This window comes from Schistocerca cancellata, chromosome 7 (assembly GCF_023864275.1).
Source record: "Schistocerca cancellata isolate TAMUIC-IGC-003103 chromosome 7, iqSchCanc2.1, whole genome shotgun sequence".
In the NCBI taxonomy this organism is placed as follows: Eukaryota; Metazoa; Arthropoda; class Insecta; order Orthoptera; family Acrididae; genus Schistocerca; species Schistocerca cancellata.
The window spans coordinates 152,732,043-152,876,221 of NC_064632.1; the positions used below are offsets into that span (position 1 = coordinate 152,732,043).

At 44.5% G+C, this 144,179-nt stretch overlaps 1 protein-coding gene and 1 non-coding gene across 2 annotated transcripts; both read right to left on the reverse strand.

Moving 5' to 3' along the window:
- Nucleotides 1-40,065: 40,065 nt before the first annotated feature.
- Trnas-cga (transfer RNA serine (anticodon CGA)) lies at nucleotides 40,066-40,140 on the reverse strand. The gene has a single exon. It is a non-coding gene; the product is annotated as a tRNA-Ser (tRNA).
- Nucleotides 40,141-50,696: 10,556 nt separating this feature from the next.
- Nucleotides 50,697-114,859, reverse strand: LOC126092676 (uncharacterized). The gene is made up of 4 exons (XM_049908397.1): nucleotides 114,569-114,859; nucleotides 79,271-79,419; nucleotides 72,359-72,696; nucleotides 50,697-51,109 (listed from the first exon to the last, which is right to left on the reverse strand). Exons 1-4 carry the CDS (start codon nucleotides 114,857-114,859, stop codon nucleotides 50,697-50,699), a joined length of 1,191 nt encoding a protein of 396 aa, XP_049764354.1.
- Nucleotides 114,860-144,179: the final 29,320 nt, after the last annotated feature.

Genomic DNA, 144,179 nt, shown 5'->3' on the forward strand with positions numbered 1-144,179 from the left:
GAACTGACAAGTGAACACATTTACACGCAATTTGGGTGCATAGATCCTGAGAAATCAGTACCCGGAACAACCACGTCTGGCCGTAATAATGGCCTTGATTCGCCTGGGCATTGAGTCCAACAGAGCTTGGATGGCGTGTACAGGTACAGCTGCCCAAGCAGCTTCAACACGATACCACAGTTCATCAAGAGTAGTGACTCCAGACGTTTTCAATTGGTGAAAGATCTGGAGAATGTGCTGGCCAGGGCAGCAGTCCAACATTTTCTGTATCCAGAAAGGCCCGTACAGGACCTGCAACATGCGGTCGTGCATTATCCTGCTGAAATGTAGGGTTTCCGAGAGACGGATTGAAGGATAGAGCCAAGGGTCGTAACACGTCTGAAATGTAACGTCCACTGTTCAAAGTACCGTCAATGCGAACAAGAGGTGACCGAGACGTGTAACCAATGGCACCCCATAACATCACGCCAGGTGATACGCCAGTATAGCGATGACGAATACACGCTTCGAATGTGCGTACACCGCGATGTCGTCAAACACGGATGCGACCACCATGATGCTGGAAATTGAACCTAGATTTATCCGAAAAAATGACGTTTTACCATCGTGCACCCAGGTTCGTCGTTGAGTATACCACCGCAACCGCTCCTGTCTGTGATGGAGCGTCAAGGGTAACCGCAGCCATGGTCTCCGAGCTGACTGTCTATGCTGCTGCAAACGTCGTCGAACTGTTCTTGCAGATGGTTGTAGTCTTGCAAACGGCCCCATCTGTTGACTCAGAGATCGAGATCTGGCTGCACGATCCCTTACAGCGATGCGGATAAGATGCCTGTCATCTCGACTGCTAGTGATACTAGGACGTTGGGATCCAGCACGGCGTTCCGTATTACCCTCCTGAACCCAACGATTCAATATTCTGCTAACAGTCATTGGATCTCGACCAACGCGAGCACCAATGTCGCGATACGATAAACCGCTATCGCGATAGGCTACAATCCGACCTTTAACAAAATCGGAAACGTGATGGTACGCATTTCTCCTCCTTACACGAGGCATCACAACAACGTTTCACCAGGCAACGCCAGTCAACTGCTGTTTGTGTATAAGAAATCGGTTGGAAACTTTCGTCGTGTCAGCACGTTGTAGGTGTCGCCACCGGCGCCAACCTTGTGTGAATGCTCTGAAAAGCTAATCATTTGCGTATCACAGCATCTTCTTCCTGTCGGTTAAATTTCGCGTCTGTAGCACGTCATCTTCGTGGTGTAGCAATTTTAATGGCCAGCTGTGTATGTGTCGGTTTGTTTCCAGTTTCAAACAAAATTATTTTGAAAACGAAATTTTACGTGCCCATTCGATAGAGAGCTACCTCAATAGTCTAATGCGATATTTCTTTTACCGATATATATTAACAGGAACAGTAAAACGTGAGGAATAACCAGTACTGCAACAGCGACGGAGCAGTACGCTTCTACATGGCGGTAACAGTCAGCGGGGGCCCATACGGTGCTGTCGCTGCTATAGTACTTGTTATTCTTCGTGTTTTATTGTTGCTGTTCATACATATCGGTAAAACGAATATAGCATTAGACCAATCTTGAAGTTGTCTGTCGAATGGGCAAATAAAATTCCGATTTTAAAGTAATTTTGTTTGACGCTGGAAACAAACCCACTTTGGGCGTCGCATGAAAGACGTCGTGAGCAGCATTCGTTTGGGCCTCCAGCTACAAGTCTCAAAATTAAAACTGCAAATATTTGCCGAAACACCATAGAAATTGCGCCTGACTACTCTTCGGAGAGACACACCTTTGCTTGCATATTCGTTGGTATATGTCGATACTGTCTGCCAAATAAGTAACGAATAGAGTTCGTAGTAAAGAGGTAATACATTAAAATATTATGCTAATACATTAAAATGTTATGCTAGATGCTGGTGTTTCACTGCATGAACAGCGAGAATTCAGTAAACGATAAACTTTTTTCCTCTTATCATTTGCGGAAGCGAGAAAATTTTTTGTAAAGGCTTGAACTTATCTGTAAAGGTAACTGGAAGTTCCTAAGGGGTACCATTCTCAAATATTGGATGAATATAATCTGGGTAATTTGCGCGCTATGATTCACGGTGCCTCAAGACATTCATACAGTTTCTTACTTGAATTCTTTTCTAATCGTGATAAACACTTAACGTAAGATTAAAAAAACTGACTCTAAGCACTATGGGACTTAACATCTGAGATCATCAGCCCCCTACACTAAGAACTACTTAAACCTAACCTAAGGACATCACAAAAATCCATGCCCGAGGCAGGATTTGAACCTGCGACCGTAGCAGCAGCGCAGTTCCGGACTGAAGCGCCTAGAACCGCTCGGCCACAGCGGCCGGCTTTAATGTAATTATACCTGTTAATGAGCAGATTATCACAGCATTTTTAGTTTTTATATTCGACCGATAACTATACGAAATAATGAAAATGAAATGTTTACTATTCCTAAGAGCCAGACACTTAAGAGTGAATTGCATATAGTCATGTACAAGTAGATATGCACAGGCAACCTGTAACTGAGTCGTATGCACGGTTTAAACATGTAGTAATATGAAACTATTGCCTCACTACGTATCGAATTGCAATTATGAAATTTCATTTTTGACTCAATAGAAACTCTGTTAGTAATGATTACGACTATTTACAAAGAGACAGTATATCTGGATGAGGTTCTCTGTTTATACGTCCCCTCTCCTCTTATCTTCATTGAACCCACCAAAAATACAGCGCTGTAACTGAAATCTCCATAAATAATTAGGCTAGTAGTAACTGTCAGAGACAGAGATTTAACTAACCAGATTCTTATATTGGACAAAGTGAGTGTTAATGGAGCAGAAGCGGATCATCTCCATTTTGTGGATTGTATTCTACTGCAGACAAACTTCAGCTACGAATGAACCAGCTTTCCGGGGCAAGTTTGATAATAGGCCTGAAAATCAGTTATATCAAGAAGAAAAAAAGCACAATCGAGCTAATAAAAAGAAAACAGTACAACCAGTTGTTCAGATTTTCTTTCATGTAGGCAGCTGAAGGCAAGGACTGGACAGGCAGCAAAAAGAAACGAACGGAAGAACAGAAATAACTTGGAGCGATTTTGGACAGCTAAATAAGGTTTTCAAAACTAGGCTTCCAATGCGTCTGTAAAGGAAAATTTACCAGTTTTGCCGTACTGCATTAGGACATGAACTTTAAATACTAAATCCACTAAATACTGTAGGATGTCCAGGGAACACTGGAAAGATTCATGGTGGAAATGACAGGCAAACGAACAATGGGATCAGGGAATTGAATATCGTTGTGGACTCGAAACCAAGCGAAGTCCCACACGAGGCCGCAGCCTGAATCCACACCCTCTTGGCGATGTTCTTCGGGCGAGACAAATAATGAGACGTTTTTCTCCACGGGTTTACTGGGGAACATTTATTGGTGGACCAGAATAAATTCCACTATCTCATGTAAGACCTGTGTCCACCGAGCACGTGGACACGCACAAAACTGCGATAGTCGCCTAGTTGACCGCAAAACGACTGTGTCCGCATACGGCAATGCAATTACGAAGTCGTTTAAGTTTCCCATCTTGGAAAAGTAACCTAAGACGACCAATTATGCCACAGAGGGACGCCAGCCGACTTCTAGATTTCACTACTCCACACTACTCAATGGAATTTTAGGGCTTTCAACCAATCAGCCTCTGGCATTTCCATTGCCCACGTGCTGATCCAACTAATAGCAACTGTCTGCATAAACTGTTTCTTTTCAAAATTGGGCTTTTCAAAATTGATTTGCAACAGATGGTGAACAACAGCTGCTGTCACTGAAAACTCACTAACCCTTATTTCACTCAGTAAGTCATGGCTACATTCCATTCACAAGGAACTGGACCATCACTCTGGATAAAGGCCCTGAATGCTAAAAACTGGCCCTGCCATCCAGAATAGCGAATCTGATGAGATGGTGATACTTACAACTCGTTATGTAATTGCAGCGCTCCATATTGGCCAGGTGGGATAAGGTATGGTTCATGTACTGGTGCATTCTACAGCTGGTAACTGAATTATGTTTCTTTCTGATGCCAACAGTGGTTGTGTGGGATCTGGTGGACCCAATGGCAGGCGCCCACTGAGCCACAGCATCACTGGCTCCATACAACAAGTGCCCTCTGCTGTTGCGAAATAGGACAGCTGCTAACAGCTGATCACCCAGTCGTACTTGGAGCCTTTTCCTTGTGATGTCGACAGCTGGACTCTATTTCCTGTTGCATAATTTGTAATGAGTCTTCATATGCTTGGAGAAATACAAGTTACATAAATCTTCCGTTTGTTGTGTTAACTTGTTTGTTTGTTGTTTCAGCTCTTGTCCAGCTTATCTGCTTAGTTGCCACACAACTCTTTAGCCTACTTCTCCTTGCTATTGTGTACGAACTCATGCACAACATAAGGCAAGGTTTAGTAAGAGCAAGTACATAGACTTCAATATCAAAAAAAATGGTTCAAATGGCTCTGAGCACTATGGGACTTAACATCTATGGTCATCAGTCCCCTAGAATTTAGAACTACTTAAACCTAACTAACCTAAGGACAGCACACAACACCCAGCCATCACGAGGCAGAGAAAATCCCTGACCCCGCCGGGAATCGAACCCGGGAACCCGGGCGTGGGAAGCGAGAACGCTACGGCACGACCATGAGATGCCGGCTCAATATCCAAAACATGACACGTTTAGAACGACTGTGGCGATCGCTCTACTCCAATGTACTGTTTATATCTATGTGCCTAACTGTACACATCTCCCATATCTCCACTTATTGGGACCTCGTGTGAAGGGATTGTACAAGGGAAGGCGAAAAAAAAGGGCTGGGAGGCAGCGGTAGTGTAGCGGCCCGCAGAGGCGTGCGGCGCGGCTCCGGCCGGCATCGGCCGATCGATCGGCAAGCGCGGCTTCCGGCGGCCGAGCGAGCGGCGCATTGGCGAAATATTCCGCGAGCGGGCTTAGTGGCCTGCGAGGCGGAGCGAGGCGAGGCGCGGCGAGGCCGGGCGGCGGGCGACCGCGCTGCGCATCGTGGCTTGCCGGAGCTGACGGGCGGAGGGCGGCGGTCGGGGGCGGCGGGGGGCGGGGTGGGGCGGGATGCAGCCGGGGATTGTGCGGCGGGCCGCGCCGCGCCAGAGGCCGCAGCAGCCGCCAGCCGGCCTTATGAATAAGCAAGCGGCCGCAGCGCCGACAATGGCGCGTGACTCCAGCGCGGCGCGCAGGTGCGACCCGCGCAGATTCGGCCGCCAGCCACCGCGCTGTAGACGCGCACGAGCTGACTTTTTCAGCTGCTCGTTTACGAGGCTACCGATAACTTCCGTCGGGCTAGGAATAACATGCTGGAATAGTTAAAACGAATCTGTTAAAAAATCTTAAAACTTTGTATTACTTCTCTACATCTCTCTTAATGAGTTGAAAAATTCCAGCTTACTTATTAGCACAGTCTCTGGTTATATTCTTTTTTGACTCCTCCTCTACCTATTGTCTTTTTGTAGTAGGGATGACACCTTCAGTTATCTTCATTTGCAGCTGAGTTTGGTGTTCACGACACCATCCAAAGGCCCCTTTATTGTACTGGGTAATCATTTCACAGAGATGATGTGGATACCAAATAATCGTCTCATAGACATGTATAGTGATGATTACCCAGTATCTGCACGATCACCTGGTGTCGCCTTGGTGAAATGCAATGCAATGAATTGCTCTACAGATTAAATCAGAAATGTTCATTGGTAGATGTAGATTAATTCTCAGCACTGCTACACATGGAAAATGAGTTTAAAATAGAGATCGCCAGCCTTGCTTTGACCTACGAGAAAAATAGTGAATGTCAATAAAATTCACTAACAGCCTTATACTTTAAGATATTGTTTTATTTTATTATGAAAGCAACCAGTTTCAGCATTTCACTATGTCATCTTCAGGCCACATACGCTTCTATCCAAATAAACGAACTTGTATAGAGCCATAAATTACTGGATATCGTGAATTCCAATCATTATGCAATTGCTTCATACGAAGACGTGAGGTGGGATAAGTTTGCTGTCTAAACATCATCCCACAGTGCTGGACAACAAGGTCTTCTTCACTCCCAGGTCACCAGACCATATTCTTTGCGATGTTTTTTTCTATGCCTACCAGAGAGAGTCTTTTTCTCACCTGTGGCACGTAGTCTTCAAGAGCTGAGAAATCAAATTGTTGAAGCTGGCGATTGAATAAACATGTACCTGTCATTCGTGTAAGGAATGAAATGAAATACCGTTTAGATGAACTCGCATTCGGGAGGACGATGGTTCAAATCCATCTCCGGCAATCCCGATTTCGGTTTTCTGTGATTTCCCTAAATCGTTTCAGGTAGATGCCAGGACGGTTCCTTTGAAAGGGCACGGCCAGTTTCCTTCCCCATCCTTCCCTAATCCGAGCTTGTGCTCCGTCTCTAATGATCTCGTTGTCGACGGGACGTAAAACACTAATCTTCTCCTCCGAGCAACGTCTGGTGCTCATGTCGAGTGTATGGTACAGTGTCTGTGCGAAAAAGCTTTGAACCTTCCTCCACTGAGTGACACGCGCAGCATGTTTCTATCTTTCATATTGCGTATGCAATAAACAATTGAAAATCTGTTCGTTCTTTTCAAATTACACTGTACATTTCAATGTCAACAGGTCAAAAGACACACAATCAGCATTTCCAGGGCATGAATGCTATTTATTTGCTTCAATTAATCATTGGTCTGCCCAGCTAGTTCGCTAAACACCATCGTCTAGCTAACTTGACTCGAAAGCCTAAATTGAGGTTCCTGCCTAGATGAACACTCGCCGCCGGCTGTTGTGGCCGAGCGGTTCTAGGTGCTTCAGTCTGGAACCGCTCGACCGCTAGGGTCACAGGTTCGAATCCTGTCTCGGGCATGGGTGTGTGTGATGTCCTTAGGTTAGTAAGGTTTAAGTAGTTCTAAGTTCTAGGGGACTGATAACCTCAGAAGTAAGTCCCATAGTGCTCAGAGCCATTTGATCAATTTGAACACTAGCCAAGAAACCCAGGATGAGTTAGCCAAAATTGGAAGGGTGTTTATGAGAAAGTATGTTCTTAAAAGGAGGATATAAGATGAACATCAACAAAAGCAAAACGAGGATAATGGAATGTAGTCTAATTAAATCAGGTGATGCTGAGGGAATTAGATTAGGAAATGAGACACTTAAAGTAGTGAAGGAGTTTTGCTATTTGGGGAGCAAAATAACTGATGACGGTCGAAGTAGAGAGGATATAAAATGAAGACTGGCAATTGCAAGGAAAGCGTTTCTGAAGAAGAGAAATTTGTTTACATCGAGTATTGATTTAAGTGTCAGGAAGTCGTTTCCGAAAGTATTTTAATGGAGTGTAGCTATGTATGGAAGTGAGACATGGACGATAAATAGTTTGGACAAGAAGAGAATAGAAGCTTTCGAAATGTGGTGCTACAGAAGGATGCTGAAAATCAGATGGGTAGATCACATAACTAATGAGGTGGTATTGAATAGAATTGGGGAGAAGAGGAGTTTGTGGCACAACTTGACTAGAAGAAGGGATCGGTTGGTAGGACATGTTCTGAGGCATCAGGGGATCACAAATTTAGCATTAGAGGGCAGTGTGGAAGGTAAAAATCGTAGAGGGAGACCAAGAGATGAATACACTAAGCAGATACAGAAGGATGTAGGTTGCAGTAGGTACTGGGAGATGAAGAAGCTTGCACAGGATAGAGTAGAATGGAGAGGTGCATCAAACCAGTCTCAGGACTGAAGACCACAACAACAACAACATGTTCTGATTCTCACAATTTTCCGTTCTGCAGGAAACAACTCTATTGATTGGTACCTCTGAAATGCACTATGAAAATACTACTCATAAACCAAAGGGCAAAAGGCACCCAACGAGGGCTACCAGCTGACTCGCCTATTTCGCGAGCTCCAGAACACCAGAAAATCATTTAACAACTAATCAGTATCTTGGCAGGACACGTAATAACTGGGACTTGGCAAAGAAACAAGTGCCAATTATTCATAATCACTGTTACAAACACTACAAATCCGCTGTAAGCAACACCACAATAACTATCTAGTTTTAGAGCATTCTCTTTGTTACCCTCTACAGTCGTTCTGGATCAGGATCTTTCTTGTTTAGCCGGCCGGAGTGGCCGAGCGGTTCGAGGCACTACAGTCTGGAACCGCGCGACACCTACGGTCGCAGGTTCGAGACCTGCCTCGGGCATGGATGTGTGTGATGTTCTTAGGTTAGTTAGGTTTAAGTAGTTCTAAGCTCTAGGGGACTGATGACCTCAGAAGTTAAGTCACCTAGTGCTCAGAGCCATTTGAACCATTTTTCTCCCTGTTTAAATTATAGTTTGTTTGTCAATGTCAATGATTACCTGAACAAATGAACGTGATAGCTGTCCTCCACAACGAGAACCTGCGTGTCGGCGGACTTCATCTCGTTGTCGATCTCACACAGTGTTTGCTCTGCCACGGCCGATTTCTCCACCTGTTCCAAACTGAAATACCCTTTATGTTCTATGATCCTGGTAGTTATTGATTCACGGTAGGCAGTACACAACAGACATTGCGAGTGGGTCCCTTGTGTCCTTTACTGATGCGAGACAAGTCTCCCAACTTCTTGGTCAGTTTATAAATAGTATTCACGCACTTTAAGCGTTTATACGGCCTAGTCTCCGTCAGCCTGGGTATGTAGGGCAGACAGGCTGTACTGGACATTTCTTCTTTCGACGTGGCGCTACACTTAAGTTTCATGAAACTTCTTACGGTACTGCTGGAGTACCCATTGTTCCCTAGAATTTATTCTAAGTGTTTTAACTTGTGTCCGAGGTGCTGCGGCTCACATATTCGTCTTGTGAACGTTAGAGAATCACACTTCTTTTCTGGGTCACTTGCCCTCAGTTATTGATGGGTACTGACCTATCATTGGGCTTACTAAGAGACGGGACTAAGAAGCAGCTACTTAGAACAAGACTGCGTAGCGATATTTAAAGACGGAGGTCTGTTCTTTGTAAGCTATTTAACAGACCAAGATTATAATGTTAGTCGAAAGAAAATCATCGAGCTGTTCCACATTGTGACTGATGATTTGAAAGTTTGTGCAGTTACTGATCCATGTGTTACCCAGGTTACCACCATTTCCCGTAACTACCTAGGAAATTTGTTGATCTTTTCCTACCTCCGCGGTAAATGTAATACTAGCATGGAGATTACTAAAGTAGCCGGCCGTTGTGGCCGAGCGATTCTAGGCGCTTCAGTCTGGAACCGCGCTGCTGCTACGCTCGCAGGTTCGAATCCTGCCTCTCGCATGGGTGTGTGTGATGTCCTTAGGTTAGTTAGGTTTACGTAGTTCTAAGTTCTATGGGACTGATGACCTCAGATGTTATGTCCCATAGTGCTCAGAGCCATTACTAATGTGGCTCAGGAAGACGCTGCGAATAGTGTAAGAGTAGGACTGCTACGTAAATTAGCGACAGGAAGAGATTCATAGTATGATATGTGGAGCTGGTTTGCCTCCCAGCCATCCGATGCAGTTTCCTTAACTGAGGTGCTCCTGGTGATAAGTAGCTTGGTTAGAGCACCAGTAGTTAACAGTTAACAAAACTGTGATAAGAAGCAGTGGATTTGCTTGATAGTAAACCCTGGTACCGACCCATTGTTGGGCTTACTAACAGAGTACAAGTTACTTAGAACAAGGATCTATAGTGATGTTTAAAAACAGAGGTCTGTACTTTGTAATCTACTTATCACACCAAGACAATAATGTCAGTCAAAAAACAAATCATCGAACTGTCCACGTACCTATAGTACATCTTTCGTTTACATGATGCGAAGTGATGCCCCTGTCTTTCGAAAAGCTCGATGGAGAAATTGGCAATCATGGGCTGAGTGGACTACCTACGGCCATTATTTATGCCAAGAAGCTTTTCAGGCTTCACCATTCTGCAATTGGCCTAATGCAATTATATCTACATCAGTATCACTTTCTTGTGCTGCATTTTATCACATCAGTGAACAGAGAACATATACAAAATTATTACATTTGTTGCAGAATGTACCACGTGCTGTGTGGTCGCAGGCAGACATGTGAGGGCACCTGGCGTTATTGTCCGTACAGTAGCTTACTTACTCGCCGCCACTCATCATAACAAAACTACTACTAAGGCAGGTAACATCTAGTCATGAAAAAACCGATATGCCACCTGCTTAAGTCCGAGAACGACATCGAATACACGTGGCATTCAGAGCCTGCCTCCCAGTATTGGATCCCACACAACATGTTGTATACATGGAAGAACCCTGGAGGTACTAGAAGGTTTCAGATAGATTGTATAATGGTAAGACAGAGATGTAGGAACCAGATTTTAAATTGTAAACCATTCCAGGGGCAGATGTGGACTCTGACCACAATCTATTGGTTATGAATTGTAGATTAAAACTGTAAAACTGCAAAAAAGTGGGAATTTAAGGAGATGGGACCTGGATAAACTGAAAGAACCAGAGGTTGTACAGAGTTTCAGGGAGAGCATAAGGGAACGATTGACAGGAATGGGGGCAAGAAATACAGTAAAAGAAGAATGGGTAGCTTTGAGGAATGAAATAGTGAAGGCAGCAGAGAATCAAGTAGGTAAAAAGACGAGGGCTAGTAGAAATCATTGGGTAACAGAAGAGATACTGAATTTAATTGATAAAAGGAGAAAATACAAAAATGCAGTAAGTGAAGCAGGCGAAAAGGAATACAAACGTCTCAAAAATGAGATGGACAGGAAGTGCAAAATGGCTAAGCAGGGATGGCTAGAGGACAAATTTAAGGATGTAGAGTCTTATCTTACGAGGGGTGAGATAGATACTGCCTACAGGATAATTAAAGAGACTTTTGGAGAAAAGAGAACCACTTGTATGAATATCAAGATCTCAGATGGAAACCCAGTTCTAAGCAAAGAAGGGAAAGCAGAAAGGTGGAAGGTGTATATAGAGGGTCTATACATGGGGGATGTTCTTGAGGACAATATTATGGAAATGGAAGAAGATGTAGATGAAGATTAAATGGGAGATACGATACTGCGTGAAGAGTTTGACATAGCTCTGAAAGAACTAAGTCGAAACAAAGCTCCAGGAGCAGACAACATTCCATTAGAACTACTGAGAGCCTTGGGAGAGCCAGTCCTGACAAAACTCTACCATCTGGTGAGCAAGATGTAGGAGACAGGCGAAATTCCCTCAGACTTCAAGAAGAATATAATAATTCCAATTCCAAAGAAAGCAGGTGTTGACAGATGTGAAAATTACCGAGCTATCAGTTCAATAAGTCACAGCTGCAAAATACTAACGCGAATTCTTTACAGACGAATGGAAAAACTGATAGAAGCCGACCTCGGAGAAGATCAGTTTGGATTCCGTAGAAATGTTGGAACACGTTAGGCAATACTGACCCTACGACTTATCTTAGAAGAAAGATTAAGGAAAGGCAAACCTACGTTTCTAGCATTTCTAGACTTAGAGAAAGCTTTTGGCAAAGTTGACTGAAATGCTCTCTTTCAAATTCTGAAGGTGGCAGGAGTAAAATACAGGGAGCGAAATGCTATTTACAATTTGTACAGAAACCAGATGGCAGTTATAAGAGTCGACGGACATGAAAGGGAAGCAGTGGTTGGGAAGGGAGTGAGAAAGGGTTGTAGCCTCTCCCCGATGTTATTCAATCTGTATATTGAGCAAGCAGCAAAGGAAACAAAAGAAAATTCGGAGTAGGAATTAAAATGCATGGAGAAGAAATAAAAACTTTGAGGTTCGTCGATGACATTGTAATTCTGTCAGAAACAGCAACCGACTTGGAAGAGCAGTTGAACGGAATGGACAGTGTCTTGAAAGGAGGATATAAGATGAACATCAACAAAAGCAAAACGAGGATAATGGAATGTAGTCGAATTAAGTCGGGTGATGCTGAGGGAATTAGATTAGGAAATGAGACACTTAAAGTAGTAAAGGAGTTTTGCTATTTGGGGAGCAAAATAACTGATGATGGTCGAAGTAGAGAGGATATAAAATGTAGACTGGCAATGGCAAGGAAACCGTTTCTGAAGAAGAGAAATTTGTTAACATCGAGTATAGATTTAAGTGTCAGTAAGTCGTTTTTGAAAGTATTTGTATGGAGTGTAGCAATGTATGCAAGTGAAAAGTGGACGATAAATATTTTAGACAAGAAGAGAATAGAAGCTTTCGAAATGTGGTGTTACAGAAGAATGATGAAGATTAGATGGGTAGATCGCATAACTAATGAGCAGGTATTGAACAGAATTAGGGAGAAGAGGAGTTTGTGGCACAATTTGACCAGAAGAAGGGATCGGTTGGTAGGACATGGTCTGAGGCATCAAGCGATCACCAATTCAGTACTGGAGGGCAGCGCGGAGGGTAAAAATCGTAGAGGGAGACCAAGAGATGAATACACTACGCAGATTCAGAAGGATGTAGGCTGTAGTAGGTACTGGGAGATGATGAAGCTTGCACAGGATAGAGTAGCATGGAGAGCTGCATCAAACCAGTCTCAGGACTGAAGACCACAACAACAACAACAACAACCCAGGGTACGCTGCTTGCGCCTCAGGCGAAACACTCTTTACTGAGTGGGTGTTAGCTGTGTAGTGAAGACGGTCTGAGGGATCTACGGCCGCACGGCAACTCGCTTCCTGAGTGGGGCTGTGCAGCTCGCTGTGAGAACGAGAGCGGACGCCGGCAGCGCGGCGCGCAGACACGGCCCGGCTACCGGAAGGCGGCCGGCTGCAGGGGCGGTGCGCGGCGTGTCGGCAGATAACGGGTGATTCATCGCCGCTGCGCCGCGTTCGCCGGCTGCCGGGCCAGGCCGGTCTGTGCTGGGGGCCAGGGGCCCGGCTCGCTTTGTCCCGCCGCGCCGCCCTCTGCGTGCGGCGCGCTCGCCCACAACACGTCTGCTAGCCCCGGCTCGTTTCTTTGTGCTAGCAGCCACTTCGTCATGTTGATACTGTCCGTGCTCCTTGACTTCCAGAATTCGTTGTTACAGTTAGGCAGTCCTCCCTAATTAAATATAAAATTACGATCGTAAGGAATATCAGACCGCCTTTGTGACTGCATTGAATAGTTCCTTGCCAATACACTGAAGAGCAAAAGTAACTGGCACACCTGCGTAATATCGTGTAGGACCCCTGCCAGCACTCGGAAGTGCCGCAACATGACGTGGATTGGACTCGACTAATGTCTGAAGTAGAGTTGGAGGGAAGTGATATCACGAATCCTGCAGGGCTGTCCGTAAATCGGTAAGTGGGTTGGGGATCTCTCCTCAACAGCACGTTGCAAGGCATCCCAGATATCGTGAATAATGTTAATGTCTGGGGAGTTTAGTGGCCAGCGGTGGTGCTTAAACTCAGATGAGTGTTCCTAGAGCCACTCTGTAGCAACTCTGGACGTATGGGGTGTCGCATTGTCCTGCTGGAATTGACCAAGTCCGTCGGAATGCACAATGGACATGAACGGATGCAGGTGATCAGACAGGATGCTTACGTACGTGTCACCTGTCAGACTCGTATCTAGACGTATCAGGAGTCCCATGTCACTCCAACTGCACACGCCTCACACCATTACAGAGCCTCCACCAGCTTGAAAATTACTCTGCTGACATGAAGGATCCATGGATTCATGAGGTTGTCTATATAACCGTACACGCCAATGCGCTCGATACAATTTGAAACGAGACTCGTCCGACCAGGCAACGCGTTTCCAGTCGTCAACAGTCGAATTACGGTGTTTACGGGCCCAGGAGAGGCGTAAAGTTATGTGTCGTTTACTCATCAACGGTACACGAGTGGGCCTTCGGCTCCGAAAGCCCATATCGATGATGTTTCGTTGAATAGATAGCACGCTGACACAGCATTGAAATCTGTAGCAGTTTCCGGTAGCGTTGCACTTCTGTCACGTTGAAAGATTCTCTTCCGTCGTCGTTGATCCCGTTCTTGCAGGATCATTATCCGGACGCTGCGGTGTCGGAGATTTTATGTTTTACCGGATTCCTGATATTCACGGTACACTCGTGAAATGGTCGTACGGGAAAATCTCCATTTCACCGCTACCTCGGAGATGCGGTGTCTCATCGCTCGTGAGTCGACTATAACACCACGTTCAGACTCACTTAAATCTTGATAACCTGCCATTGTAGCAGCAGTAACCGACCTAACAACGGCGCCAGATACTTGTCTTATACAGGCACTGCCAACCACAGTGCCGTATTCTGCCTGTATACATAACTCTGTTTTTGAATACACATCCCTATACCGATTACTTTGGCGCTTCAGTGTATAATACTGCATGTCATTCTTAACAGAGAGAGAACCATTCGGATGCTGTTGCGTAGCTGCTGCGTATAAACAACGTACCGCGGGTTCGTAAGCACGAACCTGAAGGCAAGGGATTAGTGTGGCACCTGTATCTTTACGACGCGCGTGCAGTAAATGCGGAAGCGTGAACTATGGTAACTTTATTGCCAAATGCGTCCACTGTCGTTAGGATTTGTGGAAAGTGGTTAAAGGACGGTGAAAGTGTTCGTTGTGTTTAGAGGAGTTTACGGGAGCTCAACGCCTCATCACACAACGTGGAGGTTGGAGACTTGCTCGTCCTGTAATGTAGGACAGCAGGCTATCTGACAGAGTAAATGCTGGTGCAGGCGCAAGTGTTTTGAAGTTCATCGTTCAGTGCACATTTTAAACATGGGACTTCTCAGCAGAGGACCCCTACGTATTTCCATGCTAATACAGTTACGATTACAGTGGGCACGGGATCTTTGAGACAGGAGCGTGGATCAACGGAAACTTGCCGCCTGGTCGGGTGACTCACAATTTTGTTATAGCGAGTCTATTGTCGAGACCAGAACGCCGCGCCGTGGAAGCAGGCTGATGGGGAAGTATTATGCTACGGGCGAAATCCACCTGGCATTCTATGGGTCTTGTGGTAGTAATGGAAGACACAATGCCAGCTGAGGACTACACGGACATTACTGTGGACCATCTACATTCCTTTGTGCTTATCATCTTCCCTGACAGCGATAGCATCTTCCAACAAGATAATTGCTGATGTCACAAGGTCAGAATCGTGCTACAATGGTTTCAGTACCATGGTACAGAACACACATTGATGTCTTGGCCATATTTGCCTCATCTGAACCCGATGGGACATATGCAGGACACTATCCAGTACCAGCTCGACGCCCTGAAACCACCTTCCTGTAATTTCCTGAAATTGCGTGACCTGTGCGCAGCCATCTCGTGTCAGATTCCTCGGGAAACCTACGAAGGATTTGTCGAATCCATGCCACGAAGATTCGCTGCTGTATTGCGTTTCTAATATTGACCCACACGCTACTAAGCATTGTCTTTTGGCTCATCGGTGTATACAGGGTGTATCATAATTAATGGCGTAAACTCATACAGTTGAAAGTACACGATACTAGAAGCAAAAAAGTCTCAGTAAACATAGGGTCGAAAATGCATTCCTTAAGAGCTACGAGAAATTTTTCATCTTCGATACTGTGAAGCAAATCTACTGCAAGCTCTTTGCTTTCCACATTTTGGGAGGTAGAAGTATGGACCAAAACAAGAAAAAATGTGCAGTAAACGCTTGCTCTAAAATGCATACCTTAAAAGTTATGAGCAATTGTTCATTAGAAGACTTGGGTTTCGAAGTAGCGAAGATGAGCACCTGCTCATAGCTCTTAAGGTATGCATTTTGGAGCACATGTTTACTTGACATTTTTTTCTTGTTTTGGTCCACATTACCATTTACTTCTTCTCTCCTTGCTGGCGTAATCCAAGAGATACATTTTTCTTTGTACGTCTAAGAATACATCGTTCTCCTTCCATGTCCAGCACCTACGATGCAGCCGTTTGTCGGCCTTTGCCACTGAGGCGCGAACGATAGGAGGGATCGACTGGTGCGAACGGGGGAGCGGCTGACTGACCGCCGGAAGGATTACCTGACGGCACCTCCCATCCGGTGGTTGGGAATGGCGCGCCGCTTGCGAAGACACACACACTGCGTCGCCCCATGCCAGCCATCTTCCCCTTCTGGCCATTCCACTTCATGAATGAATCTCAACCGCGTTGGGTAGCCTTGCGGTCTAGGGCGCCTTGTCACGATTCGCGCGGCTCCCCCCGTCGGAGTTTCGAATCCTCCCTCGGGCATGTGTGTGTGTGTGTGTGTGTGTGTGTGTGTGTGTGTGTGTGTGTGTGTGTGTGTATGTTGTCCTCAGCGTAAGTTAGTTTAAGTTAGATTAAGTAGTGTGTAAGCTTATGGACCGATGACTTCAGCAGTTTCGTCCCATACGACTTACCACAAATTTCCAATGAATCTCATGTTCGGTACCGAAACAGCAGTCAGGTGTGAATATTTTGTATAACAAGTGACTTCCTTTATAACATGTCACATAGTTTTATTACCTCAAAGGCTGACTGATATTCAGGCTAAATTAAACTTGCTGAAAGAAGAAGCAGAAACTGCTGGCCTCAAGATAAATACAGGCATAATAAAGGAAATGAGAATAAATTCAGGAAATATGGAGGTGGCACTGTTAATAGGTGAGCAGCGGGTGGAGACTGTCAACTCATTCCTGTATCTGGGTAGTATAGTGACGAAAGATGGTGGAGCTGGCGATGACGTGAAGAACAGCATTAAAAAGGCAAATGCTGCCTTCATACAATTGTATCCAATATGAAAAAATAGAAATAACACGCACAAAACAAAAATCCGTATTGTTAATACAAATGTGAAGGCTATTCTTTTGTACGCCAGTGAAAGCTGGAAAATGGATAAAAGATAACATCCCAGTTACAAAGCTTCATAAATAGATGTCTTCGACGCATCATGAATATCTGGTGGCCAGAAAAAAAAATGTCATGAGGAACTCTGGCGAATAACAAACCAGATACCTATAGAAGACCAGATACGAGATAGAAAGTGGGATTGGTTGGGGCACACCTTGAGAAAAGCAGATGGAGCCATCGAGAAAAAAAAAAACATTGGAATGGACTCCCCAAGGAACAAGGAAGAGAGGAAGACCAACGGACACATGAAGAGGACAATGGAAGGGGAAGCAAAAAGAGTTGGAAAGACCTGGGCAGAATTGAGGCAAATGGCCAAAGACAGAGACGGATGGCGAGTTCTCCTGGATGCCCTATGCCCCCGTAGGGGCAAAAAGGAATTAAGTCAAGTAAGTCACTGAAGTCTCAGCACCGCTACACATACAGGGCGTTTCAGAAGTGATGGCCAATGATCCACACATAGAAACAACAGGCTAAAAGTAGCTAAAAAATCTCCAGTAAACATGAGTGCACAAATCAACCGTTGTTGAGATACAACACATTTTCTGTTGCAGTTCCGGAACACATGGCATCTCAGAACGTTAAATTAAGTTCGAAATGTTGTCCATGCGTCTAAACGCAACATTCTACTCGTCACTGAAAAGAGTTGCGAATCCTCTCAGGGAGTCCTGGGGAATTCTGTAAGTACTTGAAGGCTGCTTCAATCTGCAAGCGTAATTCCCCAAGCGAGTTGACCTCGGTAGCGTAGCCAGGCTTCTGACATAACCCCACACATAGAAATCTATAGGATTTAAATCCGGAGACCTTGGAGGCCATGGCACAGGTCCTCCTCTACCTATCTAATTTTGACAACACGTCCGAGTTAGAAGCAAATGGCTCTGAGCACTATGGGACTTAACATCTGAGGTCATCAGTCCCTTGAACTTAGAACTACTTCAACCTAACTAACCTAAGGACATTACACACATCCATGCCCAAAGCAGGATTCGAACCTGCGACCGTAGCGGTCGCGCGGTTCCAGACTGTAGCGCCTAGAACCGCTCGGCCACTCCGGCCGGTTGAGTTAGAAGCAGGTGACTTCGTAAATGAAAACGTGCTAGAGCACCGTCATGCATGAACCATAAGTTCAGGCGTTGATTCAGTGGGTCATCGTCATGTGCATCTGGAAGTACATTCCGCAGAAACCGCATGTAGTGCTGTCCGGCTAGTCTCCGTGGTATGAAGTGTGGTCCAATTATTCGGGCTCCGATCAGTCCTACCCAGACGTTCAACGAATAACGCTGCTGATGTCGCGATGCCGGCCGGAGTGGCCGTGCGGTTCTAGGCGCTACAGTCTGGAGCCGAGCGACCGCTACGGTCGCAGGTTCGAATCCTGCCTCGGGCATGGATGTGTGTGATGTCCTTAGGTTAGTTCGGTTTAATTAGTTCTAAGTTCTAAGCGACTGATGACCTCATAAGTTAAGTCGCATAGTACTCAGAGCCATTTGAACCATTTGATGTCGCGATACACGTGTTTCATTAGGATTGGCATTGGTCCAAATGTGACAGTTATGGTAGTTAAAAATACCGTCACAGGTAAATCCAGTGTCATCCATGATCAGCATACTGCTACAAACAGGGGATTCAGGGTACACTGTATTGAAGACCCGCACTCGCTGGACGTGATATGGATAGAGTGCCTGACGATGTAAAATCCGCCACACACTGCTATGACTCCTCCTTGTTGAATTACTAGGGCATTCGTGTAACACCCTCTCATCAACGTCGGGTGTTACGGATCTGGGTCGACCTTCTCGTACATGGTGTGCGAAACTCCCGGTTCCTCTACGGTGCTGATGTAACCGCCTAAATGTACGTCCGTCGTCTTGCGGAGAAGAAAAGCTTCTTCATGCAGACGTGCAGCGTCAAGGGTACTGCCATTCTCTTTCCATACATGAAGTGCATATCAGCCTACTGTTCATTGGTAGAAACTCTGTCCATGTGCCTTCACATTCGTAACTGATTGTCAGGCCGGTACGGAGAGTTCACGGAGGGGGAAAGGGAAGTAGTTGCGCATGCGTTAACAAACAGACAGTCAATCGCAAACCTTGAGATACCTACGTGAATACCGCGGTATCTGTTGTGGACTGGCAAGACAGCCAATCCACTATGACAGGAAGCCGAAAGGCACGCGTTTAAGCTCACGCAGGCTGGCGTGAGGTCTGGAACAGGACAAGTAAATGAGACTAGCAAAAATAGTACGTATCTGTTGGAATACTTAACTTTAATCCATAATTGGTGAACATCGCTCTTGACGGTACATGTTTTACAGCATCAATAGTAACTGGTAATGGCGCCTTGCTAGGTCATAGCAAATGACGTAGCTGAAGGCTATGCTAACTATCGTCTCGGCAAATGAGAGCGTAATTTGTCAGTGAACCATCGCTAGCAAAGTCGGCTGTACAACTGGGGCGAGTGCTAGGAAGTGTCTCTAGACCTGCCGTGTGGCGGCGCTCGGTCTGCAATCAATGATAGTGGCGACACGCGGGTCCGGCGTATACTAACGGACCGCGGCCGATTTAAAGGCTACCACCTAGCAAGTGTGGTGTCTGGCGGTGACACCACAGTATCCAGGGGCGTTTACATTTGGTTCCCAACTCGAATTAATGCGATATCTCGGCAACGGTTGATTTGCGGAGATTTTTAGCTGCTTTTGGCCTGTACGTCCCTTGTGTGAATTATTGATATCACTTCTGAAACACCCTGTATGCACCGAATAGGCAACAACTTGTAAACATACACACACGAACCGGAATTAAGAAGATCCTAAAAGTAAAACGACGAAAGGGGACAACCGAAATACCCGAATTTCAAATTTTTCTACTGTAAACTACGGGTGCCAACATCAGTTTAACATCTGCCTTCGTAGCTGAGCAGTCAAAGTGACTGGTACCATACGGACAACTAACGTTCAATTCCTATTAATGCCAGAGATTATTCCTTACTGGAAGCATTGGAACGGGCTCTGCGCATCGTGATGCCAGCTGAGCAGTTAATAGAATGAGAAGCATTGCCTCCAAGGTCTTCAAAGGCTACAACTCTCAGGAGATCGTACTGATGATACCCACATCATCCGTACCGCGTCCGAATGACGCCATTCAGCGGAGGCTGACATAGCAACGGTCAGGACTGGAGCATCAGAATTAATATATGAGTGGTCTGGCTTTTGCATATCAATAAAACTAATGCTGCGTAGCTAAGATGCCAGCTGGCAACGATTTACGTTTTTCGTGACGACTGAAAACCGACAACGGCTATATAGGCCGGCCGTTGTGGCCGAGCGGTTCTAGGCGCTTCAGTCCGGAACCGCGCTGCTGCTACGGTCGCAGGTTCGAATCCTGCCTCGGGCATGGATGTGTGTGATGTCCTTAGGTTAGTTATGTTTAAGTCAGGGGCGGGCAGGAATCCTGCACATGTGCGGTGCACTTGCACGCGTGCAGTTAACAGGTGTTCTGCGTGCACACAGGGGCAAGCTGGCCACCCGCTTACCTCCCCTCCCCACCATACCTTCTGTCCACTCCTTCCTCTGTAATGCGTTTTGTTTTTCTAGCTTGCTTTATTGAATGATGGAATAAGGTTAGCAGGAGTGCTTGAAATAAATCATGGTTTGAAAGTACCTATTAACTACGATACGTTTTATTTAATTATCACAGGTGGAGTTTACAATACGTTTAATATCTGGAACAAAATTTGTGCATACAGACAAGCGCAAACAGTTACCTAAATTTTCATCACTTACGTTTGCTCTTAACCGACGCTTATTAATTCAGTAAATGGTTTTCCAGCTCTCACTATATTAAGCGCAATTTTATAGCTTGCACGTACCGCTGGGCTATTATTGTTGTCGTCCTGAAAAATTGAAAACAGTGCTCCATAAAATGTGAAATCAGATGAGAGACATGACGAGAGAAAGTCGCAGATCTCTCATGACAATGGCAACTAGGACAGATGCATCTAATATCCTCAGGTCGCTCTTCTTAAGCTCAGTCAATTTCCCCATCCGCTCAGAATCCGACAATAAATTGTACTCGTCCTTGTGAAATTTATTATAATGGCCTTCAATTCTAAACTTCCGCTGACCAGCGAGAATACTGTCACATATTAAACATTTCGAATTTTCACGTCTTTGCACAAAGAAAAAATGATTCTCCCATTACTTTTTAAAAGATAGCAAATCTCCACGTCTCCGTTTCCTCGATTCACTCTGCATTTTCCGGTTCTTGAAATACAACGTTCACTACGTAGTGGTCGCTTCGCATCAACGTCCGCGGCTTAGCCTTGTACTACACTGCCGCAACCTGCCGGCTGTCGCCACTGCCGCGTTCGGCGATTGCACGCGAGCAGCACACGTGCAGCGCTGTGCGCTCACGAGCCGCGTGCAACGTTTGCCCGCCCCTGGTTTAAGTAGTTCTAAGTCTAGGGTACTGATGACCTCAGATGTTGAGTCCCGTAGTGCTTAGAGCCATTTGAATCATTTATAAGAAATTCTAAAAATAAATCCTATGCAGCAATGTCGGTTCCAGTCATGTTGAAGGTCCTGAGATTCGTTGGAGCTGTGGATCGACATGTGTATAAAAGGAGGACGGACGTTAGTGTAACGTTACACGGCTGCAGCCAGCCACGTGGTAGGGAGCAATGTCGGGCAGCAGGAGAGCGGGGCCGGTGCGAGGCAGCAGGGAGGACGCAGCAGGCGGCACGCATCCGGCGGGACATCGACCCGGGCGAGAGCGGGGCGGCCAGCTGGCGCGCCGAGGCGGCCGGATGCTGGCGGCGAACCGCCCGCCTGGCCCCAGCCACCTCTGCGCGCGCCGCCGCTGCGGACCGACCTCGCAACAGCGTCGCTCTAGGCTGCGTGCACAGTGGCTCCGATATCGGCTGATTCCGCCGACGAGCGAAACCGGCCGGAGACGGCCGATCTTTTCAAAACAGTACGCCACTACGTGCGCTGTCACACTATAGCCGATCTTACCTCCGGAACTTTACAAGACTCTGGACACAATCGGTAGAATTCAAATCAGTTTGTTTTCTTCGATCAGGTGAAAAAAAATGTTCAAGTATCTAGGGCTTAACTGCTAAGGTCAACAGTCCCTAAGCTCACATACTACTTAACCTAAATTATCCGAAGGACAACACTCACACAGCCCGCATCTCGTGGTCGTGCGGTAGCGTTCTCGCTTCCCACGCCCGGGTTCCCGGGTTCGATTCCCGGCGGGGTCAGGGATTTTCTCTGCCTCGTGATGGCTGGGTGTTGTGTGCTGTCCTTAGGTTAGTTAGGTTCTAAGTTCTAGGGGACTTATGACCACAGCAGTTGAGTCCCATAGTGCTCAGAGCCATTTGAACCATTTGAACACTCCACACATACCCGAGGAAGGACTCGAACCTCCGTCGGGACCAGCCGCACAGTCCGTGACTGCAGCGCCCGAGATGGCTCGGCTAATCCCGCGCGGCTCGATCAGATCGACCGACGATTTCACACACGAAATATGGAGAGTGGAAACTGGTAAGTTGAATCCAAGAAAGCGGAGTTTGTGACAACCTGAGGATGAATGGATAATAATCGCGATATACACTACTGGCCCTTAAAATTACTACACCACGAAGATGACGTGCTACAGCAGCGAAATTTAACCGACAGGAAGAAGACGCTGTGATATGCAAATAATTAGCTTTCCAGAGCATTCACACTAGATTGGCGCCGGTGGCGACACCTACAACGTACTGACATGAGGAAAGTTTCCAACCGATTTCTCATACACAAACAGCAGTTGACCGGCGTTGCCTGGTGAAACGTTGTTGTGATGCCTCGTGTAAGGAGGAGAAATGCGTACCATCACGTTTCCGACTTTGATAAAGGTCGGATTGTAGCCTATTGCGATTGCGGTTTATCGTATCGCGACATTGCTGCTCGCGTTGGTCGAGATCCAATGACTGTTAGCAGAATATAGAATCGGTGGGCTCAGCAGGGTAATACGGAACTCCGTGCTGGTCCCAACGGCCTCGTATCACTAGCAGTCGAGATGAAAACAGTCGAGATGACAGGCATCTTATTCGCATGGCTGTAAAGGATCGTGCAGCCACGTCTCGATCCCCGAGTCAACAGATGTGGACGTTTGCAAGACAACAACCATCTACACGAACCGTTCGACGACGTTTGGTTCAAATGGTTCAAATGGCTCTGAGCACTACAGCTATGGTCATCAGTCCCCTAGAACTTAGAACTAGTTAAACCTAACTAACCTAAGGACAGGACACAACACCCAGTCATCACGAGGCAGAGAAAATCCCTGACCCCGCCGGGAATCGAACCCGGGAACCCGGGCGTGGGAACCGAGACGACGTTTGCAGCAGCATGGACTATCAGCTCGGAGACCATGGCTGCGGTTACACTTGACGCTGCATCACAGGAGCGCCTGCGATGGTGTACTCAACGACGAACCTGGGTGCACGAATGACAAAATGTCCCTTTTCGGATGGATCCAGGTTCTGTTTACAGCATCATGATGGTCGCATCCGTGTTTGGCGACATCGCGGTGGACGCACATTGGAAGCGTGTATTCGCCATCGCCATACTGGCGTATCACCTGGCGTGATGGTATGGAGTGCCATTGGTTACACGTCTCGGTCACCTCTTGTTCTCATTGACGGCACCTTGAACAGTGGACGTTACATTTCAGACGTGTTACGACCCTTGGCTCTATCCTTCAATCGGTCTCTTGGAAACCCTACATTTCAGCAGGATAATGCACGACCGCATGTTGCAGGTCCTGTACGGGCCTTTCTGGATACAGAACATGTTCGACTGCTGCCCTGGCCAGCACATTCTCCAGTTCTCTGACCAACTGGAAACGTCTCGTCAATGGTGGCCGAGCAACTGGCTCGTCACAATACGCCAGTCACTGCTCTTGATGAACTGTGGTATCGTGTTGAAGCTGCAAGGGCAGCTGTACTTGTACACACCATCCAAGCTCTGTTTGACTCAATGCCCAGGCGTATCAAGGCCGTTATTACGTCCAGAGGTGGTTGTTCTGGGTATTGATTTCTCAGGACCTATGCACCCAAATTGCGTGTAAATGTAATCACATGTCAGTTCTAGTATAATATATTTGTCCAATGTATACCCGTTTATCATCTGCATTTCTTCTTGGTAGAGCAATTTTAATGGTTAGTAGTGTAGTTCGGTATCTATGGACTGAAATCGCTGGTTTATTCGAAACCTCAAATAGGCAAGCAAAACCTTTATTGGAAATTTAAGGTACAGATTATATCCTCAACAAATAATTTATTTAAGTGAAAAAGATGGCGTACCTTACATGCTTATAGCTACTGTACTCGATCTTTTTTGTGGTAGGTAGTCATAAGTTGTCTACAAATTATTACTACGGCGTACTGGCGTTTTATGCCAGTAGGATGATGCTTCTGTTAATATGAAGTCGTTTGCAAATGTGGTGTACGGTACGTTTTTCCACTTTTAAGCGTTCTAGGTCATGAGAGTATCCTATGCTACACTATAAGCTTGTCTTTCACTCGTCTGCTTAAATGACAGTCACTGAAGCTTAACTGACGGTTCGTCTGCACAACTTTAAATAAATTCAGCGAAACAGCATGCTTATAACTTGGTTTTGAAGGTCACCACGAATTATCTCCAGTATGTATCAGAACATTTCTCCCGTTATCTTGTATGTTCGTATAACTTGTCTGGTTATTCCTATAACCGAGCACGGCGTATAGCACTTGCCACGTTCTTTATGAGACGTAAAGCTCATTCACATGCATTCACCGTCTCTTAACTGGCAGAAGCCGCCATGCAGCACTCGTGTCCAAGCACAGAGGCGTCGTGGTATTCACCCAACCCTAAGAGGTTAAAATCTAACCTGCTCCGTACACAGAATAGATTCTAACCTAACCTAACCTCACCTCCTTGACCCTGCCAAAACTGACGAAGGAGATGGGACGCACTATGACCACGCTCTTACCTATGTTATCGGACGACCTCTGGAGACGGTGTCTGACGACAGTTGTCGGTGACACTGTGAACGCAGCCCTACAGCAAACGCGCAAAGAGGCCCTCAAACACTCAACGTTTAATGAACAATAATATTCTGTCAATATACAAATTGTCCATAATTAAAGAAGTTCCAGATTCAAAACGGTATAGAAAGAGAACCACTGGTTAGAACTACGTCAAATTTGAGCAGCATGTTATTGACACAGGGGGAAGCGTTGTGCAATAAATACTGAGCAGTTTTTATTTGGAGGCCCACGGGTGTAGCGGCTCACTCCTTCACCAGCAAACATTAGGATTCGAACACCCGTAGACGACGGCGTCGTTAGAGGAGGACAAGTTTGCGCTGGGGAAGACTGGGGAAGAACACTGACCGAGCAGTTGCCTTAAAGCGATCTAGAACCACGCAAACACCACTCCACAAGAAATGTAGCGGCAGTGATGCACGAAACTACCGTCCACAATTCTTGACATCCACCTGCTGCAGAATCTTGGGACATACAAGTAAACCCCTAGATTCCCTAAGGAATCGAAGGTTCATGTATAAAACAGCTTCGGCATCTGAAAACTTTACAAATTACTTAATGTGGCAAATGTTGGATGTTATCGAGTAAGCGAGAAAAAGTTTCGAAAAGGTTTGAAATTATGTTTAAAATTTGTTGGAAGTCGCTAAGTGCTCTCATTGTGTAACCCTGAGTGAATATAGTCTGGGTAACTTGCGCTCCATTTTTAGCAAAAGCAAGTTTTTCACGCATCCAAATGTTCATGACGTAATATCGCCTTAACCATGTGTCGTACAATGATACAATTTCACCGGCACATTCAGTGATATATGTAGGTACTGCCTCCAAAATGAGTTGCGAATAGAGTTAGTAGTAAAAAAAAATAATTAATCAAAACTTCATATCTGATGTTGGAGTTTTACTGCGCGACATTTTAAATAGATACTAGTCTTTTACGCATCTGAAAGTCTTTAAGGTCATATCTCCTGAATTATGTCTTGTACAATAATATATCATTGCAGCTACATTCAGTGGTATATGTGGATACTGACTGCAAACAGTGCTGTGAACAGAGTCGGTAACGAACAAGTAATAAATTGAAACGTCATGACTAATGATGAAGTTTTACTGCATCGACAAGGTAAATTTAATAAGCGATAAACTTTTCTACTTTCATCACTTTGTGGTGGGTGTAAGCGAGAAGTTTCGTAAAGGTTTCAAATTATGTGTATGGTCTGTTGAAAGTCGCTAAGCGCCTTTGTTCTCAGATACTGGATGAATAAAGTCCCTGAATTAGGAAACGTCAACTACTCTGCCTCAAGATAAACACACAGTTTCTTACTGCAGTACTTGTCTTATGGTGTTAAGCAAAAAATAAAAAGTTAAAAATAACATCCAGTCAGTATAAATGAAATTTATTGAACTTTCAAAGGTTGCTCAAGGATGGCCCACATAAAATATCATGCCATCCGGTCAGAATTGGGAATTTCTAATTTAAATGGGAAGATTGAAGTATACAGAGGAGAATGGAGACAACACCTCAAGCAGATCAACGAAGAGATAATTCCGTCGTAAACAAATACAAGCTTTCGGGAAGAAAAGATGTAAGACAGTCGAGAAAGAGGTACGGTTAATTATGTGAAGCCAGAACGGGCACAATGAAACGCAATAGCAGAAGAAGAAGAAGAAGATGATGATGATGATTGTCTTAAACTTTCAACGTAACATTATACCTCTTAAGCTGGTCGGAGTGGCCGGGCGGTTCTAAGCGCTACAGTCTGGAACCGCGCAACCGCTACGGTCGCAGGTTCGAATCCTGCCTCGGGCATGGATGTGTTTGATGTCCTTAGGTTAGTTAGGTTTCAGTAGTTCTAAGTTCTAGGGGACTGATGACCTCAGAAGTTAAGTCCCATAGTGATCAGAGCCATGTGAACCATACCTCTTAATGAGTAGATTATAACTCCATGACAATTTTTTTTAAAAATTCGTTCAATAATTACGCAATTATTAGAGATCAAATCCTTGTTGCCTCTGTAAGTTGTAACATAGACAACTTGCAAATGGTATCGGGTTCTGGAACAGTCGCCAAGTAATATGTATACTGAACTCAAACTTAATGAGATGTCTCTAACGAAATGATCTCCTCCATGCCAACCAGCATGGATTCCGAAAACATCGATTGCGTGAAACATAGCTCGCATTTTTTTCACATGACATCCTGAAAGTCACGGATCATAGCAGTAAGGTAAATGGGCAGTATTTCGTAATTTCCAAACAGCAGTACCACGTCTATGCTTATTATCAGAATTACGATCGTATGCGGTACCAGGCGAAATTTCCTGGTAGCGAGGACGCACTACGTTATATTGGATGGAGAATCATTGACAGATGTAGAAGAAACTTCAGGTATGCCACAGCGAAGCGTTTTCCGAAGCTTACTGTTCATGTTATTGACCATGCGGATAATCTTTCCGGAGAGGATTCAGGTACCAGTAATGAAGAACAGTCCGAAAAATATTCGTAAATATTTAGTTGAATTTTGATAAAGTTTCAAAGTGCTGGAACGATTGGCAATTTGGTTTAAATATACAGAGACGTAAAACTGTGCACTTCACGAAAGGTAGAGTATCCATGTAGATGTTGATGCAGATGTAGATCAAACAGTAGATGAAATACCTGCCGAAGCTAAGATACGTGTCATTATCGACATTCCCGAAGCAGGAAACTCTTTGAGCACCAGCATCACGTGCGTCTTTGTTAGGTTAGTCACAGAATGCAACGATTGTTCCTGGCTATGGAGAAATACAGGCATTTCTTTTCTGTGAATAGACATTTTTCCGTGCGATTGCAGAATAGGGAGAACCTCTTCTCGATGAGCTGCGCTGCAAGTTGTGGGTAACGAATTCTCCGTTTTTCTTATAAGCGTTTCGCGAAAGGCTTCTAATCATTTCGATTACTTGTGTTATCTATCAATACTGAAGACATGTTCTCGATAGCTGGAGGAACGCCATCCAAGGGCAACTCCTGCCACTCATGTGAGACATGGACGCCATTAGCAATACCTGGAACTGAACATTATTTCGAGCGAGTTGGTGGCGCTATTCTATTAACTTATACGCCCGGGAAGCGTGTGCTCGGATTTGATGGATGGCGGCCCTGGAACTTGATCTGTTATTTTTGGCTACAGAATGCACCGGCAAAATGGAATTATTGAATCACAGTCACTGGCGACCGTTGGATTGGCTTATTGAGGACATCAGTGTGTACACTCGGAGCTATCGGCTCTTTTGTAGGGATTATTATATCATGTGTTTTAGGTCTAACCTAATTTTGTTATTTACCGGTGGCTAATCTACGTTGCTAATGTCTTCTGTCTGTTCATGATACAGTCATTCTTGTTTAGTGGGTTTTAAATTATCGATATTTGCATTACCTGTGTGTCATTTTATTTAATACTCAGGACTAATGTAACTGCTTGTTGTTTTAGTGAAAACACTGCGGGCGGCGTTGTTTGAATTTTATTTATACATTGTTTTATGCAATCACCCTGAGCCATTTATATTTTATCTAAAGAATTCATGTCTTATTCTTCCGATTTATCTGACGCCTATACCTTATGTTTAGCCATCAGTTATTTGATTTCCTGGGCTTACAGACCTCAGTTGTCATGACTGCTGATATACTTTTCTTTGGAACATGCGTTAACTAAAAAATTTCCTTGTGTTGTAGCAGTGGGTGAATTTTGAGACTGTCTTTCATTTAAATTATTTTGGCAGAAGATCGACGCAACGCCACGCATTCAAACCTTAACTGAAAGTTGTTTAAATATCAAATATTAATTATTAATTGGTAATTTTTTTCCATTTACTTGGATTTGTCCAATTCCATCTCTCAAAAAGTAATTCGTAAGAACTTTGTAATAATTTGTTAATAAATTATCTTTTTTGTAGATGAAGAGTTATGTTTTTTGTGGCCTGGCATCTTACCACTCCCAGCTCCTCATTAGCTCAGTAAATCAGTTATAGCCGCCGAATTCAGGTACGTTGGCTTTCGCAAATATTAGTGTATTGTGGCTCACATGGATGCTCTTCTTCCGCTATTCGTTCTTTATATTCAATTACATCCATTCTCACTATGTTTTTCAATGCCTTTTTGTAATTATAATCATTGTAAGAGTAAGTGAGACTTGCATTTTCTGTAACGCGAGCTCACGCACTGCGTACCTTTAGTTTTCTGCGTTGTGTACACAGGCAGGCCCTATTTACATTGTGATTGGAACTCCACTGGGTTTGCAGTTTTCATGCATGTGCATTCTGTTACGGACATGTACAACGCGCACCGTATAAAAACAACGTAGCTCATAGTACGAGGTGCATTCAAGTTCTAAGGCCTCCGAGTTTTTTTTCTAATTAACTACTCACCCGAAAACTGACACTGGCGTTACTTCTCGACGTTTTTCTCAGAAGTGGGTCAAATAGTTGCCTAAATTAACATGGGTTAGATAGGCAGGGTGTGGTCCCCTTAAGAGTGCTCCGTCCCGCTGCCCGCAGAACGCAGCATGACAATCGTCTCCTTGCTTGCACACCTCGCTGGTGTCCCTTCGAGTACATTAGGCAAGGAGGAAACGAACATCGATGGGCGAGAGGCAGCGCTGCGCCAGAAGCAGGCTGTTGCTTGGGAAGCGGGCCGTCTTCGCACGCGCGGTGCCTACTCGGGAAGGCCACGGCAGGAGCATTGTTTGGGAGCTACGCAGCTCTCCGCGCGACACACTGCTGTCGCTTGTGGGAACGTTTGTCCAGAGCCCTGGTGGCTATGATTAACGCGAGGATGGCATGTCTGGCGTCTGAACATACGACACGACGCGCTGCGCTACCTGGTTCATACCCGTCTCTTGTCGGCCAGGGCGAAATGAGTCTCGTCCATTGTTCACTCCTTTCATCTGGCACATCCTTACAGTACACGTTTTTTGAAGATGGGTATCCTCCTCGTTGAGCTCTGTGGCAATGTCGTTAGTCGCTCTCTGGTACACTGACTACTTAGAAGTAGAAGTTACTTTTCACTGGAGCTCTTCTCACGGATTTGTTGTCACTCAGCAGCGATATTTGGCAAAATGGTTCAAATGGCTCTGAGCACTATGGGACTCAACTGCTGAGGTCATTAGTCCCCTAGAACTTAGAACTAGTTAAACCTAACTAACCTAAGGACATCACAAACACCCATGCCCGAGGCAGGATTCGAACCTGCGACCGTAGCGGTCTTGCGGTTTCAGACTGCAGCGCCTTTAACCGCACGGCCACTGCGGCCGGCGCAGCGATATTTCATCATGCTCTTTCACCATTCTACTTTTTATTCAATTATGAGAATTTTGAAGACACTGGCGTTGTCGATATGAGTAGTTTTTTCTCCCGTACTGTGGCACCCTTTGTTATGAAAGACTGAGGAGAGACACTTGATTCAACTGATCTTAAACCACAAGTCTTCTAGCGATATCTAAACGATAGTTCTGTAGTGTGACCCCATGGTGGAGAACAGCTGTCACTATTTTTACATCTACTAGGGTCATTAAAAAAAAACTTCAAATGTGTGTGAAATCTTATGGGACTGAACTGCTAAGATAATCAGTCCCTAAGCTTACACACTACTTAACCTAAATTATCCTAAGGACAAACACACACACCCATGCCCGAGGGAGGACTCGAACCTCCGCCGGGACCACCCGCACAGTCCATGACTGCAGCGCCTGAGACCGCTCGGCTAATCCCGCACGGCCTAGGGTCATTTCAAAAGTTCTGTAGACTGTATGATAAAACTACAGAAAATAATTTATTTTTCACAATACATTTACAGGTCTTCAATATAGTCTCCATTATTGCTTATGACAGCTTTAACGTTTTGACAAGTTCTGTATGCCGGATAGGTTAATTTCATTGTTGAGTGGTCTGATTACGCAGGTCACGTCACTGGAACCTTTATCACTTGTATCAAAACGTCTTCCACGGAGTTTTCAGTTTGCGAAACAAATCAGAGTCTCCTATCAGGACTGTACGGAGGGCGGCGAATTATTTCCCAACCATATTTGTCGAGCGTTTCTTTCACTGCTGGTGCAAAATAAGGACACCACCTGCAAGCATGTCAGGGTCTTTTTGGCGAATTTTCGGGCACAAAACATTTTGCAGGAACAATTTCTAGTGCTCGCCTATTACAGACGTTCCCTGTGACCTTCTGTAACTATGACTGCATTGATGTCGTACGTAAAGATCATTAGTTTCAGCTTTGACTGTTGGCGGCAGAATTTTTGTCGGGCGCGGAGAGTCGGAACTTTTCCGCTGTGACCACTGAGACTTCTATTCTAGCTCAAAGCCTCGTATCCAGGTTTCAAGTGCAAGAATCCTTTTCAGAAACTGGTCTTCTTCAGTTCGATAACGCCGAACCAGTTCTTCGCGATTCTTTTGCGATCTGCTTTCTGCGGAACTCATCTGACAGCAACTTCTATCATCTTCAACTTTTCAGTAACGATTCTGTAATCTGAAGTGACGGACGTTCTGGCCTAATATGCAATCTCCTCACATATTTCTCGTCGATACTCTCTCAAAATGTCATTAACAATAACCTGAGATGTGTAGTTCGTTGCATTTGATGGCCTTCCACTTCTTGGGCTGACCTCAGTGCTTATCCCACTTTTACAGAAATGAGGACACCACCGTGATTCTATGTACGATTAACTACACTATTCCCCCTCCCCCCCACCTCTGTTAAGACGTAATAAATTTCGTTTGGGTTCTTTCCACGTAGGGATTCGATTTCGATGTAGGAACGCTGGTCGTTACGTGTAATACGTGTAACCCGAGTGACACGGTTTGAGATTCCATTTTAAAATGGAATTGATCACGACACAGCCACGCGAACCAGCATACACATATACGACCGCCACACCTAAAGTCTCGGTCACAACTGACGAAAATTTCAACTTGTTCACGCCACCGTACCGGTCGCGCTAACTCCTACAATCTGTGTTCAAAGATTCTCCTCATCAAATTAGTACAGCTTCAAAGAAAAGGAACGTGACCACTGAAAAGATCAAGTCCAGGGTGTTCCTAACACTTATGGGTAATAAGGCAGAATTCTAAGAAAACACTGTGTTAGTCTTTTGGCCATCTACAAAGACCCGTGCCCTTGTCGGCTTGATAAAGGATGATGTGGGTTCGCGGAAGTTTACAGTATACCAGATCAGTGTGGTAAAGCCTACATCGGACATACCACATTACAGAACATGGGAAGTGCATGGAACACGATCGCATATCAATAAGTCAGCCGTAGGCAAACATTGTATCTTCAAAGAGCATTTTATACATTGTTACTGCAGCGGAAGTCCGGAGATTCAGGATTACAGAAATTTGTCATTTAGCAAAGAAATGAGCTGGAATGGCACGGAAATCAAGGGCAAGTGTCTGCAGAAAAAATACGAAATCGAAAAAGAAATGGTCATCGGGTGGACTGATTCATCGCATATAAAACTCAAAACAGGTTTAGAGAAATTAAAAGCAAGTGTCTCAAAATTAAGTGTGAATGAAAGAGGACTTTCACAAGTAGAGAGAGGACGCTGAAGGCCTCTACGAGGGGGAGGGGGGGGGGGAGGGGCGCATGACTGATGATGTGATGGAGGAAGAGATAAGAGATGGGACACGATATGGAAGACAAAAGGAATCAAGTGTTTGAGTTTTGAAAGGCTTGCAATCAATTAAGGCACAAGGGGTGATTACGTGCTTTCGAAATTTTTAAATCGACGGAGAAGCATTTCTGACTGTGCACTTGATAATAGAAGGAAGACTGAAGAAAATCAAAACCCGTTCACAAGATTTGTCGTCCCGGTAAAAGCATTCGACAATGTCAGATGTTCGGAATTCCGAGAGAAAAAGATAAGTATGTTATTAGGAAACATGGGTAGCATACAATATGTGCAAGAACCAAGAGCAAACAATAACAGTTAAAAAGATTAAAAGGGGTATAAGACAGGCTTGTAATCTTCCGCCGCTACTGTTCACTCTATACAGCGCAGAGGCAATGACTGAGATAAAACAAAGATTCGAGAGTTGGATTAAAATTCAGGATGAAAGGATATCAATCATCAGATTCGCTGATTACATTCCTATCATCAGTGAAAGTGAAGAAGAATTACAGGAGGTGTTGAATGGAACGCAGTAAAATTATGTACTGTTACAGAACGCAAATACGTACTCGTTTTCTATCTCGTCTTCGCAGTCATGCGAGTGTCGGGTACATTGTCCAATAGTGCGTCATTTTCGTTCGGCCTAATGAGTACAGAATATGGATGGAGAGTAAACCCATGGAAGATGAAAGTAATGAGGAATAACAGAGATGAGGTTAACGATAAACTTAATATCGAAAGTGGGGACCTAGACGTAGACGAAGTAAAGGAATTATGCTGCATTGGAATCAAAGTAAAACATGGCGGACGAAGCGAGCAAGACACAAGAAGCAGATTAGCACAGGCAAAGACGGCATTACGAAAACTGACAACTATCGGGAGAGCGGTGTGCTGACCACATGCCCCTTCATATCCGCATTCACTGACGGCTATTGCCTAAGGATGAAGCGGCGGTCGGTCGGTACCCTTGGGCCTTCCGAGGGCTGTTCGGGCAGAGTTTGAGTTTGTTTGTATGGATGGCATCAATGGCCAAGAGAAGTCCGGTAGTATCAAACACAGGCCTTAATTTGAGGAAGAAACTTAAGGGAATGTACGTTTGGGGCTCAGCATTGTAGGATAGTGAATATTGGACTGTGGAAAAACTGGAAAAGAAAAGATTCGAAACATTCGAGATGTGACGCTGCAGAAGAATGCTGAATATAAAAAGAGGAATGAGGAGGTTTTCCGCAAATAGGCGAAATAAGTAGCATTGAAAACACTGACGTGAAGAACTGACTGACAGGACGCTTGCTAAGACATAACGGTATAACTTCTATAGTACTAGAGGGAGCGGCAGACGAAGAGAGAGATTGGAATTCATCCAACATAAGTGAGGACTAACATGCAAGTGCTACCTTCGCCGCTGCGGATGAGATGTCCCGTCCCTCTGGGGCAGTGATATCATTTTCAGATGATTTTTATTTCGGAATTCTGTAGTTAGCGATCCTTTATGACCAACCAGGTTACGTAATGCTTGCAACTATGCGATCATGCGTCTCATTTGTGGGTGTGGAAATCTGTGTAGGCACCTTCCGTATTTCACAGGTTTCGTATGTGTGCACCGGAGTAGCTGGAACGGGTCTATTACCAAATAGTGGAACGTTTAGCTTGTTGGAGGTGATGTTAAAGGCACGAAGCGCATGAGGAGTGTTTTAATTAAATAGAACAAAAGATAGCTGAGCCTCGTGCTTTTGCCTGTGACAATTTCCCCGTTGACTATAGTCACTCTGTTTTGTTTCTATGGAGAAGATCGGTGGAAGTTATTACACTCCAGATGGAGGCGGAGTGTGAACTATTAACGGCGTTCATCTTCCAGCCCAGTGGTCAAATCTCGGATCTTGCTGAGAGTACTTACATAGCTCAAGCCTTTACTTGTTGACTTTAGACTAGTGAGAAGTTTAACTCACTCTCGCGGGTGGAAGCACGCTGGCGACGCTTACTTAGACTGATTTAATAATTTAGCAGTGAGGACGATTAATCCTGGTCTTCCGATAAACGTTTTCGAGTAAATCTGCGGAGCGGTGCGTGAAGTAATTTGTTTCGCTCGCCGCTTTAAGAGTGCGTGCTTCTGGCCTCAGTGGTGGTAACTCTGACAACGGAAGAAAGGAAGTTTTCAGCAGTTTATAAAGATGGTCAGACACTTCACTGCTCCGTCTCATGATAAGGTCTTCGTTTGTAAAAGACACGACACAATATCTGAAAAAGGGTGCGCTTAATTTTGTCGTGCAATCTAACGCTAATCCCGAATCAGTGTGCGTCACTGGTTGCCTAAATCAACCAACACTGGAGTGCGACGTTACTTTCCTCAGTTGTAACTTCAGTTGTGGCCTAACAAAGTGGATTTCAGGCGACTTAGACAGTACCCTACTGTGTCGAGTAAAACACAGGAAGTAGTTCGAGCACTCAGTGAAAACGGAGCGGCAGCCACATTCCTTTTTACACTTTGTGGTTCTTCTTTTGCGACGAAAACTTGTAAATGTGCGAGTATAATAAACGAATACGTCTTTGGAAGGCAGCGAAGAAAATATTTTTTTGATCTATATTCTTCTTCTTGCTTGGGAGGTTGTCTGTTTCTTGCATTATATTGTGTACCACAGGGTAATAGCCAATGGTTTCGTTCTAACAGTTCATATTCGTCAACAAGTAGCTGCCACCCAAGGAACACACTTTGCTTGGTAGGCTATAAAATGACGCACTATTGGACAATGTACCCGACACTCGCATGACTGCGGAGACGAGATAGAAAACGAGTACGTATTTGCGTTCTGTAACTGTACATAATTTTACTGCGTTATTTTCATTCTGTTTTAGAAGAGCAAGACAGGACCTTTTGCTGCTGCCATAGCTCTCCTGGTTTTAGTGCCCAATGGCAACCTTCGGTAAATCTGAGGAAGACACGGTATTATCTAGTCTTAAGGTGGCTAGGAAGGTAAAAGCACAGAAGTTACCAAGGACGATATTCATTTTCACCCTCTCAAAGAACAGTTCAGTCTGCTCTGGAGTCATTGTAGTAGTTACATGACTTCGAATTCACAAATTGTTGCGTCTATCATATTACTTAACTTACTTTTTCTGTTGTGTGATGTACACAGAGTTTCTCATTCATTATTTTTTCTGGCACGTAGCACCACTGACCTGCTAGGAGGAGAAATGATTGTGTCATCGCACAAATGTAAAAAAAAAAGTATGAAGTGACATATACTGGAAACGAAGCTCCTATGCAGAATATTTATTTTTGGTGAATATATATGCTTTTCTCTAGTGTCAGCGTTGTGAACTTCGTTTTTCGTAGAGTAACACACAAATAAAAGCACAACTAAATAATGAGTGAATTCAGTTCAAATAACGTCGCTCTTGCTTTGCACTTCTCGTCCACGGAAATAGATCATATTTTGCTTTTGATTCATAATGACCGTGTGAAGTGATGTAGTTATTAAGGCATATCTACATCCATAGAACGCCTTGTCGCTTTTCATTCTTTCTTGTACGAAAAAAAGAGAAAAATCCTTGCATACGATCCAAATCTCTCTTATTCTCACTGGACGAGGTATATTACGGAGCAAATAGAACTGTTGCATAGTCTATTTAGGCCAACTATTTTCTAAATTTTCTTCCTACAAATCTCCTATATGTTTGCTTAGTGTCTCTGCTATATCGACTTGTTACGATCCCACCATCGAGTCAGTTCCTTCGATCTATTCCTTTGTCACGAACTGGCGAAATACTCTTACAGTTCGTGACATTATAGGATTGTATAATTTTTTTTATAGAATGTAATGCGCTTTCACAGTATCCTTTCAACAAATCCGTCTTCCATTTGCCTTCCGCACAGCTGCTTCCTAGGAATATTATTGGTATTGAAACCTAAAGAGAAGTTCCGAAAGTTTACGAGTAACGGACACTATCTGGAGCATTCTCTTCGCTATGGTCTTACCTTTCATTTATCTACACAGCGAGAGACCTGTCATGCAGTGTACGAAGTAGACATAATTAAATGGTGCTGCACACAAGCATCCAGTAACTTCATATGTGCCCAAGGGAAATGTATTGGGATCCTTGTTGTTCATGTTATACCTATAAGCGAAGAGTTAATATTAAGAGTAACCTCAGAATTTTTGCAAATGATGCATTTATCTATAATAAAGTATTATCAGAAAGAAAGCTGCAAAAATATCCATTCGATTCTCGATAAAATCTGAAAATGGTTAAAAGACTGGCAACTTGCTTTAAATGTACACAAATGTAAAGTTGTCGACTTCACAGAACGACGAAGCAGTATCGCATGACTGAAACAGCAATGAGCAACAACTGGAATCGGTCAACTCATGCAAATACCTTAATACAACAGTTTGTAGGTATACGAAATGGAACGATTACGTAGGGTCATTCGGAGGCAAAGTAGTTAGCAGACTTCGGTTCATTTGACGGATACTGGGAAAACGTAAGCAACCTGAAAGGGAGGTTCCTTACAAAACACTCGAGCGATCTATACTAGAATATTCCTCAAGTGTATGTGACCCAACACCAAACAGGAGTAACAGGGTATACTGAACGTATTCAGTGAAGGCGGTAAGAACTGTGAGAAGTATATTAGTATATTCGACTCACGGTAGAGTTTCAGAGGAACGCAGAAAAATATGAATTGGGAGACGCTTAAAGGTTCAGCCAACTATTCCATTTTATTTATTTATTTATACGTGTCCAGAACATAAAATATAATACATATATTGTTGAATACCATATAGGGTAGTCCATTGATCGTGACCGGGCCAAATATCTCACGAAATAAGCGTCAAACGAAAAAACTACAAAGAACGAAACTTGTCTAACTTGAAGGGGGAAACCAGATGGCGCTATGTTTGGCCCGCTAGAAGGCGCTGCCATAGGTCAAACGGATATCAGCTGCGGTTTTTTTAAATAGGAACCCCCATCTTTTATTAAATATTCGTGTAGTACGTAAAGAAATATGTATGTTTTAGGTGGACCACGTTTTTCGCTTTGTGATAGATAGCGCTGTAATAGTCACAAACATATGGCTCACAATTTTAGTGGAAAAGCTGGTAACAGGTAGGTTTTTTAAATTAAAATACAGAACGTGGGTCTGTTTGAACATTTTATTTCGGTTGTTCCAATGTGATACATGTACCTTTGTGAACTTATCATTTCTGAGAACGCATGCTGTTACAGCGTGATTACCTGTAAATACCACATTAATGCAATAAAAGCTCAAAATGATATCCGTCAACCTCAATGCATTTGGCAATACCTGTAACGACATTCCTCTCAACAGCGAGTAGTTCGCCTTCCGTAATGTTCGCACATGCATTGACAATGCGCTGGCGCATGTTGTCAGGCGTTGTCGGTGGATCACGATAGCACATATTCTTCAACTTTACCCACAGAAAGAAATCCGGGGAAGGCAGATCCGGTGAATGTGCTGGCCATGGTATGGTGCTTCGACGACCAATCCACCTGTCATGAAATATGCTATTCAATACCACTTCAACCGCACGCGAGCTATGTGCCGGACATCCATCATGTTGGTAGTACATCGCCATTCTGTCATGAAGTGGAACATCTTGTAGTAACATCGGTAGAACATTACGTAGGACATGAGCATACATTGCACCATTTAGACTGCCATCAATAAAATGGGGGCTAAGTATCCTCCCTCCCATAGCGCCGCACCATACATTAACCCGCCAAGGTCGCTGATGTTCCACTTGTCGCAGCCATCGTGGATTTTCCGTTGCCCAATAGTGCATATTATGCCGATTTACGTGACCGCTGTTGGTGAATGACGCTTCGTCGCTAAATAGAACGCATCCAAAAATCTGTCATCGTCCCGTAATTTCTCTTGTGCCCAGTGACAGATCTCTACACGACGCTCAAAGTCGTTGCCATGTAATTCCTGGTGCATAGAAATATGGTATGGGTGCAATCGATGTTGATAGAGCATTCTCAACACCGACGTTTTTGAGATTCCCGATTCTCGCGTAATTTGTCTGCTACTGATGTGCGGATTAGCCGCGACAGCAGCTAAAACACCTACTTGGGCATCATCATTTGTTGCAGGTCGTGGTTGACGTTTCACATGTGGCTGAACACTTCCTGTTTCCTTATATAACGTAACTATCCGGCGAACGGTCCGGACGCTTGGATGATGTCGTCCAGGATACCGCGCAGCATACATAGCGCACGCCCGTTGGGCATTTTGGTCACAATAGCCATACATCAACACGATATCAACCTTTTCCGCAATTGGTAAACGGTCCATTTTTACACGGGTAATGTATCACTAAGCAAATGCCGTCCGCACTGGCGGAATATTAACTGATACCACGTACTTATATGTTTGTGACTATTACAGCGCCATCTATCACAAAGAGTAAAAAGTGGTCCAACTAAAACGTTCATGTTCCTTTACGTACTACACGAATATGTAATAAAAATGGGGGTTCCTATTTAAAAAAGCGCAGTTGATATCCGTTTGACCTATGGCAGCGCCATCTAGCGGGGCAACCATAGCTCCATCTGGTTTCCCCCTTCAAGCTAGACAAGTTTAGTTCTTTGTAGTTTTTTCGTTTGATGCTTATTTCGTGAGATATTTGACCCGGTCACTATCAATGGAGCACCCTGTATATGCAAGGATAAGAAAATACATACCCATGATTACAGTACACGTAGTGCCCAGAATTCCACTGTACGAACTGCCTTATCATTGGGGACAACCTGATCGTCTATAGTGATAGGTTCTACCAGTTCCCTGCAGTTTAGCTGGTGCTGGTGGTCTTGAGGTTCACCAAATTCACATAGTTCTTCCTCCGAGATGTATCCCCGCTTCTTCATGTTTACTTTCCACCGAGATACTCCAGTTCTCAGTCTATTGAGGACCTTCCATGTCTGATCAAGTTCTTTGGGGTCATCGCAGTATTCTTCTAATGATGAACTACGCCAGAGTTGTATTCTACGCATTGCAGGTGGTGTCGGTATTGGTTGTGTTGTCTGCAGAAACATTTTCTCGATTTCAGTCTTGACGACTTATGTTCATGTCCAAATTGGGGATATCTTGATCTGCCATCTGCTTTTTTTTTCAGCTGCAGTTCGGATATTTGGAGGTACTACGCCCAAGACATAGCAGATTATGTTAACCAGGGTTGCCCGCAGGCAGTCTTCCAAAATGCATGCTGTCTCATTTAGGGCAATATTTACCTGTTTGGCATGGCTGGAGTTCTGCCACACAGTTTCAAGAAGCATTATTAACAATCTATGTATATTCTTCAAATTAAATTAATTATAGATCAAAGAAAGGTTTTTAAGTCAGAATGAGATTTTCACTCTGCAGCGGAAAGTACGCTGATATTCAACTTCCTGGCAGATTAAAACTGTGTGCCAGGCCGAGACTCGAACTCGGGACCTTTGCCTTTCGCGGGCAAGTGCTCTACCAACTGAGCTACCCAAGCACAACTCACGCCGCGTCCTCACGGATTTACTTCCGCCAGTACCTCGTCTCCTACCTTCCAAATTTTACAGAAGCTCTCCTGCGAACCTTGCAGAACTAGCACTCCTGAAAGAAAGGATATTGCGGAGACATGGCTTAGCCACAGCCTGGGGGATGTTTCTAGGAGGGCTTCTGTAAAGTTTGGAAGGTAGGAGACGTGGTACTGGCAGACGTAAAGCTGTGAGGAGGTGGCGCAAGTCGTGCTTGGGTAGCTCAGTTGGTAGAGCACTTGCCCGCGAAAGGCAAAGGTCCCGAATTCGAGTCTCGGCCCGGCACACAGTTTTAATCTCCCAGGAAGTTTCAGGTTTTTAAGTATTCATTTTCCTCGCCCTCCATACCGGGGAAGTGAGGCGATATATTTGGAACGGGGAGTAATCAAAACATTTGATTCAAACTTAAGGACCCTTTGCCATGTAAGTCAGTGGTTTGCAGATTATTCATGTAGATATAGAACAGTATCGGAAAATGAAAAAGTAAATATAGCTTGCAGTGGAAATCAGGGGACAAAGTTCTCAATGCAAGCATACTCTGTTCTGAGCAACGACCTGTGTGCGTCTTCACACAACCGTGTTCGAGCGAAGTGGCGGCGGGCAGATTGCTGGCCTCCGACGCAGCGGCGCGCCGGCTCTCGGAATTCTGGCCGCGCTCGCACACCGTCGGCGCATGCGCACAGCAAGCCGTGGGCCCTGCTTGGGTTGGGCGCGCGTCGCTGGTTGCCGCGTTCCATACCTCACCGAACTCGTGCCACCGAATATTTTGTTTGCTTGGCCAAACTAGAACACAGCTGCGCCTGGCCTAAAAGCGACAGATTTTCGAAGTGCTGAGGCACGGAAGTTACTGTGCAGGGATACAAGTATAGCCTTCCCTGTGTCGCTCTCTATTTATACGGCGCTCGGTATTCCGTACTTCTTTCTTTGTTTGCGTCGTGTGGCAGCCTTGGCGGTTTTTACTCTTTGATGCGTTGTGATAGTATAAGGTGTTCAATAATTTTACTTATTTCACTTTCAGAAGGAACGTGGGCTCTCCAATGAGTCGGCGAAGCGTTTGGTTACTAGGGGAAGTGTTCCCTGTCTTCCGCACATACTGCAACTGTATGACGCGTTATCATTACTTGGCTCTGAGCACTATGGAACTTAACTGCTGAGGTCATCAGACCCCTAGAACTTAGAACTACTTAAACCTAACTAACCTAGGGACAGCACACACATCCATGCCCGAGGTAGGATTCGAACCTGCGACCGTAGCTATCATTACTTTTTGTCGTCAGTAATCTGTTATTAAGTTGCTATAGATGACGAAAAATAACGCTTGACTGAATTTCAAGAAGGTGAAGTAAGGCTTTTGGAAGTTATTACATGTTTTTCGATTTTATTTTATTTTTGCGTTGCAGGAAATACATTGAAGTTTCAAAGTTGGTAAAACATCTTATGTGAGAAAACACTTTCAGCAGGTTTATTCTTCCGTGTATACAACTTGAAATGAGTAAATTCGATAAGAAATTGTGATACACAAAAGGTAGTAAAATCTGCTTAGGTTAAGGACCTTTTCATTTCAACGCGGTCTAAGGCGCTGCATTCATGGAGTGTGCGGCTGGTCCCGACGGAGGTTCGAGTCCTCCCTCGGGCATGGGTGTGTGTGTTTGTCCTTAAGATAATTTAGGTTAAGTAGTGTGTAAGCTTAGGGACTGATGACCTTTGCAGTTAAGTCCCATAAGATTTCACACACATATTTTTTTTCATTTGAACGGACAATTTTGAAATTTCAGCATGTCGCTGTATCAAGAAGCGTTTGACCTTTATAACTTAAATATTTTAGCTAAAATCTCCATCTGAATGGATCTTTCAGATCACGCAGTTTCTTTTTATCTTGCTAGGAAGAGTGATACTTTTCACGAAAGAGTTTCTTTTCAATAAGAAATAACCTGATCACTGAAAAGTCCAAATGGGAATGCAAGTATCACTTATAATGATCAGAATGGGTATGGCTGATAGAGATAGCTGCGATTGCAACGACCTCGGAGCAGGTGCGCCGCCACACGAAATCTGCACCTGTGGACCTACAGATGAGCTGTACACGTGCTTCGTAGCGCTGTCTTCACGTCACTCCGTGTTTTCCCTCGGCAGTATTACCTTTTGATAAATTTTCATATTGCTTTGTATGGAACTTCGAAATCAGAGTGGTGAAGGAGCTGGTGTGTCTTTATTAGTCGCGGGTCACACATTCGGAACGGGGAATCCCTTAACCTTACACCCTCGTCACTGAAATTTAGCTTGAAAAACCACAAACGCTGCAGTGGATCGATCTCAAACAGACTTCTCTTTCGGGAAATAAAATATGAATTCAAAAATGCAGTCGCACGTATGTAAATAACCTGTCGTTCTACTGCTGATTTAATTAATGTGGCTGGCCGGAGTGGCCGAGCGGTTCTAGGCGCTACAGTCTGGAGCCGAGTGACCGCTACGGTCGCAGGTTCGAATCCTGCCTCTTCTTAGGCTAGTTAAGTTTAATTAGTTCTAAGTTCTAGGCGACTGATGACCTCAGAAGTTAAGTCCCATAGTCCTCAGAGCCATTTGAACCATTTTGCTATATCCCATCGCCTCTTTGCGTCGACTATGAGACCACATTCGAACTCACTTAAATCTTGATAGTCTGCCATTGTAGCAGCAATAACCGATCCAACAATTGCGCCAGACACTTGTCTTGATTAGGTGTTTCCGACAGCAGAGCCATATTTTGCCTTTTTACATCTCTGTGTGTCTGGGTACACATAGCTATACCAGTCTCTTTGGCGCTCCAGCGTATTAGGGTCAAGGACCAAATAGCTAAAGAGAAACATAATCTCAAAGTACAAGGAACGTAAGTCATAACAACATTATTATGGAATAAGTTTTAAAGGATTTTGGAGATCTTGTTATGAGGTTTTGAATACGTGCTTTGGAATAAATATTTGAGGCGTATAGAAATCCGATTCTGTCAAGTATTACAGGTAAATTTCACAGTAGTTCGTATAATCAGATGACACGTTAGACGGCCGCTGGCGTTTCCCCGGGCAGACGTGGAGCAGGCGGCCGGCGCGGCTGCGCGGGCAGACACGGCGGCCCGCCGGCTGTCAGCGGCGGCCAACAGGCCCTTCTCCCACCGCCGCCGCCCACGGCAAACAAACACGGCGTCGGCGGCAGCGGCCGCGACCGCCACCGCCGCACCAGCGCCGCTGACAAACGGCCGGCGCGCCGCGGCGCAAAAAAACACGGCGAGCCGGCGGCCGAGCCACAGCACGCAGCGCCGGGCCAACGCAGCGGGCCGAAGCCGCTGCCGCCGGGGCGGCGTAGCGGCAGACGGGGAGGCCGCCATTTGTCCTTCCTGACGTGCGGAATATCGCTACGCACATTCATACAAGAGGAATTTTAACTCTCAGGGTCTCAGGTGCGGTCTCAGAGTACGGCAAACTGAAAAAGCGGGAGGAAGAGAGGCACGGTGATATACATGGTGCTCCATTGATCGCGACCGGGCCAAATACCTCACGAAGTAAGAATCAAACAAAAAAACTACAAAGAACGACACTCGTCTAACTTGAAGGAGCAAACCAGATGGCGCTATTGTTGGCCCGCTAGATGGCGCTGCCATTGGTCAAACGGATATCAACTCCGTTTTTTTTTTAAATAGGAACCCTCATTTTTATTACATATTCGTGTAGTACGTAAAGAAATATAAATGTTTTAGCTGGACAACTTTTTTCGCTTCGTGGTAGATGGCGCAGTAATACTCACAAACATATGGCTCACAGTTTTAGACGAACAGTTGGTAACAGGTAGGTTTATTTTTAAATTAAAATACTGAATGTTGGTACGTTTGAACATTTTATTTCGGTTGTTCCAATGTGATACATGTACCTTTGTGAACTTATCATTTCTGAGAACGCATGTGGCCGCTACCGTCGCAGGTTCGAATCCTGCCTCGAGCATGGATATCCTTAGGTTAGTTAGGTTTAAGTAGTTCTAAGTTCTAGGGGACTGATGTCCTCAGAAGTTAAGTCCCATAGTGCTCAGAGCCAATTGAACCATTTTTTGAGAATGCATGCTGTTACAGCGTGATTACCTGTAAATACCACATTCATGCAATAAATGCTCAAATTGATGTCCGTCAACATCAATGCGTTTGGCAATACCTGCAACGACATTTTTCTCAACAGCGAATAGTTCGCCTTCCGTAATGTTCGCACATGCAATGACAATGCGCTGGCGCATGTTGTCAGGCGTTGTCGTTGGATTACGATAGCAAATATCCTTCGACTTTCCCCACAGAAAGAAATCCGGGGACGTCGGATCCGGAGAACGTGCGGCCCACGGTATGGTGCTTCGACGACCAATCCACCTGTCATGAAATATCCTATTCAGTACCGCTTCAACCGCACGCGAGCTATGTGCCGGATATCCATCATGTTGGAAGTACATCGCCATTCTGTCATGCAGTGGAACATCTTGTAGTAACATCGGTAGAACATTACGTAGGAAATAGCATACATTGCACCATTTAGATTGCCATCAATAAAATCGGGGCCAATTATACTCCCTCCCGTAATGCCGCACCATACATTAACCCGCCAAGGTCGCTGATGTTCCACTTGTCGCAGACATCGTGGATTTTCCGTTGCCCAATAGTGCATATTATGCCACTTTACGTTACCGCTGTTGGTGAATGACGCTTCGTCGCTAAATAGAACGCCTGCAAAAAATCTGTCATCGTCCCGTAATTTCTCTTGTGCCCAGTGGCAGAACTGTACACGACGTTCAGAGTCGTCCCCTTGCATTTTCTGGTGTATAGAAATATGGTACAGGTGCAATCGATATTTATGTAGCATTTTCAACACCGACGTTTTTGAGATTCCCTATTCTCGCGCAATTTGCTACTGATGTGCGGATTAGCCGCGACAGCAGCTAAAACACCTACTTGGGCATCATCATTTGTTGCAGGTCGTGGTTGACGTTTCACATGTGGCTGAACACTTCCTGTTTCCTTAAATAACGTAACTATCCGGCGAACGGTCCGGACACTTGGATGATGTCGTTCAGTATACCGACCAGCATACACAGCACACGCCCGTTGGGCATTTTGATCACAATAGTCATACATCAACACGATATCGACTTTTTCCGCAATTGGTAAACGGTCCATTTTAACACGGGTAATGTATCACGAAGCAAATACCGACCGGACTGGCAGAATGGTACGTGATACCACGTACTTATACGTTTGTGACTATTGCAGCGCCATCTATCACAAAGCGAAAAAAGTGGTCCAACTAAAACATTCATATTTCTTTACGTACTACACGAATATGTAATAAATAATAGGGGTTCCTATTTTAAAAAAAACCGCAGTTGATATCCGTTTGACCTATGGCAGCGCCATCTAGCGGGCCAACCATAGCGCCATCTGGTTTCCCCCTTCCAGCTAGACGAGTTTCGTTCTTCGTAGTTTTTCGTTTGATGCTTATTTCGTGAGATATTTGCCCCGGTCACGATCAATGGACCACCCTGTATATGTGCGTATGATAAACCCCTTCCCTCAAAAATATTTCTCTCTTTCATACCTCCTCTACATTACCACAGATGACGTGTCACTGATCTCAGTTTACTAAGACTGCAGTACACGCAAGGTGAGCATTTGCTTCAATCGCCAAGAGTCGAATGCTTTAATTTCTAATAAATGTTCCCCTGAGCATAAAACAGCACGTAGGTCGTGAATCCGTAATTTGAGGCTGTAAGAAACTCTTAGCGAGGATCTGTTATTTCAGAAATAATTAAATTTCCAATCGGTTTGTTTATACGGGATGCCACTCGCTTTTTATTGGAAAAACACTAGAAACTGCACCATACATTCCACTTTAGAGTCACAAATAATTTCTATTCTTCAGCAAATTAATGACTTGCGTATCTCCGTAGTTACAGTTCTCATATTTACAAACTAGAAATTGCAAATTAAGCCTTAACTGATACCGTTGTAGACAACATGTCTGACCTCCGACACTGCCGAACCAGCTCTGACCTTACAGCCGAACCACTCCGCTCGCAATCCAATTTAGACGCGATCCGAAGATCCCCGAAGTGCGTCGTCTGCCTCCTCGTTTAGCAGATGTTTATTATTCTTATGGTTATTAATACTCGTGAAATAATCGAATGATAATACGCTGTTGAGAGATGCTTTAATTTGAAATGCAAGTAAATACGCTGTTTAATTTGTCTAATGTTAATAACAGAAGATTATCATTTCATTTTGGCGAGCAACTTCTGAATGCAGCAACCAATCGTGGAGAATCTCTGTTGGTTCATCATGGCCAGGGGACATCGGCTTGTAAATAATTTTCTATGTCAATAAAATTCACCAACAGCCGTACACTTAAAGATATTTTATTTTATTCTGAAAGCAACGAGTTTAGGCATTTCATTTTGTCATCTTCAGGCAGCATACACTTCTATCCAAATAAACAAAGTTGTCGTATAGCGCCATAAATCACTGGGTATCGTGAATTCCGCCAGTACCTCGTCTCCTACCTTCCAAACTTCACAGAAGCTCCCCTGCGAGCGTTCACTATGTGAATCACATCCTCATCGTCCTTTAATGGCCCAAACAAGTGGAAGTCCGAGGGGCTGGGTCACGAGTGTCAAGTGTGACACCCGTGGATGGTCTTCCCGACCACTGCAAATCCTGGAGCTCCGCCGAACCGCCATCTGATGAACTGACCTTCCGTATCCAGCGACTAACTGTAGATCTGTCGACAGCAGTTGCTTAGACTTTGCACAAACGTTTGTGTCTATTGTCCACAGTTCCTTCCTCTGCAGTGAGCAATTCAGTGACGGCACTTTGCTAATAAGGTACATCACCTACAGACGCCATTTCGAAACTGTCCCACAACTAGTCTATGCGTCGGAAGTGACGGAAACTTGGCGCGCTCCCTCAGGAGACTTCAAGTACTACATACGTAACGTTTCGCATCCGGGGCATTGTTTTCGGCTGAGAAAAAAAATGCGGTGCATTACTTTCTGGGAAACCCTCGTACTTCATTCGCCTCAAACCGCAGTGAATCTACCACCTTGTAATAGTTCTGGCTTAGTCAGCCATCATATTAGGCTCCAAGTAGCTGTTCCCAGAGCAGTGGAGATGCAAGAAGTATATAGATGACGAAATGTGATGTGAGGTACCTGTGACAGATGTTAGATTCGGTACCATTCCGGTGAGAAAGACCGCCTGAATAACGCTACTGCTCTGTGATTGGCTGCTGTGTTCGGAGCAAGGGCTCCAAAACGTTAAAGTATAGTTATTATTATTAGTTAAACTACTCATTGGAATGACTTCACTTTTTAATATGAATATCTCTCAACAGCTGACTATCAATCAGTCATTTTAGAATTATTAAAAACAATTTAAATCAAAAACAAAAGACTGACGAAATTGCAGACGAAGCACTTCGGAAGCGTTCGGGTCACGCCTTTTCTGGTATGGCGCGCGAAGTGTGTCGGGCTGTTCGTCACTCTGGATTAGGCAGTCGAGATGTACAGTCATGTTGTCTGTGGCAGGATGTGTTCGCCAGTATTCAGTATTAAAAGATTCACTCCGGTAGTCATGAGGCACAGACAGACACGTGCCACAAATAGTGTAAAGATACATTTTCGTAAACATTGTGTTAGATAACGTACTTTGCTGTATCAGAAGGTGTTGTATTAAGATCATGTAGTCTTCTCGTGTGGCTATATTAAAATACGAGAGTGGCATCCCAAAGAAGTTAGACATTATTTCAGAACAGAACCTCGCTGAAAGTCAGTTTCAGCCTCAAGATACAGAACCTACGACCTGCGTGCTGTTTTCTGCGCTGGGGACATCAGCTTGAAGACAGCAGGTTAGTGAACTACAACAGAATCTTCGTATTCCACAAAGTGCAGTGGAAACAACTAGGCACCTCACGTGTACTGCAAGCACAGAACAAATGTGCTCAGTGACGCGTCATCTGCAGTAATGCAGAGGAGGTAAAGGAGGATGATCGTTATTAACAGCAACACAGTTTCACTTTCTTGCCGTAAAATGCGTAATTACGTTCGACCTTCTGCGTAAAATCTCATACTAGCGAGCAAGGAGTATATGGGCGGACAATGTGGACGGGTGGCGCTGCGTGGGAACAACGCTGTGTCCGGGTAGCGCAAAGGTTAACGCACCGGCCTAGCAAGCAGATAATTCCAGGTCCGAATCCTGGTCTGGCACACATTTTCATTCGTCGCCGCTGACTCCGGACAAAATCCCAAAGCAGCCGACATATTTTGGTACGGCCCTGAAGAACCCGCTGTCGTGCCCTCGTATCGCTAGCATTTCCTGGAGCGTTAGTTGCACATACATTACTGGCCATAAAAATTGCTATACCAAGCAGAAATGCAGATGATAAACGTGTATTCATTGGACAAATATACTAGAACTGACATGTGATTACATTTTCACGCAATTTGGGTACATAGATCCTGAGAAATCAGCACCCAGAACAACAACCTCTGGCCGTAATAACGGACTTGATACGCCTGGGCATTGAGTCAAACAGAGCTTGGATGGCGTGTACAGGTACAGCTCCCCATGCAGCTTCAACACGATACCACAGAGTTCACCAAGAGTACTGTCTGGGTATTGTGACGAGCCAGTTGCTCGGCCACCATTGACCAGACGTTTTCAATTGGTGAGAGATCTGGAGAATGTGCTGGCCAGGGCAGCAGTCGAACTTTTTCTGTATCCAGAAAGGATCGTACAGGACCTGCAACATGCGGTCGTGCATTATCCTGCTGAAATGTAGGGTTTTGCAGGGATCGAATGAATGGTAGAGCTACGGGTCGTAACACATCTGAAATGTAACGTCCACTGTTCAAAGTGCCGTCAATGCGAACAAGAGGTGACCGAGACGTGTAACTAGTGGCACCACATACCATCACGCCGAGTGATACGCCATTATGGCGATGACGAATACACGCTTCCAATGTGCGTTCACCGCGATGTCGCCAAGCACGGATGCGACCATCATGATGCTGTAAACAGAACCTGGATTCATCCGAAAAAATGACGATTTGCCATTCGTGCACCCAGGTTCGTCGTTGAGTACGCCTTCGCAGGCGCTCCTGTCTGTGATGCAGCATCAAAGGTAACCGCAGCCATGGTCTCCGAGCTGATAGTCCATTCCGCTGCAAACTTCGTCAAACTGTTCGTGCAGATGGTTGTTGTCTTGCAAACGTCCCCATCTGTTGACTTAGGGATCGAGCCGTGGCTGCACGATGCGTAACAGCCATGCGGATGCCTGTCATCTCGACTGCTAGTGATACGAGGCTGTTAGGATCCAGCACGGCGTTCCGTATTACCCTCCTGAGCCCACCGATTCCATATTCTGCTAACAGTCACTGGATCTCGACGAACGAAAGCAGCAATGTCGAAATACGATAAACCGCAATCTCGATAGGCTACAATCCGACCTTTATCAAAGTCGGAAACGTGATGGTAAGCATTTCTCCTCCTTACACGAGGCATCACAACAACGTTTCAACAGGCAACGCCGTCAACTGCTGTTTGTGTATGAGAAATCGGTTGGAAACTTTCCTCGTGTCAGCACGTTGTAGGTGTTGCGACCGGCGTCAACCTTGTGTGAATGCTATGAATAGCCAATCATTTGCATATCACAGTATCTTCTTCCTGTCGGTTAAATTTCGCGTCTGTAGCACGTCATCTTGATGGTGTAGCAATGAATTACGAATTGTAGGAGGGAAGTACTGGCAGAAGTAAAGCACTAAGGACGAGTTGTGTTAGCTCAGTGTGCAAGAGCATTAAGGCGGCAGGGAAACTTTCCGGTTCGAGTCCCAGTTTTAATCTACTAGTAAGTTTCATAATCATAATCAATAAGAAGTCTTCGTGCCACTAAGGAAAGAATTGTTAGACTGAAACTTCGTGGCAGATTAAAACTGTGTGCCCGACCGAGACTCGAACTCGGGACCTTTGCCTTTCGCGGGCAAGTGCTCTACCATCTGAGCTACCGAAGCACGACTCACGCCCGGTCCTGACAGCTTTACTTCTGCCAGTATCTCGTCTCCTACCTTCCAAACTTTACAGAAGCTCTCCTGCCAACCTTGCAGAACTAGCACTCCTGAAAGAAAGGATACTGCGGAGACATGGCTTAGCAACAGCCTGGGGGATGTTTCGAGAATGAGATTTTCACTCTGCAGCGGAGTGTGCGCTGATATGAAACTTCCTGGCAGATTAAAACTGCCCGCGAAAGGCAAAGGTCCCGAGTTCGAGTCTCGGTCGGGCACACAGTTTTAATCTGCCAGGAAGTTTCATATCAGCGCACACTCCGCTGCAGAGTGAAAATCTCATTCTGGAATTGTTAGACTATTCACTACCTTTTGTCGAATATACAGAGCACGTGCGTGAATCGTGTGGTGCAGTGCGTCAGCATTGGTAAGAGGAGCAAAGGGGGAGTGGGGCTGTCGGGCTTCACGCTGGCTTAGGCCGGCGGCAGGGAGCAGTGAGGTAGCGCGCGCGGCCGGCCAGGGCGAGCTGCGGCGGGCGGCCGCTTTGAGGTGCCGCGGGCCACGGCGCCGTGCAGGGGCGAGGCGAGGCCACGCTGGGCCCCCATCGCCGCCGCCGCCGCCGCTATCGATCTCCGCCGCCCCTTCCGCCCCCGGCGTGCGCGCGCCACGCTCGGCCGTCCCGCTACGGGCCGCCGACAGCGCTCCACGCCTCTGCCTGTCTGCCTTCCCCACCCCACGCCGTCTACTCCGCCGCGCACCTCTCGCGCAGGACTTCTTACACGCGGGAAGAACTCTGGAGTTTCCACTCGCGACAGCGACACTCCTCGACATTCGGAGGCCTTAAGCTGTCGTCCACGGCCGTGAATTCGAACCTCAACGTGCTCCACTGTAACATAAACTCACGAACGAAATCACTATGACCGCCAGCTCAACACCATTTACACTACTGGCCATTAGAATTGCTACACCACGAACATGACGTGCTACAGACGCGAAATTTAACCGACAGGAAGAAGATGCTGTGATCTCCAAATGATTAGCTTTCCAGAGCATTCACACAAGGTTGGCAACGATGGCGACACCTACAACGTGACGACACGAGGAAAGTTCCCAACCGACTTCTCATACACAAACAGCAGTTGACCGGAATTACCTGGTGAAACGTTGTTGCGATGCCTCGTGTAAGGAGGAGAAATGCGTACCATCACGTTTCCGAGTTCGATAAAGGTCCGATTGTAACCTATCCCGATGGCGGTTTATCGTATCGTGACATTGCTGCACGCGTTGGTCGAGATCCAATGACTGTTAGCAGAATATGGAATCGGTGGGCTCAGCAGGGTAATTCGGAACTCCGTGCTGGGTCACAACGGCCTCGTATCACTAGCAGTCGAGATGACAGGCATCTTATCCGCATGGCTGTAACGGATCGTACAGCCACGTCTCGATCCTTGAGTCAACAGATGGGGACGTTTGCAAGACAACAACCATCTGCACGAACAGTTTGATGAAGTTTGCAGCGGAATGGACTGTCAGCTCGGAGACCATGGCTGCGGTTACCCTTGATGCTGCATCACAGACGGGAGCACCTGCGAAGGCGTACTCAACGACGAACCTAGCTGCACGAATGGAAAAACGTCATTTTTTCGGATGAATCCAGGTTCTGTTTACAGCATCGTGATGGTCGGATCCGTGTTTGGCGACATCTCGGTGACCGCACATTGGAAGCGTGTATTCGTCATCGCCATACTGGCGTATCACCCGGCGTGAAAATATGGGGTGCCATTGGTTACACGTCTGTGTCACCTCTTGTTCGCACTGACGGCACTTTGAACAGTGGACGTTACATTTCAGAAATGTTACGACCCGTGGCTCTACCCTTCATTCGACCCCTGCGAAACCCTACATTTCAGCAGGATAATGCACGACCGCATGTTGCAGCTCCTGTACGGGCATTCCTGGATAAAGAAATAGTTCGACTGCTGCCCTGGCCAGCACATTCTCCAGATCTCTCACCAATTGAAAACGTCTGGTCAATGGTGGCCGAGCAACTGGCTCGTCACAATATGCCAGTCACTACTCTTGATGAACTGTGGTATCGCGTTGAAGCTGCATGGGCAGTTCTATCTGTACATGCCTTCCAAGCTCTGTTTGACTTAATGCTCAGGCGTATCAAGTCCGTTATTACGGCCAGAGGTGGCTGTTCTGGGTACTGATTTCTCAGGATCTATGCACCCAAATTACGTGAAAATTTAATCACATATCAGTTCTAGTATAATATATTTGTCCATTGAATACCCGTGTATTATCTGCATTTCTTTTTGGTGTAGCAATTTTAATGGCCAGCAGTGTTGAACGCAATACAGCAGCGGCTCACTATGACATCGATTCGGTACACTGTTTCACACAAAAATTGAAACGTTTGTGCATGTAACAGTCTGAATAGAAGTTTACAGGGGCATAATCCATCATAAACAGTTCTTTTACGACAGAACACTACTCATATCAATTATCTGTGCACCTGATTCATGTCGATATAATATACACAGTGCCTGCATAGAACAACAAGTGTCTGGCGCAGTTATTAGACCGGTTACTAGTGCTACAATGGCAGGTTATCAAGATCTAATTGACTTTGAATGTCGCCATATAGTCGGCGCACGAGCCATAGGACACAGCATCTCCGAGGTAGCGATGAAGTGGTGATTTTCCCGTATGACCATTTCACGTGAATCAGAAGGGGACTGGGAACGAGAGAGGCGATTCTGGCACTGAGACTCGTTATCGAAAAGCAATTACAGAATAATAATCCAACTTATATTGCCTTTGTAGACATGGAAAAGGCATTTGATAACGTTATCTGGCAAGAGATGTTCAGAGTCCTGAGGAAAAATGGAATAAAGTACAAAGACATCCGTGTGACACTAAGCTTCTATAAGAATGAGGTGGCAGTGATTACGAACTGTCACCAGGAACAAGAAGCAAATATCGGAAAAGGGATAAGGCAAGGATGTGCTCTCTCTCCTCTTATATTCAATGCTTACATCCAGGAAGCTATATACCAAGTTCGAGAAACTACTGAGAGGTGGGGATCAAAATTAATGGGCAGAAGATAGACATGCTGCGTTATGCAGATGATATTGCTATAGTCACGGAGACAAAATAAGATCTAGAGGAAGTCCTCAGAACAAAGGAAAAAGTTCTACGCAATCAGTATGGAATGAGAATAAACAAGAAAAAGACTAAAGTGATGGTATGCAGTACAGGAGCAGAATATGAACCTTTGAGAATGAGAATTGGAAGAGAGGAGCTGGAGGTGATAGAGGAATTTTCTTACCTGGGAAGAAAAATCACAAGAGATGGTAGAAGCCGGAAAGAAATTGCGACCAGAATACAAAAGGCCAAAATTGCCTTTAATCGGAGAAGGAACTTACTCACCAGCAACAACATCAGTCTGAAAATAAGGAAACGTATCATGAAAGGTTTCGTTTGGAATGTGGCCCTATACGGATGTGAAACTTGGACGATTGGAAGAGAAGAGAGAAGACAGCTAGAGGCCCTGGAGATGGGGCGCTATAGAAGGATGATGAAGATCAGCTGGAGAGACAAAGTAACAAATGAAGAGGTGCTTAGAAGAGTACAGGAAACCAGATCTCTGTGGAGGCACATCCAAACAAGAAGAGACAAACTTGTAGGGCACATCCTACGACACAACAACATCATTGGAACAATAGCGGAAGGAGCTATTGACGGAAGGAATCGGCGGGGGCGACCAAGGATATTATACATGCAACAGATCATGAATGACGTTGGATGTAAGACATACGTGGAAATGAAGAGGAAGGCAGACAGAAGAGAGGAATGGCGCTCTTCTGCAAACCAACCCCAGGGTTGAACACTAAAAGAAAGATCAGGAATTCGGTAAAACATCAAATCTCCAACATCGTTGCGGCCTGAAACAGATCCTGCAAGAACGGGACCAATGACGACTGAAAAGAATCGCTCAACGTGACATAAGTGCAACTCTTCCGCAAATTGCTGCAGATTTCAGTACTGGACGATCAACAAGTGTCAGCGTGCGAACCATTCAACGAAACATCATCAATATAGGCTTTCGGAACTGGTGGAGACTCTGTAATTGTGTGAGGCGTGTACAGTTGGAGTGATATGGGACCCATGATACGTCTAGATACGACGGTATATTGATTATTTTTACTTATGGAGCGTCTAACAGCAACTGAATAAAACACAATTTTAGTGCCATAAGCGTTTCGCCTTTGTTTTCTGCAAGGCATCATCAGTGGCAGGTTGCGTGGACAATTCCCTACATATTACGCTCAACTGACTTTGACAGTCGGCAGCAGAAACCAAAACATTGCATTGAAACAAGCGTTCAGTTCATGGTGTTGTGGAATGTGGGAAAAAACCGCAAATTTCCATTCATAAGAAGGAGAAGAACACCAAAAATGCAACAGGAGCGTAATGTGTAGGAAGTTGTCCACGCAACCTGCCACTGATGATACCTTGCAGAAAATAAAGGCGAAACGCGTATCGCACTAAAACTGTGTTTTATTCAGTTGCCGTCAGACGGCCCCTAAGTAAAAATTATCAATATACCGTAATATTACACGCAGCTGAGGAAGACAGGATTACAAAAGTTGAAGATATCTAGATACGACTCTGACAGGTGACACGTTTGTAAGCATCCTGTCTCATCACCCGCATCCATTCATGTCCATTGTGCATTCCGACGGACTTGAACAGTTCCGGCATGACAATGCGATACCCCACACGTTCAGAATTGCTACAGAGTGGCTCCAGTAACACTTATGAGTTTAAACACTTCGGCTGGCCACCAAACTCCCCAGACATGAACATTGTTGAGCATATCTGGGATGCGTTGCAACGTGCTGTTCAGAAGAGATCTCCATTCCCTCGTACTCTTACGGATTTATGGACAGCTCTGCAGCATTCATGGAGTCAGTTCCCTCCAGCACTACTTCAGACATTAATCGAGTCCGTATCACGTCATGTTGTGGCACTTCTGCGTACTCGCGTGGGTCCTACACGATATTAGACAGGTGTACTAGTTTCTTTGTCTCTTCAGTGCACATGTGCCACTGTGCCAACTAACGGGACAGGAGTTGTATTACAACAATATCCGCCTCGTGGTACGAACATTTATCTTGCTGGAAGGTGCCACCGTCCTCAGAGAGCACATCAAGCAAGAAAGGATGAGGTGGTCCTCCACTGGGGGCCAAAACCGCACAATAGCTCTGGGTTCGGTGTGGGGCGGCGGTGGGGTGAGTGGACTGCTGTAGCCTGTTGTGGGGTTGTGTACCACTGAGGGCTACGGCGGGGACGAAGCCTCTCCGTCGTTTCTAGGTCCCCGGTTCCATACAATACAAGGGTGTCTTCATCAGAATGAAATTATGATAAACTGTAAAACTGCAAAAAGCAATGGTCCGAATTTTGAGTAGCTATGTTCAAGTCAAAAATAAAGTAAAACATCAGTCTGATGTTGATCCTGGCTAGGTACACAAGGCAAAGGCTGGAACGTTTTATTTTATTTTTAACGTGAGCACAGCTGCTGTAAATTTGGACCATTGCTTTTTCGCAATGTAATTTTACGGTTTATCATTATTTCATTGTGATGAAGACACCCTTAGTAGGGTGTCTTGGCATTTACCGGCGTGATGTGTGGCTTATGACCAGACGCCCGACCATGAAATCCACGTTTTCTCACCTCCCGCCTAGCTGTCATAGTTCTTGCAGTGGTTCCTGATGCAGCTTGGAATTCCTGTGAGACGGTCTGGATAGATGTCTGTCTGTTAGAAGTTACGACCACAGACGAGGTCGGCCTGTACGCTTTTATGCTGTTCGTGTCCCTTCACGTTTCCACTTCACTATCACATAGGACACAGTGGACCTAGGGATGTTTAGAAGTGTGGAAATCTCGCGTACAGACGTATGACACAAGTGACACCCTATCATCTGACCACGTTCGAAGTCCGTGAGTACCGTGGAGCGCCCCATTCTGCTCTCTGACGGTGTCTAATGACTACTGATGTCGTTGAAATGAAGTACCTGATAGTAGGTGGCAGCACAATGCACTTAATATGAAAAACGTATGTTCTTGGGGGTGTCCGGATACTTTTGATCACATCGTGTAAATCGCTCCGTTTCCACAACCCGGCAACAACTGCACTATTGACCGCATCCCACCGACACGATTAATACAGTATACCCTGCACTGCTAGTGCTGCCAGCTGCCGTCTGTGAGTGGTTATAGCACGTTGACGTCAGATGTAGGCGTTGGTCACACTAATGTGACTGGACCATGTGTATGCGGTCTCCTTTGCAGAAGAGCCTAGACACGTGGAGAGTTAAACGTGTCGATAAACACATGTAAAGAAGAATACAGCCCGCACAACTTCTGAGGCACAAATTCCCATGGTAAACATTGCTGGTCTCGTGTTTGAGAAACTGAAAATGTAGTTTACACTACTGCGTTTCGAGAGCTTCTGTTTTCTTCACACTCGTCACGTGTGGCCACCAGTTGCTGCTAAAGCAACTCAAGGTACACGTTTCTGAACGTTCAGCAGCAAGGTGAGGACTACGTCGCCGAATTGTGCGCCGAATGTCTTGTTCTCTGCAAAAGGGCTTTCTTACGGTTTACTGCTGAGTGTTTCTAGTGTCACATCTGGTAATTTCAAAACGGTCGCTCAGAAAGTAGCCAATGCGATGGAAGGAGCCATTCACCTTTACATCATTGTCACCTGACTTGCTTGGTTATGTTGTCGCTGATACTGTTTACTACTAACAGGTCCAGCCTATTTCGGTTGCCGGTAGCTTCTCAAAGACGGGGTAGTTAGTCACGCAATCAACCGTGCGAGTGAGGCCAAATCAATTTATTTGCTCAGAAAGAAGCTTTCTTGTTTTTCTTCTTTTATTTTCAGTCACTCTAGAGACTGCGGTCTGTGAAAAGCTTCATGAGGACCAGCAACATCTTGCAGATGTTCTATCCACAGCAAGAACTGAAATGTGGAAACAGAGGTAGTAAAAAATAATCCTCATTCTTCTCAGCCATCTGAAAATTTCCTTCCTTGTCGCCAAGATGTGGACTACTTGGCGTTCTCTCAATCGCCTGTGTTCAGAAGTCGGAAGATTTAGATATAATCTCCAAAAACGGGACTTTCCAGTCGTCACTGACAACTGCGACTGCAGAAAAGAACAGAACAGGTACCACTTGCTGCCAGCTCTCTCCTGCACCGAGGAAGAGCTACGTCAAGCAGCTCCAAATGGTCCTGGGGTTAAGCAAGGAAACCATTTCACTACGGCTACACCTAACAAAGACGGTGTTGTCTCACACTAGAACTAGCTTGTATGCAACTAATAACACGAGAGTTTCGGTGTTATTTGCATACATGTAATTCCGATTCGAAGAGAGTGTGCGGGAAGGGAGTTAATGAGGTTCTGGAGGCTACCGACAGGTATGCAGAGTCATGAGGACTCTAGTGCTGTGACCACCTGGGTTAGTTTTCTCGGTTGAGAATCCATGGTGGACTCGATCGAGGTGTTCCCACAGATTTATGCCCCCTCTGCAATAACAACCACACCAAAAACCGACTGGTGTACCATTCCATATCTAGGTAAGCTCTCGGACAAACTAGCCAAAATACTGAAATCCCAAAACTATAAAACATCATTTTATGTAAGAGGCACTACAGCTAATCTCCTATTCAACAGCAAGGACAAAACAGATAAACTAAGCAACAGTGGGGTCTACAAAATAACCTGCGCTGTCTGCAATAAACTGTACATTGGTCAAACGGGCCGGGCCATAAAATAACCTGCGCTGTCTGCAATAAACTGTACATTGGTAAAACGGGTCGGGCCATATCAACAAGACTGACTGAGCATGAACGCAGCTGGAGATTAAATAAATCAGATTCCACCTTTGCTGAGCATGTGCTCAAAGAAGGACACAAATATCTAACACAAGCAGAAGTGCTACATATAGCCAACAAAGGCAGAAAACTCATCCTACTAGAAGCACTTGAAATTAACAAACACTTAGCCATAAATCCCCAGCTGGTTCTAAATGACCAATTGCAACTAAGCACATCACCACACTTAAATTTTACACAATAAACTAAACCTGCTACTAACCACAAAGTGTCCCAATAGTATACAAATTCACACCCCAATATAATGTAATATCCCTTATGTGTTTACATTTCTAACTGTAACTCAACTGTCCATTCCGGGCTGTTATGCCGTGGTCGGTTGATGAATTCTGTGTCGATTCCCAAAGTTTCGTCTCCGACTGCGGGAAGTCCCTAGACTGACTGACTGTAGCCAGTAGCGAGCCAGTGGGTGTGTTGGACCTTCCATCGAGCTACGGGCCCCCTTGAAGATGTCTCCCGCAGTCGGAGACGAAACGTTGGGAATCGACACAGAATTCATCAACCGACCACGGCATAACAGCCCGGATAATTATAATGGACATGGTATTTCCGGCCGTGAAAGTCTACATTTTAGTATGTAACTCAACTGTAACAATCTAATATTTGGTATATACTAATGCACAATTTTTCTAACAACAAAATGCAACCCCGAAAGAAAACATGGCTGTTGTACAACCAACAATTAGTGTCCAGTGCAACTGTTCACAACAAATACCAAAAAAATTGTAATTTTGTAATAATGTGTATTCTAAATAATTCTAATTGTTGTCATAGATGGTACTGACAAACCATAAAATGTGATTTATTATGTTAAAGAACAGTTTTACAGAACAAAAAGCCAAAAGATCCGTTTGACAGTTCCAAAGACAATACCACAACTCAAGATCGTATGTAAGTGCGTTGTATCTTAGTCCAGAATATTTGGTATGTAAGAACACAAGCTCCTTGTAAACAATAGCCAGTAGTTATCTGAAGATGGCCTAATATGCCGAAAACTAGTTCATACAAATAAAAATCAGTAGAACAAAAAACCACCTAAATGTTATTCAACCCTCAATTATAGAGTGGTTTTAAACCTGGGGAGTCTAGTGGCCAGGGGAGTTCGGTAAACACATTCTGATGCTCTTCGAACCACGCACGAGCCGTGTGACATGTTTCATTGTCCTGCTGGTAGATACTATTACGCTAACGAAAAACAAATTAAATGTAAGGGTGGAGCCGGCCGGGTGGCCAAGCGGTTCTAGGCGCTTCAGTCTGGAACAGCGCGACCGCTACGAAGTTCGAATCCTGCCTCGGGCATGGATGTGTGTGATGTCCTTAGGTTAGTTAGGTTTAAGTAGTTCTAGGGGACTGATGACCTCAGGTATTGTCCCATAGTGCTCAAAGCCATTTGAACCATTTGTAAGGGTGGACGTGGCCCCCAAGGATGGAGGCATAATTGTTTTGATCCACTGAGCATTTCAGAATGTCGAAATCACCCAGATAATGCACGAAATGATTTCCTAGACCATAAAGCACGCAGGGTGTTTCCTTTCAGACGTTTCACGTCGCACACGTCAACGACCACCTGCCTGATGGTACATAAAACGTGATTTATGTCAAACGGCCAATCTAGCCACTCCGTGGACGTCCAGATGCGGTACCAACTAACAACAGTCAGTACGGGGGCATGGACCAGGCACAAGCGCTGCTGCTACGGTCGCAGGTTCGAATCCTGCCTCGGGGATGTATGTGTGTGCTGTCCTTAGGTTAGTTAGGTTCAACTAATTCTAAGTCTAGCGGACTGATGACCTCAGATGTTGAGTCCCATAGTGGTCGGAGCCATTTGAACCATTTATTGAACCAGGCACAAGCTGCAGAGGCCTATACAAGTTCGCTGAACGGTCGTTGAAGAGACACTGTTGGTAGTCCCTTGATTCATCTGGACGCCCAGTTGCTCGACAGTTGCGCGTCTATCCGCCCGTACACATTACCGCAGCCGTCGTTCACCCTTGTCATCTATGGCCTGTGTCGCAACACAGTATTCTCGGCGCCTGATTTGGATATAGCCATTTTGCTATTACGATGTACTTTAGCCACGGCGGCTCGCTCGCAGTTTACGAACTTAGCCGTTTTGTAAAAGCCAAAGATCATGCCATTTTGGACGTAAGATGAATCACTCCTTTTCCGTATACGACAATGACTGTACCGTTTTCCGCGCCCCCCTACACACTTGATATACCTTCCACTGCTAGTGGTAGTGCTACCATCTATAAGTGCATGTTGATGTTGAACACAGCCGGCGGTCACAGTCACGTGACTGGACCGAGTGTTAATAAGTAGAAAAAAGCGATGTAGAATACCAGTCATTTATTGCAAAAGGAGAAGGCTTTTACATCTACATCTACATCCATACTCCGCAAGCCACCTGACGGTGTGTGGCGGACGGTACCTTGAGTACCTCTATCGGTTCTCCCTTCTATTCCAGTCTCGTATTGTTCGTGGGAAGAAGGATTGTCGGTATGCTTCTGTGTGGGCTCTAATCTCTCTGATTTTATCATCATAGTCTCTTCGCGAGATATACGTTGGAGGGAGCAATATACTGCTCGACTCTTCTGTGAAGGTATGTTCTCGAAACTTTGACAAAAGCCCGTACTGAGCTACTGAGCGTCTCTCCTGCAGAGTCTTCCACTGGAGTTTATCTATCATCTCCGTAACGCTTTCGCGATTACTAAATGATCCTGTAACGAAGCGCGCTGCTCTCCGTTGGATCTTCTCTATATCTTCTATAAACCCTATCTGGTACGGATCCCACACTGCTGAGCAGTATTCAAGCAGTGGGCGAACAAGCGTACTGTAACCTACTTCCTTTGTTTTCGGATTGCATTTCCTTAGGATTCTTCCAATGAATCTCAGTCTAGCATCTGCTTTACCAACGACCAACTTTATATGATCATTCTATTTTAAATCACTCCTAATGCGTACACCCAGATAATTTATGGAATTAACTGCTTCCATTTGCTGACCTGCTATATTGTAGCTAAATGATAAGGGATCTATCTTTCTATGTATTCGCAGCACATTACACTCGTCTACACTGAGATTCAATTGCCATTCCCTGTACCATGCGTCAATTCGCTGCAGATCCTCCTGCATTTCAGTACAATTTTCCAATGTCACAACCTCTCGGTATACCACAGCATCATCCGCAAAAAGCCTCAGTGAACTTCCGATGTCATCCACAAGGTCATTCATGTATATTGTGAATAGCAACGGTCCTACGACACTTCTACAGTGCTAAGCAGAGTCATTTAGTATCTTTGGAAATCGACTGAAACCGTACAAGCGCCGACTCATCAAACGCTGAGGGCGAATCTTATCGCAGTGTGCGCAGGCCGCAGTCGATAAGATACCGGAGGCGGTGCGTCGCGACGCGCCGGATCGACCGCGCTCCGCCGTCGACAGCACGTGTCGACCAAACTCGCGACCCACGGTGCTCCACTGGGTCGGCAGAAGGGGCCAGCGTCAAGTGGGAGACTACTTCCCATTCAGACGAACATCAAATGGGTAGCTAACCACACAAGCTTACGGGGAAGAATCGACTAATCATACCGCCCTTTCTTGTGGAGGAAGTCACAGACCCAACCACAATGCTGTCCAAAAATATAAACGCTATTTCATCTGGCGAGAAAATCTACAGAGTGTTTCAGGTGGTGGCAGTACACGATACACTGAGGCGACAAAGTCACGGGATACCGATATGCACGCATTCAGATGGCTGTAGTATCGCGTACATAAAGTACAGATGATGATGAGGTCCCATACTCCTCGACAGAGCGTAGGGGACGATGCGGGAGACCCGCACCGCCGTACTAGGCAAGGTCCTAGCGGAGGTGGTTTGCCATTGCTTTCCTCCGACCGTAATGGGGATGAATGATGATGATGAGGACAACACAACAACACCCAGTCATCTCGAGGCAGGTGAAAATCCCTGACTCCGCCGGGAAGCGAACTCGGGACCCCGTGCTCGGGAAGCGACAAAGCTACCGCGACACCACGAGCTGTGGACATAAAGTACAGAAGCGCAGTGGACTGGCGGAGCTGTCATTCGCACTTAGCTGATTCATGTGAAAAGGTTTCCGGTCTGAATTAACAGACTTTGAACGCGGAGTGGTATTTGGAGCTAGACTCATGGAACGTTCCATTTCGGAAGTCGTTAGGGAACTTAGTATTCCGAAATCTACAGTGTCAAGAGTGTCCCAAAAGCACCACATTTCAGGCATTACCTCTCACCACCGACAACGCAGTGGCCAACGGCCTCCATTAAACGGCCGTGATCACCAGCGTTTGTGTAGAGTTGTAACTGCTAATAGACAAGCAAGTCTGAGTGAAATAACAGTGGAAATCAATGTGAAACGTATAACGAACGTATCCGTTAGGATAGTGCGGCGAAATTTGGCGTTAATGTGCTATGGCAGCAGGCTATCGGCTCGAGTGCCTTTTCTAACGCCGGCCGCTGTGGCCGAGCGGTTCTAGGGACTTCGGTCAGGAACCGCGCTGCTGCTACGGTCGCAGGTTCGAATCCCGCCTCGGACATGGATGTGTGTGATGTCCTTAGGTGATTTAGGTTTAAGTAGTTCTAAGTCTAGGGGGCTGATGACCTCAGATGTTAAGTCCCATAGTGCTTAGAGCCATTTGAACCATTTGAAGCCTTTGATAACAGAACGATATCGCCTGCAGTGCCTCTGCTGGAATCATGACCATGTCGGTTGGATCTTAGACCACTGGAAAACCGTAGCCTAGTCAGATGAGTCCCGATTTCAGATGGTAAGAACTGATGCTAGGGTTACAGTGTGGTGCAGACCCCATGAAGCCATGGACCAAAGTTGTCAACAAGGCACTGTGCAAGCTGGTGGTGGCTCCATAAAGGTGTGATCTGTGCTTCCATGGAATGGACTGGGTCCTCTGGTCCAACTGAATCGGTCATTGACTGCAAATGGTTGTGTTCGGTTACATGGAGACCATTTGCAGTCATTCACAGACTTCAGATTCCCAAGCAAAGATTTCATGTCACTGGGCCACAATTGTTCGCGATTAGTTTGAAGAACGTTCTACACAATTCGAGTGAATAATCTGGCCACCAAGATCGCCCAACAGGAATCCCATCGAACGTTTATGGGACGTAATCGAGAGGTCAGCTCTTGCACAATATCCCGCACCGGCAACACTTTCGTTGTTATGGACGGCTATACAGGCAGCATGGCTCAATGTTTCTGCAGGGGACATCCAACGACTTGTTGAGCCTATGCCACATCGTGTTGTTGTACTATGCCGGGTAAAAGCAGGTCCGACAAGATATTACGAGGTATATGACAACTTTTGTTCAAAATAATGGCTCTGAGCACTATGGGACTTAACTTCTGAGGTCATCAGTCCCCTAGAACTTAGAGCTACTTAAACCTAACTAACCAAAGGACATCACACAAATCCATGCCCGAGGCAGGATTCGAACCTGCGACCGTAGCGATCGCGCGGTTCCACACTGTAGCGCCTAGAACCGCCACCCCGGCCGCACGACTTTTGTTGCCTCAGTGTAATTCGAATAAAACATTCCATTCAATACATGTCCAGCTATTACTGGCTATGAAGATAGGCCTACAGTTGATTACAAAGTTTTCGTTTTGCGGGTTTTCATTCTTATTCCTATGGGCTTATTTATCGACTGTCGTTTTATTTTTTTAGTTCATGATGTAAATATTCTTGAAGGCTCAGGTTTACCAAGGTCGCTAGTAATTCCTTTTAGTATTATTACCAGTTTCGACAGATCTTCGCTGCAATAATTGGATCTTGTAGCATTCTTAGTTTTACAGTGTACATTTTTTGAAACCGGTAATAATAATAAAAGGAATTACTAGCGATCTTGATTCTTCAAGGATAATATAGCTCTCAGGTGAGCCCATCGACTGACGCAATGTTAGACTTGTATATCATATTGTGACGTTGTGCTCGAGTTCGCATAACTGTTTTCTCCAATGTGACAGCGATTGTTTGGCCAATTCTACTGCAAGGTTTAAGCAATGTGCACGTATCTGCAAATGTTGAGTGTGCTGATATGATATTTGTGTGTGAGTTTTGTAATGGAAACGCCGCTACAGGTTGTAGAAAATACGCTAGACATTTTCCCTACCCCAGAGTACCAGATTCAAGAGCTTATTCGTGTTTTCACGTAACTACGTGGGACTGATGCAGTTGTATTACATCTGAACCTTGACGCTTTAGATGTTTAAGGGGATAGGGAAAGCCTATAAAGGAAAAGTAAGCCCAAGAGACAATCGTTCTGGTTATGTTTAGTGCTGTCCCCGTAAAAGTTCGCCTGGACGAACTGAAAACAAACACTTGGCACTGAAAAGAGAATTCGATTTGAAATTTATGCAAATCAACATCAAACTTAACTATTTGCCTTTGCTTAACATCTTCTGTTGGTATCACCTTATGTTACATTCTGACAGCTGCAACCGATAATAAAACTGGACACATGTTATATGGAGTGTTTTATTCAAACTAATCTACACTGCAACCTTCTAAAATATAGCTGCGCTTAAGAAAACGCTAAATGCGGAAGGATATAACCACATCTTACACCACTGTGCACTGCGTACAGCAGAGCAGCAGTTCGGAGATGACGATATCTATCACCATGACATTACACCCTGTCATAAAGCAGCATCTGTGACTCAGTGGTTTGTGGACAATAACGTGGCTGAAATGGAATAGCCTGTCAAGAGTCCCAACCTGAACACAGTGGAAAACCTTTTGGATGAGTTAGACCACTAACTTCTCTCCAGACCCCACAGTGTAACTTCACTAACTTATCTGGTTTCACCCCTTGAGGAATGACGGGCTGCTACTTCCTCTACACACATCCAGATGAATGTGTCTCCGACAGAGTTCAGTCCGTCACAGAGGCGGAGGGTAGACACACCCCGTATTAATGTCCACTAATAAGTGTCCAGATACTTTGGGTAACATTGTAAATGGTAACCACAACGGACAAAATATTAGTTAATGCCCGGGAAGACACCACGCCATTTGCTTTGATAATGAGGTCGTTGAGGAAGAGAATTCACTTTATCAGGTGTGTCTGATTGCGAAACCCTGACCGTGTTAAACGTAAATACCTAGCTCAGACTAACACGCACCCTTAACACAAAGTTAAATTACTGTACACAACGGGCTAATAAATGAAAAGAAATATTGTGGCCCTTGCTGTGTATCCTAAAAGGGGGGAACTGTTTGATTTCAAAAATGAAAATATTTACCAGAAACACGATTTCAAAGAACATATCAGTTTATTCAAACAAAGCACAAACATGGAAACGGATCTGACTGTGGAACAACACACAGAAATACAAAAATGTACCATGCATTTCAGGCAAAGTAGATCTTCCCGTCATCGCCACTTGAAAAGTTTGAAATGGTCACCTATAAACGCAACTGACGTTCTGAAATAGCTCAAGATAGCTCGGCCATAGTGACTGCCTGCCTGCATGTTGAAATGAAGAAAGAAAGCACATGCATCCACCAAAGCACTGATGGACGTAGAATGCTTAACTGCTATGCTCAGACTGAACGCTGATCAAGTATTGTTCTAATGTGCCAGAGCTGCTATTACTGTTCATCAGTGTAAGAAGAACAGTGTGTTAGCTCGCTGAATTGTGACGCTAGGATCGCCCCTCTGCAGACTCGAACACTGGACGCCCAGTTGGCTCCTCCAGTGGAGACCGGATACTGCAGAGATGTCCAGCGCCAAGACCCATGTCGAAGTCACTTCTTGTCTATCAGAATCGAACAGCTTGCTCTTTTCTTCCCACAAAGAAAATATAACCACCAATCACTTTAAAAGTATTTGCAGCATGCAACGGTGTAACTGCTTCTTCAGCAAAAATCGTGCCAAGAGGACGTCACATAAAAAAGAAAAAACTCCAATGACGTCTCTATCCTCCACTCTTCTCCAAAAACCTTACGACTATGTGATCTGGGCTCATGATGTCTCATGCATTTTTACCAATTGGCGTTTTCGTGTCCACCGGCTAGCCTCGCTTCCCACGTCCTGCAAAAGTTAAAAACTGTGCCTGAAGCTGGCCGCAAATTCTGCGTCATCTTCGTGTCTTTTTTTTTTTTTTTTTTTTTTTGAAAGATTGAGATTCTTGTCTGCTGAAGGCTCTGTTCTGAACAAGGCACATCGTTGACCACTTGCGGACAGAGAATTTCTTTCTCCCGCCATAGAGCTCTGCTCGCCTGTCCCGAGAAAATGTGCTCTAAAACAGAACAAAAGCTGCCTTCTACCAAGGAGACTCCGGGCGACGCAACTTTCACCCTGACATCTGTCCCTACCCTTAGCATGGACTAGCTCTGTTTCCGTTTATGTGTATGTCCCTGCTGCATACCAAGCCCTCCTTTTTCTTCTGCCGGACTCTGCAATGTCTGAGTCCACCGTGCGCGCGATTTTCAAGCTCGCGCAGAAAAGCAAAGAACAGACCCACACCAGGTTAAATGTGAAAACGCTTATTAAGACACAAAGTTACGAAGAAGTCAGCACATACAGTCACTGCAGTCATTTACTGATCAGCCAGAACATTATGATTAACTACCTAATAGCCGGTATGCCATCTTTGTTACGGGTAACAACGGTGACGTGTCGTAGCAAGGATGGAATGAGGCCTTGGTAGATAGCTAGAGTATATTGACACCACATCTGCACACACAAGGCACATAATTCCCATAAATTCTTGGGAGGGGAGCGAAGAAATTTGATGCCAGGTTCAGTTACATCACATATTTGTTCGATCAGGTTCAGATCTGACACTTGCGCGGAGAGGGGCAACTCGCCACTGTGTTCCTAGAACGACTCCACCACAATGTTTATGATATGGCTCATTATCTTGTTAAATACACCACTGCCGTAGGGGAAACACGATCGTCATGAAGGAGTATACGTGGTCTGCAACACGTGCACGATACTTCTTGGCCGGCCAGTGTGGCCGAGCGGTTCTAGGCGCTATAGTCTGGAACCGCGCGACCACTACGGTCTCAGGTTCGAATCCTGCCTCGGGCATGGATGTGTGTGATGTCCTTAGGTTAGTTACGTTTAAGTAGTTCTAAGTTCTAGGGGACTAATGACCTCAGAAGGTAAGTCCCATAGCGCTCAGAGCCATTTGAACCATTTGATACTTCTTGGCCGTCATGGCGCCTTATACGAGCTCCACTGGACCCATGAACGTCCACGTGTATGGTCCCCAGAGCTTAACAGAACCGTCACCGGCTTGTTTCCGTCCCGCCTTACAGGCGTCAAAGAACTGTCCCTCTGGATGACGACGGATTCGGCCCTCCCATCAGCATGATGAAGAAGGTATCGGGATCCATCAGACGATGCAAAGCTCTGCCACTGTGCCTACGTCCTCTGCCGATGGTCACGTGCCCATTCCAGCTGTAGGGCTTTTACAATGAATTCCCACATGCTCGACAGTTCCTGTTGGTCACTACATGCGATCTGCCTGGTATTCGTTTAGCTATGGCTGTGCCTTCGCGTTTTCACTTCACAGTCACGTCACTTCGGCACCTTTAGAAGGATTGAAAAATCCCTCATGTGGTTTTTACTCAAGTGACATCCAATGACTAGTTCACGTTCGAAGTCACTGAGCTCTCCTCCTGTGCATCTACATCTACGTGATTAGTCTGCAATTCACAAGTGAACGCCTCGCAGACGGTTCATAGAGCCACCTTCAAATTCTTTCTCTAGCGCTCCACTCTCCAACGGCTCGCGGGAAAAAACGAGCATTTAAATCTTTCTGTGTGAACTCTGATTTCTTAACACGATGATCATTTCTCCCTATGTAGGTGGGCGCCAGCAATATTTTCGCAATCGGAGGAGAAAGTTGGAGACTGAAATTTCACGAGAAGATGCTGCCACAACTAAAACCTTCTTTTTTTAAATGATTGCCACCCGAATTCACGTATCACTCTCTCCCCCATATCGCGACAGTCCAAACAGGCTGCCCTTCTTTGAACTTTTTCGATGTTCTGAGAACGAAAAAATGGTCTAAGTAGGCTGTATTCTTTTTATTTGCCATGAAAGTGGACAATTTCAACCGCGGGTCATTTTCAAGTACCTGTAATACGTTCAAAAATGATAACATCGGTTTGTATATCAATTGTCTACAAGTTTTCGCCTATAAATACACTTTATAAACCAAGTTACTTATAGATCTTAAGTTCCCAGCTGGATTTCACATTCTAATACATTGCTGGTGCATATTGACAGGTATACACCGTATTTTTGTATGTATGTGGCACAAAAACAATACAGTAGTATACATGAATACTTCCATACCCGACAAAAAAAGGAAGCTGCCATATCATAGCGTAGGCACTGCTGTTACTGTCTGTTCGTGGTCGGGTTAATCAATAGAAAATTGTGTTTGACAACAAACTAAAACATGTACATAATCACATATGAACAAAAATTAATAATACGTCCTGTCACCCAAAGCGTCGATAATAGCTTGGCACCTCCGAGGCATACTTGAAACCGCATTCTCCGCGTGTTCATCTGGAAGAGACCTCCAAATGCGTCGAATTTGCGTTGACAGTTGTTTCGAAGTGAAGATTATTTTTTCTTCTTGCAAACTTCTTTTTGATGTAAGACCATACATTTTCAACACGATTACCATCAGGCGAACTTGAGGGCCAATCCAGTACCTGCACACCTTTCTCCTTGTTCCAGTCGCTGCAAAGCCTGCTGCGGTGTTTCGGACCATTGTTCTTCTGCGATATTCAACACTCATTTTTGTTGATAAACCAAAGTTTGGCAGTCGGCATCAAACATATTTGATAAATGTCTGTAGGGCTGTGAAAGAACTAACGCGATATCGTTTACGATCTCTGTGTAATACCGACCACGCTGTTACTTAAGAGACTGTATTTTGGCTAATGGACGTAATTATGTGTACTGCTGTATTGTTTTTGTGTTATGTACACATAAAAATGCGATGTATACCTGTCGACATGTACCAGCGATGTATTACAATGTGAAATGAAGCCGGTAGGTTAAGATGCGTAAGTAATTTAGGTTTTAAAGTATACGTTTATGCGAGAGCTTGTAGACAATTTATGCATAAACCAATGTCACCATTTTTGGGCGCATTACAGGTTCTTGAAAATGATCCACAGTTTAAATTGGCTAGTTGCATGGGAAATAAAAAGAATACAGCATACGTGGTCCATGTTTTCATTCTCAAAATACGTCGAGGCTGTGGACACCAACAAAATAAAAGTTTTAAACTTTTTCAGTGTGCTTCGTCAGTTCCATCAAATGAGGATCCCACACCGCACCCATCAAATGAGGATCCCACACCGCACAGCAGTACTCCAGAAGCGAGCGGGCAAGAGTGGTGAAAGCTGTTTCACTTCCCAAGTGTTATGCAGATAAATCGCAGTCTTTGCTTTTTTTTCCCCCACAACATAATCTATGTGGTCGTTTCAACCCATTACCGACCCATTACACTGAGATGACCAAAGTCATGGGATAGCGATATGCACTTATAAAAATGGCGCTAGTATTGTGTACACAAGGTATAAAACGTAAGTCCATTGGTGCAACTGTCATTTGTACTCAGGTGATTCGTGTGAAAAGGTTTCCGACGTCGTATTGGCCGCACGACGGAAATTTACAGACCTGCGGAATCGTAGTTGGAGTTAGAGGCATGGGCCATTCCATTTCGGAAATCGTTAGTGAATTCAACACCCCGAGATCCACACTGTTAAGAGTGTGCAGAGAATACGAAATTTCTGGCATTATCTTTCACCACGGACAGCACAGTGGCCGACTGCCTACACTTAACTGTTTGCTTAGTGTTGTCAGTGCTGCCAGACAAGCAACACTGCGCGAAGTAACCGCAGAAATCAGTGTGGGACTGCGAGGTGCCGGGGCTAGCAGTGTATTTAACACTCAATTCTTCTAGAATCTACATATGTACATGATGCTCTAAGCCCCCCCTATTCTAACTCCAACTTTTGCTGTTGCACAAGGATAAAAAAAATACGTGAACTGACTCTAATCAACCCTGCCAGTGGAGTAGAAGAGAGTTTGGCACCTGCAATAATTTAATTTGATAAATAAGTTAATTAAACGAAGGTTTCATTAACATAGTGAGGAATGATGGGGTTGCTCTACCTATTAACAGAAGGAAAGTTCTGTCCAAAATAACAATATGATTTATTAAGACTAAACACAAAATAATAAACAACAACACATGAAACATTAACAATACATCAAATTGGCTCTAATTGGATACTTAAACAAACGCTGTGAATGTGAAGTTGTCCCTAAACTAGATTGTGAGGATTATGACGAAGTGATATGTGCAGCCAATTCCTAGCAACTCAATTCTTAGAGAAAACACATAGCCAACCCAACATTAATTGCTGCTACCCAAGACAGAACAAAGTTAGAAAAAAGACGAACAGGCGCGCTCTGCTGAGCTCTGATTGTCACCTAGGAAAATCCCTATCTGCCGGTGCTACGGACATACATTACCAAACCGACTTCTTGACTCCCAGGACACGATCTGCCGTACCGGAGCCGTTGGCTGGTTGCTTCGACGTCCTCGACCGAAAGGCGAGAGCCAACTACCTACAAGAGCACCCGTACAAAAACCGAACACAGAACATTCCCGCCCCCACGACAGTGGCCGTGGTTAAACGTTCCAATCAGCAACTCGAAAACCGGCGGAAAAATCCACTCCATTGCCGGAACGCTACCATTCCACCAATGGAGATTCTTGGCGCCAATTTCTGCGCCGATCTTGCTATGTCACGGAGCTATGCCCTGAGCAAGCCAATCACAGTTACTATTTTGCAGAAAGTGCGGGAATTTTCCCGCCACAGGTGCCTGGGTACACAAGTCATTCCCACGCCTCGCTGGTAGACCGCCAGAAAGTGTTTTCGCTAAGTTTCTGCGAAGTAACGGAACCTCTAGCCCAGCCGCTACTTCAAGCTCTGCGGGCGTGCCTCTTGACAATGTCGGTGTCTGCAAAGCATTCACTCGACTTCCTCACACCCGTCGGCTTAAAGCTTTCCAGATCAGCAGAGCCCGCCTGTCACCGGACCACCCGGGTGACGAGAGACGCTGCGTGGGAAGTCCGCGTGTGAAGGAATAGCAACTTTCCATCGCATGCAATTAGAGAGGAGAATCGTAAGATAGAAATATGAGAGGGGGCTCATGCCACCTCTCAGGACGTACGACGTACGTATCCGTTAGGATGCTCGTGGCCATATCGGTTGGTCCCTAGACGACTGGAAAACCATGACCCGTTGAGATGAATCCGACTTCAGTTAGTAAGAGCTCATGGTAGAGTTCAGGTGTGAAGCAGGCCCCCACAGCCAAGGGCCCATCTTGTCAACAAGGCACTGTGCAAGCTGATGGTGTGCCTATAATAGTGTGGGCTGTGTTTACATGGAATGGATTGGGTCCTCTGGTTCAACTGCACCGATCATTGACTGGAAATGGTTATGTTCGACTTCTTCGACTTCATGACAGTGTTCCATGCCACCAGGGCCACAACTGTTTACGATTGTTTTGTGACACATTTTAGACAGCTCGAGTGAATGATATGGCCATCGAAATTTTTGCGACACGGTCAAGAAGTCAGTTCATGCACAAACTCTGCACCGGTAACATTTTCGCAATTACGGACGGCCGTAGAGGCAGCGTGACTTAGTATTTCTGCAGGGGACTTCCAACGACTTGCTGAGTCCATGTCACGTCAGGTAGCTGCACTACGTCGAGCAAAAGGTGGGCCGACACGATATTAGGAGGTATACAAAGACTTAAGAGTGCATGTTGTAAGCGCTGCTCTACTGACAGAAAAATAATCCCCACACCTTTTGTACTAGAGCCAGTCGTGACATCTAGTGGCCAGGTCCGCACTGCACAGTGTTGTCCGGATGATTTGGCTTTTGATCAGATCGAGTGGTGTCCTCCTGACAGGACCAAGTCAGTTACAAGAGTGTGCGGAAAGTAGCCAACGTTGTATCAGAGTCTGCGCGCGGCTACCTCAGTGGAAGCAGCTGTCCGCGCGGCGAGCACGACAGCGCAGTACCCCCGGTGCTGCCGCAACTTAAATAATTACGCGACGCGTCCGCGGCGGCGGCGGCGGCGGCGGCGGCAAGGCGCAATTTACGAGCAGCCAGGCGGGCGGCGGGCTTGCCGGCGGAAGCCGCACAGCGCCAGCGCCGCGCTCCCCCCACCCCCCACCACAGGAAGGCCAGTGGGCCGGAAAGCCAGCCAGTCGGAACGGCGGCGGCGGCGGCGGCAGCAGGCGGGCTGGCCCGCCGGCCCGACAGCGCGCGCCCCGTAATAGCGACGCCGCCACAGCCGACGCCGACGCTGACGCCGCGCGCCGATCGATAGCAGATACGGCCACGGGCGGCAGAGGCGGCGGCGGCGGCACACCCGCCTATCCAGGTGCTAAAAAAGAGCCGGAGGCGCCACACCCAGGCACCAGCTACATTCACGACACCCCACGCACAGTAATGTCTACATTCTCTGAACGTTAATCACACGTGAGGCCAATTTTTATTTTGCGCCGCCGACAAAAAAGGTGAAGCAGCCACAGGATTAAGAGGAAACGAAACGAAGCTTCACAGGTTTTCTTATGGTCTGCAGTCCAAAAACTGGTTTGTTGCAGGTATCCATTCTCTCCTGTGCAAGCCTCTTTACCTCTGAATAACTACTGCAGCCTATCCTTAGAAGTCAGCTTGCTGTATTCATCTCTCGGTCTCCCTCTAGCATCCTTACCCTCCACTCCTACCTTCATTACTAAACTGACAGTCCATCGATGTCTCAGAATGCTTCCTATCGACCGATCCCTTCTTTTGGTCAAGTTTTGCCACAAATTTCTTGTCTCCCAAGTTCTACTCATTACCTTCAAGTTATTTAAGTGAACTACCCTTCTAATATTTAGCATTCTTCTGTAGCACCACATTTCAAAAGCTTCTATTCTCTTTTTGTCTAAACTGTTTGGCTCTGAGCAATATGGGACTCAACATCTTAGGTCATAAGTCCCCTAGAACTTAGAACTACTTAAACCTAACTAACCTAAGGACATCACACTCACCCATGCCCGAAGCAGGATTCGAACCTGCGACCGTAGCAGTCCTGCGGATCCGGACTGCAGCGCCAGAACCGCTCGACCACCGCGGCCGGCTGTCTAAACTGTTTATCGTCCATGTTTCGCTTCCATATATGGCTACACTCCAGCGAGATACCTTCAGAAAAGTCTTCCTAACGCTTTATACACGATGTTAACAAATTTGTCTTCCTTTAAAAACGCTTTTAATGCCACTGCCAGTTTACATTTTATATCCTCTGTACTCCAGCCATCATCAGTTATTTTGCTGCCCAAATAGCAACACTCATCTACTAATGTCTCGTTTCCTAATCTAATTCCGTCAGCATCACCTGATTTAACTCTACATTCCATTACCGCTCTTCTGTTTTCCTTCATCTTCATCTCGTATCCTCCTATCAAGACAATGTCCATTCCATTCAGCGCCTCTTACAAGTCTTTTGCTGTCTCTGACAGATTTAAAATGTCATCGGCAAACCTCAACGTTTTTATTTCTTCGCCGTTAATATTAATTCCTACTCCAAGCCTCGCGACCTGAGCCGTCTTGTCACAGTCCGAGTGGCTTCCCCTCATGGGAGGTTCGAGTCCGCCTTCGGGCATGGATGTGTGTGTCGTCCTTAGCGTAAGTTACTTTATGTTAGATTAAGTAGCGCGTAAGCTTAGGAAACGATGGCCTCGGCAGTTTGGTCACACAAGACCTTACAATAAATTTAAAAAAAAAATTCTTCTCCAAATTTTTCCTTGGTTTGCTTTACTGCCTGCTCAATATCCAGATTAAATAATGGTGAGACAGGCTACAACCCTGTCACACAATCTTCTCAACGACAGCTTCTCTTTCATACCCCGCTTGAGAGGGTATGTGATGTTATTTCAGTGACTACAAAACCGAGCCAAATTTCAAAGAAACTGACGATATGATACAAGTGATCAGTAGGATATTGCATTCGCTCTGGCCTGGAAGCATATAATGATTCGGTTCTGAAAGGTGTCATAAATACTTCGTGCCCACCTGTGAGACAAGCTGGCCCACATCTGTTTTAAATGGTCTTTGATATCGGGGATACTAGTTTTTGACAGAGTTGACGTCGGACCGTGTCCCACAATTGTTCATTTGGGGTCAGCTCTGGGGATTTTGCTGCCCACGGGAGTACACACGAAAAATGGTATCAGCACATCCACAGCGCCCAACGCTACTCGAACTTTTCAGGTTGATATCGCGATACGTTATGTGTAGAAGACGTGGATGTGCTGCTCGTTGTCATCTTTCAAACTTTGAGAAGGCTCGGTTCCTTGACTTCGGAGACGTGGATGCAACATACCGACTGATAGCACAGGCAGTCAGAAGTATTGCAATGACGGTATATCGAGAGGTGACGAGAGGGGACAGAGGTGTGGCAAGAAAATTACGTGCTAGTGCTTCCAGAAGGACTATTCTTCGATTAGCTCTGGTGAATATACAGTCATAGTCTCAACACCAACAGTCGGGATTAGATTACCACAAACTGGATTGAGATCCCTATTGGCTATGTGTCTGTACCACTGAAACCACACCACAGACTATAGAGCCTTGCCTGGGGTATAGCCAGAATAAACTGGGACATTGAGGCTCTTCTGTAGTGTTCAACGGTGAGTCTCGTTTTGTTTGTGGGGGTCTCATTGTCACCTGGTTACGGGTCACAGGAAGCAACGATTGTACAGACCGACGCCTTTCCAGCTCCTGCAGTCACGGTGTGGGGAGCTACTTGATACAACAAAATGAGCATTTTGGTAATTCATGAAGGCAGGTGGCTGAATAGTTGCCAGTAAGAGGCGAGAATGGTAAGTACTGTTTCGTATTCTTCATAATTAGGTTACATATTCCAGCACGATAATGCAAGACCCCACACTGCAGTTCACTCCAGAAACGCCTTGAGGGATATATGGACTCTTGCGTCGACTGCCCATTCGCATCATTTGTCATGCGTAGAGTGTGTCTGGGTATGTGATAGTAAGATGTATACATTGATACAAGTTACAAGGCTGCATTCTTCAAGAAATGACACCGCATATATTTCAGGCGTGGCAAAAATTTTTTCGAGATGAGAATCCGAGGCTGTTTGTTTATATGCAACAACGAATAGTTGAGTATTTTGGTGCCTGTGAAGATCATCTGTTGTACTGGATGGTGTAAATCAGTTACGATTGGAAATAAAGTTTAATTCGTTAATACCAATTATGATGCACGTTTCAATAAAATCTGATAATTACCAGACTGGTACTTCATGGTACAATCCGTCATTTCAGTCAGTGTGATTTAACTACACTACACTAACATTGTTTTACAACACTGATTCTCATTTCCCGTTCGTTTCACATGGCCCGTTCTGGAGATAGCTGTACAGTGCTCCCCCTCCGTCACCCCAGGAGACAGTATTACAGGCGATATATGAACAACACACCTTTTTTAGTGAATGGTAATGGAAAACACACAATTAATTTTGTCGCAGACTTCAACAGTCTGCGTGAGGGAGTAACACGAACGGACGGGACAGTTGCTTGCAATGTATGTAGAAATGTGTGAAATCTTATGGGACTTAACTGTTAAGGTCATCAGTCCCTAAGCTTACACACTTCTTAACCTAAATTATCCTAAGGACAAACACACACATCCATGCCCGAGGGAGGACTCGAACCTCCGCCGGGACCAGCCGCACAGTCCATGACTGCAGCGCCTGACCGGTGTGGCCGTGCGGTTCTAGGCACTACAGTCTGGAACCGCGTGACCGCTACGGTCGCAGGTTCGAATCCTGCCTCGGGCATGGATGTGTGTGATGTCCTTAGGTTAGTTAGGTTTAAGTAGTTCTAAGTTCTAGGGGACTGATGACCAACTTCTTCTTCTCCCCTCCGGTTCCCACTCCAGTATCAATTTTGTTATTCTGGCTTCCTCCATTCGTCGTACATGCCCGTACCACTGTAATTTCTTTCTATCCATTACGTCATATATTCTTTCTTTTATTTCCATTCTCCTTATTACTTCGGTGTTCCTTATCTTTTCTTTCCTGGAGATTCTTGCCGATCTTCTCCAAAAGTCCATCTCTAGAGCTTGTAATTTTTTAATGTGCTTCATGTTAATTGTCCAGGTCTCCGTTCTATACAGAACCACACTCTCTAATATGGATCTCTATATTAAGTTTTTAGTTCCGCCCATTACATTCCTGCTCCATAAGACTGAGTTAAGCATCCCAATGACTCTCCGTCCGCTACTAATTCTTTTATTGATTTCTGACTCTGATTTTCCCTCGATTTCTAAAATGGATCCCAAATAACAGAAAGTGTTTATCTTTTTGATTTTCTTTCCTTCAATGTATAGCTCATCTGAATCATTAGTCAAGTATTCTGTTTTTTGGTAATTAATCTTCAAACCCCAAGTTTTGTATGCTACTGCTAGTTGATTGCACATATAGTTAGCATCCTCTCCATCTTGTGCTACGACTACTTGATCATCAGCAAATAATAAATGATGTAGGTAAACTCCATCTCTTATTTCTAATCCCATACTATTACATTTATGAGACCATGTTCTAAGGCTAATATCTATATAGATTTTAAATAATGATGGTGACATGGGACAGCCCTGTAAAAGGCCTTTGCTTGTTCTAAATTTCTGTGAAAGTTTATTACCAACTTTCACTTGGCAAATGTTATCTTTATACATCTGTTGTATTATTTTAATCAAGGAAGGGTTTATGTTTGCCATATGTAGTGCTCTCCAAAGTAATTTTCTTGGAACATTATCATACGCTTTTTCTAGATCTTTGAAAATTAATCCTATACTTTTTGATTTTTCCCTATGTTTCTCCAAAATCTGTCGTAATATGAAAATATGGTCTACACATGATCTCCCAGCCGTGAATCCACATTGTTCTTCTTGGGTTCTAAAATTTTTTTCCAGTTTGTTTTTAATTACTTTCGCAAAAATTCTCATTAATGTGTTTGTAACACAAATTCCTCGATAGTTTGAACAAATTTTGCGATCCCCTTTTTTAAATACTGTATTAATGTAACCTAGCTTCATCTCGTTGGGTATTGAATCTCCATGTATCATTTTGTTGAAGAGCTGTGTTATCAGTTTCACAATTTTGTCACCACCATATTTCAGACACTCCAGATTGATATTGCCTGGTCCCGGTGATTTACCATTCTTTCCTGTTCTCACCGTCTGAAGTACTTCACTTTCTAAAATCTAAAATTTGTTTTAAATTCATCATAAATTGTAGAAACGATAGACTGATGCCTTCAAAATCAAAAATGGAAAATTCGAAGTCCTTTGGCGTTTTACACAAAATACACTTGTGAAAAGAGAAGTGGAGCAACAAGGAGGAGAGGAGCAAACGAAACGAAACTTATCGGGCTGGGAAAGATTGCGAAATTATTTCAGTGATTACAGAATAGTCAGATTTGTCAAGAACTTGAGGTACAAGCCCACATATCAGTATGATATTGCAGGCCCACGAGCCTGGTTCGTGATAAAGTCGTTGTATCCTCTCCCGAGGCAAGCTGACCTAGAACAGTTGTAACTGGTCCTTGATATACCAGATACTGACACTGGGATGGGGGTTGACATCCTAACTGGTCCCACACATGTCTGGGGATCTTGCTGTGCACGGGAATACTTCGACGTAAATCGGACAGCTCACGGAGGCACTTGCTATGTGTCGACGAGCATTCTTTTCTTGAAAAATGTCACGGCGATACTGTAGCGTCAGAGGATGACGCAGGCTGTCTGCGACCAGCGTTTTGCCGTCACAGTGACCTCAATCACCATCAGCAGTGACCTGAGGTCAAAACCAATGGTTCCCCATACCATGACGCCAGCAGTAACACCGCTGTGCGTCATCGAAACATTGGGGGAATGGGACTTCTTCCCAGCAGTGGTAACAACGCTGAACACGAACAACGCTGATGTACTCTGGTGGAAGTTCTATCTGTCACAGAGAATTGAATGACAGACGATGGTCATCCGAGGTGATGCAGAACTGTGATTCAACGCTGAACACAATGCGATGCCATTCATCATCAGCCCATGCTTCCTGGCCACGACAATAGGCAGCCGTTTGTGTCGTGGTCTTCACGGCTGCCAATGTATGGGACGTCACTCTCTAGTCCGGCTGCTGCTAGTCTCTGACCAATGGTGCGGGGTCACCAGAACGTGCAGGGAGTCCATTACTTGTTCACAGATGGCAGGTGCGTGGTGGACAATGCGGCGAGTTTCTCTTGTGGTGGTCACATGTGCCTGCAGTCCAACATCGGGCCACTGTCACATCAGACTGCCCCATCTGAATATTACACCGTTCGACCAGCCGGCCAAATGGAATCTCACAATGAGATCCCTTCGGATTGTGTCAGGCGCTAATGACGCTGTCTCACACAAGTACGCATTCTTCACAGTGTTCACTCAACATCTGACACTGTTCACGCGCTTAATATACCGCATCAGAACCGGTAACAACGCTGAACACGAACAACGCTAATGTACTCTGGTGGAAGTTCTACCTGTCACAGAGAATTGCATCTCTAATCATTTACACATCCACCGTGTACGAAGTTACAATGACATCCGTACCGTGTCTTCTGGGTGCTTCAGTTTTTTTTTTTCGGAGTGTGTAGCCCCTGGAGTTTTTACTTCAGTTCAGTGTCCTGATGTCTCCTTGATTTCCTTTACTCATAGCTGAACAACGTGCGGGGCGGGGCTGAAGTACGTATTTCCAAAACAAGGGCTGAGTACCTCTTTTGAGCCAGCACTAAGTGCGCCCGAGGCGCGGGCTTCAGTGTAGCGAGGAGAGTCGGGCCAGGCGCGCCAATTGTCCCGGCCGCAGGCCGCGCTGGCAGCGCCGCACGTGCGTGTGTGTGTGCGTGTGTGTGCGTGCGCGCGGCCAGCTGCGCGTGCGGTGCGTGCGGAAGTGGCGCGCCGCCCACCCGCCGGCACGCAGCACAGCTCGGCTCGGCGCAGCCAGCAAAACGTCAGCTGCCGCCTCGCCTACCGCCGCCGCCGCTAACACAGTAGCTACGCCGCCTGCCCAGCTCTGCGCTCACAGTCAAGACAGGCTCCAGCAGATGACCACCGTCAAATGGGCTCCACCAGGCCCTATCCATCAAATGGGTTCCATGAGGCTCAACACGTCAAATACTGGGTGGGCGCTTATGTTCATTGTTTCTAGGCCCGCACAAGTACCTCTTGATGGTTTCCATTTTAGAACTCCCATACAAGAGCGATAAATCGCTGCAACAATTCGCTCGAGTGGCCCCGCCGCACACGAGCGGTTTACCAATCAATAGCAAACATTGTTTCTAAGGACAGTGTGTTCTGCTGATTTAATTTAATTTAATCGGATAGACAGCACAATAGCTGACTTCACCGCCAGCTGCCCTCACTGAAACTAAGTTTACTCTGTGATATTTATGACTGCCACTCTAGTAAACTCAGCCATTACCCCTGATGAGTAGTAGGTGTCCCGGCCGGCCGGTGTCGCCGTGCGGTTCTAGGCGCTTCAGTCTGACACCGCGTGACCGCTACGGTCGCAGGTTCGAATCCTGCCTCGGGCTTGGATGTGTGTGATGTCCTTAGGTTAGTTAGGTTTAAGTAGTTCTAAGTTCTAGGGGACTGATGACCACAGATGTTAAGTCCCATAGTGCTCAGAGCCATTTGAACCAAGCAGGTGTCCCATCATGAATCCGTCATTTATATTGTCTCTGGGCCTCCAGAGCTTCGAGCTGGGAGATTAATAATGTGGTGCGGATTCATCCTCCTCACCCCATCGTCTACACTTTCGAGCTTTTTTCTCTATTCCCACATCGTATAGACGTTTCTTGAACTTCTCATGCTCTGCTTTCTGGTCACTGTCGCATGTTTCTGTTTTTCAACCTTCGTTCATAGTTCTACGAGTTGCGTTCTGTTACATTTATACAGTTTACCTTTTATCATCGCCGTAACAGTAGGACTGGTTCCGGTGCAACGAACAGCGTCTTGCCCCTGTCCTGCCTTGCCTATCAGCTCGTTCATTACTTGGTGACCAGGGAAGCACAGCATGTTTACCTTGTTGCCTTCCGAGAGTCTCACGAGGGATTCCTAACATTCCACGGCGATCTTTGATCTCGTTCCAGGGACTGATGGGGATATCAGAGCTGCCTGGCTGTCTGGATGAATTTAGGCACTACGTACCTCTGCGCACACCCTGGTAGCAAATGTCTCCGCCTGGAATACCGCAGCCACCTTCCCCAGACAGAGTGCGCTCCCTAGGCTACATATCCCATACTGCGATCCCAACATCTTCGACTGTTTTCGACGCGTCAGCAAACCAGACTACGTCACCTGAACGGTATCGTGACTGATTGAGCAAATGCTTCCTGCTTCCAACTGTTACGCTGAAAGTTTGGTGAAGCGGCTGGAAGCTACTGTGCAGTCGGTGTGCCGTCTATTTCTACTACAGAACTGACGCTGGTGATTCCTGTATATATCCTCAACACCGGTTAACTGAACAATGCCAGAGCACATTCAAAAACCGAATATAATAAATTTCCTTGAGACAGAAAAGATTCTGTCGATAAATCAGCACAGATGTATGCACTCCCGATGTGTCTATAACCTTTTATCAATAGCAGAACCGCTGATTTCCACAGTTCTTTTGTAAACAGTGGAACAGGGACTAAAATTATATGAAATAGCAACGAATTTAAGTATTTAAAGGACAATTACCTCATACGCCTGCAGAAGCTTTCTTCCGAAGTTAATTGGTGGCTGTAGAATACGTAAGCCATGTTAACAGTACATCATTCCGTTTACACGTTAAAAATTTCACTGCATCTAATTGTTTCCTAAATAACTCAAAATTACCGGCTGGAGCTCAATATATCGTGACTGTTACTAAGAACTTCCCACGAATTTCTACCTCTGCAACAAAATGTTGTTCACTGCAACAATCTAACAAAGTCAGTGTGTTTAGATTTGTGTTCAATGTTAAGATAAAAAGACGACTCTATCTTCGGTTTCACCTTTCAGAGCGATTCGTGCTCCACGAACAGAAATACGCGTAAATTCTAAGATAAAGTCGCTCTGGATGAGCATAGCGAAACCAATACGATAACAAGCATTAACGTATCAGTAAACATGCCACCGCTAACAAGCCGTTTGCGGGATAACTGCGAATGAGTGATCAAAGCCGCCACTGATTTCAGGATGAAATTTTGCCCCTACACGTTCAGCTGTATCTGAAATGTAAACATTTTCATTAAGTCCCAGTGTAATTGGGCTTTGGATCATAAGGGGGAGTAAAGATTTCCTTAACCCCAAAGCTGGTCTGAACGCCGTGGGAAGATGGCTGTAGTTTTCGTAGTGAGCACATCTTCGCCTTCTACAGCATCAACTGTCGTCTTGCTAACTCAACCAGAAAGCTTTGTATGTGAACACACGCGTGGGGTAGACCTCTGTGGTGTGCTGGGTGCGGTTGGTAATAGCTACCATCAGCGGTATTCTGGCAAAGTTGACTGGTAGACAGAACGTGGTAGGCACACACTCTTGCTTCCGAGACGCCCGCCGCGTTGAGTGGACAGTTTGCAGTCCATGTGTCGGCTGCCCTCTGTGTAAGAAGGTACTAACGAATGCTTTTGCATTCGTCGCGAGCTCTCATACTTGTAACATGATTAGGAGAGGATAATAATGCTGTGAGTCATTCTTTTGATACCAGTTACGTAATTAGAAAATCACTGACTTGGTAACCTCTTTACGGTGGCCGCGTATATTAAGTTGGATAAGTCTATTTGGGCCTGTAGCTCGATCTCATTCGTGAACTTACTATGATAGTTATTACCTGGAATCAGGCTTTTATTCTAAGCACCCGATGATGTGATTTGATGTGTCCAAATGGTGGTCACATGCTGTGAACTCAGCGTAACATAAGTTAGCGGACGGCCAGTGATTTCCCGACACACATATGTTCAGGAAGTAGTTGTCTCCTCGCCTCCCTTCTGAGAACATAAACACATTTCGTGCAAAAATATTTCGAATATTTGTGATGGTTTCTGCAATTCACAAGTTTGTCTAAAGAGGCGTGCGCTTTAAACTCGGAATGTAAATATACCCCTTTAATCACGTATTTCTTTTTCTAGTTGCAATATAAACATTGTACTGAAGTAAATTTTGGGGTCATATTACGTCTCCACTCTTTCCCTTTACTACTGGGAAAACACCTTGTACAAGCGCAATCGCATTGCATAGCAGCATCATTTATTTCAGTTGCAGAAGCAGATGACCATTTCAGGTACTGTTTCAGAGCAGGTACCACTTTGCGCATGAAACGTATTTACTTTCAAGGCCACGAAGAACAGTACTTTTGTGTGTTTTAGACCGATAGTACACGTATTAAATTCCTCGGAAGTTCCAAGGTAGACTCACTATTTGATTACAGCTTTACTAGCGTTACTAGGTATGGTTATATTTAGCAAATGTGGAGGGACTGGCATGTATTGCGGAAACGTCGGCTATGGCCTTGATGAAATCATTAGGTCTGCCTTGATGTGAAACGACTTGAGAAAAAAGTATAAGCAAAAACAAGGTTTTCGGATGCTAATTCAAAGAGATGTGTTACCGGGCACGAATTCATTTTTATGTTATCGTAGTGTCACGCTCGTCTTCCAAAATAGGCGTTATTTATCTCTCGGAGTCACGTTTCGCCTTGACATCCAGTGGAGTCTCCCATTCGGTTTCTCACCCTTTGTTTAGTAAACAAAACAGGTGCTCACGGAATGTCTTACCACGTACGTGACTGGACTCAGGATTTGGTGACGGGCAGGATTCAGTATTAAGTCTTGAATATCGCTGCGCTGAGGCTGGGTGGAAGAATTTGAGGCCTTAGAAAAACAATCACATACAGTGCCAGCCCAAACGTTGACATAAAATCTTTGTTGATGGCGCGATTCTCCAGTGATACATCAACACACGTGTTGATGTATGCATCCTTGCTAACGGAAGGCATTTTGAACATTTCATTTAGGACAGTACTTCATGATACAATCAAGAGAATATGTAGAAAATTCCGCGCAAGAAAACGTTTCATCTAATGCTGATACTTTCTATTTCTGTTTATTTCAAATGGCTCAAATGGCTCTGAGCACTATGGGCCTTAACTACTGAGGTCATCAGTCCCCTAGAACTTAGAACTACTTAAACCTAACTAACCTAAGGACAGGACACAGATCCATGCCCGAGGCAGGATTCGAACCTGCGACCGTAGCGGTCGCGCGGTTCCAGACTGAAGCGCCTAGAACCGCTCGGCCACTTCGGCCGGCTTCTGTTTATTTCCCTTGGTTAATTGAAATAAGGTGTTTCCAGACGCATGTCCATATAACATGTTATCTTCCTCTAAGTGTGAAGAATGTTTGCGTAAGTTTGGCTATAGCTTTTTTGTTACGCCCGGTATGTAGACATAAAATTACGTTTTCTTGGCCGCGCGTCTTGAGGCGTCATGTCACGGACTGCGTGGCCCCTCCAGCCGGAGGCTCGAGTCCTCCACCGGACATGGGTGTGTGTGGTGTTTTTAGCGTAAGTTGAAGTTAGTTTAAGTGCTGTGTAAGGAGCGATGACCTCAGCAGTTTGATCCCATAATACCTTACCACAGGTTTCCAAATTTTCAGGTGAGGTCGACTGAAACAAGATGGGCATTCGTGTAAAATGGACTGTAAACCGTCCTCGTATGGGGCGTGTTTCTCACTGCCGAGTACGCGAGACGTGGTATCTGTCGTGGTTGCTATAAGCTCTGAAACAACGTGCTACGTCTCACAAAGCGTTCTTCTCACATGATTTGCGACCGCAGCGCTCTCTAGTGGCAGTTCTCGACTGCGTCTGGCGCACAGATCACACGGTTTGTTTACGAAAAGGGACGCACGTAAAACAGCTGTGGCAACTCTGGTAAAATCGCGAAGATGCCCCTGGACTCCTCGATGGCTTGAACACGAACTGCTGTTTGTGGAACAATACAAAGTGCTGTACAAAAAACTGAGATACATACTAGTAGAGGTTATTCGTTAACTCACTTTAGTCTCCGTCACATTTTCAGCTTTCAGTTGTATATAGTTAAAGTACAGTGTCTAATGTCAGCTAGCACATGATTTATGTCCACATTCTCGACGTTGTTGTACCGGTTACCGTAACTCTGAAGTAATATACTTCATCACATTGGTTTCAAGATCGAAATTCGTTTCTTTATATGATTCTAACAGAAGAGGAAATTTTTTCCGAAGCTACTCATCATCATCATCATCATCGAAAAGGCTGTATACCGACAATATACAGACATTAGGGAGTCCATAAAACCAAGAGATTGGTATACATATTTTACATAATAGCAAAAAGATCCCATGTGTAACTTCCAGACATAGGTTGGCAGTCATATTAAGATTTCTGGCCCTGGGGAAACATTCCAGTCGTTGGCCTATGCAACAATAATTTCAGCAAATACATTATTTTACAACATCGAGTACTGCAGATAATACTTCGGTTAAATTAATTAGAAATACCCAGAATACTTTAGAGAAAACAAAACACGAAAAAGATGATATGCGAAACTGCTCCCTTTCTATTTACAATTTACGATGCTATCAAATACGCTACGGACTCAGCATTTTACCGGCTGCTATGTTATATGGTATGTATTGTGTAAAGACTGTAACTATAAATGTCATTACTGATATTTAACTAAGACAAATTGTACCAAAAACGACGCGCATTTGACAGGTCATCATAGTGCTATAGTACTGAAACGGTATACTGTGCTTCTATAGCACACAAAGTTGCAACACTAACTGCATCAAATACAGGAAGCCTTCAAATACCGATATGTAATTCCTGTAATTTTATTAAAACAAATCGTACCTAAACGACGAGTTTTCGCTTTGAAACAGCTTATATTCGTGACATGTACACTATAATATAAAATCTACCAAACACAGAGTTCTACTCTATATGCCTTAATTCAATACGGCGTCTCCTAAGTTTGCGTAAAACTGATGCTGCATCTGATTAGCTTTTCCACGAGGTAAATATTTGACATGCCATATTCTTCCTTTTACGCATCGCAGTGTTTAGTAACGTGAATTCCGCAGTGTGACGTCACGAGCTCCTCGTTCACGAAAGTTTTCTCGTCCGGTGAAGGAGCCCTGTAGTTTGGTCATCAACGATAGGGCGACAGGAGAGTGTTGGTTCGCGCTGGCGTGGCGTGCAGTTGGCAAGCACAGGCGATCCCGCGACGGGCCGCAACAACAGGTGGTGGCTGGCTTCCCACTTGAGACAGCGCGCTAGGAAGGAAGGGGGGGAGGGGGAGGGGCGGGTGGGGCCCTTCCTTACTCCTACGGCACGTGGCCAGCCTTCAGCAAGGCGACCCCATCCACAGCCCTCAAAGTAGATATGCGCGCTGCTGCGTAGATGCCTACTGTCTTAGGCGCTCTAGGCGCTTCACTACTTTACTTTAGCCATTATCCGTCCACTGCCGAATGCATGTCTGTCCCCTTATTTATCCATCCATCCTTCGTTGATTAATGGTAGCATCCGAAACGTCACTTTCGTTCAGTGCGTCGGGGCGTGACGCCACACGGACTCACACTGGCGGTCGCAGCTGGAATTCACGTACTCTCGGCGATATGCAATGCCTGAGACAAATTACGCTCCATTTTGCTACGCGGATTTAATTTCAAATGCTTAATGGCAGATCCGGCGGAGCGCTATCCAGTCAGTTTGAACAGGGAGCGAGGTGGCGCAGTGGTTAGCACACTGGAGTCGCGTTCGGAAGGGCAGCGGTTCAAAACCCGCGTCCGGCCATCCTGATTAAGATTTTCCGTTATTTTCCTAAATCGCTTCAGGCAAATGCCGGGATGGTTCTTTTGAAAGGGCACGACCGGTATCCTTCTCTACTCCGATGGGACCGATGACCTCGCTGTTTGGTTCCCTCTCCCAAATCGAACAGTTTGAACCAGGGTCGCTAGCCCATCTTTAACACGCCAGACAAGGTTAAAGTTACCACTACTTCAGTCAGTAATTACATGCCCTGCACCAAGCCAACTACTTTAAGAAAGATTCAGAGCTTCGACATTGGATGGGAATGTGAACAGCGCTTATAGTTCGGACATCGTCTGAAGTGGCCATTAGCAGCTATCGCTAAATACCAGCACAGAACAGTTTCAGGCCAACAGCAGTACAGGTACACAAAAACATCGCTCTTAGATTTCCACAGAAACAAATTAAATTTACTGGTATGAATTAACCCCAGCCAAGTCAGACACTTTTTATGAGGTTCCAACATAATGTACCTAATGAGCACACTACAGACAGTTGGAGGAGGGGGGGGGGGGAGGGGATGCTGTCATTGCTACTCTTTGTGAAGTTTTTGGATCAGTTACAAGCATTACTGTTTTATACTATTGTAAGAATACCAGCTATGGATACTGCATATGTGTACAATGGTGGAAATGTATGTTAACGTTTACAGCGAATGCTACGATTTGAGAATGAACAATATAGTCCAAAAAAAATTTTTTGAATGCAACTGTGACAGAAACTGGATTAAAAGATAAAAAGCCCGTCACTGTTATGCAACACCACCTCCAGCTATTTAATGGTTTGGCCTACCTGTTTACCTAACAAGTCTAAATTCACTAACTCGCAGCATTCACCGAAATAAAAAACCAGTAAATTTGGAAGGGCTTTTGGCGTGGTAAAAATGTTGAGGGAGGTACAGGCTTGTGCGCAGTAAGCAGATAAAGCAGGTACAAGTGGAGATAGATTGCAGTAGTTACGAAGGCCCGTGTGGCCGAGCGGTTCTAGGCGCTTCAGTCTGGATCCGCGCAACCGCTACGGTCGCAGGCTCGACTCCTGCGTCGGGCGTGGATGTGTGTGATGTCCTTAGGTTAGTTAGGTTTAAATAGTTCTAAGTTTAGGGGACAGATGACCTCAGATGTCAAGTCCCATAGTGCTCAGAGCCATTTGAACCATTTTTGATGATGATGATGATGATGTTTGGTTTGTGGGGCGCTCAACTGCGTGGTTATCAGCGCCCGTACAATTTCCCAATCTTTTGCTCAGTCCAATTTCGCCACTTTCCTGGATGGTGATGAAATGATGAGGACAACACAAACACCCAGTCATCTCGAGGCAGGTGAAAATCCCTGACCCCGCCGGGAATCGAACCCGGGACCACGTGAACCATTTTTTTTTTTTTTTTTTTTTGCAGTAGTTACGCAGAGATAAAGAGACTTGAACATATAGAATAGGGAGGAAAGAGCTGCAGCTAACCAGTCTTCGGTCTGAAGACCACAACAACAGCAACTACTATGCACCGAGGGAGATGATGCAACAGTTAGCCAAATGGATTCGCATTCGGGAGAAACAGCATTCAATACACCCCCCGCCCCCACAGCACGATTTTTATCCTGATTTTGATTTGTTACGGTTCCTCTAAATCACTTGAGGCGAGTATTGGAATGGTTCCTTTGCAAATGACAAGGATGATTTCCTTTTTTACCACCTTATTCAAACCAGACATACGTTTCCAGTCTAATGACACCATAACTAATTAGACCGTAATCTCTTCAAACACGCAATAAGCTTCCAGTAGAGTTTACGTGGTGTTAAAATTCGCTGCGAACGTTTTAAGTGAAAAGTGACTCTCCGCAGGTGACAAGTCTGCTACACACACACTTTTTATTTATTGTCTTGGATAAATGCTAAAATCGTCGTAGACTAAAGGAGCAGAATACTACGACCGCAGGCGGAAGTACACTTCGAATTCTCACAGGCTTTCCTACCGCACTCAGTAACTTAGTTGATCACAAAGGCTCATCTACTCAAAGCTTCAGAAATACACAAAACCAAAACATAACTCTGTCATCGAAGGCACATGACTTCTACACTCCCGAGAGCACCAGATGCCACCTCGATTTCGCGATGTCCAAAGACAGCTCGCGAAATTATTTAACATATAGGGCTTCCAGCCAATCAATGTCAGAAACAGAATGCAAACATTCTCATCGGCTATTTCTTGCTCCTCTGAGGCTCGAGGAGAAGTTCATTTTCATTTTTGTGGTACACTGAAAGACAGAGCCCGCACGTTCCATCACTGCAGGAATCATAGCTGTGCGCGGCCGGCCGGTTCGCGGGAGAATGCACAGGTTTGCGCGACCTTCTTGGCGTGATGACAGATGCCTCGCCCAACGACTCACCGTGGTTTTGTTTACTACCAGCTCTGGTTTTCCGCCGAAAGAAACTCAATGACAGCTTTCTGCTTACAACACACCTCCGTTACAGACACCATTTTGAAGGCTACGCATCCGAGAGGAGCTCACAAAACTCCATTTGACACGTGTCCGTCATCCACCTTACAGCCCGGATGTGGCACGTTCCGACTTTTATCTGTTTGCCCAACGGAGGATGCATTCCGCAGAAAGCAGAATCAGGATGATGGGAATGTTACTAACGCATCGGAGACGTTGGCGCCGACGTCGACCATGGGAGTGGTACTGTGCGGGCATACAGGCCCTCACCATAAGGTGGCGTAACGTCGTCGTCTTGAATACAGATTATATTGAAAAACAGTGTTTGGTTGCCAAAAGAAGGGATAGTAATATATACTGGCCATTAAAATTGCTACACCAAGAAGAAATGCAGATGATAAACGGATATTCATTGGACAAATATATTATACTAGAACTGACATGTGGTTACATTTTCACGCAATTTGGGTGCATAGATCCTGAGAAATCAGTACCCAGAACAACCACCTCTGGCCATAATAACGGCCTTGATACGCCTGGACATTGAGTCAAACAGAGTCTGGATGGCGTGTACAGGTACAGCTGCCCATTCAGCTTCAACACGATACCACAGAGTTCATCAAGAGTACTGTCTGGGTATTGTGACGAGCCAGTTGCTCGGCCACCATTGACCAGACGTTTTCAATTGGTGAGAGATCTGGAGAATGTGCTGGCCAGGGCAGCAGTCGAACATTTTCTGTATCCAGAAAGGCCCGTACAGGACCTGCATCATGCGGTCGTGCATTGTCCTGCTGAAATGTACGGCTTCGCAGGGATCGAATGAAGGGTAGAGCCACGGATCGTAACACATCCGAAATGTAACGTCCACTGTTAAGAGTGCCATCAGTGCGAACATGAGGTGACCGAGACGTGAAACCAATGGCAACCCATACCATCACGCCGAGTGATACACCAGTATGGCGATGACGAATACACGCTTCCAATGTGCGTTCACCGCGATGTCGCCAAACACGGATGTGACCATCATGATGCTGTAAACGGAACCTGGATTCATTCGAAAAAATGACGTTTTGCCAAGCCTGCACCCAGGTTCGTCATTGAGTAAACCATCGCAGGCACTGCTATCTGTGATGGAGCGTCAAGGGTAACCGCAGCCATGGTATCCGGGCTGATAATAGTCCATGCTGCTGCAAACTTCGTCAAACTGTTCGTGCAGGTGGTTGTTGTCTTGCAAACGTCCCCATCTGTTGACTCAGGGATCCAGACGTGGCTGCACGGCGCGTTACAGCCATGCGGATAAGATACCTGTCATCCCCACTGCTAGTGATACGAGGCCGTTGGGATCCAGCATGGCGTTCCGTATTAACCTCCTGTACCCACCGGTTCCATATACTGCTAACAGTCATTGGTTCTCGATCAACGCGAGCAGCAATGTCGCAATCGCGAAAGGCTACAATTCGACCTTTATGAAAGTCGGAAACGTGATGGTATGCATTTCTCCTCCTTACACGAGGCATCACACCAATGTTTCAGCAGGCAACGCCGGTCAACTGCTGCTAGTGTATGAGAAATCGGTTGGAAACTTTCCTCACGTTGTAGGTGTCGCCACTGGCGGCAACCTTGTGTCAATGCTCTGAAACGCTAATCATTTGTATATCACAAAATCATCTTCCTGTCGGTTAAATTTCGCGTCTGCAGCACGTCATCTTCGTGGTGTAGCAATTATAGTGGCCAGTAGTGTAGTTCTAAGTTCTTGGGGACTGATGACCTCAGATGTTAAGTCCCATTGTAGTCAGAGCCATTGAACCATTTGAACTTTTGTGCCTCATCCACCTCACAGCCCGGATCTGGCACCTTCCGATTTTTATACACTCCTGGAAATTGAAATAAGAACACCGTGAATTCATTGTCCCAGGAAGGGGAAACTTTATTGACACATTCCTGGGGTCAGATACATCAGATGATCACACTGACAGAACCACAGGCACATAGACACAGGCAACAGAGCATGCACAATGTCGGCACTAGTACAGTGTATATCCACCTTTCGCAGCAATGCAGGCTGCTATTCTCCCATGGAGACGATCGTAGAGATGCTGGATGTAGTCCTGTGGAACGGCTTGCCATGCCATTTCCACCTGGCGCCTCAGTTGGACCAGCGTTCGTGCTGGACGTGCAGACCGCGTGAGACGACGCTTCATCCAGTCCCAAACATGCTCAATGGGGGACAGATCCGGAGATCTTGCTGGCCAGGGTAGTTGACTTACACCTTCTAGAGCACGTTGGGTGGCACGGGATACATGCGGACGTGCATTGTCCTGTTGGAACAGCAAGTTCCCTTGCCGGTCTAGGAATGGTAGAACGATGGGTTCGATGACGGTTTGGATGTACCGTGCACTATTCAGTGTCCCCTCGACGATCACCAGTGGTGTACGGCCAGTGTAGGAGATCGCTCCCCACACCATGATGCCGGGTGTTGGCCCTGTGTGCCTCGGTCGTATGCAGTCCTGATTGTGGCGCTCACCTGCACGGCGCCAAACACGCATACGACCATCATTGGCACCAAGGCAGAAGCGACTCTCATCGCTGAAGACGACACATCTCCATTCGTCCCTCCATTCACGCCTGTCGCGACACCACTGGAGGCGGGCTGCACGATGTTGGGGCGTGAGCGGAAGACGGCCTAACGGTGTGCGGGACCGTAGCCCAGCTTCATGGAGACGGTTGCGAATGGTCCTCGCCGATACCCCAGGAGCAACAGTGTCCCTAATTTGCTGGGAAGTGGCGGTGCGGTCCCCTACGGCACTGCGTAGGATCCTACGGTTTTGGCGTGCATCCGTGCGTCGCTGCGGTCCGGTCCCAGGTCGACGGGCACGTGCACCTTCCACCGACCACTGGCGACAACATCGATGTACTGTGGAGACCTCACGCCCCACGTGTTGAGCAATTCGGCGGTACGTCCACCCAGCCTCCCGCATGCCCACTATACGCCCTCGCTCAAAGTCCGTCAACTGCACATACGGTTCACGTCCACGCTGTCGCGGCATGCTACCAGTGTTAAAGACTGCGATGGAGCTCCGTATGGCACGGCAAACTGGCTGACACTGACGGCGGCGGTGCACAAATACTGCGCAGCTAGCGCCATTCGACGGCCAACACCGCGGTTCCTGGTGTGTCCGCTGTGCCGTGCGTGTGATCATTGCTTGTACAGCCCTCTCGCAGTGTCCGGAGCAAGTATGGTGGGTCTGACACACCGGTGTCAATGTGTTCTTTTTTCCATTTCCAGGAGTGTATGTTTAGCCCAATGAAGGATGCATTCCGCAGAGAGCAGTATGAAGATGATGGGAATGTTACTACTGCAGCAAGATGTTGGCTCCGACGTCGACCATGGGAATGGTACTGTGCGGGCATACAGGCCCTCACCATAAGGTGGCGTAACGTCGTCACCTTGAATAGAGATTATGAAACGTCTCCTTAGAACAATTATACATGACTGTGCTTAAACTGACACACAGTGTTTTTAGCGCAACGCAATCTGACTTTCAAAAATCCCTACAAAAGAATGGCCCTGACTAACATGAACCTATACCTTTCACAAATCACTTACCTCACCAAAAATCTTCGTTACTCGAACTACTGCAATACAGCGAGCGCCACTACTGCCAGCTAAATAAAGGATTCAAACTACTGAGGGCACTAACTACTGATAGGCATAGTTAGCAAATGAAAGATTTTAATAGAGAACAAACAACTTATTTACCTTAATAGTGTTCAAAAGTCATAAATATATAGCAGTTCATGACATCTAGTCTTACAAATTTCAAAACCCCGCCATTTCTCTCCCCACATCCACCACTGCCGGCGGCTCACCTCCAACTGCCCAACACTACAATGGCAGACAACAATGCAAACTATCCACAGACTGCACACAGCACAGCCAGTGATTTTCATACAGAGCGCTACGTAATGTTGCCAATAAGAAAACATACACAGCCTACTTACAATTATATTGAAAACCAGGGTTTGGTTGCCAAAAGAATGGATAGTAATATAATCTAGTGTACTGGAATACAGAATCAAACCAACCTGCTTTCAGGAAAAAAGTTTTGCACCACTTATTGAACGCCCCTCGCATAAACAGGCGAGATTCAGTGCATTTTTATGAAGGCATTTCTTCGTGTAAAGTAGAAAGAGAGAGAAAGAGAGAGAGTGCCTTACAGACTTAACAGCTACTTCCTATCCGAAGCTAGAAATAATTCTCAGGCTCGCCAGGAGGAGTGTACGTGCTGGGACAAAAAGCGGCCGCCGTGGAGTGGTAAGTGGGCGCCAGCGGCGAGGGCTGTGAACGGCCTTGCTGGCCGCACGTCGCCCGCAGCTACGCCGTCATTATCTCGCGGGGCCAGGCGGGCCGCACGGAAATACCACTGCGGGACCCGGCCGCGCCGCCGCCGTCAGCCTTTTCTTCTCCTACCAGAATAACTCCCGGTGCGGGCCATCCCGCAAACGGTTCAGCCAGTGTCGACTCGAATCAGCGTAGCTGGTCCTCACTGAAGAGGCACTGCGATAATTTGAGCATCCCAGTGCACTCACTCTTTCATCAGGTTACACTTTCTCAAGAAAATTACTCAGTTGTCTTCTAAATAAATGAAGTAACGCGCTCAGTCCTTATCTTGCCACATGTACTGGATTTAGTTGTAATCAATATAAGTAAATTTACACTTGAATTATCACATTTTAGACTTCTATGTAACTTAATTTTTGATTTGTCTACTATAGACACTTCTAGCTTTTAAGATATATTAATATTGTTTCTGGTTTAGTAATCTACTGACCCAAACAAAATCTTGTAGAGAGGAATAACCTTCAGCTATCTGAATATTTTTGTATTTTCATTTGTGTTGGGCATAACTTTGGTATCAATTATGATTAATAGCCTGCAAAGGTATAGTTGTATTGCTATATGTTAATATTCATATTGTTTTATTATTCACGTGAAATTTGAAACCTTATTTACAACGTCATATAGAGGAATCTAGTTATGTTCAATCTACAGGCACATACGTAGCCTCCACACTCAGGAATTGCATGTGTGAGAATTGGGTTTTAGGAGACACCATGTTTTTTAAAACTCACTATTTATACTCATTTTCTTTTATACTAAGTAAAATTATATTCTTTTTATTAATTATATTAAATTTGGTAACAATTTATATCTAACAATTGTTAATTTCTATGTTATCTCATACTTACATTTAATTTTTAAATTTTGAATAGAGGAATCTTATTATGTTTAAATATAGCTACCTGAATACTTCCTGTATCTAAGATTGTTTATGCAAGAATTTACCAATACCATTATATCTTAATATTCATTATGCTCTTATGTTTCATGTGAAATTTTAACATCATTTATAATCTCACATAGAGAAATCTAGCTCAGTTTAATTTTGGGGCACATGTATAACCTTGCACTCTAAAATTGCATCAGGGAGAACTTGGTTCTTGGTAGATACCACATAGTTTAGAATTATTTTTCTTTGTTTTCTTTTGTGTATATATTTTTATTTCTATTTTGTTTTACTTTATACTTAATTAATTATATTACTTTTATTAATTATTTTGCATATAAACATCACTCACTGTATCAAAGAGTGTACCAACACACAGAGCAACAGCCAGGGCAGAAACATCAGAAAAAGGTCCGCCTCCATGTGGCAGGGATGGTAACGGAACGGGGGCTTGCCAAGCTAACCTAACTTGTGAGCAGCCATGACGTGTAACATACCTACATGCTGCCTGGCTTGTCACTTGTCTTAAGTAGCACACGGCCCACCTTAGTAACCCAGGTGGTGGGATACTCTGTAGTGTTTAAATGAAAAAAAAGATGCTTATCTATATTACGAAATGACTAGTCCGATACATGGCACCTGGTCACAGTTGCAGTTTGCCTATCTTTGGCATACAGGGTCAACAAATACACTCATCATCATCAGTTTTCTGCTATATTAGCAGATCCTTTGCCTCTCCATTTTCTGCGATCCATTGCTTCCTTCTTAAGGCTGCTGTATGTTGTACCGTCCATCACGTCATCCAGTATCTGAAATCTCTTCCTTCCTCTCTTCCTTTTCCCTTCTACATAACCTTCTAAAACTGTTTTTATCAGTCCGTCATTCTTTCTTAATATACACCCAATCCAATTTCTTTTTCTTCTTTTCATTATATCTAGTAACTGTCTATCCTTTCCCACTCATTTCAGTACCTCTTCATTTTTTACTCTGTCCATCCAACTTATTCTTTCCATCCACCGCCATGTCCACATCTCAAAAGCCTCCAGACTTTCTCTGCTTTCTTCCTCAAAGCCCATGTTTCAGCGCCATATAGGGGAGCAAAATAACTGATGATTGTCGAAGTAGAGATGATATAAAATGTAGACTGGCAATGGCAAGGGAAGCATTTCTGAAGAAGAGAAATTTGTTAACATCGAGTATAGATTTAAGTGTCAGGAAGTCGTTTCTGAATGTATTTGTATGGAGTGTAGCCATGTATGGAAGTGAAACATGGACGATAAATAGTTTGGACAAGAAGAGAATAGAGGCTTTCGAAATGTGGTGCTACAGAAGAATGCTGAAGATTAGATGGGTAGATCACATAACTAATGAGGAGGTATTGAATAGGATTGGAGAGAAGAGAAATTTGTGGCACAACTTGACTAGAAGAAGGGATCGGTTGGTAGGTCATATTCTGAGGCATCAAGGGATCCCCAATTTAGTATTGGAGGTCAGCGTGGAGGTCAAAAACCGCAGAGGGAGAGCAAGAGATGAATACACTAAACAGATTCAGAAGGATGTAGGTTGCAGTAGTTACTGGGAGATGAAGAACCTTGCACAGGATAGAGTAGCATGGAGAGCTGCATCAAACCAGTCTCTGGACTGAAGACCACAACAAGAGCAACATAGAAGAACGCGCCATACAAGTCATTTTATGAGTCTCTTCCTGAGTTCTTTGCCTAGACCGCTGCAGAAAATTCTCCTTTTCTTATAGAATGCCTCTTTTGCCACTGCTACCCTTGTTTTAATTTCTGTGGTGCACTTCCAGCCGGTGTCTATCCCGCTTCCAAGATACTTAAAATTTTGCACCTGTTCTAGTATTTCTTCTTTCAGCATAATTTTTATTTCTTCATTTCCTCCTAGTGGCAATACTTTTGTTTTCTTTGTATTAATTTTCATTCCATATTTTTCCGTTTGCTTCAATGGTGTCCACCACATCCTGTAATTCTTTTTCCCCTGTGGCTAGAAGGACCATGTCATCAGTAAACCTCAAACACCCTACTCTTCTTCCTCCAGTTTCTACTCCTTTGTCATCTAATGAGCATTGATCATACTTTCCAAGTAGAGGTTCAAGAGAGTGGGTGATAGACAGCATCGTTGTCTTACTCCTTTTCCTAGTCCGATCCAGTTTTTACTTTGTCCTCTCACTTTAACTGAGGCTTTTTGATTAAGATACGATGAGTTTACAAGTCTTCTGGTTTACCAGTCCACTCTCTTTTCCCCCATTACAGTCGCCAACTTATCCCAAACCACATTGTCAAATGCCTTTTCTTGATCGATGAAGCACATATATAGGTCTCTTCCTTGTTCAATAATCCTTTCTCCCAACATTTGTAGGAGCCCTATTGCATCTCTTGTGCCCGTATTCCGTCTAAAGCCAAACTGCTCCTTGCCAAGATTCGCCTCCATTGCTTTTTTGGGGTCTCTTATTAATTATTCTGAACATCGCTTTGGCTGCATGTGAAATACACTACCGTCTGAAATTAAAGCAACAAAAGAAAATTTTGAAAAGTTGCGCTTATTTTGCCACAAAACTATATAAACAGGTAATAGTAAAGTAGAATACGAGCCGGCCGCGGTGGTCTAGCGGTTCTGGCGCTGCAGTCCGGAACCGCGGAACTGCTAAGGTCGCAGGTTCGAATCCTGCCTCGGGCATGGGTGTGTGTGATGTCCTTAGGTTAGTTAGGTTTAAGTAGTTCTAAGTTCTAGGGGACTTATGACCTAAGATGTTGAGTCCCATAGTGCTCAGAGCCATTTGAATCATTTTAGTAGAATACGGAACGTAAACAGTTACAGCTTGCGTAACGATAGACGAAAAGTTCTTTGTTTTTTCCAACTTCACGGATTTGCACACACATTTCGACAATTGGTTAATGTGTGCAGTATGGGTTGTGACCACTCTGGCAGTAATAAATGCCTGACAAAAACGCAGCACGCTGTGAATGATGTCATCGACCTCATGTTCAAGCAATAATGCCCATTCCTCCTGCAGAGATGCTCAAAAGTCTTGGAGAGTGGGTGGTGGATGGCTGACGTGGTTCAACGCTTCTCCTTAGTGGATCCCAGACATGCCCATGTGATTCAAATCGGGAGGCCACGCGATGGGTGCTTTATCTTACAACCGCACAAGAGATCCCAACATCTCGTCACGATACCTATAGCAGCCAAACCTTGCCGATTCACCTGTACAATTTCATGCTGTTGGCACGGTCAACAGAATCCCTGCCCACGCCATTAGGGATCCTTCTCGATATCGGTCTTTTCCCACGCTGTTATGGTCCCGAAATCGTGTTTTACGTTCCCTCCAGTTGCGAATCCGTCGAGAATCACTCTCCAAAATCAGGCGTCGTCTGTGAGAAGAACAACGGTCCACTGTTCGACAGTCCAGGTGACATGTTGACGACTCAGCTCTTCTTCTATGAAGGCACGTCAGAGGTACACGTACAGCAGGTCTCCAACACTAAAGGCTGTAAGTAGGCTGTTTATGTTTTCTTATTGGCAACGTTACGTAGCGCTCTGTGTGCTAGTTTGCATTGTTGTCTGCCACCTTTGATGATCCATTAATACCGTAATCTCTACAAGGACTGCAGTGGGTCTGCACCTCTGGTGGCCCACCAGTACCATACCCTCTACCAGGACTACAGTGGGTCTGCTCTGTGACGACCTACCTACCAATCTTCTTCAAAACGTCGAATGACTCTGCTGTGGGTTTCCTCTGTTGTGGACCATTACCTGTCAGCATGTTAAGAGTCAGTACTGTCGTTCCGTTGGAAGGACAACACTACTTCTTCAAGACTGCATGGAAATCCACTACTTCCGTGTGCATTTTCTTTTACTGCTCAGACTTTGAGAAAAGAAACGGCAATTTTACTGTGATGAACAATCTGGACTGTCTTTATGGACTGTGAGAAAATTTTCGCTTTCGATCAACATTGTATAAATAAGTGTGTGCATTTGATATCTTTGTTATTGTAATTATAAAAAAATTTATCAAATCATTATTGGCCACTGCCCAAAACAATTTGTAAAATTTTTTGTGGGGAGCATGGGGGCTATGCAAGTAGGCTGTTTATGTTTTCTTATTGGCAACGTTACGTAGCGCTCTGTGTGCTAGTTTGCATTGTTGTCTGCCATTGTAGTGTTGCGCAGCGGCAGCTGGAAGTTAACAGCGCATAGCGTTGGGCAGTTGGAGGTGAGCCGCCAGCAGTGGTGGATGTGGGGAGAGAGATGGCGGAGTTTTGAAATTTGTAACACTGGATATTATGAACTGCTATATATATTATGACTATTAAGGTAAATACATTGTTTGTTCTCTATTAAAATCTTCCATTTGCTAACTATCCTTATCAGTAGTTAGTGACTTCCGTAGTTTGAATCTTTTATTTAGCTGGCAGTAGTGGCGCTCGCTGTATTGCAGTAGTTCGAGTAACGAAGATTTTTGGTGAGGTAAGTGATTTGTGAAAGGTACAGGTTAATGTTAGTCAGGGCCATTCCTTTGTAGGTTTTTCTGAAAGTCAGATTGCGTTGCGCTAAAAAATATTGTGTGTCAGTTTAAGCACAGTCTTGTATAATTGTTCTAAGGGGACGTTTCAAGGCCTGTGTCAAAGGCTTCTGTGCACCGTTTGCCGTTATACAACCCGTTCACAGGATGCTGCGTCCGCCCCTGGTAGCTGAGTGGTTAGCGCGACGGAAAGTCATGCCTAACGGCCCGGGTTCGAATCCCGGCTGAGTCGCCGAAGTGGCGTCAACTCGAAATACTTGCACCAGGCGAACAGTCTACCCTGCGGGAGGCCCTAGCCACACGGCATTTCCATTTTTTTGCTGCGAGGTCAGTTGCAGGTTCCAGTACAGTATTAAGCCGGTACCGTTGTCTCCTTACAGCCAAATAACGGTACTCTCTGTCTGGTGTCAGACGTGGTCGAGCCTGCCCTAGTCTCCGAGATACAGTTTCGATCTGTCGCCACATCGGAGAAACAACAAAACGATTCACATTAAGCCATCGGGCCACATCATTCTGCAACCATCCTGCTTCCATTCTTCTTCTGGACCTCCAAAGCAGGGTGTCTGGTAGGCGCCTTCTCTGTGCCGTACTGCTCCGTCTGTAACTGTTCACACAGCGATTTTGGATGTGAGACTAACCGGCAAACACTACCCCCTTTGACAGGTGCCCAACGACATCGCTGGCGTGATTGTCTGTTGACCGGAATGCCATCTGTGCAGAACTGTCATCTGTTGTCAGTTGGCCGAGAGTGTTGATCTTATACTACAGGCGTCGCTTAAGATAAGATTTTTTTAAATTCCCTCCCAAAGGGAGTGAAATGGGGAATGAAATTTTTTTTAGGCTAGACCTAAGAAAAATGGTAACTGGTTTCTCGGTCAAAAATAAAGTAATACTTGTTTCAGCATTTGTGGAAATTTAACTTCTGTGGGGGTGAAATAATGGGTGAAAGTTATTTCTGCAAATAAATCATTCTCAAAGTACTACTAAAATATTTTTAAAGCAAAATCTGTGAAAACTGGTATACGACTTTTTGGTTCCAAATAAGAAAATACGTATTTAAGGAGTTTTGTAGAACTTCAGACACAATGGGAGTCAAAAACGGCATGAAAATTTATATGGAAACTTTTCATTATGAAAGCAGTTTTGAGGTTAAACCTATGAATGTATTTGGCTTCTCTGTTACAAATAGCCGGTTGGTGTGGCCGTGCGGTTCTAAGCGCGTCAGTTTGGAACCGCGTGACCGCTACGGCCGCAGGTTCGAATCCTGCCTCGGGCATGGATGTGTGTAATGTCCTTAGGTTAGTTAGGTTTAAGTAGTTATAAGTTCTAGGGGACTGATGACCTCAGTAGTTAAGTTCCATAGTGCTCAGAGCCATTTGAACCATTTTGTTACAAATAAAAAAAATACGCATTTCACTGTTTTCGGAAATTCAACCCCTAAGAGGGTGAAATAGAGCCGTCAACACCAAGCCCATACTGCTAAGGATAGAAACTTGAAATTGGGCCCGGTGTAGGCATCCTTTAAGAATAGATTGTTCTAAATTCCAATTCTTAGGGGAAGAAATAGGGCAGGAGAAGTTTATAGAAATTCTTTCATTATGAAAGCATTTTCAAGGCCATATCTATGAAGATTGTACTTGGCTTCTTTGTTAGGAAAATAATACGTAAAATGGTCATTCAACCTCCAAGGGGTGAAATGAAGAATGAAAGTTATTAAGAAAATATTTAGTTATATTAAGAATGCTAAGTCTATGAAAATTGGTATTTTCCTTCTCGGTTAGATGTAAAGAAAAATGTGTTAAGTGATAAAAGTTTCTATGGAAATATCACCGCAAGATAGCAAAATGCATGGTTGACAGGAACCTTGGACTCCAGCAACCAGAATCGCTTTTTGGTTAGAAGTAAATTCGGAAAAGACGGTGCTACTATGGCCTTAATTAGCGTTTAAAGGATGTCGCATTTTGGAAAAATTCGATTAAAGATAAACAAAATACAAAAAATCTATGCAAATCATACAGTCTACGATCGACGTCAAAAAATGATTATTTGACGAAGGAAAACTTGTAATTAACGTTTCATCTCCTCTATCCGGCTGGTTTAACATCTAACGATTTTGTCATCATCTCAATAAACTGCTGAAGCAATCAGAATCCATGTTTCTGAGGTGTGTTTTTAAAATTGGATCGAACGCATAGTAAGCTGTATAAATTGTAAGGGCAAATATTGTACAGGGTGTATAAAAAAGAATCATCCGATTTGGCACGACAGTATTTCCGAAACTAATAAATAAACGGCAATGAAATTTGTTTTTTGACGAACAGGAATCTCAAAAAGCTTTTTTCATACCTTTTCATAAGTGTTCCATATTCCCTCCTTGAGATGCACAGCGTCTGTCTATGCGGAATTCAAATTGTTCCCCCACTGCAGCGAGCATGTCTTGAGTTACAGCTTCCACAGCAGCTGTTATGCGATGTCTCGGTTCATTCATTGTCGCTGGTAACGGGGGAACATAAACAGAGTCTTTTAAAAACCCTGACAAGAAATAATCACATACAGTCAGGTCCGTTTCCCACTGGAGGCCAGTAATGTAAGGTTGAATCATTTGGTCCAGTGCAACCGATCCATCGTTCAGGAATCCTGTGATTTAAAAATTCCCGCACTTCCAGATGCCAGTGTGGCGATGCCCCAATCCTGTTGGTGCCGGCCAGAGTGACCGAGCGGTTCTAGGCGCTACAGTTTGGAACCGCGCGACCGCTACGGTCGCAGGTTCGAATCCTGCCTCGAGCATGGCTGTGTGTGATGTCCTTAGGTTAGTTAGGTTTAAGTAGTTCTGAGTTCTAGGGGACTGACGAACTTAGAAGTTAAGTCCCATAGTGCTCAGAGCCATTTGAACCATCCTGTTGGTAAACGAAATCGTTCGAATCAGACTCAAACTGTGGGAAAAGAAAGTTTTCTAGCATATAGAGATATGTGCTTCCTGTAACAGTGTTCTCGGCAAAGAAAAATGGACCATACACTTTATGATGCGAAACTGCACAAAACATATTAAATTTTGGAGACTCACCCCTCCTGTCATACAACTTCGAGTGATTGTTCTGTTCCCCATATTCTCACATTATGACGGTTCACCTTTCCATTTAAATACCAGTTAACATTAAGTGTGGAAGAAAACTGCCATCCTCCACCTTTCCAAGAACGAAATTAAAGAACCCCACACGTTGTTATTTGTCACCCTCACGAAGAGCCTGCAGTCGCTGAATTTTGTGTGGTTTCATGTGTAAACGTCGATGCAACACACAACAGACTGACATCGTGGGAATGTTGAGCTGTCGAGATGCACGGCGAACGGATATCTGCAGACTCCTTGTGAAACTAAGGCGGATGCGTTCGACGTCTTTGCCAGACACTCGGGGACGGCCTGGTGATTCGCCTTTACACAAACATGTTCATCAGAATTGTGCATGCCATCGTCTAATGCTCTGTGTTCTAGGATGATCCACACCATACTTAGTATGAAAGTCGCGCTTCACTGTTATTACTGATTCGCATTGCGCAAAACATAGACCACAAAGCGCTTTCTGTTGCCCCGGCACCATTTTTACTAGTGGCGCACACTGCTGCTACCTAGCGGGAACCATGAAAACTGGAGAATTTGCTCTTACCAACAGTACGTTGTTCATGCACATATCTCAAATAACATTTTTTAAAAATCGAGTGATTCTTTTTGATACGCCCTGTGTTTTGAGAAGCAATGAAATGATCTTCGCCTGAAGATAACGAGTAGAAAATGCGACGAAACGTAGGGATAACAGATGTCACTACTCGGCTATTAACCAGAGAAGATTGCACCGATAAAGTGATTTCCAAAACCTGTTTTTTTCATTTGCGGAATTGGTTGGTTGGTTGGTTTAGGGAAGGAGACCAGACAGTGTGGTCATCGGTCTCATCGGATTAGGGAAGGATTGGGAAGGAAGTCGGCCGTGCCCTTTCAGAGAAACCATCCCGGCATTTGCGTGGAGTGATTTAGGGAAATCACGGAAAACCTAAATCAGGATGGCCGGACGCGGGATTGAACCGTCGACCTCCCGAATGCGAGTCCAGTGTCTAACCATTGCGCCACCCCGCTCGGTTTGCGGAATTGCATAGCTGCTAAAATTTCCGTAGAACGCGGTGGCTGCCGGACTACTGTGGTTCCGCACTTGTTATTCCAGACGATTGTCGGCGTAGCGTTGCTCGTGGCCTTGCGCGTTAGCGTTGCTCGTAATGAAGCCGCGCTAATGGATGTGGAGGCGTCCGAGGGAAGGCTCGGGCGACTGTGCAGCGGACACACTGCTGTTGCGCCACGCAAGGCGGTCGAGCCCGGCGTGGCGCGGCGCTGCGCAGAACGGCTGGCCCTACACAAGAAGCGGAGACAGCCGGGGCGGGCGGCTTGCGTCACAGCAGCGCCTGCGGCGGCGCAGCCGTCTAATGGGGCCGCTACCCTGCGCTCGCTGCTCGCTGCCCGCCAGATGGCCCGCGGATAGCCGCCGCATCTCCCAAAAGGAGCGGCTCGCGTCGCACCACTACTGCTGACAGAAAACTTCTTTGTCCGCCGCCTCTTTACTGTTTCAGTGGTACCAGCAAATCCAAGCAAGTGCATACACTTGTTTGATCAAAATTATCTGGTCACTTCTACGCAATGCGGAATTGACCACACAAATCACGACAAGTGGACCCGCCAGTACATAATGAGTCAGCAGAAAAGCACTAACAGCAGGAAAATAGCGCAGGTGACTCCTGTACATAAGAAAGGTAAAAGAACGGACCCGCAAAATTACAGATCAATACCCCTAATTTCTGTTTGCTACAGAATCCTTGAATACATTCTCAGTTTGAATATAATAAACCTTCTGGAGGCTGAGCAGCGTATGTCCTCGAATCAGCATGGTTTTCGAAAGCTTCGCTCGCGCGAAACTCAGTTTGCTCTTTTCTCACATGACATACCGCGAACTATGGATGAATTCTTTATAGACAAATGGAAAACTGATAGAAGCCGACCTCGGGGAAGATCAGTTTGGATTCCGTAGAAATGTTGGAACACGTGAGGGAATACTGACCCTACGACTTATCTTAGAAGAAAGATTAAGGAAAGGAAAACCTAGGTTTCTAGCATTTCTAGACTTAGAGAAAGCTTTTGACAAAGTTGACTGTAATACTCTCTTTCAAATTCTGAAGGTGGCAGGGGTAAAATACAGGCAGCGAAATGCTATTTACAATTTGTACAGAAACCAGATAGCAGTTATAAGAGTCGAGGGACATGAAAGGGAAGCAGTGGTTGGGAAGGGAGTGAGACAGGGTTGTAGCCTCTCCCCGATGTTATTCAATCTGTATATTGAGCAAGCAGCAAAGGAAACAAAAGAAAATTCGGAGTAGGAATTAAAATGCATGGAGAAGAAATAAAAACTTTGAGGTTCGCCGATGACATTGTAATTCTGTCAGAGACAGCAAAGGACTTGGAAGAGCAGTTGAATGGAATGGACAGTGTCTTGAAAGGAGGATATAAGATGAACATCAACAAAAGCAAAACGAGGATAATGGAATGTAGTCGAATTAAGTCGGGTAATGCTGAGGGAATTAGATTAGGAAATGAGACACTTAAAGTAGTAAAGGAGTTTTGCTATTTGGGGAGAAAAATAACTGATGATGGTCGAAGTAGAGAAGATGTAAAATGTAGACTGGCAATGGCAAGGAAAGCGTTTCTGAAGAAGAGAAATTTGTTAACAATGAGTATAGATTTAAGTGTCAGGAAGTCGTTTCTGAAAGTATTTGTAGGGAGCGTAGCCATGTATGGAAGTGAAACATGGACGATAAAGAGTTTGGGCAAGAAGAGAATAGAAGCTTTCGAAACGTGGTGCTACAGAAGAATGCTGAAGATTAGATGGGTAGCTCACATAACTAATGAGGAGGTATTGAATAGAATTGGGGAGAAGAGGAGTTTGTGACACAACTTGACAAAAAGAAGGGACCGGTTGGTAGGACATGTTCTGAGGCATCAAGGGACCACAAATTTAGCGTTGGAGGGCAGCATGGAGGGTAAAAATCGTTGAGGGAGACCAAGAGATGCGCACACTAAGCAGATTCAGAAGGATGTAGGTTGCAATAAGTACTGGGAGATGAAGAAGCTTGCACAGGATAGGGTAGCATCGAGAGCTGCATCAAACCAGTCTCAGGACTGAAGACCACAACAATGGACGAAGGAGCAACAGGCATGTTTCATGTTTCTAGATTTCCGGCAAGCATCTGACACGGTGCCTTATTGCAGGCTGTTAATCAAGGTACGACATGTGGAATAAGTTTACAAATATGATAGTGGCTCCATGACTTCTTAAATAACAGAACCCAGTATATTGCCCTCGACGGCGAGTGTTCGTCAGAGACAAGGGTATCGTTAGAAGTGCCCCAGGGAAGTGTGATAGGACCGCTGTTGTTCTCCGTATACACAAATGATTTGGCAGACATTGTGGGGGTCAGTCTGCGGGTGTTTGCTGATGATGCCGTAGTGTAAGGTAAGGTGTCGAAGTTGAGTAACTGTAGGAAGATACAAGTCGACTTAGTCAAAATTTCCAGTTGGGGGGGGGGGGGGGGGGGGCTCTAAACACTATAGGACTCGACATCTGAGGTCATCAGGCCCCTAGACCTAGAACTACTTAAAGCTAACTAACCTAAGGCATCACACATACCCGTGCCCGAGGCAGTATGATGGATAGTACAGTACTTCCCAGTCCTATCGACAGAACAGAGCAGCCACAGCTTGCGCTGTATGTGCCCGCGCATTGTCGTGGAAAATGACTGGTCGGTTTCGCAGAAAGTGTCGCCGCTCTTTTCGCACGGCTGGTACAGGTAATGCTCCAAAAACGAACAGTAATACGACTTAAGTCCTTGTGACTTTGATTTGATTCCGAAGATGAACGAACCACTTCGTGGCATTCGCTTCAGAACTGTTCCAGAGATTCGACAGGCAGTAGACCGCTCCATTCGCACCATCAACAGAACAGGCTCTGCCAACGGTATACTACGCCTTCCACATCGCTAGCTACGAGTTCTACGCAACGCTGGTGACTACTTTGAAGGACAGTAAGAGGTGCAAACGTGTAACACTTCTGTATCGGTTGTGAATAAAGAGTTGTCACTATTTAAGTTCAAATGTCTCTGAGCACTATGGGACTTAACATCTGAGGTCATCAGTTCCCTAGAACGTAGAACTACTTAAACCTAAGTAACCTAAGGACATCACACACATCCATGCCCGAGGTAGGATTCGAACCTGCGACCGTAGCGGTCGCGCGGCTCCAGACTGTAGCGCCAAGAACCGCACGGACTATTTAAGTTCCAACCCTCGTATTTGGTAACCACTTTTAAGGTTAAGTCTCTGTGACACATTATTTTTAGTAAAAATTCGGAGAGCAGCTGCATGCATGGACCGGTCACAATAAGTATGAAAAAAAATGTTACAATTTTCTCAAGATCCGTTTACACCCGGCTTGAATCAGCGACAGAAGGCTAGTTTAAGAAGAAAACGGAATCGGATATTTCGGATATTATTACATTTTTCAGCGCCGGGAAGCGCTATTTTTTTTTTTTTTAATTATGAATTTGGCCAGCTATGGACCGCATACAACTTAAGACTTCTGGTGTTTCTTTTTCTTCCGTTCTTCCCAGTACTTCTTCATTTTCTCGCCAACTGCTCGTCTCTGCTCATCTGTCCACACTCTCTTGGGTCGAGGTTTTGGCGCATCTTCTTCATAGTTTGCGTTTTCTATAAGTAGCCTAAAGTTATTCCTGTCACGTATTATTTCTTCTGTAACACCTATTTTGTTGGCGTCTTTCTTTACTGCTTCTATCCATCCTACGGTGTTCTTCAGCTTACTAACGTAATTAAAAATTTTCTTTGTAATTCGTGTTTCTTCCATTCTTTTTAAATGTCCATAAAATTTTAGACGTCTCTTCCTCATTGTATCTATGATCTTTTCTGTATTTTTGTATAGGTCTTCATTTCTCCTTTTAATCCACCTGTTTTCCTTGTTTTTCTCAGGACCTAGAATTTTTCTTAATATTTTTCTCTCTCTTTTTTCTAGTTCTCTTAATTCGCCTTTCTTATTCAATGTTAGGCACTCTGATCCATATGTTGCTTGTGTCCTAATAACTGAATTATAATGTTTAATCTTTGCTTGTATGGGTATTGATTTCTTATTGTAGTAGTTTTGTGTTAATTTATATGCAAATTCCAACTTTTTTATTCTTTCTTTATTTGTTGTGTTATCCAGTCCATTGGCTTGGATCCACTCCCCCAGGTATTTGAATCTATCAACTCTTTTAATTTTTCCATACTTTGTTTTCATAAACTTTTCTGTATTATGTTTGTGTTCTATATACTCGGTATTTTCGTAGGATATTTTTAGCCCAGTCTTTTCAGCAATCTCGTGTAACATATCAAGCATAACTGTTGCGTCTGTTCGGTTTTCAGTTATCAATGCCATATCATCCGCAAAGGCTAAACATTTTACTTCAAATTTGTTCTTTCCTTGGCCCATGCTTATACCCTTAGCGCTATATTTATTGGAATTTTTTTAAACGTAAGCGGTATGGGAGCAGACTGTGCCATCACATAAATGTGACCACCTGTCAAAATCCTGAATAATCACCTTTCGCACCGCGGACAGTTGCGAAATGTGTAGAAAGAGAGCACTGTGGTACTGGGGGGGGGGGGGGGGAGGACGTGGAGCCATGCTGCCCCCCCCCCCCCATTGCTGTGACCGGCTGCGTAAGGGTTTTTGGGATGACGATCCATGGTGCGAACAGCCCGATCAGGGTCCAGAGATTCTCGAATGGATTTGAATTCGGTAGTCTATTGGCCAGGGGAGGACGGTAAAATCATCTTGGTCGTCTTCGAACCACGCACGTGCTCTGTGAGCTGCTTAATACGTTGCATTGTCCTCTGGCAAAAGCCATCGTGCCGAGGAAAAGCAGACAGCATGTAGGGGTGGACATGGTCCCCAAGCATAGATCATACAAGTGTAGATGCATTGTGCCTTATAGAATGGCGAGATTACCCAGGGAATGCTTCGAAAACATTCCCACGACCACAAAGCTCCTTCCTTGTTTGTTTTCAGGTGTTTCACGCCGTACACGGTAACGGCTATCTTTCCGATGGAGCATAAAACGTGATTCATCTGAAAAGGCCAGCTGTCGGCACTCACTGGACGTCTAGTTGCGGTAATGCCACGCAAATTTCAACCTTCGTCGCCGATCAACATCAGCATGGGTGCATGAATCAGATGCCTGCTGCAGAGATCTACAGGCGGCAACGTTCGGTGAACGGCCGTTGAAGAGACCCTGTTGGTAGCCCAGTGTTTTGTCTGGGCGGTCAGCTTTTCAACAGTTCCGCGTCTGTTTGCCCGTTCACGTCGCCGCACCTGTCACCTATGGCTCTTGGTACACCGCATTCGCCTCGGCGCCGGTTTTGGATAGCGCCATTTTGCCACGGACGGTATACTTTAACCAGAGCGGCATGCGACAAGTTTACAAATGTGGTGTCACCGCCAGACACCACACTTGCTAGGTGGTAGCTTTAAATCGGCCGCGGTTCATTAGTACATGTCGGACTCGCGTGTCGCCACTGTCAGTAATTGTAGACCGAGCGCCACCACACGGCAGGTCTAGAGAGACGTACTAGCACTCGCCCCAGTTGTACGGACGACTTTGCTAGCGACTACACGTACGAAGCCTTTCTCTCATTTGCCGAGAGACAGTTAGAATAGCCTTCAGCTAAGTCCATGGCTACGACCTAGCAAGGCGCCATTAACCATTTCTAGAGAGAGTCTCACTTGTATCATCAAGAATGCTGTATACAAATGATGGATTAAAGTTAAGTATTCCAGCAGCTACGTACTTTTCTTATAGCATTCATTACGTATTCTGTTTCAGACATAATGCCAGCCGGCGTGTGTAAACGCGTGCCTTTCGGTTACCCGTCACTGTGGACTGGCTGTCTTGTCAGTCCACAACAACAAACCTAGCCGCTTCGGAAATGATTCCAACCTCGCCCCTTAAGCCAATGATCATATCCTTTTGGACGTCAGATAAATCACTCCGTCGTCACAATAGGGCAGCATTTGCACTGTTTTCTGCATCCTCCTGACACGCTTTTGCTGCCACTTGCCACGCACGCTATACTTTAACCAGCGTGGCACGCGACAAAGGTACAAACCCAGTCGCTTCGGAAATGATTCCATCCCCGCCCCGAAACTGGTATTGCACTTTGACGTCGAATACTGCCGACGGTCACGTTAATGTTACTGGCCCTACGCTGATTTTAACTGATGAGTTTGCTACCAATTGTAACTGGGGCTTCATTTAAGTCATAACAGTCCTTGCAACAAATAGTGTGCTGGAAACGGCTGTGCAGTTGTTGTACATAACTATGAAGTTGAAGTGCGAAATAAACAAACCAAGCTTTGCGTGACTTTCTTTCCTTTTTGCTTCTAGATGGAGACGTAATGGTATATGAATTCCAGATCTCTAATACTGCTCACAGTACAGTACTCTAAATACTGGTTGTGCTTCCACGCAATGGAATCGATGACCATGTTACCGTAATTTGACCATATGTGATGTTAGCCGTTGACGCAACACTGCGCTTTTCGGACACTGGAAAACGCACGGTGCAAGCAAAGAAGGAATAAGTATATTAGTGCAAAGATAAATCCTTAAAAGATATGGAGAACAGCCATGATGACCGCTCCCACATGTACTTGTTTACTTTGTGATCCATTAACGGCAAATACAACCTACACGATCTGCAATACACATGAACGTATATCAGAGTATGACACACCAACGTAGATATCTCGATGAACATTAAGGCTACCTATTCCCACCGAGCACTACAGTATAACATTAAAAAATCTCTTAAAATATAATTAAAATAAGGCAGTGATACGTTCATTTCTAACTACTAATGCATGAATGGATGCCTCTGAGCAAAGCGCTTTCGTCGTGGCGGTGTGAACACCACTGCTACAGTTTCTAAACAATTTTACTGATAAAAATTTCCCATATAGGTCGTAGCTACCACATAATTGTATAGCCATCAATGACTAATCATTATTACAACACCTTTACAAAAGTTGCGCCAATATGCGAGCAGCTAAGACGTTGAAATCAAAAGCAGGAGCGTTCGAGAGCTGCTTCTAGAGCTTCGCCGTTGGTTTGTCAGGTTTTCGTAACGTTACGTTTTTCCGTTTATTCTGTCAGTTGCTCTATTACATTCATATATCTGTGTGCCATTCAAATGCCGAGAGACAACCCACAAGGGGCCGAGAGACAACTCACACGGGTTATGATAGTCTTCAGAACGAGATCTAGTTTATGTATTCACATAAATAAAATTCAGACAGCAACGTCAAAACTGTCTGAAGCACGATATTACAGTCGGATTGGGACATTCATGACTGCTATGTTCGTGATAAGAAAATTATACTTCCAGATGCACGCTCATACATTTTTACCGGTTTGAAAAGTATCAGACAGTATTCTGCAGCTCAATGCGCAGCGGTAAGATCTGTATCACACTGAGCAACTTGCGTTGTCTTTAACATTATAATTTTTCGATTGACTTCGTCACTTCTGCTTTTCTCAGTTCAACGGGAACTCAACAGTATAACATAACATTTATAGATCCTGTGAACTCCACCGTATATTCAGTATGCTCAAACGCAATTGAAATAGTCTTGCATTGCTACTAAATTAGCATTAATATGGGAACAAGTCCGTTCTGTTTTAGAGAATGCGGCATTAGATACACATTGATTGATTTGCAAGGAACCAGTTTTGACTCCCTGGACAGCCAATCGTAATTCGATATGTTACCTGGTTAGATGCCTGTTTATGTCGCACAAGATTCAAACTACAACAACTGATACAATTCTGACATATTGAACTTTTGATGCCCTAACAGAAGAACAGGTAACAGCAGGATGACAATCACAATTTACGCGAGATAGGGTGAGCAGTATTAGTACAAACGAAAAAGTATGTTGTTGTGGACATGAAAGCATAACGGCTACTAGGAGCATTCAGGCAACACGATATACGAGTAAAATGAAAGAGAAACAGTGTTTGGTCATTATCTCCCTGAATAACGGACGTTCAGCACTGACTATATCCCACGGACGCAGCAATTTTACGAAGTTTTTTTGTACTTTTTAAAATTATTTTCTTTGAAACCATGTCCACACAGCCGCACTGATAGTTTGCACTACATTACGACTTTATTGGTATTAATTCTTTATGCAAAACAGAATTCTTTGTATCATATATTAATAGTTAGCGTAGTATTATGCAGTGGTCTGTAAATGCGTCTCGAAAGCAACAACTTTGTCACGCAGGTTTGCATATCACAACTGAAGCTCAAGAGCGGTTCTATGAACTGATTGATTTCCGTTGATAGTTTGTGCGACAGACCCAAACTAGACATGATTTATACCTTATTCTTCACTGCCAGGAACATCTAGCGTGAAAACTTAATTCGCCAAATGATCCGACTCGCCTCATTCAACTTTTGACAATCAATCAATCACTTCAGAAAAGACTGTTAATAACTGGATCGCAAAGGTTCGTCGTGATCGTATTTCCATCAGCGATTAATTTTAGCAACTCGATGAATTTTAGCAACTCGGTGTTTGTTGTTGGGAAAAAAGGATTGGTGCTGCAACAGGACTGACGGCAAAAGGCACGTGCCTTACTGTAAGATAGAACCACTACTAGACATAGAAAACAGCGGTACATTTGATTTTTTCTATTTATTTGTGAGAGAGGTCCGTTCTCAGTGGATTCTGCACTATTTCACTGAAGCTCAAAACCGGCTCGGCTGAACTGGAGTAAGGAAATGCATAACAAATTCGACCGAGGAATTACAAACTCTGTATACAACACCTAAACATCGTAACAGGAGACAAAGCTTAGATACATTCGTACAAGCCAGAAACATCGCTGCAGTCAGATGTTCGGGTATTGCAAGATGACCCAAAAACGATAAAAGTTTTTCGTGCGCGAAGCACATACATAAAAAAAAAAATTAACGCTCGTTAACTGTTCATGTCGTGACCATTTGCTGTAAGGCATCGAAGGACAGTTAATATAGAATGGAATGTAATAATTTGTTTGCCACAAGTCATCGGGTGAAATCAAGACAAATACTCGAGAACTTGGAGTCATACTTCATTATGATAACGCCAGCTGTGTCACAGCTCGTCAAATGCGTGATTATTTCGAACTACCTGACATATTAAAAATGTGTGCCGGACCGGGGATCGAACTAAGGACTTTGCTCTTCGTGGGGGATTATCTTACCGACTGAGTCTAGAGTCTGGTTGAGCCATATCTCTCCGTAACGTCTTTAGTTCTCGCACTGCCGATACCGCAAGATATGTAGTGGAACTGCTAAGTTTGGAAGGGGGAAATGAAATACTATAGAACGTAAAGCTATGAGGGCAAGTCTGGGTCTTCCCCGAGTGGCTCATCGTTCGACTCACTTGTATTATTAGTAAACATACCAACAGGAGAAACAAGGGAGTCGCTGAAAGTCTTATCTGGTTGAATTCCCGGGAGTTATTTGACAAGGGAGTTATTTATGCTGATGATATTTAGAATAAATGACAATGATTTTCGTAATCTGTTCGGGAGAGTATGGCTGAGCATGTGGAGGAGGTTCTTTATTTATCTGTCTGTACCTTACTTTCTCCCAAATGTGAAATGGCTCTGAGCACTATGGGACTCAACTTCTGAGGTTATTAGTCCCCTAGAACTTAGAACTAGTTAAACCTAGCTAACCTAAGGACATCACACACATCCATGCCCGAGGCAGGATTCGAACCTGCGACCGTAGCGGCCTCGCGGATCCAGACTGCAGCGCCCATAACCGCACGGCCACTTCGGCCGGCCCAAATGTGAACATCTTGTCTAAATTTATCTGATGAAACAGACAGCTAATTTATCGTGTGTATACTGACATCGGGTGTATACTGTGACGAGAGAATTAAAACCATAATTTCGTAGAAAAACGGTAGATAAGACCGTGGCTCGTGAAAAGTAACGTTCTAGGTTCGAGTATCGGCCAGGCAAAAAGTTTAAATCTACCAGGAAGATTCAAAACAGCGCAAACTCCGCTGCAGAGTGAAAGATTTATACTGGAATTCATTATTCGACGAGAAAAAAATCGAGTTAAGTTTTCATTGGCAGTATTAAGTTGATATTGTACCCTTATGCCAAACAAGATATGCGTGCATAACGATTTCATCTCTCCAAGAAGCGGCACGAGCCTTCGAAAATCATTTTTTTTTCACGAAAAAAGCAGAAAAGACGTTTCCAAATTTGGTTCGAACACATGCAAAAGTGTGCCAGTTTTAAAGTGGAATATGTGGGGAAACAGAGAAAAGATGGGGCAAAACAAGTTTTTCCTCCGTGGTTTTTACGAAAACTTAAAAGACTGCTCTCATACCAATTACGGTGGAAGACTTACAGTGAAAGAATAACAATGTACTCTACGTACATTGCTCCGATTTGGCAAATTTCTGGGAGAGGAGGTATCGGTGGTAGTCGGGCGAGTTGGAAAATTGCAAAGTGTTTCCCCCGCCGCCAACGTAGAGAATAATACACCACGCGGTAACAATACAGTATTGCAGCGGGCATAAAACTACAATGATGTTTCCAGTGTGCCGCCTGAGCTACGGGAAGGAGATAGGGATGGCTGTTATGGTTGAAACAGCCAGTTTTCGGTTATCGGGTTTTTCAACGCGGTTACAACCGCTCATAATAACCGGTTTCTGAAATTACCGAGTTTCGGTTTTTTATTCTTGATATTTCCTGTAATAAACGTACAAGTCGAAGAAAGATCGAAAAATATCGACTCCTCAGTTTCAAGAGACACAGACTCGAAATACTAAGTGAAATAGGAAAATAAAATGAAAACTTTGTCCGTCCATCCTCCGCTACTTTTCTCTGAACGTGATAAGTGGCTGAATACTACAAAAAAACTGCTGATTCTAATTTTTGGAACTACTCAAAAATCGCGTCGTAATCTAGGACCGTACCACTAGTGCTAACGGATGAAAACTGAAGTTGAGCAACTTTATTTTTCGTGTTAATTCGTCCATTTTCAAGGGCTACAAGCGGATAAGGTGCATTACGTAGTTACAGGCAACACATCAGCTCCTTTCATTTTTTATTGTAAACAACGATGTTATTAATTTGTTGTCCGCAAGTTCGTTGTGGCTCCTGCCTTTCTTGATGTTTTAACGGAAATGGAGCATTGTGCTTCATTCGTACCATACCTCGTAAAATACTTCCAGACAAGAGTTGGTGCCAATTTGTAATACAACTGCTGTGCGATGACGACAGGGTGAAACTAACATGTAGACCAGATGGGGCAAGCAAGACTCGCACACTGCACATTCACGCGTACCATCCAATAGGCCGCGCCACAACATAACAGATAGAGTATTGTCTCATCAGTGCCGTACCAGTTCTTCGCTACGTGTCTGTTGCTCGTTTTTGTCGGCTTTCTTATTAAAACCACGCTGATGGCTTTTCCCGTTTTCTATAAAAGTGCAGTAGCTCACGGCAATGGAAATTTTGCGAATAAAAATTAGGCCCTACTCGTTTAAAAAGAAAATGTTCATTTAAAAACAAAAAATTTAGCACAGCTCCTATGGCTAGATGATATTTTTGTTTTTAGTAAAAAACGATAAAAAATACCTCTTATAACCAGGATCAAAAAACTATCGAAAAATATCGGTTATTCAGAACTAAAATACCGGTATCAGGTTTAACTGGTCGGTTTTTCCGCATCCATGGAAGGAGGCGGAGCTTGATCGCACCACACCTCCTCCCCCACATTCTACCGCGTATTTACACTCCCAGCTTCCCGCCCTCCCCTCCCCCCCCTCAAATGCAAAGTTGCTTTGTGCGTATAGAAGGAGAGGCTGCGGCAAGTTTAGTCTGGGACGCTCGATGGCTGCCAGCATTGGAGTTGAGCGTGCAGCGGCGTCCACTTACCTTGGCTGTGGCGACTGGAACGTAGAGCGGTGGTTCGTCGTGGGGCGACTGCCCGGGCAGCGCTTGGGTGCCCACGATGGAGTCGGCGGGTTTGGGGACGTAACCCGGCGGTCGGCCCATGCGGAAACCTTTCGCCTTCACCCAGAAGCGGAACTTGGAGTTTTCCACCGAATTGGTCTCCTCGCCGCGGAGCGTCCTCAAGATGCGCGCGTGCTTGCGAAGCGTGATGGTCTTCGTCTTGGCCGAGTCGCCGTACGTGGCGATAACCCACGGCTGGTAGTTGCGGAACATGTCGTCGCGGATGTTGGGGTTGGAGGGCTGACCGCCGGCGCTGCCCGCGGCGTGGTGGCGGCGTCGCTTGGCCGGAGGTGGGGGCGGCGGGGGCGGAGGTTGCGGCGACGTGGCCGGCGTGTCCTGTCCCGGGCCGGCGACGCCGTTGCTCTGCTGGGACGCGTCCGGTGTCGCGGGGGCGGATGACGACTTCCGGGAACGCTTGTGGCTCGTTCGGGGACTGCTGCCCGTGCTACTGCTAGGCGAGGCCGGCTCCACTTGTTCGGAGTGGCTGTTGTTGTTGTTGTTGTGCTGGTGGTTGTTGTTATGGTGGTGTGATTTCCCCGGCGAGGAGATGAGCAGCTTGTTGTTGGGCAAGGCAGTAGCTGTCGCCATGGCGCTGGAAGAACGTAGCTCTCTGTCTACTAAACCGTTGGACATTGTCGCATCATGTGGGGTAACTAGTGGGCACTCGCCCCAGAGTTCTTCTCAACTCAGGCAGCCTGTTTCACGAAGGCAGGCGATCACACAGACGACAGTATCGCCAAATGATTTTCTCAACAATATTTACCGTGACAACTGTTATTCCCCGGACCTTATTTTAGTACGATCGCAACCACGCTAGTCACTGCACAAACTGAAAACAGGCAAACCAAACACGTCACTCCCTTTCGACGATTGCCTACCGTCAAAATATTTTCTTAACAATACTTTTTATTAGGCAAATGTTATTCCCGTGAAATTTTATTTCAGCGCGGTCTAAACTACCCTAGTCACTGCACAAACTGAAGGGAAAGACAGCATCACACTCGGTAGCATGCAGTATTTGGGTGTTCCCGTTACTGTAAGAACGACGTGCACGAGAGAGTCGACAGGAACAGCGGGCTACTGTGACAGATACTAAAAAGATCACTGACGCGCAAGCAGGAGAACAGCTTCCACACAAAAGGAATGGGCTGATATTTTGGCAACTGAAATTTTCAGTCGTGTTAAAGCACCTACGTGCACTGTTTGTGTCCTCGCAATTAGACAATTAGATTTTATTCTCTGCGCTGGACAGCAAAATTGCACTTCTCCTGCATTCACACCAACTTCGCACGGTCGTTTATTAGGAATCTGACACTTTCTGACACTTCTCGTAAACAACACAACGTCCCAAAAACACAGAGAACAAAAAAGCAATTACTGACAATGCTTCTCAAATTTGAAAATGTATGTTGGGCTCGGAATACGAGTATTAATCTAGTTCTGCAATCACACTCTTTCTGTAAGTCGATCACAGCTCAGTTTCTTTTTTCAGTGGCGCTGCTCATGTCGTTGTCAGCACAAGTTTTATGTGATGCAGTCGCCTAGACGAGAGAAGATAACGAGAAACTGCTGATAAATAGAAACCACAGTCTTCTGTAATTTTATATCAACGGCTGTAATCGCTGGGAGAGTGTAAACAATATATTCTGTTTTTTCGTACGGTTCACTGGGGACAGGATGGTAATAAACACAGGTAGCGTCGATTTTCAGAAGGTACTTGCGTAGCGTAACTAAGAACGGTACTTATTTTACACTGGCCACTGCACTTTAAGGCAAAATTCTATTGCGCCAAACACCACCACCGATTGGCAAGACACGCACACGGACGTCGAATTATTGTCGCTGTCACTGGCACACGACAACAATACCGCACCGCAGTAGTAGGCGTCAACAGTTGCGTCCAAAGTGCGAGCGCCTCGGGCGCAGCGCAGCGACTTGGGCAGGCGGCACGCGCGCGAGCACAACAATGAGAGCGGCTGCGACGGCGACGGCGACGGCAGCGGGTGTGGGGCGCACGCACGCTGCAGCAGACAGCTCGGGCTGGCACGCACGGTCGCGGCTGGCGGCTGGCTGCTGGTGCGGCGCCTGTGAAGGGACTGAGCGGCGTGTTAGTCAGGCGGCCCGCAGCGGCGGCGGCGGCGGCGGGACCCGGCCCGCGCGCGGCCGCCCCCCGCCCCCCGCTCCCCGCCCCGGCGGCGGCGCGGCCCCGCCTCCCGCCCCTCCACGCCCCGCGCCGGCGCGCCTGGCCCTGCCGGCCGGCCCGTTCCCGGAACGGCCCGCGCGCGGATATCAACAGCGCCGCGCCGCGCCGTGCAGGGACGCCCGCCACCACACGCTCTCTGGGGGCCGTTCCACAGCAGGCGTGCCACTGCACTTGCTTCACTGTCTTGTTTCTAGTTTTTAAAACTCCACCGACTCAAAAACCCACTGCTTTTCTTTACCACCGATGTCAATACACACAACTCCTCATGCAATCTCAATCCGCGATACGTTAGGAGCATATCAATCGATATGAAAAGGACTTTACGAACTTAGAGCATGCTGGAGTAGCTTGGGTCAGCCTCTGTTAATCAGTTGCTCGGAATACGCTCCATAGATATCACGATCAAATACAAGGTACTTGTTAAAGATAGATAAGGTACACACAATAACTTGTGTGCCGATACAGACGGTACGTCACCTTAAAAGCTGGCGTTTCGATATATGCCAAGGTGAGTGGGTTATAGGTGATCAGTAATCTTCGTTGATCCATTATGGATCGTGGGACGACGGCTGGCATGAACTTCGTGATGCAATAATTTACCAACAGCCGTATGATTTGTAGCAGTTTATTTTATTTTATGAACTTCTATGTGCTACCAGTTTCGGTATTACATTGATGCCATCTTCAGGCCCATTCGTCATAGTCGTAAAATCGCTATACACGGAAGGAGCCATATAACTGGATCCGTGAATCAATCGTCCTGCAACAGCTCTTGGTGGCTAGGATACACAGACACTTAGCAGCCCCATCAGTCAAACAGATCAGTAACAGCTTGCACAGTCTGTGTCGCCTGGCCACCAAGAGCTGTTGCAGGACGATTGATTCACGGATCCAGTTATATGGCTCCTTCCATGTATAGCGGTTTTACGACTATGACGAGCGGGGCCTGAAGATATCATCAATGCAATGCCGAAACTGTAGCACATAGAAGTTCATAAAATAAAATAAACTTCTACAAATCATACGAATGTTGGTAAATTATTGCATCAAGAAGTAAGTGATAAGGGACGTAGAGTGCACGACTTCCTCTCTGACATAAGGGAGTGGTTGCGAATGAAATATATCGATTCCAGCAGCGGTACGGTACATTTCTTAACCGGACACGAACGTTATCCCACGCACTTAAACCGCGAGTCTGAGGCAGACACCTGCATGCACACGTGGGAAGAAGGTTCCTCAGAACACACTGTCTTTTTCCCGCTGGCAATAAGCTAACAATAGACAAACACTACACGTAGACTACACAGAAACAGACATAGATCCCATGCACAGCAATAAGAGACGAAGAAGAATGGGCACAGCTAAACGTATTGACAAACAGTATTTCAAAAACAACACGTGAAGAGTACCTGCGGACACGACATAACAGATATGCTTATGTGCAACGAAAGCCCAACTCCGGAGGGTGGGCACCAATAGCCACAGTAACAGCGACGATGAAGAGGAAAGGAGGAGAAAGACGATATGTGACAGAAAATAAGCATAAAGTGCTGGCGATCTAGCCAAGAAATCACCAATTGCTGTACACGGATGAGCACCTAAAATTAATACAGAGGATTAGCAATACTACGAGTGTTGGAACTTTAATAGTAGCAACTATTTATTTACAGCTCGTACAAAATAGATACGTCTTTCAAAGTTTTACTGACCTTCAAAGTAGTCACCAGCATTGTGTATAGCCCGTTGCCAGCGATGTGGAAGTCGTAGGTAACTCCTAGCAGTGCTAGTTGTGTTGACAGTTCGAGCGGCGCGATCAATGCTCGACGAATTTGTAACAGTTCTGAAGCGAATGCCGCGAAGTGTTTCCTTCAGTTTAGAAATCGAGTTGAACTCACGAGGGCTTAATTCAGGGGAGTGCAGTAGGTGGTATAGCACTTAGCAGCCCCATCAGTCAAACAAATCAGTAACAGCTTACACTGTACGTGTTTCAGCATTGTCCTGCAAAATGATGGCCAGGTTCTGCAGAAAGTGTCATCACTTCTGTCTCTATGCTGTTCATTTTTGGAACACAACGTCGGTAGGCAACAGGAGCTTCCAACTATAGTAAGATAATTACGTGTTCTTGTCAATGTAGATTATATTTCTATTTTAAATTATTCAGATATTCGTAAAATTCTCCCAACTTCCCAACTGTCCCTAAGATCGACAGACTGCGCTCCAGAAATCCTTCTTACTTGAAAGCCGGGAAATTACTTACCGGTACTTTAACGTCACAGAAAATTGGCTGAAACAGCGGAATAGTACTCTCAATTACGTCCTAACTACCTGATCTTTATCACAGAAAAAAATCGTGGGCTTCGACTTAACACCGGCAAATATAGATCGGCCTCTACAAGTTGTTCGGACTCGTTATGATGACTTGGAAAGAATGTCAGTGTGATGCCAACAGACAAACCATCTACCACATTACAGCCACTGTCTTATTCTTGCCAACTATTAGACTTTTTTAACTACGACCAGGATACCAACGAATACATAAAAATATCTATGTGCATGTGACTCTAATGCCATTTTGATTTTATATGAATTTTTATGCTATTGTTTGTGTGTTATATATGACCATAGCCGCGCGGGATTAGCCGAGCGGTCTCAGGCGCTGCAGTTATGGACTGTGCGGCTGGTCCCGGCGGAGGTTCGAGTCCTCGCTCGGGCATGGGTGTGTGTATTTGTCCTTAGGATAATTTAGGTTAAGTAGTGTGTAAGCTTAGGGACTGATGACCTTAGCAGTTAAGTCTCATAAGATTTCACACACATTTGAACACATCATAATTTATTTGCGACACCATAATACGGTGAATAAAATAACATTATGACAAGTCATACGAATTTTATCAGAGGGTTTTTTAATGTGAAAGTTGCAGAATTGCTCTGCGGTTCAGAGTCCACATGGAGCTGTTGGACTTCCCATAACTGACTGGATAAGTCAGTTTGAACGGACGGCAATGGTACACAGCCTTCTGTAAAACGTAGCCTAGTATCACCTGAGTGATCTTCAGCCTACATACAGCTTTACCATATGAACATTAATATCTCAGCTGCAGATTTCTCTTTTTTGGAGGATGGAGAGCCGGGGGAGGGGGGCGGGGGGGTGGGAGGGGGGAGGGGACGAGTGCACGTTTTCGAACGACAGAAAAGGACTATAAGAATAACTGCGGCTCATTGTAAAGATCTCATCAAAACATTAAGGATTTTAATTACACTATCTACCAAGGGGGGCTTTCCAGGGGTGGTATCTGTATGGTGGAGTAGGTTAAGGTCCAAGTTACCACAGCTTGAACCCATACATCAGACTGCGCCCTTTTTTGGAGTAGTATGGGAAAAAGGACTAAAAATAAAAAAAATTACATTTAAACCAGTTAACTGACTAAAAATAACGATCAAAGTCATTTCGAAAATGATTTAAAAACAAAAATTTCAAAAGCAACTGACAGGATTCAAACCCACAACCCCTTCCACATTATAAATAAAGCTTTTTGGAATTACTTTTCAAAAACTGTAGAGGTGAGATTACATTGTTGTTTATTTGCTTCATTATTATACCTCAAGTCCGAATTTCCTCATCCAAATGCAGACAATCTTAAACATTTTTAAATCTCGTAGAAGCGATAAATACAGTCATAAAGGTTTATAGTCCGGTCAGTTTCAGATAAATTTTCTGGTAACAGTATAAACGATATGATAAGCCACATCGATAGAGAAATTTGACGTAAAAGGAAAAGAGAGTATAGAATGCGCTAGAGCGTTATATGCTGTTACCCTGACTGCCCTCTACTAGGCTCCCAGCGCAAAGACCGCCAACGCCATGTGTCTGGGTATCTCCAGACGCGCTGTGCTTGCATCACAAACACAATACATACAGCAGTTAATTGCAAAATTACAGTAAATGTACAAAGTTAATATATAAGTTAATATATACTAGTATTACAAGATAACCTGCGTTCAGTTATTCTTAATAAAATACAACTGTACTACAGTAAATGTACAAAGTTCACATATTCTGTCTGGTATTCAAAGATATACCGCGTTCAATTATTTTTAATAACATACAGCTATTCTGTTCTGTTCATGCAGGAATATTCACCTTACGGTGTGGCACGTGGATACAGCCTAATGCTCAAAACTTCCGGTGGGAACAACTGACTTCACATCTTCAGAGTCCCTGTGGGTGCCAAGGTGGCAAAAATAAGAGGAGATGGCGCTGCAGGCTTAATGTGTACATTGTTTTGAAGCCGCTGCTTCCATGTTAGATGCTTCCATGTTAGATGCCTCAAAACATTTTCAGACTATTGTTTACATGCAGATTGTTTACGATCGCTTTTTGTTCGTAATTTTTGTCGTTACACGCGATAGTTGTTTTCAGTAGTAAATGTTTCATTGTTTACCCTAATAACGTAGTGTCAAAACGTATTGTCACACGTTTACTGGTCTTAAATGCGTATTTCGGAAAGTAACACTTCGCATTTGCCCTCGTTAATGTAACTTTCTTTTTGTTTCTTGTTTCAAATAAACAAGAAGAGAAGTACGTGATGTGAAAACGGTTCTTTCGTAATCCACTTAAATCACCTTTTAAAATATTTACAACGATAACTGATGGAGCTAAAACTCCGAAAAAATTGCTGTTCGATTACTGGTACAGATTCTTACCCTTAACATTTTCAATTTTCAAATCATATGCACAGCATATTTAACGTTCACGTTTGGAAAAAAAAACTTACGTTTCCTTTAGTATATTAAAAGTGTGTGCAGTGAGTTAAGAAGTAAGCAAAGCATGTTATCTTGACTTGTGAATGTCAACAAAGCGAAAGTCTCTTGAAATGCCGAAAGAACAAAATTTTATTAGGGTGTCAGTGCGTCAGTCATTATAATTTACACATCCTATCGCCTTGAAATCCTACCAATAAAATTTCATTCAGTGTGTGGCCAATAATAGCAAAAAACGATAAATACATTTGAAAGCACATCCCAGCAATTTGTAATCCAATAAATGGTGTGAGTAGACAGTTATTATAGTATTAATGGCCGCTTTTGAGTTGGTGCAAAAGACCGCACTGTGTTTGAAGGAATGGGCTAAATAGCCTAGACGCTGTAAAACGGGTATTTTGCTTCAACAAGTATGTAATTAATTTTTTTTAAATTTCTGACAGCCCAACCTCTGTAACTGTACATGTTTTCTGAGCAGAAATTTCTCATATATTTTAATACGGATTTAATTAATGGCCTATAGTTTCACACTTGCTTTTCACACTAAATTATTGTAGCTTTTTAACAATACTCAATTTGTTTCATTTCCAAGAATATTTCTTTACAGGACCCCCATGTGTCATTTTTTCAGGAATAACCTGCTTGGTTTTACGTTAGGCTTCCATTTTGAGATTTTCAAAGTACTTAATCCTATACCAAGCTTTGTGATAAACCAACTAGGATGCCATGTGAACGCTGCTTTTATTTATCAATTCATCCCTCACATAGGAGATCACATCTGGTACAATATACTTCTCAGATACAATCATGAACATAAGTGTACATAGTAAGATACGTCATTTATATATGAAGGAGGCACGGGAACAACGATCAAGGTCCATCAACACTTAAAATTTAGCTCATAGTGCCATTTTAAACGGTCATCAACTTAGTACTTGATGGAAGGTGTGGGGGAGAGGTAAAAACCGTAGAGGGAGACCAAGAGATGAATACAGTAAGCAGACTCAGAAAGACGTAGGTTGCAGTAGTTATTAGGAGATGAAGAGTCTCGCACAGGATAGCTTGGAGAGCTGCATCAGACCAGTCTTCGTACTGAAGACGACCACAACAACAACAGTGCAATTTTATAGAGGAACTGAAGTGCTATTATGAGGCAAGGTTTCTTTTTATGCAGAAACCATCAAGATTCTTGAAAATCTGTGCTAAGGTTTTGAAGTACTCTGTGCTAATGTATTGATGTACTGATGAAAAACGATCAAGATTCACTCTGTGCTGAGGAAGAACGATCGAGGTCCATTTTCTAGTAAAAACTTTTTCCTTCTCCTTATATGTTTCATTTTATAAAACTGTAGCTTCACGTTACTGGCTTTTCAACAATACTTGCTAGTCACTCACATATTGTAAACGTAGTTCGAATTGTTATATTGTTTAGTAATAAATCATAGACCGATATAAGACTGCACCACGTTGTGCATCCAAAGTAGGCTGGAATTACTGTTACCGTGATTGTGCATAAAACTAATTCTTAAGTGAACTGAAGACATTAGAAATATCAGCGTATTTCTGATTCTTCGAAAGGATTACGGGCCATGAGTTACGTTGTAGGTGATGGCTTTAAGTGCTTACGATTGAAATGTTTTCCGAATATTCCAGTTATAGAAACTACTAGGTTAATTAAGGAATTTAATCAAATGTCTTCCTATGATACAGAAAACTGTGCGGACAGAACTTATCAATGTAAATCCTGCGATGCAGAAAGACCAAAGAAAAATCCAGATGTAGTTACATGTCATGATTTTTTTCTATGAATTTAGGGTACGTATTAATAAAGATCGAAAAATATGGTGTTCAGGAATATCAACCATCGTTCTTGGCATTACATGACATTGCCAACAGACGTCCTATTACACTCAAAAACGCATTGGCTACTACACAGAAAGCACATATGGAGACCAGAAGAAAACATAACAGTACCCAAACAAACTTAAAGGAGAAACAGTATCCATAGTGCAGTAACATATACAGTCAACGACAGGCCGCAAATCAAATTAGAGCTTCATAATAGAAAACGGAAATATATACCAGAAGAACATGATATCTGAAATTTACAGCTGTTATATTCAGAGAAAAATCCTCCAAATCCTAGGTCATACGAAAAATATCGACTGATTTTTATGACTAACTACAACATAATTTTTGGGTGCCTCAGAACTGACACACGTTCAATGTGTGACAACTTTAGAGCCGACTGCTCTAAATTTGATTTACAGATAAACAACGAGAAAAATGCATCTCAGATACAAACTCTGAATAAGCAGAAACAACAGCTAATGACTTAAAATGAACTACGTGTGACAAAAACACGCAAGTTTTACAAGGTTAAACGTTCCCAACGTTTGAAGTGCGGAAAATGTGTGATTAAGAAAGGAATGTGGATTGCCAGAAACTTCTGCTTCCTAATATTTCAACCAATGAAGCACATTACCGCAGGCAGCTATCATTTTATTTCTTGAATATTCATTTGATTTCTTCCGGGAAATCTGTGTTTTATATATATGACGAAAACACGACAAGGTAACGTTTTGGGGCAATTAAGACGGCGGACTTCGGCTTTAAGCTTTTGAAGTCATGACAACCCCCTATACTTTTGCCTCTGTGGTAGGTGCCTCCTGCTAGAAGTAAAAAGCCGCTATTGCAATCTTAGGTAACATTTGCAAAATAAACTGACATTTTGATAGAACTCCCAACACAGTTTTGTCTACGATACATACGTATCAGCGATGGTTTTTGTAAGCTCAGTTTCAGTCCTCCACTGTTACATCAGCCCAATTACTTGTGCAGTGCAGTCCACTGTTCGGAATTATTTTTCGTCACTTACACAGCTTTGTATTAATTGTGCGTTAATTTTACTTGTGCCATGTGCCTGAAAGAAATATGTGTAACTAACAGAACAGAATAAGCAACATACATTGTGTAGGTATTAATTACGTTTCCCGCTTAGAAGTTCAAGCCATTCGAACGTAGGACACGCTATGCTATAGCAAGTAAAACGCTTGGAAAAAACTAAAAACACAATTTTTTGTTTTTTATAAGGTTTGCATTAGTATGTCTTAATAGTGGCATTCCAATGGGAGGGCCAGTGGTGGATTAAACCAGTTTGAAAGCGGCCGCGCCACCTGTATCAGGATTCCCCTAAGATCAGTGGGATCCGTACCAAACGGGTTAGACTGCGGACAATGAAGTGACAAGACATAGGGAGGGATTGGGGTTGACCGGTTTTCGAACCCTCAGCAACTCGCTGTCTCTTAGTGGAAGACACAACTGCTTACGGTTGAAATATCAATGAACATCTGAGAGCTAAAGTTATTTTGCGCGTTCGGAGATGATTTGTGGAATCTTCTTAAAGTAGAAGCTGTGGAAATGTGGATGAAATGACGCACGGTAATAGTTGCGTTTAGGGGAAAAGGTACGAACTATTTCGAATTCCTGCAACCAGGTTAGGGGCTCTCAAACATCGAGCACCAATGTCATATTGAATTCGTGACGTGAACCATTTCGAAAGTTAAATTAAAAGGAAGGTCAGCCTGAATCACATAGTGATCATCTTCAGTGCTGTGGTGTACAAATTAAACTCATAGGCACTGGTATCAAGCTATCAGTTGTAAGTAGGCTGTTTAGGTTTTTATATTGGTAACGTTACGTAGCGCTCTGTATGAAAATCACTGGCTGTGCTGTGTGCAGTCTGTGGCTAGTTTGCATTGTCGTCTGGCATTGTAGTGTTGGGCAGCTGGATGTGAACAGCGCGTAGCGTTGCGCAGTTGGAGGTGAGCCTCCAGCAGTGGTGGATGTGGGGAAGTGAGATGGCGCATTTTTAAGAGCGGATGATCTGGACGTGTGTCCATCAGAAACAGTACATTTGTACATAAGAATGAATGTCATGAACTGCTGTATATATATTATCATTTTTGAACACTATTAAGGTAAAAACATTGTTTGTTCTCTATCAAAATCTTTCATTTGATAACTATGCCTATCAGTAGTTAGTGCCTTCAGTAGTTTGAATCTTTTATTTAGCTGGGTGTAGTAGCGCTCGCTGTATAGCAGTAGTTCGAGTAACGACGATTTTTGGTGAGGTAAGTGATTTGTGAAAGTTATAGGTTAATGTTAGTCAGAGCCATTCTTCTGTAGGGATTTTTGAAAGTCAGATTGCGTTGCGCTAAATATATTGTGTGTCAGTTTAAGCACAGTCATGTATAATTGTTCTAAGGGGACGTTTCACAGTAACCAAATCTGAGAAACGATCACAATAACTGTTGTTCAGTTATTGTGATCGTTTCTCAGTTCTCGAGCTTAGTCATCACACACAAACCAGCTCACACACTCATATACACTATAATGGTGTACAGTATGTTTGGTAAGTCACTTTCTGTCTTCATGTTACTGTACCTTTATTACCAATAATGATACTGAGACTTGGTCCGGACACACACACACACACACACACACACATACACAGATTCATATTAGACCTCGTGATTTTGTCTGATGTGACTTTTTTGTGCTGCAGGTTACAGCATTTCGATATACGTTTGGCGCTCTGTGAAGCGTAAGGCGGATGGAGAGCTGGACCTGGAAATAGTGTGAGTTAGGTAAGAAAAAAAGACAGAAAAATTGTCATTGGAGATTGTTCACGGTTTCACTGTTGTTGTTGTTGTGGTCTTCAGTCCTGAGACTGGTCTGATGCAGGTCTCCATGCTGCTCTATCCTGTGCAAGCTTCTTGATCTCCCAGTTCTTATTGCAACCTACACTCTTCTGAATCTGCTTAGTGTATTCATCTCTTGGTCTCCCTCTACGATTTTTACCCTCCACGCTGCTCTCCAATACTAAATTCGTGATCCCTTGATGCCTCCTACCAACCGATCCCTTCTTCTTGTCAAGTTGTGCCACAAACTCCTCCCCAATTCTATTCAATACCTCCTCATTAGTTATGTGATCTACTCATCTAATCTTCAGCATTCTTCTGTAGCACCACATTTCGAAAGCTTCTATTCTCTTCTTGTCCAAACTATTTATCGTCCACGTTTCACTTCTATACATGGCTACACTCCATACAAATACTTTGAGAAACGACTTACTGACACTTAAGTCTATACTCGATGTTAACAAATTTCTCTTCTTCAGAAACGCTTTCCTCGTGCACTGCCAGTCTACATTTTATATCCTCTCTACTTCGACCATCATAAGTTATGTTGCTCCCCAAATAGCAAAACTCCTTTACTACTTTAAGCGTCTCATTTCCTAATCGAATTCCCCTAACAAGCTTCGCCTAACAGATATACTTTTGATTTGTTTACGTGATAGCCTGGTGACGTTGGTGGTCTTACGCTCCGACCGCGTAACATTCCATCCGGATAAAGGCACCCATTCACAGGCTAACCAGCCTGCTATCATAAACAAATACGGCACGGTTCGTGAATCCAGGAATAGAAATGGAAAGCCACAGTAAACTGAATAAGAGAAGGCGGAAAAAAACTGTCTTCCGAAACTTAGTCGGGATCGACTAAAATATACAGCATTCGCCTTATTTACATTCTCGTATAGCCATCTTTTGTAGACCTGTCTTAACAATCGTAGTACTTAATGAAATCCTGCTAACTGTCAGTGCACACTTACTTTATATATTGAGTAAGTTATAAAATTATCATAGTTCTGAGAATTTGTTGCTGTTGTAGACTTAAATTACTTACGTGACACACAGACTTCACCAATTTTCTGACGTATGCTATCTAAAGTCTGTGTTTTTCTATATTGTAATTTCTAGGTCGTTATGCTACAGTACTGTACTAATCACTGATGAAAACAAATAATTCTTATTATCACATTAAAATACTTTGTATGTATTATGCTATCTATACAAATAAATATGTAAATTTACGTTAATTAAAAATTGTATATTTCAGAAAGTTCACCAACTGCTTTGAAAATTTGGCACAACGTTGCATTCGAATACGCGAGTGTTTTTACATACCTCTCTTTCAATATATGTGGTATATATGAAGGGGAACCGTTATTACCAAAAATTTCAAAAATTATTGACCGATTTACTTCAGCTTTTTACACAATAGTTTAATCAACATTGCAGCGGACACAGTATGTATAAAGGGGAAACGTTGTTAACAAAAATCTCAAAAAGAAGTCGACCGATTTTCTTGAAATTTTATACGTTTGGACACCTATTAGATGCATGTTTTTAATGTGTGTAGTACATAAATGTATGTGTATGTAAAATATATAATAGCGAATCATTATTAGCAAACAGGAAAGTTGTATTTATGGTTTCTTAACTTATTATTAGAATACTATTACAGGCTCTAAATTTTCGGTAACAATAAACAAGGTTTAAGGTCAGAGAGAGGGGAGGGAGGAGAAAGAGAAGATGAATAGAAGGCATAGAGGAGATGAACAAATGGTTCAAATGGTTCTAAGCACAATGGGACTTAACATCTGAGATCATCAGTCCCCTAGACTTAGAACTGCTTAAACCTAAATAACCTAAGGACATCACACAAATCCATGCCTGAGGCAGGATTCGAACCTGCGACCGTAGCAGCAGCGCGGCTCCGGACTGAAGCGCCTAGAACCGTTCGGCCATAGGCGGCTGAAATGAACATAAAGCGGAAAAAAGAGACAGGTGGCAGGAGGAGATGGAGAGAGGGTGGAGGAGAACGTGAACATAGAAAGGGAGGAGATGATGGACAGAGAAAAGGATAAGAAAGGGGGCAGGTGGAGCTGGAAAGAGAAGGACAGGGAGGGGAAGAAGAAGATGGAATGAGAGAGAGAGAGAGAAGGTGATAGCGAGAGAGATGCACGATGTGAGGGGATGGGGTGGGGGGAGGGAGGGAGAAGAAGGACAAATATAGGAGAAAGAAGAAGAGTAGGACATACATTCTAGAAATGTGTACTTTGTCTTTTCTTCAATTACCATTAAACCAGACTGAGCCGCAGCAACACGTGCCCCCGAGCTGCTAGTTATTAATTTAGAGGGTGTCCTGTTTATCTTGACCACCGAAGTAAGTTATTTTGTCCAGAGAAAAAAAAAATTATCGATCAAATGTTGTTTACCTACCAGGAGGACAATAATGAAAATAAGTGCCTTTCTTATGATGTTGGTCATTAAGAAAATATGAACAGCAGCACGTCTTTCTAAAATGTTGTTGTTGTGGTTTTGAGCTAGATTTCACAGTGTATAAATCGAAACACAAGAAAAGTTGCCACCGTTCCTTCAGTCAGCCGAATATAAGTTGAGCAAAACATTGTCGCAGTTGTAACTGTTCTGCTAACTTAGGTCCTTCGTAGATGAGTAGCGTTTCCACCTTCTCTTCGTTGGTATACATAGTACACACACTAGAGAGCGGAAACGGAGGGAGTATCAGTTTAATGTTACGGGTTGCATACTTGACAAATCGAGTCTCCGGTATAACATCAGAGCTAACGGATTTCTTTCGCTCCCGCTGTAGTTCCGCGAGTGTGGCGAGCCAGAGAACTGTGGTGCTGCGGTCGCTTCATACTCGTCGACTCGTTCTCTCTTGCTGAAGAATGACCTGTTACTACTCAGGATGAGTCCACGACCTTGCGGCTGTAAGTAGCGCTGATAAGCCCAAATGGCCGACTGTCTGCCTAAGATGGCGTTTAACGAAGCTGTGTTTTGGGAGACTGTGGAGGATTTAAGACGAAAATTAACTGAAGCAAAGTGCACAATTGCATATGTCTTCTGTTAGAGAAAGAGTGATATCTGGAATAAGTTTCATGCTATAGTCAACACTTCAGACGGAAAACATACAAATTTCGAGCAATACAAATAAAATTGTTGTATTCATGTTTATTCCATCATCACCAGGAGGAAACATATGTAATGGGTCAAACGAAACCTGAGTACAGAGCAACGTCACTGTCATGCCCTTGCGACAAAAACGCGCGCTATTTCTGTAATCATTTGGTCATGACGACCTGGGTCTGTGGGCTAAAAGCGAGTTGTGTAACTTATCATTTATTCCTGTAATTTACTTTTAATAATTAATTACCTTTTACAGATTACACTTCATCCCCACGTCATGACTTCTGGTACTCACTCGGTAAAGGCTTAATTGTTAGACCTTCTCTGAACAGTATATCACCTCAGTGTTAAATAAATTTACAGCAGTCTTCGAAAAAGTTTTATCCATCTGTATAAGCATCATAATATTCACAGCTAACCGATCAGTCGTTATATTAGTATATGACTTGCTTCTGTTATTTATGCAGGTCGCTATAAAGCTATAAAGCAGAAATTATCATTGTGTGAAATAAATAGGTAGTTCAAATGGTTCAAATGGCTCTGAGCACTATGGGACTCAACTGCTGTGGTCATAAGTCCCCTAGAACTTAGAACTACTTAAACCTAACTAACCTAAGGACATCACACACATCCATGCCCGAGGCAGGATTCGAACCTGCGACCGTAGCGGTCGTGCGGTTCCAGACTGTAGCGCCTTTAACCGCTCGGCCACTCCGGCCGGCTAAATAGGTAGTAATTAACAGCTTAATGGCGGAAATTTCCTCAAAAACGGTTTGCGTATGTAGCGGGAATGCCGCGAGTTCGGTGCCACTTGCAAACTCGTGTACTCTCTTTTCTTTCTGAGCTGCTGGAGTCCACTTGTACAGACTCAGGTGACGAGTGGGCGTAGGCGGAGACTCACGAGCCGAGTGTACGGGCACACGGCGAGATCGGAGATGACGTCACAGGACTCACTGGCGAGTTTAAAGCGAGTATACGGAGCTCATAACTGATTTCTAACTCACACAGACCTTGTAAGGTACCCTTTATTTGCAGATAAGAGTGCATTTTGCTTTATTCCCAGTTTTGCTGTGTCACATACGTAAAGTGAACGTATCAGCGCTGCAGTACGTATGGAGTAAGGGCCGAGCGATTGATTGGTCATCTGTCGCTTTCGCAGCCAGTCCGATGAGGTGCCGATCCAAAATCGCTCGTGACGTCAGCAAGGAGATTCTTAGGGAAAGTAAATTTATTCTGGTACGAAACAAGTAATTTTTATTAATAAATATTTGCTAACAAAAACTGCTTTTTGATACTCAGACACAATCTTTCAGTAATTTTACAATTGCCAGGAAACGTTGATATTAATAAATAAATGAATATTGTATTGCAGTAGATCGAGTAACGAAGATTTTTGTGAGGTAAGTGATTCATGAAAGGTATAGGTTATTGTTAGTCTGGGACATTCTTTTGTAGGGATTATTGAAAGTCAGATCGCGTTGCGCTAAAAAAATATTGTGTGTCAGTTTAGTGATGATCAGAATAAGTAAAGAGAGAGATGTCCGAGTACGTTCAGTTTTGCTCAGCTGTTTGAAAATCAAATAACGTAAGAGGTTTCCCAGCATTGTAATTTTTAAATGTTTCCAAGGGGACGTTTCAAACTGTATCTGGCATAATTTCATAGAAACAAATGCCGGCCGCTGTGGCTGAGCGGTTCTAGGCGCTTCAGTCCGGAACCGCGCTGCTGCTACGGTTGCAGGTTCGAATCCTGCCTCGGGCGTGGATGTGTGTGATATCCTTAGGTTAGTTAGGTTTAAGTAGTTCTAAGGGACTGATGACCTCAGCAGTTAAGTCCCATAGTGCTCAGAGCCATTTGAAACAAATCTTTGTAGTCAAGTGAAAAATTCATGCTCATCCTGTCTACTAAAACATTTTTATACAAATAATGAATATTATTAAAATCGTACACATCTGTGGCACATTATAAGAGGGAATGACAGCGGCATGTATATGAGTGGGGAGGAACACAGGCAGAAATATAGTGTGCCGTTCCCCCCCCTCACCCTCTCCCCATTCTCCTCCCCCGGCGCAACCATGATCCGCACCTGAATTTCAGTGACTATACCGCTGCTTGCTAACCGTTCGTAGGGAGTCGCGCAGACGGAACCAGTTTGATCGAAGTGCAGTGCAGTGTAGTGTTGCTACTGGACAATAGGCGAGAGAGAGAGAGAGAGAGAGGGGGGGGGGGGGAGAGCGAGAGACAGCAGACGGCAGCGCGCCGCGAGGTTATAGAAGGCGACTGCTCCCCCCGCATCCGGCACGCACGTATCTGGCGAGGCGGACCGCACGAGCAGGGAAACGCGATACTCGCGACTGCCACGAAGAGAGACGCTCCCCTCCTCCACACGACTCGGCGCGGCGCGACGGGCCGGCGCCTATTTGCGCAGGTCAGATTCCGGCAGAGCCGAGGCGGCGATAGCACGGCCAGATAGGCAGCAGGTTGTAGGCGGCTGGGCGGAGCGGACCGAAGATATGCAGGCGACCCGTCCCGCTGCGGGCCGCTCTCCTCCGCGGCCCTCCACCAGAGATACCGCCACCAGGCTTCCCCCTCACAGTCAGCTCCCGCCGCTTCCCGACTTCACTTCCTCCGTCACGCAGCATGCGCTCGGCTGCCTTATGAAACGGAATACACTGACGGAGGTGAAATGTCTTGCACCACAATGCACCAGTCAGACATTTATCAAACTTCGTGTAATGTCCACCACATGTTGTTGTTGTTGTGGTCTTCAGTCCTGAGACTGGTTTGATGCAGCTCTCCATGCTACTCTATCCTGTGCAAGCTTCTTCATCTCCCACTACCTACTGCAGCCTACATCCTTCTGAATCTGTTTAGTGTATTCATCTCTTGGTCTCCCTCTACGATTTTTACCTTCAACGCTGCCCTCCAGTACCAAATTGGTGATCCCTTGATGCCTGAGAACATGTCCTACCAACCGATCCCATCTTCTAGTCAAGTTGTCCCACAAGCTCCTCTTCTCCCCAATTCTATTCAATACCTCCTCATTAGTTATGTGATCCACCCGTCTAATCTTCAGCATTCTTCTGTAGCACCACATTTCAAAAAGCTTCTATTCTCTTCTTGTCTAAACTATTTATCGTCCACGTTTCACTTCCATACACGGTTACACTCCATACAAATACTTTCAGAAACGACTTACTGACATTTAAATCTATACTCGATGCTAACAAATTTTTCTTCTTCAGAAACGCTTTCCTTGCCACTGCCAGTCTACATTTTATATCCTCTCTACTTCGACCATCATCAGTTCTTTTGCTCCCCAAATAGCAAAACTCCTTTACTACTTTAAGTGTCTCATTTTCTAATCTAATTCCCCCAGCGTCACCCGACTTAATTCGACTGCATTCCATTATCCTTGTTTTGCTTTTGTTGATGTTCATCTTATATCCTCCTTTCAAGACATTGCCCATTCCGTTCAACTGCTCTTCCAAGTCCTTTGCTGTCTCTGACAGAATTACAATGTCATCGGCGAACCTCGAAGTTTTTATTTCTTCTCCATGGATTTTAATACCTTGTCCAAATTTTTCTTTTGTTTCCTTTACTGCTTGCTCAATATACAGATTGAATAGCATCGGGGAGAAGCTACAACCCTGTCTCACTCCCTTCCCAACCACTGCTTCCCTTTCATGTCCCTCAACTCTTATAACTGCCATCTGGTTTCTGAACAATTTGTAAATAGCCTTTCGCTCCCTGTATTTTACCCCTGCCACCTTCAGAATTTGAAAGAGAGTATTCCAATCAACATTGTCAAAAGCTTTCTCTAAGTCTAGAAATGCTAGAAACGTATTTTTGCCTTCTTTGGCTCAAATGGCTCTGAGCACTATGGGTCTTAACATCTATGGTCATCAGCCCCCTAGAACTTAGAACTACTTAAACCTAACTAACCTAAGGACATCACACAACACCCAATCACGAGGCAGAGAAAATCCCTGACCCCGCCGGGAATCGAACCCGGGAACCCGGGCGTGAGAAGTGAGAACGCTACCGCACGACCACGAGCTGCGGACACTTAATCTTTGTTCTAAGATAAGTCGTAAGGTCAGTAAGTCCACCACATATGGTTATTAAATTATTAAAAGTTCCTTTTCATCGTCAACGTTACTACCGTGTATAGTCTGTCTGTAAATTCAAGAGCGAGCAATGCTTTTTGTGGGGGAAGTGGCCTTTCGCGGAAGAACCCTGCCAGCGGCCAACAGGGCACCCAAAATCTATTGGCCGTTACCTGTCTAGCAGTGTAGATCGGCCTGCAGCGATATACGTCGTTTCTGTTCGTGGGATCTTAGTTACCAGTGTCAGTCAGTTGATTTTGTGTGCTCACTGATATACTTCAATATGCGGGAGTGATGGATAATCGCCCCGCACTGCAAGAAAATGTGCAGAATACGAAGAAGAGGAGGTGTTTGCGGAGTAACGAGCGTTCGATCGTTATTACGTCGTGTGTTACGGAGGCGACACATAAAGGACTGTTGGCTAATATTTCCAGTCCCAATCAAAGGGCTACAGCTTATGCCAACGTCAGCCTCGCCACAATAGGACTAATGGTTTACTGGAATCACCGCGAAGGAAAATTAGCCTGACTCTCCTCATACACTATAAAGTTTCTTTTGGTAGAAATGTACTACATGGTAGTAGAAGTGTTAAACAGTTTTCGAAGATAAATACAAATGTGGTACAAAGCAATAAACATCTTTATCAGTAGTTGTACAAAATCAGGAATAACTTGAGAACTTTATGGTAAAATCAATTAACTTTGCCGCGCGAGATTAGCCGAGCGGTCTAGGCGCTGCAGTCATGGACTGGGTGGCTGGTCCCGGCGGAGGTTTGAGTCCTCCCATGGGCATGGGTGTGTGTGTTTGTGCTTAGGATAATTTAGGTTAAGTAGTCTGTAAGCTTAGGGACTGATGACCTTAGCAGTTTAAGTTCCATAAGGTTTCACACTCATTTGAACATCAATTAACTTTTCGCTAGTAGAACGTGATTCAATCACGTAAAACCTTTGATGCTTGTAGAACAGCAGCATTTGAATATATTCTGTCACTAAAACTCTATCTCGGTTGCTATTTACATGATTCTAAGACATATTGCTTAAAACATGCGTCCAATAGCTATTCTAAACACTGCTGAAATTCCTTTCCAAACATGTACACCGATTCTGGACTTCTATGTACAAAGTTTGACATACGAGGTGCGTTCACATATTAATTTTTATTTTTTTGGTAAGTAATTCACTTGTTAATCTACAACAATGTTATCCTCTTCAAAATATTTCCCATTACATGCTATACACTCATGCCAGTGCTTTTTCCAATTCCCGAAACACTTTAGAAACTGTTTCCTCGGGATAGTTCATAGGTCTGTTAACTGTGCATTTTTAATCTCATTCATTCTTGTAAAACCGCTGTCCTTTGAGGCCTGCTTTGAAATATTTATACCACTTGTATGCTCTTGGTTTACTCATAAGAGACGCACCAAAAGCAATATTTAACATTTCTAAAAATTTGGTACACTTTATTCCATTCCTATAACAAAATTTAGTACAGATTATCTAATCTATTTTTATACAAAACAAATAGTAGTTGATGCTACCAAAACACATGTAACCTTTTTGACAGCGGACAGCAGAGTAAATACCCAATATGCATAACATTGTACAGATACTTTTCAGGCATGTTTACGAAGACAGTGACAAAAACAGTAGTGCACATCGGACTAATACAACACACGAAATTATAAATTTCTGGTTACTTTTTAAACACTCTTCGTGCTGCAAGTTCCAAGCAGCCCTTCAAAGAAAACTTCTCCATTTCAATAGAAACACAAAGTAAGAACAAGCCTCTAACTCTACAGATTGATTGCACTGTATCTGGTTCGTCTTATCAATAGAGGAACATACATTAACATGGATAGGCATTCGGTTGTATGTTTGTAATAGAATCCTGACTTCCGCTCTTATGTTAATATTACTTACTCTACAATGTTTTGTTTCGAAGAAGCTATCGTCTTTTGTATTCATTATGGTTTTAACGCATTTGTCTAAAAATAAACGCAGCAGCCGGGACGTATCTCTACACGGCGTCGGCACAGATTTAAAGCGTGCGCCGCGGCAGGGCCGGCACTACGTTGTGAAACAGCCTGTAGAAGCGCCTCGTGACGTAGCTGGGTAGGCAGGGACTCGCTAGCCCGCCCTTCAGTTTACCGACAGACTGTATGACCTCTGAGGGCACGAGTATATACTATTGTCGCCGGCCGGTGTGACCGAGCGGTTCTAGGAGCTTCGGTCTGGAACCGCGCGACTACTACTGTCGCAGGTTCGAATCCTGCCTCGGGCATGGATGTGGGTGATGTCCTTAGGTTAGTTAGGTTTAAGTAGTTTTACGTTCTAGGGAACTGATGACCTCAGAAGTTAAGTCCCATAGTGCTCACAGCCATTTGAACCATTTTCCACTATTGTCCGATTAAAGCTACTTGGTAGTTGATGTCTAACTTGCCGCTACAGTGTTGACACATCGGCTGCCGGCTACCGCTCTGTTCCAAGTGACACACACACACTCACACACACACACACACACACACACAAACACAAACACGACGGGCCATTTCACAAATGTCCGCCCCGATAGCTGAGTGATCAGCCAAGGGGGCCGGGTTCGATTCCTGGCTGGGTCGGGGATTTTTTCCGCTCAGGGACTGGGTGTTGTGTTGTCTTCATCATCACTTCATCCGCATCCGGCGCGCAGGTCGCTCAATGTGGCGTCAATATAATGAGACCTGCACCAAGGCGGCCGGACCTGCCCTGAAAGGGGCCTCCCGGCCAATGACACCAAACACTCGTTTCCACTTTTTTCCATTTCACAAATTCTGTGAATGTGTAACGTGGAGCGGTCGCCACGAGATATGTCGGAAATGCGAGATTCTCTGTCGACAGCTGACTTCATATGACCAATAACTGAGCTGGGGCAGATGACCCATTTTGTAGCTCTGAATCTAACCACAACCTCGTTATATGAAATGTTTCCCAGTAAACAGCGGACAACACTGTGCGGCACAGCTAACATCACGATCGCTTTGTTCACGGAGATTCAAGTTAACCTCTACGAGCAAACTCAAGAGAGAAAAAGTTCACTTTACGCGCTGGAAGCAAACTGTAATTTCTCGTTGTCACTGGTTTCTTGAAAGTACCCTCTCACTGGCTGCACGACCTGCCACGTTACCAACCGATCAGCAATCCTCGTTGGCATTTGGTAGCAGATTATAGACGATAAAGGCAGATTCCACACAAAAAAAGGATAGTGGGATAAAAATAAGAGCAAATAAAAAAGTCAATACGAGGATTAATATGATGTGGTAAAGAATTAGAAACAAAACATTACACATAAACCAATTAACCTGGACAAAAATAATAATCAGACTCTTTTCATTAGATTTAGAAAAAAAATTTCGCTACATTTGAGTGGATTGAATACGCTCAACGCTGCGCTACGCTACAACTGTTATAGGCGTTGTTTCCTTTGTGGCTATGATAGTCCAGTCGCTAAGATGAACTGCAGCAATCAAAAATTCGGTTTCCCGCAACGTCGTGCGAAGCTTACCTAATGTAAGCCGATGTCTGTGATAGCGACAACCGTTTATGTGACGCTGAATTGCAAAAAAAATGTTCAAATGTGTGTGAAATCTTATGAGACTTAACTGCTAAGGCCATCAGTCCCTAAGCTTACACACTACGTAACCTAAATTATCCTAAGGACAAACACACACACACACATGCCCGAGGGAGGTCTCGAACCTCCGCCGGGACCAGCCGCACAGTGCATGACTGCAGCGCCCACACCGCTCGGCTAATCCCGCGCGGCGCTGAATTGCATTTTGTGCTGGAGTATCCAGTAGTGTTTACTTAATACTGTGAATGACACATGCGTATTTCATCAGCGTCGTTATGTGTGTGTGTGTGTGTGTGTGTGTGTGTGTGTGTTGGTTTTAGTGGGGTATCGGTGTTTGACGAAATACGAAATAAAAGTACCAGACCCATGATCCTAACACCAAATCCAAACCCATAAAGAAAGAATACCGGACAAGGTATTGGAAGTGAACTGACCAAAAGTTTGGCAATGGCGAACGGTTTGGGCGTGACGTTGAGCGTTCGATTGGAGAAAACCAGCTCCAACGCGTGAAGTGTCAACTATCAAGGAATTTTAATCATATTATAATATTCCTTGTGCCGTGGAAGCAAACATCCCCTGAATGTCACTTTCAGGAAATTTTTGCCGTGCCTGGAACACTGTGTCAGTTCATGAAGATTGGTGACTTCGAGGCTGGTGAAATTGTACGTGTTCTCACAACATCCCAGACATGCTGAAGGGCTGATAATTTAGGAGACGTGGCAGGAGACTCAGGATCTGTTTACTCTCAAGGTGTTTGTGTTGTATTAGTGCAAGATCTTGCATTGTACTGCTTGATTATGATATTTGGTACCATGCTGAAGCGTCTGCAATTCTAGCCACACATTGGCAAACAAAATAAAACGACGCAGTGCGACGAACTTATTCGAAATGGACAGAAATCGAGAGATGTGATGTACATGTACAGAAAAACAAATCATAAGTTTCAGAAAAATCGGATGATTTATTCAAGAGACAGAGCTTCACAAATTGGTCCACCTCTGTGCTTTATGTAAGCAGTTATTGAGCTTGACATTGATTAAGAGAGTAATTGGGTGACGCTCTGAGAGATAGCGTACCAAAATCTCTGTTTTCCTCCTTCCATTTCATTTGCTAATCTTTTTCCTCTGATCATACAATTTCTTCTCCACATTGTTTCCCTCTGTACTTTGTCAGACGCTTCTGTAGCTTTCACCACTCATGTTCGACAGTAACGTAACAAGAAAATTGCTTAACACTTATTTAGTTTTGTTATCACTATTATTTCGCTCGTGCTATCTGTATCTACGTTAAATGTAGTTACATTTCACAGTCAATTTTCTTTCTTTGAAGCCCAAATTTCTTCCACCCTTTGTGAGTGGTCTTGCTTAAGATCCTCGGTCCAACAGACACTGCGCCTCCATTTTTGTAGCTCATCTTACTGCAGCCCGTTTGTCACTATCTCCTCAGGGAAGAGGTCCTTGTCACAGGTGTCTTCGCGTTTGATTTGTGGTAGCTGGTGTTCTTTGATAATTCTAAACCAGGGCACAGTGGTTTTGGGGTTTGAGTAAAAAAAGTGGAAAATCTTCTTGATCAGGCTCTTCCCGTCCTTTCGTCTGAAGTGACCGTGAAGTCGTACATGTCTTTTGCGGATTATGTCTGTGATTTTCTCTATATCGCGACTTCCTTGTTGAATTTTTTTTAGTGGATGCCATTCTTATAGGTAGATATCATGATTGTTCCAATGACTCTGTGCTTTTTTTGTGCAGTTCTCGTCGGAGATCTTTATTCGCATTTAGAGATAGGGTTTTTGATACATTCACAAAAAGTGGCTTCAGAACCGTTTCATTGTAATGTATCTTTGTGTTCTGTGTAAGACATTTTTGTTGTTGTTGTTGTAGGTCTCGCGCGACCTCTGATAGCCTATTTCAGATTTGCGTTTTCGTCGCTTAACTGCTTCCCTGTCCAGTCCATTTTTCATAATGACCTCACTCAGGTACTTAATTTTTTTCTACTTAGCTGGTGTCTTCATATTTCGTCTGGATTTTTGTTTTGTTTTGTTTTGTGGGAAGGAGAATCTTTATTATTAGCCATTACTTCTATTTTTCCAAATGATACCTGCAGGCCAATTTGTTAGGCGGTTTCCTTTAACAATTTGATTTGAATCCTAGCAGTTTCTACGTCGTTTGACAAGATGTCTGTACCAGCGACAAAAGCTAGACGGTCTACCATGATTCCCTTGGATTTAGTTCCCATTCTTATAGGATTACAGCCGCTTCCGATCAGTCTCGTTCACCAGGCCATGACGATTTTCTGCAACAACACAGCTGAAAAGCATCAGAGGCGGGTGATCGCCTTGTCTGACTCCTTTTCTGATCTCAAAGGAATCTTAGAGGCATCTTTGGAACGTTATCTTGGAGTTTGCATCCGTCAGGGTGTCTCTAATTAATGCCAGCAGGATTCCTATTATTATTATTCTTATCGTTATTATGTAATACTCATATCTTAGGGATAATTTAGTGTTAAGTCACAAGGTTCTGACCTTGCCAGGTAGAATAAAAGCATAAAAAATAAATACGTATATTTATGAAAAACCGTAACATACATATAAATTTAATTTTCGAATCCTTAACTCACGTTCATCTAGGCAGCAAATTCCCTGGCTCAGTGTGGTGTCAGATAAGACTTAACACGAAGGTATGTGCTATCCATTTAACATTAGTCTGCGGGTGCTTGGTGGCCCAGTTTTACCAGTGGTCAAAAGAGCCGATCGATATCACTTTGCTGCTGTTGATGTCTCAGAGGCTACATATCCGGATGCTGAAGCAACGAGCGGTTAGACCTTCTGTCCATCTGGATGGTTCAAAGTTCACCAAGGGCTTGGCGAGCTGTGTCCCACGATCTCAGCCCCTTCTCGGCGGAAACCTCTCGGCATAAATGTCTGCTAGCTTCGTTTCCGGATGGTGAAACGGGACGCGGTGGTACGAGTCCGACCTGCTATGAAGCTGGGTGGTCCAGGATTCTCCGAGCATCCGGAGAGCATGACCTGATCCTGTTCGTGAGACTGCCGGAATCGGCCAAGGCCGGTGTCTCGCGTTGATCACTTCGGGATGCTAACACAGGGCGCGGTTCGGCTCGTCAGACCTGCCCCCGACGCCGGCTCGTCCTAGGGGAGACAGACCGGCTTGCGGCAGGCGCTATTGTTGGGATGACCCGTCGCCTCCCGACCGAGAAGACAGGGCAGGTCTGCTGCGCTTCCGGGGTCTGCTTCCCAAGACCTCCCGTACTGGTCCCCGGGGTCAGTTATCTCTGAAGAATTCGGAGTCTGAGATGCTTTATAACGAGATGACCCATCCAACCTGTACCCGCGCCCCTATAGTGGAAGATCAGTTCCCGATGAACAGGAAAAGGAGGAAACCGTTCCTCGGGCATTCACTTACTTATTACCACCTGTCTACAACTACCAGCCCCTTTGTACTTCAGGTAATTCTTTGTACACCAAGACTGAATTTTTACTTTTGTATTATTCGTGGTAACTAAATTTTACCGGCCGGTGGGGCCGTGCGGTTAAAGGCGCTTCAGTCTGGAACCGCGTAACCGCTACGGTCGCAGGTTCGAATCCTGCCTCGGGCATGGATGTGTGTGACGTCCTTAGGTTAGTTAGGTTTAATTAGTTTTAAGTTCTAGGCGACTGATGATCTCAGAAGTTAAGTCGCATAGTGCTCAGAGCCATTTGAACCATTTTTGAACCAACTAAATTTTAGATTATGCTTTCATAACGCATTTAGGAAAGATGCATAGGACTAAAGACTCATTAATTTTTTTGCCAGGGGTGCACACAAATTATGCAAAAATGCTTAGTAATCGTCTAGAAAAGACTACAGACTTTTACCTGCGGAAAGACTTAACTGGCTTTAGAATTGTGTATAATCCAGTGGACCATCTACAGGGTGTCAGTGAAGTTACTGTACAAATATCACCACTTTGTACGGGGTTTTCAGACGATGAGAAGGCGTTTGACTTAGTTGCAAAAAAATCTGTTCTGTCAGCATTTGAGAACAACGGAATATATATGGCCTATCTCACTATTCGCTTTAGAATCTGATTTTTTTTCTTTTTTTTTCCTGCTCCATATTTATTTTTACGGTTCCAGAAGCATTTCACGTTTTACAATAAGACATCTTCAGTGGATTTGATCTAGAATTATTTAGTTTTGTTTTTGTATGTAATACTTACAGATTCCCCCCATGAACCATGGACCTTGCCGTTGGTGGGGAGGCTTGCGTGCCTCAGCGATACAGATAGCCGTACCGTAGGTGCAACCACAACGGAGGGGTATCTGTTGAGAGGCCAGACAAACGTGTGGTTCCTGAAGAGGGGCAGCAGCCTTTTCAGTAGTTGCCAGGGCAACAGTCTGGATGATTGACTGATCTGCCCTTGTAACAATAACCAAAACGGTCTTGCTGTGCTTGTACTGCGAACGGCTGAAAGCAAGGGGAAACTACGGCCATAATTTTTCCCGAGGGCATGCAGCTTTACTGTATGATTAAATGATGATGGCGTCCTCTTGGGTAAAATATTCCGGAGGAAAAATAGTCCCCCATTCGGATCTCCGGGCGGGGAATACTCAAGAGGATGTTATAAGGAGAAAGAAAACTGGCGTTCTACGGATCGCAGAGTGGAATGTCAGACCCCTTAATCGGCCAGATAGGTTAGAAAATTTAAAAAGGGAAATGGATAGGTTAAAGTTAGATATACTGGGAATTAGTGAAGTTCGGTGGCAGGAGGAACAAGACTTCTGGTCAGGTGACTACAGGGTTATAAACACAAAATAAAATAGGGGTAATGCAGGAGTAGGTTTAATAATGAATAGGAAAATAGGAATGCGGGTAAGCTACTACAAACAGCATAGTGAACGCATTATTGTGGCCAAGATAGATACGAAGCCCACACCTACTACAGTAGTACAAGTTTATATGCCAACTAGCTCTGCAGATGACGAAGAAATTGAAGAAATGTGTGATGAATTAAAAGAAATTTTTCAGATAGTGAAGGGTGATGAAAATTTAATAGTCATGGGTGACTGGAATTCGGTAGTAGGAAAAGGGAGAGAAGGAAACGTAGTAGGTGAATACGGATTGGGGATAAGAAATGAAAGAGGAAGCCGCCTGGTAGAATTTTGCACAGAGCACAACTTAATCATAGCTAACACTTGGTTTAAGAATCATGAAAGAAGGTTGTATACGTGGAAGAACCCTGTTACTAAAAGGTATCAGATAGATTATATAATGGTAAGACAGAGATTTAGGAACCAGGTTTTAAATTGTAAGACATTTCCAGAGGCAGATGTGGACTCTGACCACAATCTATTGGTTATGACCTGTACATTAAAACTGAAGAAACTGCAAAAAGGTGGGAATTTAAGGAGATGGGACCTGGATAAACTGAAAGAACCAGATGTTGTACAGAGTTTCAGGGAGAGCATAAGGGAACAATTGACAGGAATGGGGAAAGAAATACAGTAGAAGAAGAATGGGTAGCTTTGAGGGACGAAGTAGTGAAGGCAGCAGAGGATCAAGTAGGTAAAAAGACGAGGGCTAGTAGAAATCCTTGAGTAACAAAAGAAATATTGAATTTAATTGATGAAAGGAGAAAATATAAAAATGCTGTAAATGAAGCAGGCAAAAAGGAATACAAACGTCTCAAAAATGAGATGGACAGGAGGTGCAAAATGGCTAAGCAGGGATGGCTAGAGGACAAATGTAAGGATGTAGAGGCTTATCTCACTAGGGGTAAGATAGATACTGCCTACAGGAAAATTAAAGAGACCTTTGGAGATAAGAGAACCACTTGCATGAACATCAAGAGCTCAGATGGAAACCCAGTTCTAAGCAAAGAAGGGAAAGCAGAAAGGTGGAAGGAGTATACAGAGGGTCTATACAAGGGCGATGTACTTGAGGACAATATTATGGAAATGGAAGAGGATGTAGATGAAGATGAAATGGGAGATACAATACTGCGTGAAGAGTTTGACAGAGCACTGAAAGACCTGAGTCGAAACAAGGCCCCCGGAGTAGACAACATTCCATTGGAACTACTGACGACCTTGGGAGAGCCAGTACTGACAAAACTCTACCATCTGGTGAGGAAGATGTATGAAACAGGCGAAATACCCTCAGACTTCAAGAAGAATATAATAATTCCAATCCCAAAGAAAGCAGGTGTTGACAGATGTGAAAATTACCGAACAATCAGTTTAATAAGCCACTGCTGCAAAATACTAACACGTATTCTTACAGACGAATGGAAAAACTAGTAGAAGCCGACCTCGGGGAAGATCAGTTTGGATTTCGTAGAAATACTGGAACACGTGAGGCAATACTGACCTTACGTCTTATCTTAGAAGAAAGATTAAGGAAAGGTAAACCTACGTTTCTAGCATTTGTAGACTTAGAGAAAGCTTTTGACAATGTTGACTTGAATACTCTCTTTCAAATTCTAAAGGTGGCAGGGGTAAAGTACAGGGAGCGAAAGGCTATTTACAATTTGTACAGAAACCAGATGGCAGTTATAAGAATAGAGGGACATGAAAGGGAAGCAGTGGTTGGGAAGGGAGTAAGACGGGGTTGTAGCCTCTCCGCGATGTTATTCAATCTGTATATTGAGCAAGCAGTAAAGGACACGAAAGAAAAATTCGGAGTAGGTATTAAAATGCATGGAGAAGAAATAAAAACTTTGAGGTTCGCCGATGACATTGTAATTCTGTCAGAGACAGCAAAGGACTTGGAAGAGCAGTTGAATGGAATGGACAGTGTTTTGAAAGGAGGATATAAGATGAACATCACCAAAAGCAAAACAAGGATAATGGGATGTAATCGAATTAAGTCGGGTGATGCTGAGGGAATTAGATTAGGAAATGAGACACTTAAAGGAGTTTTGCTATTTGGGGAGCAAAATAACTTATGATGGTCGAAGTAGAGAGGATATAAAATGTAGACTGGCAATGGCAAGGAAAGCGTTTCTGAAGAAGACAAATTTGTTA

Coding starts and splice junctions, on each gene's coding strand:
- LOC126092676 (XM_049908397.1), bottom strand. CDS start 114,859: ATGTTCCGCAACTACCAGCCGTGGGTTATCGCCACGTACGGCGACTCG. Junction 79,420..114,568: donor TTCCAGTCGCCACAGCCAAG/GTAAGTGGACGC, acceptor CTGTGAGCGCAG/AGCTGGGCAGGCGGCGTAGC. Junction 72,697..79,270: donor ACGCACCGCACGCGCAGCTG/GCCGCGCGCACG, acceptor GCTCTTTTTTAG/CACCTGGATAGGCGGGTGTG.